The sequence below is a fragment of the Chroicocephalus ridibundus genome, chromosome Z, assembly GCF_963924245.1.
Source record: "Chroicocephalus ridibundus chromosome Z, bChrRid1.1, whole genome shotgun sequence".
Lineage (NCBI taxonomy): Eukaryota > Metazoa > Chordata > Aves > Charadriiformes > Laridae > Chroicocephalus > Chroicocephalus ridibundus.
In genome coordinates, this window is record NC_086316.1 from 57935331 (window position 1) to 58079509 (window position 144179).

General features: G+C 41.7%; 2 protein-coding genes across 2 annotated transcripts; one reads left to right on the plus strand and one right to left on the minus strand.

Annotated features, from left to right (window-relative positions):
- The first annotated feature begins 19598 nt into the window (after nucleotides 1-19598).
- On the plus strand, nucleotides 19599-101264 carry PGM5 (phosphoglucomutase 5). Its single transcript, XM_063320435.1, has 11 exons — nucleotides 19599-20029; nucleotides 28806-28968; nucleotides 31482-31628; nucleotides 34521-34646; nucleotides 37550-37740; nucleotides 38647-38801; nucleotides 69936-70051; nucleotides 79161-79296; nucleotides 80257-80440; nucleotides 88013-88147; nucleotides 99738-101264. The coding sequence occupies exons 1-11, from the start codon at nucleotides 19769-19771 to the stop codon at nucleotides 99825-99827; spliced, it is 1704 nt and encodes a 567-aa protein (XP_063176505.1). The 5' UTR covers nucleotides 19599-19768; the 3' UTR covers nucleotides 99828-101264.
- Nucleotides 101265-107777: 6513 nt separating this feature from the next.
- On the minus strand, nucleotides 107778-109960 carry TMEM252 (transmembrane protein 252). The gene is made up of 2 exons (XM_063320436.1): nucleotides 109447-109960; nucleotides 107778-108321 (listed from the first exon to the last, which is right to left on the minus strand). Exons 1-2 carry the CDS (start codon nucleotides 109800-109802, stop codon nucleotides 107964-107966), a joined length of 714 nt encoding a protein of 237 aa, XP_063176506.1. The 5' UTR covers nucleotides 109803-109960; the 3' UTR covers nucleotides 107778-107963.
- Between the last annotated feature and the right edge of the window lie 34219 nt (nucleotides 109961-144179).

Below are 144179 nucleotides of genomic sequence, written 5' to 3' on the forward strand. Positions count from 1 at the left end.
AGGATGTTCCTTGTAGTACCCACAGCTCGGTCCTAACTGGTATAGGAGTACATACTTGATGCATCAGAGAACCTTGAAGTGATTAACTGCTTCTTTTTATCCTGTCCTTGGTGATGAGCTACTTCTGGCTGTCTCCTCATTATCACTGTTTTTAACATCAGCTCAGTGGCTAACTACTTTCTTACACAGTAAGAAGGTCACTAGGAAACAAACAACATTTTAGTTAGCAGATGGGGATAAACGAAGCAGAGGCCTGTCTTTGGTAACAAACTGATTACTTATTTGGAAAAAAGGTGCAGAGGAGTAGTAAGAGGAGCTTCAACTACAACTCATAAGGGAGCAAGCCATGAACAGCTTACACACTTACTGTCCTATTTTGGATGATTTTTTTTTTTATATTTGCTCACCAACCACATGCTCCAGAATTCCCACAATGACAATATATTGTTGGTTTTGTTTCGTTTTGGTTTGTTTGTTTGTTTTGGGGCTTTTTTTCTTTTTTCTTTCTGTTAATGGGGCACCTCTGCAGCTGGGAAACTTCTGTATGGTTCATCTTGCTATTAATTCGTTTTTCTGTAGGACTTTCCCTGTGATGCTCACGCTACACAGTGGTAGTGTGGGAGATCTTTAGTCAGTGTGCACAGCTTTGTCTGTCCTCGCCTCTGTAAACTGCCTGCGTATTTCCAGGGAGCCCCTGGGAGGGAGAGCAAGCAGCTCCTGGGCAGGGTGGGAATATCCATCCATCTCTCCATCCTTGCTGGCTGTCAGGACACCCCCTCTGCATCGCCCTCCTCTACTCTGTTCGCACATAATGACACTGGTAACACCACCAAGGGCTGGCTTTTTATCCTCTTCTTCCAAGAAGACTGCTGCTTTCTTTTCTGAGATATTTATTTAACTGACTTTTTCTGGTCTGTTCTCATATGTCCAACCTGGGGCGCCAAGGCTTGGTTTTGCATCATGCCAAAATGAAAAGAGGAGGAAAGGTAAATGACAGAGCTCCAATAAAAGCTGCCCGTAATGAACTGATCACTGGATGCTTTCAGTGTTTGTATTACTGGTGGTTATACCAAGGATGGCCTTCCCCAAGGAATGGGAACTGGGTTAAAGTAGGGTTGTGCAGGAGGCCGGAGAGAGCAGGCGGGCACCGCTCGGCCCTGTCCCAGGGCGGCAGTGGTGTGGATGGTGGGGTGGCCAAGGGATGCCTGGGGGGACAAGGAGGGGTCTGGCGAGGATGTGCATTAATGTTTCTCCCCATACGGGTCCCAAGAGGGGCACAGCAGGGAGCAGCTTGTGCCTTCTCATGAGGAAATGATGGCCCTCATGGCTGTGGGGCAGCCATCTACATCTGGGACTGCTTCAAAGCCAAAATAACTCCTGAGATAACAACACTCCACTTTCCCCCTCCAAAACATGCTAAGCGCTAGGTACGTGCTCGACATTGATCTCGTCAACAAAACCCACACATTTTCTTCCCTAGCAGAGGCGGAGGAGTTTCTTTCTTAGAGGCAAATTGCAATGACTTGGTCACCTCTGTGCCCTCAAGAACACCAAACATGTAGAGAAACCACCTTTCCAAAACAGCATTTTCTCCACTGTATTCTACTTTCCATGTTTTTGTTAAACTCAAAAATAAACAACAGAAATTCTCTTCTTGCACTAACCATTGTGCCATTTGCTTATATCACCTGTCACATTTAATATTCAGGAATTGCTCATTCAGAACCCAAGCAGTTCTGAATTTGCTAGGTTTTCACTAGATCTTACTTTCTAATCCTTGGGTGCAACGACCTCTCTCTCCACCTTCCCACCGCACTGCAGTGGGTCATTGTCAATGTCCTGTCTCATTCCCCATGTGCAAGATGTGGCTGAAGGGGACAGTATGGCTTGGGTTGGGGTCCCAGCTGCCCACTGTCCCCATAAGCCACCGTGGTCCTCCATCATCAGCCCGGCTGTCCTGCAGAGCGGTGGCATCTGCCCCTCCACCCGGGCACCTCCCCTGCTGCCAGCAGTGCTGGCCCAAGCAGCATCCATTGCTGCTGCGTCTTCCTCTGCAGCTCCACATTGCATCCCAATTTACTATATACTTATACAAATCCTAGATACCATTCACTTATTCTCTTTTTTTACCCTTAAACTAAGTTTTATCCAGGTCCACGTCTGCATTGTTTTAACTGGCCACGGGTGAGTGGTTTACAGCGGTGGGGTCACAGCGCTAAGCCTGTGCCCCATCTCTTATCACCCCACGCCCGTACTCCTCTATACCACATCCTTGTCTGCACTTCTCAAGGCCACTGATATTGTATCAGGCATGTGTTTCTCTGCGCTGCACCGTTCAGTTACAACCATAAATATCTCGTTCTACACAGAACAGCGGTTTGTTACTGCTGCCTATAAAAAAACTACAGTTGTAACATGGAAGGATGAAAAAGTGAAACAAATTAGCAACAGACACCTGGCCAGCGAGAGAAACTGCTGTCACAGGTAACCCAAAAACCAACAAGCTGCGGGCAGGTCAAGAAAAGATCAGCTGGAGCAAGAGAGGCAAACGGCAGCCCCGAGGCCCGGCAGGCTCAGTACTGATGGCCTGGCACTGGCAGTGGCAGTGCCATGCTGCAGGATGACACGGGAACAGTCCCTTCCCAGTGCCCTACACATATATGGTCCTTCTGTTCTTCCAGCCATGGACTCATGGTGGGCAAATGGAGCGAAGAGGAAGTCCAGGTCTTGTTAGGGCCAGCAGCATCTCAGGGCTCCTGTGTAGCTCGGTCCAAGTCCTGCATCCATGGACATCCATGGAAACCCGGGGAAAAGAACTGAGCTGTAACAGATCAAGCGTCAAGCGGACTAGGAGATGTATTGCTTGCTAAGAAATAAGTACAAGACTTGCCACTTAACGTTTACTCATAAATATCAGTCTAAAATAACAGATGAAGGCTTTCAATCTTCAAGCATAGTGGAATGTCCCAGTGATTTTACTGTCTTTCCTCGGGCAGTCTGAAATACCTACTAGTTTCACATGGCTCTCTTAGCAGGACTTCAATCCCATCTACAAGCACAGTTATCTTGTCAAGTGCTTTCTTTATTACTTTCACCGTACTGTTCTTGTTTGAAACTTCTTTTTAATAGGAATGAGCAGCTGATAATGATTTTTGCACTCTTAAAATTACTAAAATATTGGTATCTTTATAATTTCATTTTCAGTTGAATGCAACAGGAAAGACTACAGTTCTCTATGTTTTGTCCAGTGGAGAGGTTCGTTTTAGTTCACAATAGATTGCTCAGAATCACAGTCACTGAACATTTCCTAATGGAGAAAGTAGTTTGAAAAAACCTGACGCTACAATTAGCTGCTCTCAATGTATAACAATGTAATGCCATTATCACGCTATAACAGGGAGAAGGAAGGGGCCTGGTCATACAGCCAAACGCTGCGAGCGGCAGCAGGGCAGGGCAGCGCAGCCTGCGGGTGGAAGGGCTGGACTCCCGCACCAGCGGGTCTCCCGGATGATACTCCCCCTTTTCTCCCAGCAGATCCTTCCTCCCCCTTTCCTCTCAGCATGTTTTCTTAGGATGCACTGACATGGTCATTTCTAGGGGAAAAAAAACCCCAAAACGCTGTCATGGTGTGAATAGTTACTGCTGCCCTCCTGGAGATGCCCATCTTCCCTGCAGAAGGGATCCAGCCAGCGCTGCCAGGTCAGACCAGTGAGGTCAGGCCGTCCTGAACATCAGACTGGCCTGATACATGGCTGGAAAGGTAACATTTTCAGCCATGCTAGCTGGAAGAGGTGATCTACATTACAATAGCTAAATTCACTACAACTGCACAATTCTCTCTGTGGCACTGTTAGCAGGTGCCGTTTTTTAAAACCAGCTTGTCTTCTGGAACCTCTCTTTGTCAGAAGAGAGCACAGAAAAATAAACTGGCTGATCAAAGGGAACATGTGAAAGTCGATTAAAATTCTTTCCGTTTGTTGGTACTAAAATATGCTTTGGAAAACTCTTCAATTCACTGGAGAAATGAGAACGTTTTGCCCCATGAGAAAGTGGAGGTTGCTGGTCTCTGTTTTTTCTGCCATGAACTAAGATGAACTCACAGCTCTAGAAATAACATTTAGCTGTCAGAATCACCTGAAGGCTTGTGCTTTCTATATTTAGTTTGGTTTTCCCTTCTAATGCTATGCTTTTACTATTTTTTTTTTGTCTGCACCATTTGTCAGTTATTTTAATCACCACTGTGAAAGACTTTTCACAGATTAAAGTGTTTTTAGTCTAGCAGCAGAGGTCACAATCAGAGCTGAAGACTACAGTTGGGTCTACACACATTGAGAACAGAATTAAAACTAAATGAAGACTTCAGCTTCAGATATTTAACTATTTGAAGCAACCTGGAGTCTCAGTTACCTGAGGTCCTTAAATCAAAGTAGGATATCATTGTAGAGTATACTTCATCATTTGTATTCCTTGTTTTCATATTCCTGGAGCTACTGGATGAAATGCAACAGGTTGCTTTACTCTGACACGCAGGAAAGTCAGATCAAATATCATATAACTCTGGTTTTTGACCTAAGAACTTACGACTTCCGGTTTTTTTCTGTCAAGTTTTTTTGGCCTACCAAGTCAGTAATTTTTAAAATGAATTCACAGTGCTGATCCTATATTTTCACTATAAATAAACTAAAAAAAGTCTGAAAGAGAAAGGTCAGCACATTCATGGAGCCTCTGACAGTAGTGTTCTGTGTTGTGTCTGTGGTCGTCTATTCTGTTGCAGCAAGACGATTTTTTTAGGCACAAAATCCATGACTGATTTTATCATTAAAACCCCCATTATCCACAGCAGCAAAGTCAGGATAAGCACTGCAAAATTCAAAATCTTGTAAATCTTTTAAAGAGTATGTGTGCTATGGAGTTTGTCAAAGTGCAGGACTGGTTTGGATTTTACTGGGGTAGCCACCAAACAACACTTGTGGCATTCCCTGGAGGATTGGTGCCTCGTACAGCCATGGAAGCTGGCTTTCATCTAATTGCCTGGCAGGTTAAGGTAAGTCCGGAGCTAATGCATGCTTGCGGATGGAAGATACCTCCTGGGGGGGTGAGACTTTCCACGTACTTGGACAACATACTTTTTTAGAAGATGTAGATTTAAAAAATAAGGCAAACTGTTGGTTCAAGTCCAGTAATCTCTCACCAGTTGTTTATCAAGACGCAAGATCACACTCTGTGTCCTTTATGTGGAGCTAAGTTCACCTTCCTCTGCAATAGCCATGGCTGGTCACTCTTCCCTGAGCTTCATGAGCATGGATGGACCCCCTGCCCAGCCCCTGCCTGGTCCTTACCTGGCGCCTCTGCCTTTGCAGGAGCTCACTGATCCGTTGATCGGTCCCTTGGCTCAGACCAACATTTAACCGTTGTTAACCATTTTTGCACTGGGAGCTTCGTTCATTAATTGTCGTGTAAATGACCAGTCGCTCTAGTCCGTGCACTGTGAGAGTGAGCATGTGTGTAGTGGAAAACAGCAATTTACAAGAGTTTGGTTTGTGCTTTAACTTGAATTAACATTTCAATCATATGTACTATTGGAGTTTTAAGATAAAAAATAGTTAACAAACTTACTATGGATAACAGTACAATGATTATTAACATAGGTATAACACCCATTGCAGTACATCGGCAGCTTTTGTCGTATTCATTTTGTCGTATTGATGACAATGAATAAGGCTGGTTTCCATATCACTAACTGAATGAATGTAATACTACTGTATATCATTTTTATTTCTCTTTTCCCTAAGCATTTTCCAATTTCAGATGGATGTTGAGTAACCTTGTTACTTAGTTTGAGAGAGTTACGTAGCATACATAGCATATATATAGCATATTATGGGGTTGGACTAGATGACCTTTAACGGTCACTTCCGACCCAACCCATTCTATGGTTCTATGTTATTGAAGATTGCTCCAACGACTACTAAGGCTTTAAATGGTGCAAAATAAGACACCTCCTTCTCAGTCATGTGAGAGGTTAACTAACAGCTCTTTTGGTAGTTTGGTCAAAACCACATCACATTACAATGGCAAATGCTGCCAGGTCCAAAATTTATATTGCCTTTGAAGAAAACAGTATTGAAGGTGGGTACTCTGCCCACAGGCTGTTGTCATATACTCATGTCTCGTTACCACAGACATATTTCCAGGCACTGGCAGCAGAGCAGAACCTAACCGTGGCTGTGAAGTTGGGTAGCAGTTAATTTTCAGTTCCTGAGCTGTTCCCCGGGCAAGGTGAACCCACAGGAGAGACGGGTTTCAGGGCTATGCTCCAATCACCAATGTTCCCACAGTGACCAGCTATCTCCACATTCTCCTGTAAGATAATAAATCTTGGGCACAAGTCTTGGAGGTCTTGGGTGTAATGCAAACCCAAGTTATGGCTGACCTACTGCCTCTGGTGTCAGCAGCATCCTGGACTTTTCTGTTGTGAAACAAGGGTCACCTGATGGACCCTAAGTTGTTTGTTTAACCACAACCTCAGGTCCAGGCCTTCAGGGGTAGTGTGGGATTTACCTCAGCTTTAACAGGATTTTGTACCACTGTTGACATGATCCACTTCAATGGGACTTCTCACAGGAGTTTGCCACTGGTTTAGCTGGCATATGACTCCCCATGGTGGGATCCCCGCTGGGAGATGGGATTAGAGTCCCTCCCACTGTTGTCACTTTTCCACTGCAGGTGGAAAGCCCATGCACTCCATCCAAGCCACACCAGGTTTGCATGTTCTGCCCGTACCTTGTGCTGTCTCCCAGGGTCTGAGTCTTTTCCATATGCAAGCCTTGGATATGCAAGGGATGGCACGGGGTAAGGAAAATAAAGTACTTCCACATTTTCTGTAGTTACTTAAAATGGACTCTCAGGCTTTCTAAATATAAAAATATCTGACAGATTCATACATATGACAGATTCACTACCTTAAATCTGGTAGTGGCATTGCCTTTTCTAGTAAAGCAAGTTATTACTTCTTCTCCACAGGAGGAAAGAGACTGTCCTTGTACCTCACTCACCGTTAGGTGAGGGGTCAGATAAATCCTTGTCCATTACAAATTAGTGTTTATCATTTGGGAGATGTGCCAATTACTGTGCAAAGTAGCATCAGTCAAATATTTTTCTGTGAAGACCAGAATGGAGCCGTGTGGCTTGAGACAGGGAATCTCTTCTTGTGAGACCTGTTCCTGGCATCCCGAGTCCTTTGCCAGGGGAAGAGATTGTCCTGCTGTGTGCACAAGTTTTCCCAAGGATGCTTCTCAAGTCCTGAGTCTAATGTGAGCTACCCATCAGTTAGGAATTGCTTGCTATGGTCATTGTATTACTAGTCGTGTACGAAGGTTTTGTAAACAAGTTTGGGAAGCTCAAGTGCAAGAGAAGCAGCAGAGAACTAAAACTAAGTTGTAAAATCATGGTTTTCACAGTTACTGTCTTTGACTTACATCATTAAATACCCCCAAAAACTCTTTCTCCAGCAGTCCAGAGGGACAATACGTGTTACAGTAATGTCCAGCGTTACTAACATCCAGTAACATCCACATTTTGTGCAGGGTGTGGATTTTGCACTGAGTGAAAAGAGCAGTTGTCCCATTGCCAGCCTAGGGCTCTTCCCTTCCTGGGGCAGCGAGCCCCAGCCAAGGACAGTAGCCAGCAGAGTTTAGGAATTTCAGCAGCACAGTTGCCTCTCTTGCTTTTTAGGGAGTAAGCTAGAGCTAGGAGCAGCATAATCGTTATAGGCGTTGTGCTAGCACTCGGAGGTAGGTGTCTTTTCTGCCTCCAACATTTTCTTCTGCCCTTGCTCCATCCCTGGAAACATCCACTGTGTCTGCCCTCAATTTTGTAAGCCATAACTGACCACATTCATTGCTTCTGAAGGGTTTCTGGGTTTTATGGATTGAAGTCCTGGAGGTTTCAAACTTTGTTTCACTTACACATTTCTGTATTTTCCTCTACAACATTATCCAGAAAAGTCACATATGTTTTACAGTACCTTTTAAAATTATGTGAGTGTCGATAATTCATGAGTTCCTTATTTTAGCTGCTGTCAAACTGATTAGTTTACAGGGCAGAGGAATGGATAGTCTCATACATGACATCAGACTTTGGGGACAGGGTAAATATGAGCTTAAAAAATACCCATTTTTTACTTTCAGTTTTATTAGAAAACTATTCTTCAGAAATCCAGGTGTAAGGCAAATCCACTTGTGTTAATTTACTCTGCTTTCCTAAGAATTAACTTTACTTTCCTAGGTTATAAATTGCCTTACGCTTCCCTCTGCTGGGAACAACTTCTCTCTTTTTTGCAGAAGGCAAGTAGAGAAGGTTGCATCTTTGTGGATGACTCTTCCTGTTGCCAAAACTGTGCCAACCTTATAATAAGGCCTTATTCTGCAGTTTTTTTCTTTAAAAGGCCTTTCTTCTATGGATACCTTTAGTAGCAGTTCCTTCCCTAATACAAAGAAAGGTCTCTTAGCTGAAGTAAAGTCCCATTTCCTCTAGAATCTGAACTTAGGTAATATCCATTTACATTTGCTTGTTTTTTTTGAGAAACTCTGATCCCTTCCTCACACTGATACAGCTGCCATCAATTTATTGGGGGTTATCTGATCAAAGGCTGTGCTGATATGACATTAAAATAATATTTTCCAGAAGGACCCAGACATACTCATAGAATTATAGAATTATTTGAGTTGGAAGAGACTTTCAAAGGTCATCTAGCCCAACCCCCCTGCAGGAAGCAGGGATGTCTTCAACTAACAAATAACAGCCTGAATAAACAAAGCTTCTTAATTGCAATATTTTTATTTGTTTCTTTGTAAAAATTCTGCTGCTTGTTCCTGAAAACATCATAGAATCATAGAATCTTCATGGTTGGAAAGGACCTTTGAGATCAAGTCCAACCATACATCCCTGTGGGATCAACAGCTGCCTTGAAGGAAATGAAGAAAGGTGAGTAAAAACCAAAACTGACAGTTTTTGGAGTTCTGCTTTGCAAACAAGAGCATCAAAAAGCCTAATATCTCACAGGATATCTCTTCACAGTTAGGACTATAAAGCAGCAACCTATTTGAGCTGAAATAAAGAATTTACAGCCCAGTAAGTGAATTTTACTCAATGAAGAACTCTGTTGTTATCTCCAGGGAGAGCAGAATTTGTTTCCAAATGGGGATTTATCCCAGCTCCTCCCTTAACACGGGATTTCTTTGCTTATTTTTGCCTTCTAACAGATGAGCAGATCTCATTAAAGAAAATGTCACAGAAAACGAGTATTTGCTGTCATCTAGTGGTAACATTTATTTTAGCAACTGTTTGTTCTGCAGCAACTCAGTTTTAATTTTCTCCTAGGAAATTCTATATCTGATTTTGGCTTTATGCTCTTTTCCAGGTACTAAAGGAGAGGATTTATGAAGAATAAAAAGCCTGTATCCTTTTACAGATGGTCCGGTCTAAAATCATACGGAGATTTTTTTCCTGTCAAATGCTTTTCTCTTTCTTCTAAAACTAATAGAATTCTGACCTCATTTTTTTGATGAAGGACTTCGCTGACATCATTGCAAGATCTAATGAAGATGTCAAAGGTGCCTGAGAAGATAAGCTGTAGCTTTCTGCCTCCACCACCATAGGAAGCAGGATAACTTTAATCATCTTCTTCAAACACAGTGGAGAGAGTGTTATCTTTATAGTTCATTTCTTTCCCCCACAGGTATTCCTGGTGCTACAGGATGGACAGTGATGCAGGAAATCTGGAGGTATCACTCACATCTATAACATACCATGCACGGTGCACTGAGTTACAGCTCCTCTTGCTCAGTTGAGCTCTGTAGATATCAGTAAAGCTGCATCAATTTGTACTCTTTGAAGCACTGTCAAATAAGGCACCTCCGCTTTGCATCACTTAAAGGCAGTTACACTGATGGCTGTCAGAAGGCACACACTCTGGACAGGACTGTCCAAAAATGCAGCAGAAAACCAGGAAACCATGTGAATCTGCATTGTGCCCGAGGTTTGGCATGCAGGAACGGATGCACACAGTGCTGTTGGGAAAGGGTAGGATGGATGAGAAATGAGGCTACGCCACAGTACACACTTGGTTAAGCGATAACACTAAGTGATGTGGGGTTCACAAAGACCCGCTTCCAAGTTTATGTGAATGTCTTTTTAACTATCATCTGTGTTATAACCATGTGTACTATAAATGAGAAAGGTAAATTGTCATATGTTTTCAAGTATGCTTTCAGCCCTTTCCACTTCAGTGTGATCTTAGGAAGGCTGAAAGACAAGCTTGTAAACTTTGGACCAAGATCCCCCCAGAAGAATTATTTTATTTTAAGGCAACACTGGAGAAAAGCTAAAAATACAGGTCTGGAAACCCCAGGAAACTGCCACTTTGGTAGGGTGTTTGCTGGTTAGTCGTGTAGCCATGGGAGAGGCTGGAAGGGAATCACAGAATCAGAGAATGGTAGGGGTTGGAAGGGACCTCTGGAGATCATCTAGTCCACCCCCTGCCAGAGCAGGGTCACCTAGAGCAGGTTGCACAGGAACGTGTCCAGGCGGGTTTTGAATGTCTCCAGAGGGGCAGACTCCAATAGCACCATTGACACAATCTGATTCCAAGTAAAACCTGACAGGCAAATGCCAACAAGAGCAAGTCAAACCAGCACCCCTGGTAAAAGTGGTAGGTAGAAACAGTCCTCCACTTCTGTGCAAGGGGAGCCTCCTGGCAGAAGGAACTTGTAATTCTGGAGTAAAGAAATGAAGCCGCATGTCACTTTTCTAAAAGCATTGTGGTCTAGAGAAGACAGACTTGTTCAAGCCAGTTCCACGACAGATTCTTTCTGCAGCAACAGACTCCAAAGACCTCAACCCAGATGCAGGCTGTGGGTATAAATAGATACATTAACCCAGTGTTTCTGGCAATCTTAAGGAAATGCCCTACTTAACACCTGCAGTTGATACTTTATTTTATCTAACTTTCTATTGCAACTGCCAAGAACAGCTACACTCATTTTACAGAGTGCATCAAATTTTTGTTCCACTTCTTACACTTTGACAGAACATAAATAGGAAAATCTGAAGTTACCCTGGATTTATCTGAGGCCAAAGAAAGGTCAGGCAAGACCAGGAGCAGAAGACACACCAAAACCAAAAGGCTACTTTGTCTGATTACCAGTGCCCGAAGACATACATCCAAATGGATGTCGGTAATTAAGAACCTCTCCTGGCCTGCAGCTCACGAGAACCGAGAGCGAACTTCTCAGAGATGAGACAGAGGATATGGTAGGTTATGAAAGGGAAAAATAAATCAGTCTGCTCCTGCGGACAGGCGCTAAGATAGACCAGGCGTGCCCACAGAAGGAGGCGCTGCTCGATCACTTTCCACTTGGCTGGTGGCACCTGCAGCTGGGCGGAGGTCTCAGCCGCAAATCAGGACTCAGACGCAGATGTCTTGAGGCGTCTTGAAACTATACCTTTCATTTTGTCTGATTTTTTTTTTCTGGATCTTAAAGTCAATGGTTCTTTCTGGATTATTTTTGTCAATTTAAAGTACTGCTTTTATGTCTATCTGGCCTCACTGGTGGACAAAGAAACAACCAGAGCCACTTGAATATGGAGAGGCTGTTTAGCAGACACAGTATATTGCCATAAGATTTTTTTCTTTTTTTCATCAGCTACAGTCAGAAGATAAAATAGGTTTCCTGGTAAATCAATTTGTCAGCTAGAATTTAGAGCATGTATGCTGAAAAATTACTTGATCCTTGACATGTGATAGAGAGGAACTCTTAAAAAAAGAGAAAAATCCCAAGTGCTTTATCTAATAGTATTCTCCCAAACGGCAGGGCCAGAAACAGCGGACAGTGGAGAGTAATGTTAACAATGTCTTTTTCAGTGGGTGTAAAAACAAACAAAGGAAACCTTTAAGCAAATATGCAAAGTGATCTAAATCATGATATTGACACTTATTAAGGAATTGCTGGAATTCTGTCTGGGATCTTTCCTTGAAGTAGGGCTTTTTAATCCCTAGATCTCAAAGTACTTTCTAAAAGGAAAGTGAACTTGGTGGGTGAACTGTGGGACTTCAAAGATATGTTGACTTCCCCAAAAACTCAGAAAGAAAACTGGCATTAAAATCCCTTTGTTTGGTTTTTTTTTCCCATATTCCAAGGAGCTATTTTTCCATGCTGATTTCTTCCATTTTTGTTGTATCCCTGAGTAGTTTCAGTCTTGAGTCCTTGTCAGAGATGCTGTGACTCAGAGCAGGGGCGACGATGGTTTGCTTTTCCTAACTTGATATATTGTTGTGGAAGCCAGTATATATAAGACAAGGAATGCTTGTACCAAACAGCTCTTTCTTCAAATGTGTATCTTCCTTCAGATATGTTTGTTGTCAGAAGGGGTGTCAGGGGAACACTTACCGCTCTGTAATTTTAAAATTTAGTACATGCTTTGACTTGATGTTAAAAATCCCGGGCTTTTAAAATGGATAGGCATTGTACTGTACTACAAATTCAGTCTCTTCTTCATGTACCAATCTGGTAGTTTGGCAAGAAACCCTGCATTTTCTCTTATTACCTTTCCTGCCTGGCATCCCTGGGGCTGGCAGGCAGATTGCCAGGATGTATTTGAGAATGTATGCTTCACTTCTGTACTATCAGTGCCCAGATCCCAGGACCAAACCATTGTGTCTCAGCTGAGATTTTAATTTTCCTCAGTAATTCCACCACTGAAAAGGGCAAACACACATAGAGAACGTGCTGGCTTGTAAGGAGTGGACTTGAGATCATGCAGTTAATTTGTCTGCCAGGATCCTGCCGTGCACAAGCAGGTGATCGTGTGGAAGAGGCCATTCAGTTGGCAGTGTTTGTGAGGCGTATTTGGTCATGGTTATAGAACATGGTGCCACCTGAGCATCACAGCCTGGAGGGGCTGGTCTTGTGTCCCTCTCACCAGATGCAGCGGTAGCACCTATTTCTCACAACTCTGAAAATCAGACCTGAAGTCTGCAGGTCTGCGGCAGTACAAACGGTTTGTAGGTCGTGTTTTGCCCTTTGCGTATCGTGTGCCGGAATGCTGATCCTATGGGAAAAGTTTCCACCCTTAACTCATGACATAATTGGTAAACAGCCATAAATGGAAGTGCAAGGCTTCCACGGTGCCTATGGAGTAAGCTCCTGCTAAATCAGGCCTTGACGACACGGTGCTTACTTGGCAGGGCAAACAGCTTCTTAAACAGACTATATCTATCTCCATCACACAGTCTAGCAACACTGCGGTGACTCCACACTTAATTTTACATACAGTAAGATTAATTACCTTGCTTATTTGCAGTTAGAAAAAAAGAGTATGTGTCTCCTGACAGTGAGCGAAACTAAGGGTGTGAAGCATCCTTCCATATTCAGTATTTCCACACTGAGCTTGTGTTGGACTCAGAGGATCTGTCACTTCCTGAGCAGCAATTTAATGAGTTAATTAAAAAATGTTAATATTTAAGAATTTTAGTATTTTAGGTGGCTTACATACATTTCCAGGGTTTGTGAAGGACTCACGTGGGATCCATGTAAGATGTCTGTTTTTTTGGGATTGCATCTCTGCTACATTTGTTCTGGGCATTAACTACATTGAAGTATGTTTATAGGGTAGCAGAAGGGAATCGTACTGCAGTGTCCTCTCCAACTGCCTTCTCCTCCCATGAGAGTGGGGACCGTTAGACGGTGTAGCTCTTTCCTGTCCCCAGCCTTTCCCTTTTTCCCTTCCTCATGCCCATCATAGCTCTTTCCACCCTTGAGTCATGTTACTTCACAATCTGTACTTAATTAAATGACAGCAAGAAACATTGCATGTGCTTGACGGTTCATTGTTCGATGCTGAACTTTCTGGTATTAATTTATTTTAATTCCCCCACAGAAAAAAAATAATCCCACATCTGTATATAAACCCCAACATGAACTCAAGTGAAAAATACATACTTTCTTCCCAGAAGACGCCCTCTGCAGATGTCCTAACTCCTAATATTGGTGGTTAGCGTGTGTCCAAAGAATTGTACAAATTTTACAGCTTATTTGAATGATTGAATCTAGCAGCTGTTAAACAAGGGTAACTGAACAATACTGGGAAAAACTTGAATCATATATTACTTACAGCCTTTTTATCAATGCAGCATTTATACCACCCCTTGCTCCTCCCCCCCTGCCCCACGCCAGTCCAGGCAGGCTGCCTAATGAGAAGTTGTAATTTGTGCAGGAGCATATCCACGATATCCTGAATCTCAGACACCGAGCAAAAGCCATTGCACAGCAGTGCCTATTTTGGTCTACACAGCCATTTAGCAAACCTAGCACGTGGCGTAAGACTTTAACACATCTGTTATTATTCCCCTTAGTCTACAAGGAGCGTGTAACAGGTGACGGATCTAAGGAAGCTGTGTAAATAGGTAGAATGGTGCTCTCGCTACTGAGGTGACGTACTCAGAGGAGAAGCATTGCATAACCCTTTGCAGGACCAGAGGCTTCAACTCCCGGGAATTACATTTTGTTTCCTCTCCCATGGTGGTGAGTCGCATTCCGAACTGCTGTTAAGTCGATAGAAGAATTAGAGTCAGCTGCTTCCCCAGCTCCTTCCAGTCCTGGCAGCGGAGGCTAGACCAACAACTGAGCTGCGGAACTAACCGTGGCAGGACTAGAGTGGGGACCAAGACAGTTGCTTGGGTTCATGCTCAGGTTCTGCTGCTTCCCCACATTGGCAAGAACCATCACATGGTGACATTCACTTTGTTCACACACTTCGTAACACCTCGTGGCCTAGCATTCCATGCGTTTGCCTGGGTATTTCTATGGAATTACCTGTTGAAAAAAAGAGTGATATGGGACTGGTCTGTTGGTAAGACTGGAAAATGAAAAATTGCTAGTGATTTTAAGATATCCAAAGCACTAAATTGAGTAGGCATATTGCTAGAATTTTGAAAAGGATATTTATCTTGATTTACTCTGCTATGCACAAAACTATCTGAATAAACTTTCTGCAACTGAGTCTTTGGGCATTTTGGGGGGATGCTCTTTTCACAAAAGTTGCTCTCTCTGTTAGGTTAATGATCGGTGATCTTCCTTCCTTAGTCCTTGCCTTCCTTCCTTGTTTCTCTTGATTTGATGGATAGTAACAGGCAATTTTGTAAGTCAGACCTGATTTACACAACATCACAGTTGCTGATATAGCAGTAAATCAGTTGCCAATTATGAGAATTATGTTTTCAGGGAATGTGTCCTGTTTGGGCTTTGTAAATCCATTTGCATGTTAGTTTGTGTGAAAATGTTCCTTAGGACAATTGCCCTGTTTTACAGTAATTAGAGACTGCCAGCTGTAGTGAAATATAGCCTTTTCTGGTGATTAAGTATAATTTCCAGAAAACAACCTCACTGAGCTGTGATATCCACCAGACCATAAATACTACTTCTCAATAAAGCTCTGCTAAAAGGGAACTAATTTTCCTGTAATAGTATAAAATATACTTTCTCTGCCTTTTCTAAACAGTATAGCAAAGCTTACATAGAAAAGCCTCCATTTGTGAACTGGAAGACAGGACAGGCCAAGTCAGTCAAAATATCAAAAAAATTTTCAATTTTATTTTCTCTTTTAATTTTTTAAACTAAGTAATATACACTTTGAAACAAAGTCATTGCAAGTCAAAGAAAACAAAGTATTCACAAGTAGGACACGCCTCAACTGGAAACACTGGGCTTTAAAACTATTTTTGCTTTTATTAGCAAAACAATATATTAATTGAAATTAGCCATTTTCTTTGAGTGGTTTTCATAGCCAACTTTTTATTTTTAGAACTTTTTTGCAAAATGCTTTTTTCAATACCTCAGGTTAACAATCTTCATCTTATAATAACACTACTGTATGCCATTCTTCATTAATATGATAACTACACTACAAGAGTAATTGGAAAATACAGTTCAGTACTAGAATGAGAATTTGAGCTGCAACATAGGGCACCATGGGGAATGGCTGAACTAATTTTGAGTATCCAGATTTCTATCACAAACACATACTGTATAAAACAACTGTAAAAATACATTTCCCTCTAAAACCCGGGCATTATACTAGCGCTGAGTTGCGAATTTAGTAGTGCAACCAAAGGAGCAAAGCTTGTTTAGTTAATGGTGCTGGTACAGTTCTGCCGCAACATTTGCAAGATTTTTCCTTAACAGAAAGTAAGCTTCAGGTCCACAGCAATTTCTTGTATATCATCATCAAATCAGAGCTGGGCTGGGCTTCCATAATCTACTCTTCAGCAGATCCATATTAGTTTCTGCCATCTTGCAGAAGTGACACTTCTGGTCACCCGGTCAGATGAATTAGAAGTAATTGTGTGGCTACAGAGGGCTTCTGTTGTGGCAGGACAGGTTTCTTTCTTTCCAGTCAGCACAGACAACAGCCCAATGCCCAGCTCAGGGCATGAAAAAATTGGACCTAAAGGGACAAAGAAATGCACCAGTATAATGCTGGTAAAAAAGCTGCGCAAACACAAAAATTATGGCTCTTAAAGTGATTAACATTGACTCGGTCAACTGCACAAAACAAATGAGTTATGGTAAACATCTTAAGGCTTGGGTATTAAAAAGCTTTAAGAATCAAAGTAAGGGTTGAAAATGTTCCTGAACTAGATAGCATATGTCAAACCAAGCTTGCAAAATTGGCAGTCAGAAAGCTAGTTGTTTTACTTGGAAATGGAACAAATTAAACATGTATCCCATCACTCCATTAAGTTGTTTTTTATCTTAACAGCCTTGTAAAAACTAACTCACAACACACCATGGTAATACTAAGAATATATTTAGCTGCTGTTTCCCAAAAAGACATTCCAGGCTTTTAATATCATCCCATATTGTTAATTATTCCTTTGTTAGAGATACATAGCAGTAATCATTTAATGCACTGCAACATTGGCCATTTACAGAGACCTCCACTTTTCAACGAAATCTGCTGAGAGCGGAACTGCTTGTGGGATTTGCGTTGGTATAAAATAGAATTTGAGGTGCATCCCCAGGTATAAATGTACCAACATAATGCTAACCCAGGTGCTTGAAAATGGAAGCATTTTTTTAAAAAAGTAAAAAATTACTACTTTTCTTCAGCTTTTGTACTAGAATGTTCAGGCTCTCTACAATAACTTTTTCATGCTTTGCACTGCTACAGTGAAGGCTGCTGATTTTTTTTTTTAAATAAAATCTGAGCTTCTCATGAAATAGCATGACTTTGGGAACCTGGATTTTGCAAAGTAGTACAGGAATCACAGTAAAAGAGGGGTCACATAAACTTCTGCTTGGACTTATCTCAAGCAGAGCCTGAGTTTGAACTAAAACATTTACAGTGCTCTTTACAACCCATTACAATCCTGATAGAGCCATTGTCAAGGTGAGGCTTGAAAAGACTGCAAAACACATTTTTTGTTTATTCTTCAGCACTGTTTATGTAAATGATATGGGTGAAGACAAAAACTTCTGGAAAATTGTCGCTGATTGTCCCTCTTGTGAGAATGTCAGTGTTTGCAGTGTTTTTAAAACTGATTTGAAATGAGATCTTTTCTTCCAAATGCAAAACAGTTCCCCCATCCATATGAAAAATGCAGCCAGTTCTCCATTTTGAAGGCTATTACCTTGGTTCTTATGTTGGTCATGTGCTTTCCTTTATTTTGCATTTGGAACTTGCCATACATTGTTTCTAATGCTTTCAACCTTTGTGGCTATTTTCTTGATGGATGCTTGGTGTGGTAGATACCAGTAATCTGATTCCATTTCAGCTTTCACTAATGCAGACTGTATGTCATGGCTTCACTGCTGGCGGTGCCCGTAATTATTCAAGGTTAATTATTTAATTATGACCTCATCTATAGCCGTGCACATTTACATTAGGGATGTGAGAACTGGCATTTCCATACTGCAGAATTTTTCCTTTCACTATTTAAAATTCTCAATCAGTGCAGGAAGCCACAAATGGGACTACAGACTAGGAGGTCTAACAAAAGAGGAAGAAGAGATTACTGCTTCCCTGTACCTGTTCTGGCTCTCTGCCAGAGTATATGGCCCAGGATATAGGCGTTCCTTCAACAGCACTAGAATTCTTGTATCTGCTTCAGTGGACCAGTCTATTTACACAAAACTGTTGGCCCTTGCCTACTGTAGCATGTATAGTGTTCTACTGTGAAAGCAGCGGTCACTGCCAAAGAGATGGATGAGTAGCAGACAATCGCATCTTAAATCGTCATACTCCATCTGCTACAAACACCTAAAAAGTCTGCAGAGATAGCATTTTACCCCCGTTTGCCTGGCCACCTCCTGTCATGCAGCTAACACGTTGTCTTGTTGAGTCGTAACACTCCATCATGCTCCTGAGGAGATGCTTTATAAACAGACTTCTTCGTAGAGACCTGAAGAATGCATTACAAAATTATTTTCGTCTGCTCAGACGCAGGTCTACACCAGGGATTTCTTAAGCACAAGAATGACATGTAGGTTAAATGACTATTTTTTCCAACTCTCCAGCCAACAGAGTTGCACGGCAAAATATTGCCGTGTGGGCCCAGTGTGAAACAAGCATTTGGATGGAAAATGTTCAGCTGATGTTTGACAGTCATAGGCATCTGTAAACACAGCCTTTATACTGGGAAATGTCAGACATCTTCGCAATTGCCAGTGCCACCACCTCTGCAGAATGAACTTAAGCAGAATGGACATGTATGTCAATGAACTCAGCCCCTCCACATCCGTATGAAACACCTCACAGGGTTTCAAAGGGAAAGACACCTTCCGTTGGGTTGCTTGGCCCCACAGGGAGCAAGCTTGGACAGAAACCAGCACGATCCATCATCCTAGGGACCAGAGCCTTCCTGTAGTATGCATCTCCTGCTGTGAAAGAAACAAACAAGCCCAAAACACCTCTGTAAGCTTGCTTACTACATAAAAAACTTGCTTTTGAGCGATAGAGTAAAATAAATAAATGAATAAATAAATACAATAATAAAAAAAACCCTATGCCCTTCGCTTAAGGTTTAGTAGGGCTTGTTCATTCTTTGGTTGGCTGTTCTTGGGTTTTCTCGCCTGCCAAGCGGGACGGTACCACCTCCCGGCCTCCCTCCGGCCCGGGGCCGGCTCTCTGCCCCCTGCGGGTGCTGCCCCGGCCTCCAGCCGGGAGCTGCTGCCGAGGGGCCGAGCCCGCCGGCCCCATCCCTTCCCTTCCCACGCCGGCCCCCGGGCGCCCCGGGGCTGCCCCTGTAGCTGGCCGGCGGGGAGGTGGCGGGCGGGGGTCCGCGGGGAGGGCTGCAGCGCTGACAGAGGGTGATCCCCCCGAGCAAGTGTGCCGCGCCGGCTCGCCCTCTCCCCCCTGCCTCCGGTTACATCCCTGGCAGGAGACCGCGATCCTCGGCTTCCCTTTCCAGGGTTATTTTTGGCCGGGGCCGCCGCATGCTGATGGCAGCGGCCTGCCCAACCCCGGGGCGCCCTTGCGCGGCGGCAGGCGCCGGCGGGCCCCGGCCGGGCGGGGCGAGGAGTGGCCAGCGAGGGGGCCGAGCGAGCCCGCCTCCGGCCCCGCGGGGGGCCGGCCGTCGGGGAGCCCGACCCCGCGGCTGAGGAGCGCCCGCCCCTCCGCGCCCCCCTCCCCCGCCGCCCGTCGGCCAGGCAGCCGGTGTGAGGGGCTGCCGCTCCCCAGCGGAGCCACAGGCGGGCGGGCGGCCGCCGCCATGGAGAGGACCCCCATCCCGGTGCTGACGGTGCCCACGGCCCCCTACGAGGACCAGCGGCCGACGGGGGGCGGGGGGCTGCGGCGGCCGACGGCGCTCTTCGAGAGCCAGCGCAACTACCTGCCCAACTTCGTGCAGAGCCTCCTCTCCTCCGTCGACCTCCGCGACCGCCAGGGATGCACCATGGTGGTGGGCAGCGACGGCAGGTACTTCAGCAAGACGGCCATCGAGATCGTCGTCCAGATGGCCGCGGCCAACGGGGTAAGCGGGGCCCCTCGCCCTCCCCTTCGGGGCGGCCTTCCCGCCGACGGCCGCGGGCGGCGACCCCCGGGCGGGGAGCGCGGAGCCGCCCCGGAGGGTCCGGGGAGAACCTCTTCGTGGCATAAGGCGGGCCGTAAGGCTCTACAAATAAAAATGAGGGGAACTTCGCACCCGGCGGTCTGCACGGCCGGTGGCCGGTTGAGTCCCGTGCCGGGTCGTACGTCCTTTGGGCTGTAGCGCTTGGGTTTGGCGTGGGTGGCTGGATCTGTCTGTGGGCAGCGGAGGTGGTCGTGATAAGCTCAGGAGGCATCACACCTTATTTTAGTCCGAGGAGGGAACGGGAGCTGAGAAACGCGGTTGGCTCTGCGGGAGAAAATGTGGCACAATTAAAAATAAGTATGTGGGAAACGAAGGTATCAGATGCGCATCCGCTGCTGGGGATCTTGTAAAAATATTCAAGGAAAATGGTATTATTGAAGCAAGAGGAACTCAGCATTTTGGCTGCATCTTAAGAAAATAGTCCTTCATTGTTCGCTTGCAGACACATTACAAAATGCAAGTAGACAACAGGGGCAAACACCTGTGGATCAGATGGGGTTACAGCTTTTCTTATGCAGTTTGGAAAATAGGAAAGAACTCGGGAAGAAAAACTGTCTTCTGGTAGGTGCGTGCACATTCATGTCTCGGTGTGTCTGTATGTCCAGAAAGCCAGAAATACCAGCAAATGTAGGCTTGAAGTTTCTACTTCACGACAGAGTTGAAGCTTCTGTCTTTCGTTATGATGGCTAAATTGATTCTCCAGATCTAGCAAAATAAGTGATATAATTTTTTTGTGTAAAGTTACTTTTTCTTAATTTTGTTTTCAAAAGCTCCATTCCTTAAATGCAGTCCTGTTTTATACCCGGGAGATCATTCAACTTTGAAGCAAATCTCTGCACATGTCTAAATTTTCCCTGTTGATTTTTTGTCGTGTACAAGCTGTGTGGTTTGGCCAGCCTGGTATAAATAATGAGCATTTAAAACTTACTGCGTATTCTCACCGCGCAGATGCTATCAAGCAGATGCTGAGTGATAACCTGAGATTTCAGAGAGACTGGCTGCGTCACATGCCGGCTTGCTTTTGCAAACTCGCCGTCCATGCAGGGGCTTGGTAGGGGCCAGGACTTACGGAGGGCTGTTGTGGGGGACACTGGCGAAGGTGGGGACACTGGCGAGCATAGCGCAGTCGTGTTTCGTCTGCAGCGATGGGTGCAGAGCATCGTGAGCGGGCTGGTGTGTGGGCCCTGCGAGGAAGGTAGGATGGGGCCTGGAGGAGTGCTGCTCCATAGCCCCTTCTCCCGCGTGGCTCGGTGGAGAAAGCCTCACTGCTGGAATTGCGCCTGTTGCTCAGGCGGGATAAAGCACAGCAACAGCCAAAGCAAGAGGTGCCCCGCCGAGGCTGAGGTCCTTGCTTGCCCTTGCACACTGTTAGGAGCTACAGAGTGGGTTACAGCCACAAGGTGACCGCAAGGACAGAGGTGCTGAGGAAGGCAAGCAGTTTAGGGTTTGGAAGACCAGGGTCTTGTCAGCCAGGTTATGCTGTATTCAGGACTCCTTCCTGACTAATTTTTCCTGTCGGCTTGCCTCCTTCCTGCTGCATCTGTCGTGTTCCTTGTTTTGCTCTTTTTCCCCTGAAGATCAGGTCTTTTTGACCTCAGGAGATTTCCAGTTTCACATGTTTCTGGCACCTTGCTGTAGTAGTGCCTCCCCCCCTTTCTTAAGTTAACTGCAAGTTTCTTGGAAACACAGTTTCTCCCTAGTGTTTTCTTGGAAACACAGCTTCTCCCTAGTGTTTTCTGAAGCCAAAACCCAAGCTTTTCTGCTTACGGTTCCCACAAATGTCTGAATTCAAGCATGATACTCTTACTAACGATACAGTCCTCACAAATTCAGTAGGCCAGCTGGTAGGGTGCTACTGTCATCTTATTGCAGCCTTAATACTTAAAGGGGACCTACAGGAAAGATGGGGACAAACTTTTTAGCAGGGCCTGTTGCAATATATTGGCTTTAAACTGAAAGAGGGAAGATTTATACTAGATATACGGAAGAAATTTTTTAGGATGAGGGTGGTGAAACTACTGGAGCAGGTTGCCCAGAGAGGTGTTAGATGCCCCATCCCTGGAAACGTTCAAGGCCAGGCTGGGCTCTGAGCAACCTGGTCTAGTTGAAGATGTCCCTGCTTATTGCAGGGGGGTTGGACTAGACCTTTAAACGTCCCTTCCGACCCAAACTATTCTGTGATTGTATACTGAAAAGGTTTCCCATTTCCCTGTGCTAATTCACCATCCCCTCTCTGCCCACCCTCACCCTGCTCACCCTCACCCGTGTTTTCTCTGAAGCACGCTGTAAATGCATAAACCTCACATTTACACATACACAAACAATGAATACTGTTTGTATGTTTTATTCTTTGGCTGTTAAAATACATCTGCTGGGAAAATACCAAACCTCTGTGAAGGCATTGTTTAGTGCTGCGCTATGTAAGTAAGGGGAGAGGAAGGGAATACTCCTGAGGGCAAAGATCTCTGCCTTTGGATGAGGTTAATGTCATTAGAAGGCATGTGGCCAGTATCACAAGGAAAAAAGCGAGCTGGTGTAGGCAGGATCGGATGAAATGTGTGGCAGCCTTGAAGTTGCATTCAAAACCTTTAGCCACCTCTGAGTGCCAGGAGAGGGATGGCCACATAGTGCTGATAAACTGAACTTGAATCTCCTTCCTGGAAGACACATACCACGTCTTATGGTTAATTGTGCCTGCGGAGTACAAAAATAAAAGGGATTTTCTATTATCAACTGTAAATGTATTGCCCTTTGGAGTCGCTAGGTTCCCCTTGTTCTAATTTGGTGACTCACCCTGCATTCCCCCTGCGTTAACGGCCTAGCACAGTTGGCATGGGCCCCAGTGCAAGGAATGAGATGAGGCCCCCTGCCCGGTCAGCTGCCGGTGCTTGCCCTGCCTTCTTCTCATCTTCAGTCCCTCTGGCTCCTGCCCTCCAGCCGGGGGTTGCAGGTACACACTCCACAGCTACAGCCCGCCTGGGCTTCCACTGGTGGCAACACCTACAGGCTGCTCCACGCTGGGCAACCGCCATCAGCACGTGCTCCACCAGAACCTTCCGTTAAGAGCTGAGGGCTCCGAAGCCTCCTCCGAACCAGGGTGGCCCTTTGGTGGGTCACGCAGCTGGGGCAACAAGCAGTTTTGCCAAGTGGGGTGGTAGGAGAGTATCTGAGGCTTTGTTTCCCTTTTCACCTGTGTCCTGTCAGTAGTAGTGTCCTTGTACCTTAAAGTCTGGAAGAACCGAGGTAAAAGGCTCTATTGTTTATAACACAGTTCCACTACAAATTAAATGCAAATATTCCGCTCGACCAATCGGCTGGATGTGGTGTCTCATTTTTTCACGCAAAGTTTAGGATACATTTGAATGAGAAGCTGCTGTGTGTGGGTCTTGGTGGAGATCAGAAGCTGATGATCATATTCGGAACATGGAAAGTCATAGCAAGATCCTAGAGGGATCCCAGAGTATTGCTAGTAATGCTGTAGAAGTTTGAGATGGCAAGGAGTGTTCCAGTTGTCCTCTTTGTAATACCATCTTGTTTTTATTTTCCATGGTCTTCCAGGCAAATCTTGCCCTCCCTCCCTGGACCTGTATGATCGATATATTTGCTTCTACACTGAACATGGTGCTCGGTCATCTTTAAGATACTGTAGTAAAAGATAGGAAGGCACAGCCCCATGCTGTCCAGGATGTAATCTGCTTGCTTCACATTCTTCCAGGTTTAATTGACTGAGGCATGTGAGAGATTGCTGGGCAAAATAATAAAAAAAAGCATTAACTGACTCCATGGTAATCAGCTGAATCGTCTGAAAATGCACAGCTGCAAGTGGTAATATTGCATAAAAATGTTCTTGTGAAGTACTTGTTAGGGTGACTGCTCTTTCAGCTGTAACAGTTTGCTGAGGATCATGGTCTTTGTTTCTGCTGTTGCTGCTAAGAGCAGAGTGACAAAATAGAACGTGGCGTAGGGGCGCAGTATTAGAAGAGACATTACATGCCCGTGATCTCGTAGCCATGCAAGTTTTTGAATTCCAAAGATAATCTTTCCATGCTATGAAACTGTCCAAGATTTTCAGAAGGGTATTACTGGAACTTTAATTGTGAGTGGGTACCTGGACTTTATTTGGTTACTGTTTTAGCCCAGAGTCTGAGAAGTCTGTAAATGTAAGAGTTCATTACTTAAAATTAATTAAATGTCAGTTTAGTATTTGGTTCAGAGACAAAATGAACAGCTTCTAGGCCAAGAGAGGATGAGGTTGTGTATTCTTGCCATGGAAATGAAGAAAGCAGAGGAAGATGAGTAGTGTGTATACACTTAGAAGGTGTGTACTATCCTCAGCACAGTTTTTGTAAAAGCACTGAAGACCTTCACATAAGGTGAAGCTCTTTGCAGTAGTTGCTGCAAATAAAACATCTGTGTATCATTAATGTAATTTCACTTTCAATATCCTTAATTTAGACTACTTAATTTAGAAATATTGTGTATTTCTATAGTATAGAAATTAGTATAATAAATAATATTTCTAAGTAGTACAGAAATAATAAGTAGCCTTTTCACAAATGCTGAAGGCAAAGCAGATTACTCCGGTTCATATTAATACTGGGCACCCAGAAAAATAGGAAAATTGGTTTGTGCAACATCTATTGAATGTGAAAAAAAATGAAGGTACGGTGAAGAGATAGTGCCAGGTAATTTGTGCATTCTGAATAATCTAAGTATTCTAGTTACTTTAAAAAAGCAGTTTCAGTGTGCATGAAGGCAAACCTCACTAGTTTAGATTTAGAAGTACAGAGAACATGTGCTCGTGATAAGCCTGTATGCAAGTGCAAATGCATTTATACTTGAGTACCTCAAGATAGATTCAGTGTTGTTTTCAAGCATTTTGCGAAGTGTAATTCCTGTCGTCTTCCTTGTGCTTACCCACACACAATACTGTTTTAAGAGCTGGCACCCATTTCTGACAGCTGTATTTGGAAGACTGAGTCATTGCCCTAGCTTTCTACATGCTTCATAGTTTAAAAAAGCAAGAGACAATATTAAAAACAAACATTTTCAGTATTTATTTTCATCATGCTTTTCTTTCCATAATAAAGATACATGGGCAGACTGTTGTACAGACTGGAAAAAAGTTTGTTGAAGTCTATTTCCAATGTTCTATGTTTTTTCTAATGCTTTGGTACAATTGGCAATAGTGATTAAATGACAGCATTAATACAACAGTCTTGGCAAGACATGGCACGTTGTCCAGAAGCTGATTCATGGACTGAAAAGAAGCCATAAAAGGACATGCTCAAATTCATAACAATTTGAAAAACCCCTCTATTTCTCTTTCAAATTATTTACATGGCATTGGTTTAAATAAAACAGTAAATTATGTGGCTAATGGAAAATTTTCTTTCTTGAGCTTGGTTCTAAAAGTGTATCGGGGCCTGTCATAGAGCTCCTGTTGATTTCAGTGCCTCTCACGATAGATGGAGTTTTACCCTGCACATTTTCTGAGGTAAATGTGTGTCTTTCAGTTGTCAACCCCCAACAACTGGAAATGCTTCTGCTTTAAAAAAAAAAATCCCTTATTCCACAATGTAGGAATTGCACTTCTGTGGTAACGAGTAGGGTTGTATAGAAAGCACTTTTGAACCAGTTTAGTATTCAAACCAGAAAATATAAATGTTGCATTTGGAGATTTAAAAGAGTTTTAAAAGACGGTAAGAACGTTACATAAATGTGAAGAAGTCTGATCAGTAAGAGAGAGACTGATTTTATTTTGTAATCAGTGGAATAAGATTTAATCAGCTGCTTCACTTGGCTTGGAGCTAGGAGTGGAGGAAATACACCTTTACTGTTGCTCCTCAGGCCTGCAAATTATTATAAATGGAGAGATTTACAAATACATGTGCTGTAAATTACTGCTTAATTTTACCTTCAGGGAGAAGCAAGAGTGGGAAGGCGGGAGAGACATAAAGTCAGGAAGTGTTACAGAGTCTCGCAAGTAAATGCTGTCACAGTGCACAAGCATAACATTTAATCCATTATTAAAGGAAAACTGTGTCCACTGTTATGCTTTGTTCCACAAATAATCAAAGTATTCACGTTATCATCGGCATCAGGAAGATGGTATTGCTCTTAATCATTCAAACATAAATTAATGAAACTGTATTGCTAGTCTTAAGTAGGAGATAAAATTGTTCCGTACCACTGGAGTGCGCAGAAATGAGTTTCAGCTGTGTGGTATATGTGTTAACTGTGTATACACTCCACCTTCACCAACTCACCATGTCAGTGGAAGCTCTGCTTTAAAATATTAAAATAATCTGTTGAAACAGAAGATGTGGCTTCTGCTGATTTGCATTATTTTTTCTCCTGGAAAGGACACTTATTTTCCCTGGAAAATATTTTCATTATAGTAGGAAAATGAGGAACCAAAGTTTTTTGTTTCGTACCTTTTTCTTTTTTCATTTCCTTCAGAATTGTTTAACCTGGGAGAAAAAAAGACAGTGAAAAAAACCCATTTTTCCAATAAAAGCAAGAGCATGTCAAAGCACTGAAGATTTTCCGTGACCTGTACTTATAATTTTTACAGCTTTCCTGTTTTCTAGCAACAATCCATAGGCTTCAAAATTGCCTGCAAAAACTGTGAAAAGAGAACCAGGTAGAAAAGCAATCATCCTATCATCAGATCTTGAGGTAGAAATCTCAGTTAATAGAATGCATTGGGTGAGGGTTAGCAAAAAAGTAACTTGTGCGTGCTTTAGAAGTAGATAATTTCAGTGTTGAAATCTTGACTTTTTTTATTAAAATAGTTCACCAACAGGAAAAATCCAGATGTTGGATGTAGCAAACAGGCTAAATAAATCATCTATTAATCCTTTGCTTTTCTAAAATTATTTGGAACCTCACTTCTAAATAACTGTTAAGGGCCTCACACAAGCGCTGGACCCAGAAGAAGGTCATCTGTATAAGAAGGAACAGCTTTTTATAGAAAGGAGGCAGGTAGTGACACCTCCTCTGCTGTTGCTTTGCCACACAGACAGTAGAGCTACCAAATCTTCCTCAAACTGGATAAGGAAATCTGAAGTTGAACTCCCTGTCTGCTTTTTAGGTAGGGAGCAGGAAGGATTCTGTGTTCTGCCTCTCCCTCCCCCCACCCCCTGCCACCTCTCTCCTTCTCTCTCCTTCCCAAACTACTAGTCGATAGTCCTGGTTTTTTTTTTGTTGTTGTTGGTTTTTGTTTTTTTTTTTTAAAGTGAGGATATAAAAAAACCCCCAAACTTTGGTAATATCCTTTTAAGCTCTATATGCAGCTGCCTCAGTTCTCATCTGTGACACTAACCTTCTCTTCTCCCCTCTTTTTTTTGTGTCTGACTGTTTCCCAGGAACTGGAACTCTTTCATATTTCTTTGTAAATACATTTCTGGTTGGCTCCTAGATTATTTATGTTGAGCTGAAACTGTAGTAGCTGTGTAGGGGATGAAGGCAAGGTTTTGAAATTGGAACCTTGCAGTGGAACTGCGCATAATACCAAACACATTGAGTCAGTGTTTAATAACACCACCTGAAAGCTTTTTTTACTTTAAAGAATGGTGGGAACTTCCCCTGCTTGGCTGTGCCCTGGGAAACGCACCCCCTTCAGCAGGAATAGCCAGGGAGTCACTGATGGCTGGAGGACTAGCAATATTTTCTATAGGGCAGGACATCCAAGGGTCTCTTGGTGGAAGAGATGTGGCTCACAGAGATTACAGGTCCTAGTATGTGGCGGTATTTGTGATTGCACTGAAAGGCAGCTCAGTGGAAGGCAATTTGCTTGCTGTTCTCTTTTATGCTAGTTAAAGCCCGAGCCTTGCAAACTGCATCTGCACAGTCAGCCCTAAACTGTACTGATATTTGAGGGGATTTGCTGGTTCATGGGGATACCTGCGAAAGTTTGATAGCAGGATCATAGCCCAGTGCTATGCTTGAGAGCTTTGTAAATCACTGCCACGGCAGTGCTCTTGCTTTGCCGTCCATACACAGGCCACTGGGGTTAAATGTGACAGGTTACAATATTTTTTTGTCATCACTCCAGATTAGAATCATAGAATCATAGAGTTGGAAGGGACCTCTGGAGATCATCTAGTCCAGCCCCCTGCCAGAGCAGGGTCACCTAGAGCAGGTTGCACAGGAACGCATCCAGGTGGGTTCTGAATGTCTCCAGAGATGCAGACTCCACCACCTCTCTGGGCAGCCTGTTCCAGTGCTCTACCACCCTCAAAGTAAAGAAGTTCCTCCTCATGTTGAGATGGAACTTCCTATGGTCAAGTTTGTGCCCATTACCTCTTGTCCGCTGGGCACCACTGAAAAGAGCCTGGCCCCATCCTCCTGACACCCACCCCTGAAGTATTTATAAGTGTTGATAAGATCCCCCCTCAGCTGTCTTTTTCCAGACTGAAGAGTCCCAAATCCCTCAGCCTTTCTTCATAAGAGAGGTGCTCCAGTCCCCTAATCATCTCGGTAGCTCTCTGCTGCACAACATTAGCATGCCACCAAGTAGTGTACATGTATTTCTCTGCAAAAAAATAGGTTCCATACTAGGACTCACAATTTCTATCTTATACCCGTATACCTATATGTGTGTGTGTGTTTATTTATTAATTTTCAAAAGTTCAGTACCACTGAGAGTGCTTCAACTTCCTTTTCCACTTAGATCGGCAGATTGGTTATTGGACAGAATGGTATCTTATCCACACCTGCTGTTTCGTGTATCATCCGAAAGATCAAAGCAGCTGGTGGAATTATTCTAACAGCAAGCCACAGTCCTGGGGGACCTGGAGGAGAGTTTGGAGTCAAGTTTGAGGTTTCCAATGGAGGTAGGTTTTTTTTTAATAACACATTAAAACATTGCATCTTGGTATGATGAAAATATACTGACAAGGATAACTGTCAGACTTCAACTATGTGTTTTTCATTTATTCTGTTAAAACTATGAAGAACATATGCATTTTTTTTCAGTAATAGGAGTCCATTTATTTACATGTTTATGTACAATAAGCATTAACTGTTCACCAAAGTCCTTGTGGTAGCTGTAAGATTTCTATAAACAAGATATTTGCCATCCCATTTTTATAGCATTTTATGTAGTCTGCCAGATCATTGTAACAGTTCTGATCTTTTTATAAAGATGCCTAGGAGGGAGCTCAGTTTTGCCCATATTTCTGTGTCGCTTGTCTTGGCATTTACTTTAAAGCGTATAATTTCAGAAGTGCTGTAAGCAGTATAACTCATTGTCTTGTATGGAAGAAAGCACTTCTCATGTTTGCCCAGGAAATAACTGCTCCTATCCAGGGAGAGGGTGGTACCATTTTAACTACTGCAATTCCACTGTTGAATAGTGGAATTTGTGTGTGTAGCAATGTCTTGTTTTCCAAAACTGACAAACTAACACGTGTAGGTATGTTGTATTTTATGTATGTTTTATGTTATAAATCTGTGTACACCCATAAAACATCATGGTGACAGTTGCTGGCACCTTGCATACGTCACACATGTAGAGTGCTTTCCATCTGAAAAAAACTGAAAATGCTTTTAAAAAGTTTCCTCCCTCATTTTGAAGGTGGGAGAACTTCAGAAGGGGATGCTTCCCCCTTGCCCATTGTTTAATTGAAAAATGTGCATGGTTAAAGTAGTGTGATTTTATAAACAGAATAGGCTTGAATCCCAGAGAGGTTAAAGGGACTGCGTACGGTCAGGCAGTGAGAAAGCCAGGGTCACAGCACAAACATACCAAAGCCAAACCATTAGATGCATTAGCTCTCTATAAAACTTTAAAACACCATGTACACCTAAAATCCGTTTCATAAATGGGTAACAGTTGTTGGGGCACTCTTTTTGGTGTGCTTTGCCTTTTTAAAGAAATTCGAACAGGCTGTAAAGCTTTAAATATGCAACAGTCCTTGAGCACAGGTCACAAGGTTCAATTATTTATGATAATCAGCAGGGACATAATGAAAAGTAGATGGTTTAAGTTGCAGCTGAGAAAATGTGGGTTAAGTATTAGGCGAGGCTTTTGAACTAAGAGCATGGTTAGGCACCACGACAAGCTGCTAGGGAAGGCTATTGTTGCTCTGCATTCTCGCTCAGTCTGTTTTGCAGATCCAGATCAGGCAGAAGCGGTTTGTTTCTGTTGCTGTGGGAGAGAACGCAGAGGGACACTGTGGCATCTCCTTAGCTGCAAATAATCAGTAGACAATACATCCATCTATCAAGGGTGATCTGGAACTAATGAAACCTGTCCTCAAGCCTTGGATGAGTTTGGATTAGATGAGTAAGAAGTCATTTTCTAAGCCAAATGAAGAGTTAAGTGGCTGTTACTTATTGTATTGCCTTGGACCATCTGGTACCATGCACCTGAGGTGGAGCACGCAGATTTACATGGCAAAGCTGCACCGAATATAGCAGCATTGCTATGGGAATGGGAAGTTAACACTGAAAAGCCAGAGGCTTTGGATTAGGAGAGAGAGCACGTAAAAGAGAATAGAGAAAGTAATTTTTCAGATTGGAAGTGTGGCTTTAATATAAGCTATGAAGAGTCAAATAGCCAGAAAGGACTTTTGTTGTAACTCAGACTCAACTCTCGCACTACGTATGGCATAGCTCATCCGGTAATTTTTGCACCAAGCTTGCAACTTTTAATTGGTGTTCAAAAATAGAGCAGGATTTGGCAATAAAAGAAATGCACAGGTGAGATGTGATTTCTGTTTCTGAATGACATAGCTGTTCCAGGTCATAATTACTTGTTAAAAAATTAAGGTATTTTGAGTTCTAACAAAGATACATTTCATTAAGTCATTGGAGGAAAACTTGCAAGAGAACATCACTCTCAAACTGGTAAGACTTTTAAAAATGATAACTGTGTCTAATGAAATAATGTGAAACACAAAGCTCTCTCACCTTCACAAGTGTGCGTTTGCAGAAAGCCCTATGAAACACCAGAAACTGCTGATGGAGGCTTTCCTTTAATATATATGTTGAGATTCTGTGTAGAGTAATAAATGGCAGTTTTTGAGCAATAAACCCAAAGAAGAAGGCGTTGTGTTTTTTGTGTGCCTTATCCGCTCTGCCCAGGATAATGATTGATTTAAATACTCTATGGGAATCAAAATGTTGTGAGTAATGCACTGTATTTCCATGTTACATTTTTTCAAAAAATGTTTTAAACCTGTGTTACACTGAGAGAAAAGACCTTATTTACTATAGTTCTTTGTTTGGGTTTGTTCCTTAATAACTCCAGTATATTGAGAAAAATGTTTGCTGTAGCACTCACTTTTTAAGTGAGGAACCTTAATTTCAGAGAAATGACCTACCACATTCCTTTTTCTTCTAGGACCTGCTCCAGATATAGTTTCAGACAAAATCTATCAAATCAGCAAAACCTTGGAGGAATATGCCATTTGTCCCGATCTCAGAGTTGATTTGTCACGCCTAGGAAGACAAGAATTTGATCTGGAGAACAAATTCAAACCTTTCCGAGGTATCAGTGTATGCTTTTATGTATGCTGCATCCATGATTCTATATATTAGAATTGCTACAGAACAGAACTTTAATTCTTCAGAATGCCTTACTACAAGCTTTTGTGTCCAAAGAAGGGCAACGAAGCTGGTGAAGGGTCTGGAGAATAAGTCTTATGAGGAGCGGCTGAGGGAACTGGGGTTATTCAGCCTGGAGAAAAGGAGGCTGAGGGGAGGGAGACCTTATCGCTCTCTACAGCTACCTGAAAGGAGGTTGTAGAGAGGCGGGGGTTGGTCTCTTCTCCCAAGTAACAGGCGACAGGACAAGAGGAAAGGGCCTCAAGTTGCATCAGGGGAGGTTTAAATTGAATGTTAGGAAAAATGTCTTCACTAAAAGGGTTGTCAAGCATTGGAAGAGGCTGCTCAGGGAAGTGGTTGAGTCACCATCCCGGTTCTTATTTAAAAGAAGTGTAGATGTGGTGCTTAGGGACATGGTTTAGTGGTGGACTTGGCAGTGTTATGTTAACGGTTGGACTTGATGATATTAAGGGTCTTTTCCAACCTAAATGATTCTATGATTCAAAACAGTATGCAATATAGGTTAAGTGTTGTGTTTGTTTTACACATAAGGAAGCTGAATTGTGGACTTTAAGTGCACCAGGCCTCATCATTTAGCCAAATATCTTTGCCAAATATATATGCCTAGGTAGTTAAACACCAAACACAAACATTTTGGACTAGGAATGATTTGCTTGTGCACGTCTAATTGACAAAAGAGTTCATGAGAGTCTTAGTTTAATCATTCTTTGCTTGCACTTTCTGAAAGGTTGTGGGATGTGTAAGACACTACACATCCAGTGACTCCAAATGTAAAGGGACTGCTTAAACATGCATTTAATTTTAAGCACTTGAATACATTTTATGTCTACACTTGATTTAAAATAAGCTAATACAACCGTTTTGTCCTGAAGGAGTCAAAAGCAGTGGAAGGGGTCGAGGCAATATTTCAAATACTGTAAAACTGTGTATGGCCTCAAGAACTGTTCCTCATTCCTGATGTCATAGAATTAAAGCCCATTTATTTTCCAGCAAAACATTATTTTTTGAGACAGTTTTTGAGATTGCAAAGAACATGTTTCACTTTTTAGGCAAAAAAAAAGCAAAGAAAATTCAGCTCCAGCGGCACTCTGGAATCATATGATTGCCACAGATTTACTTTTTGCTTTCTCAGCTTTTTAATATCTCCAAATTTTGTTTTTCTAAATTAAAATGGGACACCCCTTCCCCTCAACTGGTAGTATGAAAGTAGATTAAAAATAATTGCAATTTGCCTCTATGTTTTTCTAAGGAAAAATCACTTCCCAGTCATCTTACCAGAACACTTCATCCTGGGAGAGTAGAGTTCCCAGGGATCCCTGCTGAATGAATGTAACTCGCTTACAAGTGCATGATAAATACAGTTTACACAGGTATGAATGCAGAATGAAAGTGCAGAAAGAATGAAAATAATTTGAAAAGTATTTTAAGATACTCTCTGATGTATTTAAAACTTCTGCTTTTTCAATTGTGTCAACTAACTGCTGTGAATCAAGGCTACAGAGGTGTTGGAGGAACTGAGAGTTAACCCAGTTGGGTTTGGCAGGAGCTAAAATAATTTTTAGACTTTAATCCTACATACACATTGTCTTAACATGTGCGAGCGGCTCCACTGAAGTTGAGGCATTTGTTCATGTGTGTAAAGCTTAGAGCCTACTTAAACATCGTTAAGGAGCAGGGCATAGAAGATAGGCAGTAATGTAATTTTAAGGAATCCATGAGACTTTCAACATGTACCATAGAATGAACTTATTTTCAAATAGGTTTTACAGTTGTTTTTCAGTCTTGAGAATCTCTTTTTTTTTTTTTTTTGTTTCTTCATTCAAGTGTCTTTTCACGATCTTTTCTAAGTGTTATTCTCAGGCTCAAAAAATGTCTGTGTCATTTTCATGTTATCCTAAAGAAGAGCATTAGGGTGAGGTCAGTGTGTCTGAGGAAACCTGGCTGATATTCTAAGTAATAATTTAACTTGTAACTAAAATATTTCAAGATACTCATTTAACCAGATAAAAAGACACTTGTGTAACATATGCTTTTTAATTTAATCAGGAAAAGTAATATGTTCCACGATGACTGAGGAGCATGGCTTTTCACAGTTGTTTGGTAACCGTTTTAATTATGACAGACTTAGTTTCATTAATTCATTTTAGTTTAATGTTTTACATCCAAAAGAACTAGAAAAAATATAGTGCTCTGCGTTTATGAATTTAGAATTGAAATTAGCAAGACCTTAGCAAAAACCAGATGTATCTGAGGCTAACTTCCCTAAATCAGTGAGGTACAAAATGCCAAAGTGTAGTGGTAGATTGACAATAAACTGGAGACAGATATTTCAGGTGCCCAAACCAAGAAGAACAGGCTGTATGTCTCTCCTGATGGAATGATGCAGTTAGATACTGCTGTCAGATAGAAGAATAGAATGTGTGGCTTCAACTCGGCATGGATGTCTTCCATCCTCTTGAGAAGAAACCTGCTTAGTTTGAAAAGGTGTTGAGTGATTTCAGGAATGATAAATAAAGAGTACTTCGATATAATTTACTGTCATGAATATTTGCAGTGAAATAGGAATTGTCAGCTTATGTTATCTCTACAGTCCTTTAGCAGGCAAACCTGTTGATCTTTGCAAGGCTTAAAGCTTGCCATGCTGAAATCAGCAGAAGTCTTTGACTTTTCCTCTATGGGCTTCAGAACAAATCCATGTTATGAAGAGGTTGCACACTCTGATTTTAGTTGAGGTGTGTGGCTGGTGGGAGTGTGCTGAAAGAGTTATTTTCCCATGTGTGAACTGTAGTGATTTTTTCCTACCTATTTTTTCTAGTGGAAATTGTGGATTCTGTGGATATCTACCTCAATCTCCTTCGAAGTATCTTTGACTTCAATGCGATCAGAAATTTGCTGACCGGACCCAACCAGATTAAAATAAGGATTGATGCCATGAATGGAGGTATGAACTTAAGTTGCTATCAGGAATAAATTTCAGGTACACTGCAATAGTTTCCCAGTAAAGATGGTACACTGCAATAGTTCCCCAATAAAGGTACAGCATATAAAAGTCAGACTTTTAAATAAGGTTAAGGGTAATAAGAAAGGATTTGAATATTATACTAGTAAAAAAGGCAATCTTAACAATGGGTTAGGTCCCTTGCTAACAAGCAAAGAGCTCTATCTTTCTTGATAAAGAAGTGAAAGCATATGTGTCCAATAAATGTTCTCTTTCTGCATTTGGAAGCATGCAGAATGAGGTAATCTTGCCATGAGAGGGTGATGAAGTATGTTGCAGTAACCAAGGAGGTTACAAGGCAGTCTCTACTAAGACTAAATTCTAAATGGTTTAAGATTAGTTAAGTCTGAATAAATTGCACCCAAGAGTCCTTAAAGAGTTGGCGGAGACCTTTGTCTCACTAATTTTAAATGTTAAAAAATTTCAGTGTACTGGGGGAAAGATGTAAGAAAATGACACAGAAGACAGCAAGGGGACCAGTTTTGTGCCAATATTAAAAATTTTAAGCTCTGTTACTTGGGGAAACATAGATCAGTATGAGATCTATTTTAGACTACATCATGAAAAAATAAATAAAGATTTCTACAGATAATGACATTCAACATTATCTTATGGAAAACAAATTCCATCAAACAAATCAGGTTTCATTCTTCAACGGGATTACAAAACCAGACTCATAAAGGGAGATGGATAGACTTACAAATCTTTTGTAAAGCATTTTATCTAGTACAGTGTAATAGTCATTGTTCAGAAGATCATAGTGGGCATACAGTCAGTGTGAACACCCAGTTCACAGGCTGGGGCAAAAGATCATAGTGGGCATACAGCCAAGTGTGAACACCGGGTTTGCCAGGCTGTGGCAAAAGAGGAGATGATGTCCTTGAACAATGCGGAGGGAGCAGTGAGGGAGGCACTGCCTCCTGGAGAATGTTACTCAACTAGTGTGTAGAGCTAGTTGAGTCCGGATCTACAACTAAGCGTTGAAAAATTTTACACGTGGTCAAAAAGATGCGTAGTCCGGCTCATGGTTAGAAAAACTGATGCGTCACAAAAAGTTTAAAGAACTGATTTTGTTTACTTTATTTACAAGGTGATAGAGAATTGCCTTTATGACTTTGTATCTTGGTGGAGAAGTAGCCATACAATAATACATAGTACACATACAGTAAGTGTATACAAGAATATTTGTTTGTACAACAGACAAAGATGGGTTTTTTGACAAAAATTATTTCTCAGTCTTGTATTCCCAAAAATGCCAAAAAGAATCAACAATGAGAAGTTGAGGCCAGAGAAATTAAAATTGAAATGGGTAACGGTGAATAACCACTGGAGCAATCTACCAAAGACAGTTGGGATTTGTCCTTCTTTTGGTGGCATCAGATCAAAAGACTTTCTTGATGAGATGCATTAGCCAAAAGTAGTCACCAGCCACAATATTAGAACATTAGAGAGGACCACATGTGTACGTGGACAAACTGTCTTCTGAAGATTGTTTTAGCTCTGCAACTGTGGAATATGCTTTTAGACATCGGTAGTTTAACATTGGCATAGAAAAGAATAATTTGTCAGGAGTCTACTCTTGGTAAGAACTTTAATAATTGTTTACTGTATATTTTACAGAATTAGCATCTAAATTTTCTTGAACGGAAGTTTCTCACATAGTTTTATCTTGGGTTATAGTTGCTACAGGTAGCAAGATTTGGGAGTAAGGCAGGAGAAAGAGAGAGCGAGCAATCACTCATGAATTTTTTACTTCTGAGTGACGTGTTCACACCTGCCTCGGGGATGCAGAGAGCTCAGTCAGTTGTGAGTGTCTGTTCAGCCGCCCAGTGCACAAGTGTAGATTTCATACACAGCGAGCATTGCAGTGTCTCCATGGAAGGAAAAGATTTGATTGTGGGGTTGAACAATGTTCTGGACGGTTTGATACTGACTGCATTTCAAGGTGCATATGTATTCAGGATCCTTTTATTTCTGGACTGAAATGATAGAAAGTTGCTATTAATACTTAGAAAATATTCCTTACAGTTGTTTAAAATGAAAATTCATTGGTTAGAGGATAGAAGAGTACGTACTTTCATTCAGTGGTTAAAATAAGGATGGGAAGTTCCTGTCAGGACAGAAAGAAAAAGTCCAGATGTTAATCTGGAACGCAGGTGAAATAAGATGCTGCTCCAAAATGAACCTGTGTGATGTTTTGGGATACCCAACAGCTTTGCATATAATCCTTGTGATATATAATAGCATGAGCTGGGGTCTTAGTTGGCCATACCTTTAACAAAATAAAGAAGTTATTTTGAAGTTAGTTTTTGAGAAAGTTTTTATTTATTACCTACACGGTAGTAACCAAAATGTGATAAAATTCTTTGGTGGACAAACCAGTTATAATTTTAATATGAATTGGAATGTTGAGGTAAGTTTATTTGCCATTTGTATTCCCCTGTTGTTTACTTTCCTTGCTCTTATGTGTTAAACTGTTGTTTGCATTCCAGGACATATGGAACAGAATCTTATTTTTATTCCAGTGAGAAAAATACCCCCTATGTGTGTGATAATTTCTTTACTTAATAGTGGCTAAAGAAAACTTGTATCTTTCCTCATTCAGTGATTACCCTTTTCACTTCCACTAGTGAGAAACTGTTTTTTTAATGCTGAATTGCCAACTGGTTGTTTACTGAGGGACAATCACATACTTCTCTGTGAAATAATAGTTTGGGTTTTTTTGCTTGGACAGATGTATAGAATTGCTGAAAATATGTTTTGTATCAAGTCTCCATGGTGCTGTGAAAAATTTGAATGTCAAGCATACGCTTTTGTGATTGCACGGCAGATTTCTGTTTTTGCAGTTATGGGACCTTATGTGAGAAGAATCCTGTGTGATGAATTGGGAGCTCCTGCAAATTCTGCCATAAACTGTATTCCTCTGGAGGATTTTGGCGGACAGCCTCCTGATCCCAATTTAACATATGCAACTGCCTTACTGGAGGCTATGAGAGGCGGAGAGTATGGATTTGGAGCTGCTTTTGATGCTGACGGAGTAAGTATTTTGATCTGTCTGGAGGTTTCACCATAGTTGTTATTTTGTCTGGGGTCAGGTATGGGACACGTAAGTATAATTTATTTGCTTTTCAGTAAGCCCTCAAAGCATAAAGGATATTACTTTCAGGTACAGATGACAGCATTTGCAACGCATAAATCAGACACATATGTTGTAATTTGTCTCTGCAGATGACTGCAAATTGAGCAGGATTTGGATCCAGAATGAGAATTCTTTAAATATTAGGCTGGTTTTATCTTGTACTGGTGTAACACTTTTATTCCCTGGTTAGGAAGAGACAGCATATATAGATGAAATGGACTTGTCACAGTAAGTATTAACTAAGTTAAGTCGTTTTTGGTCAACATTGTAAATTGAGGAATTTTTTTAGCTAAATAAAGCACTGGATCATAATCTCTGTTTGTTTAAAATTTGTTTTTAATGCCATATTATCAGCATTATAAACAGCTTACAGAAACAGCTTTCTGCCCTGACAGGGTGGGAGAAAGATTAAAAGCTTCTGAGGAACAGAACAGAACAGTTTTCTGATGTCAGTAAACACAAAACACCCTCCTACTCCCTGCATAGTGTGTGTCATTGGCAAAAAGATTCTCCTACACAAGCATTCCCTGGCAGGAACAGACCTGCTGAAGTAGCATGTAGGAGGCTGACTGAAGCTACTACGAACTGATCTCAAACTTTGATTTGCAAGGCTGGAGGGAGGGTTGGTGTGACAGTGAGATTATATGCCTGCCAGGATGATGCCAATAAATTATTTTGCCTGAAGAGGGATGCGAGTAAACCCAAAGCCCGTTCTTCTTTTTCCCTATCTGTGGTGGATCTAATAAAAGAAATTACCAAAACATAGGATTTAAAATGCCTTTTTTAATTTCTTGTCTTCTCCAGGACCGCTACATGATCCTTGGACAAAATGGTTTCTTTGTTAACGCATCAGATTCATTGGCTATAATTGCTGCCAATCTGTCTTGCATTCCATACTTCTGTCAGATGGGAGTCCGAGGATTTGGTAGGAGCATGCCTACCAGCACAGCCCTTGACAAGTAAGATTAAACATTTATTTGTATCACCTTGGCCATTACACTACTTATTTCCTTGTTTTGTTCTCCTTAGCAGTTCCAAAATTGTGAAGTCGTTTGATAAGAGCTTCTAATTTTCACAATCTTTATGTGCTTCATTGTTTTAACTAGTGTCAACGATATTTGGATCTTACCTAGACCAATTTTACCAACCTTTACTTGGATGAAAATAGTTTAAGTCATCCTGGAAAAGAAATAAATAGGTTAAATCTCTTTAAGAGCACTAACGCTTGTCTGGTAATTCCTTTTCAAAATAACTTCACTCTTTTTCTTAGCATGGTTTACAGCCTAATCTAGCATCCCTTCTTAGGAAAGTCATGGAAGTTTAAAACAGATAAAGTATCAACTCAGTACTAAACCAGCATTAAAAAAAAACCAACAAAACCCCCCTCTTATTTTAAGCAGCTGAAATGTATCATCTATTATGACAGAAAATGTCCCAGAAGGGACTGCAAGAAGTTATGAACTCCATTCCCAGTTCCAAGGCAGGTTAAAAGAATACCTAAGCTATTTCTGACAAGTCCAGTCTGCTCTTAAAAGATTTGCTGAATGTGCATCCTGTGTTAGCAGCTGAATTTTGAACAAGCCTCAGCCAGGACTAAATGTTCTGTAAATATCAGCATAAAAGGATTAAGCTAAATGTTATTGCCTTATATATTCTGTGTGGAAAGAGCATTCCCTGAGACGACTGTGTTTCAGTGTTGATCTGATTGCATAGCTTTGCTAAAACAGGAATGATCTGCTGCCCCTATTAAATGTGTCTGATCAGGAAACAGTGATTTTAAAGTGAAATGTTCCTTGTATGAAAAGATTGATTGCTCTTTGAAAAGCAAGGATATTAGTGTGCTTCTCTATTCATGAAATTTCTAAAAGTTACTAAATTCGGAGCTAGAAGCTTCCTCTAATGATTGACAGAGTCTTTGGGGAAATACTCCTTACTTGTAGGTGGATGGTCTAGGTTAAGGAAATACTGTTAGATCAGAGTTTGCTGTATTTTGTTTATTCTGTTTAGAGATCCAAAAATCTCATTGTTTAAGTGAAAGTTGCTATTATATTGAAATACAAAAACAGAGGTTCATTTTGGATATCTGCATTCCTGTAAGACTTGAAGAAACAGTGACATTTAAATATGTTTGTCTGTCTTCTTTCTTAAAGTTCGGTAAATATGTCAGAAAGTGTGAACGTGCTGAAGTCCCCTTCAATAACACTGGGACTATTTGAATTATGTTTACTTGACCTTCTGGGGCACAGATCGTCTGATGGTGATTACTTCCTTATTTAGTTCTGTGGAGCTAAGTCTGATTATTAAATAAAACTGAGCAATTGATAATGATGCAAGGATGTAAATATTTTCCCAGCCATTCTTACAAATATTTATTATTACGAAGTTTGCTCTCTGTATGCTGTCTGCACTTGTTTTTTTTTTCCTTTCATTTTGTGGTTGTCTTTGTTTTCTGGAAGATGTAAATTTTACATGTTTTTAGATTTTACATGTTTTCAAAGTTGCTCAGTTTTGTTTTGTGACTCATTTACATGCATGACAATCCCAGATACCCAAATTTTAATTTTCTGTAAAAATGCCATAATCTTGCCCAGGTATTCTCATGCTTTGGTGGCCAAAATTCTGTAACCTGTGTAACTTCTGAGTGCCAGTGCTGAACTCACTCACTAAGGAGCCCCACTTAGGCCTGAAATCACATGCAGTAGTTCATCTTAAGCAAGTCAATTTTCCTGTATAACGGCTAGCTACATGCATTGGATCACAGAAAGGAGTATAATAAATGACTTCCTTAGAGGTTCACTGCACAAATTATTCAGCCATCGTGTCTTCCAGGATTCCCAGTGAAGCCCACTATAAGGAACTGCTGAACTTCCAGGAAAGACGGTTGTCTATAAGAGGAATTTTCCAGTAAAATAGTAGAATGTCATTGCCTGAAATACAATATATTGCTTGAAGGAGCGGATAACAGAGAGGTTGATTCTCAGTATAGGTTTCATGTTGAACTGAATTCCAATTTCATGTATCTATAAACGTAAGGGACAGTTCCACTAGTGTCAGCAAAATCTTACAGTGGGGCAGTGGGTGTAAAAGAATATGTGTAAGGCATTCATGATTCCATTCCCATGAACTAACTAGCCAACCTGCAAGGAAAAAAAAAAAAGAGCCTTTTGGAAGAACAAGAATATTCCCAGTACAATGAGGGAAAAAGAAAAAAGCAAGAATAAGAACTTCTGTGTGAAATTAACACACCAGTATAGGGCTTAGTATAAAAATTCTAAAACCTCAATCTGCTCTTCTGCAATAGGAAGGGAATTCCATTCTTTTCCAGAATGTGATGTCTGATACTAGTCAGCATGTTGTTTAGGGATCCTCTCAGTGTTTGTTGCAGCATGTCTCACCTGCAGTATAGTGAAATCAGTAAGGAAAATATTTTGTGCTCTGAGGAGAAAATTCAGAAAAGAATGGAAAACACAGCTTGCTTACGTCCTGCAGTAGGTTTCAGGTTACTGTTTACAAGTGTATGCTTTAAATCTATTGTCCTTTTTGTTTCTTGATCCCTTTTATTCCTTTCTGATGGACTAGTCTTATCTGCCCCAGGGACAATTGTCACAGAACCCCTTTGTATATCTGCCTATAAAGCTCATGCTTCAGGCTCATGCACTGGAAAGAAAGTGTTAAAAAGTTAATTTAAAAAGTGTACTAAAAATATTAATTCTTTCAGAAAAGAAGGAAGTAGTCACAGAGCAGCAGAGGCTGGAAAGGATGCTTGTACATCATCTAGTTCACCCTGGTTCAAAGCAGGGTGAACTATAGTGGGTTGCTAAGAGCCACGTCTGCTTGGGTTTTGCGTATATCCAAGGATGGAGACTCCACAGTCTTCCTGGGCAACCTGTGCCAGTATTTCACTCTCAGAGGAGAAAAGTATTTTCATAAGTAGAAACAAAATCTCCAGAATTTCAGTTCATGCCCATTGTGTCTTGTCCTGTCACTGGGCACCATTAGAAGAGTCTGTCTCTATCTTCCTTCCTTCCTCCACCCCCCAATGGGTATTTATGTACATTGGGAAGATTTCCTCCCTAAACCTCTCTTTGAGATTTAGCATCCCATCTCTCTCAGCCTCTCCTACTGCTCCAATCCCCTAGTCATTTTTGTGGCCCTTTGCTAGAACTGATCCAGTAGGTCCATATTTTTCTGGGGAGCCCAGAACTAGACTCAGGACGCCAGATTTTCTCATCAGTGATGAGTAGTGAGGAAGGATCAATTCCCTTTACCCATTAGCTATGCTTTTCTAATGCTACCCAGGATGTTGTTGGCCTTCTTTGACTTAAGAGCTTATTCCTGGTTTACAGTCAACTCATGGTCCGCCAGGACCTCACATCCTTTTCTGAAGAGCTGCTATCCAGCTGTTTGGTCCCCAGTATGTATTGGTGACAGGGATTATTCCTCCTCGTGTGTAGGGCTTGGCATCACCCTGTGTTGACTTCCATGAGGTTCCTGGTTGCCAATTTCTCCAGCCTGCTGAATGCCTCTAAATGGCAGCACAGCCATCTAGTATATCACTCCTTACAGTGTTGTATCATCTGTAAACTTGCTGAGGGTGTGTGCTGCCCTGTTGTCCAGGTCATTAATGAAGATGATAAACAATATTGGCCATAGTATCGACCTATGGGAGTCAATCCTGGTGACTGGCTTCCGGCTGGATTTTGTGCTGCTGATCACAACCGTTTAAGCCTTGTAATTCCGCCAGTTTTCAAAGCACCTCACTGTCAACTTACCTATTCTATGTTTCATCATTTTGTCTGTGAGGGTGTTACGGGAGAGAAACTTGAAAACCTTGTTAAAGTCGATATAGACAATACCCACTGCTCTCCCCTCATTCAGTGAGCCAGTCACCTTGTTGTAGAAGGCAATCCGGTTGGTCAGGCTTGGTTTCCTCTTTGTAACTCCATGCCTTTCTACTCATGGAGGACCTTCTTGTTGTCCATGACTTTGGAAATGATTTCCGGATTAGTTGCTTCGTCACCTTACCAGGGATTAAGGTGAGGCTGACTGGTTTGTAGTTCTTTAGATGTTTTCTATTGCTCTTCTTGAAGATAGGAATGGTATTTGCTTGCTTTCAGTCTGCAGAATGCTCCCTCAATTTCCAGAACCTTTTGAAGATAACCAAGAGTGGCCTTGCAAAGACTTTGGCGAGCTCTCTCAGCACCTGAGATCTCATGGACTTCTGTTTGTCTAGTTTAAGTGTTCCCCAATATGTTCCTTCTCTACTGAGGGTAAGTCTTCCTTGCTTGAGACTCTCACTGATCCCTCACCTCACTCTTGTCTGTAGAAGGCGGCTCTTGTGTTACATAGTGCTAGTTACAGTAGAAAGTATGAATTGTTAAGGTGAGTGAAACATGTGACAGTGAAAGCTTGTGGGTATTGGTTAAAATGGAATTAAATCCATTAAAAAAATCCTAAATAACTTCTGAATAGTGATTTTAATTAAATGAGTAAAAAGTTTTGAGTGAAATGTTACAGATTGTCATCTAATGTTAGCTGTAATCTATCCAGTTTGCATAACCTTCCAAAGCTGCTTTTTACTATTAACTATTTCTGACTAGTTATTAGTTAGAGTTACTGATTAGTTATTAATTATTTCTGATTAGTTCTGATTCTGGGGGTTCTAATTGACAAGCGGCTGAACATGAGCCAGCAGTGTGCCCAGGTGGCCAAGAGGGCCAATGGCATCCTGGCTTGTATTAGAAATAGTGTGACCAGCAGAAGGAGGGAGGTGATCGTCCCCCTGTACTCAGCACTGGTGAGGCCACACCTTGAGTATTGTGTCCAGTCCTGGGCACCTCAATATGAGAGAGAGATCGAGGTGCTGGAGCAAGTGCAGAGAATGGCAACGAAGCTGGTGAAGGGCCTGCAGAATAAATCTTATGAGGGGCGATTGGAGGAGCTGGGACTGTTTAGTTTGAGGAAGAGGAGGCCAAGGGGAGACCTCATCGCTCTCTACAGCTACTGGAAAGGCCATTGTAGAGAGGCTGGTGCCGGTCTCTTCTCACAGGTTATTAGCGATAGAACAAGAGGGAGTGGGTTCAAGCTGCAGCAGGGGAGGTTTAGGCTGGACATTAGGAAAAAATTCTTCACAGAAAGAGTGGTCAGACACTGGAATAGGCTGCCCAGGGAGGTGGTGGAGTCACCATCCCTGAACGTGTTTAAGAGTTGTTTAGATGTGGTGTTAAGGGATATGGTGTAAGGGAGAACTTTGTAGCGTGGGGTTGATGGTTGGACTCGATGATCCCAAGGGTCTTTTCCAACCTAAATGATTCTATGATTCTACGATTCTATGATTATACCAATGCTAAAGATTTTGTTTGAGGCTTCTAAAATGCACATCAAAACATGCATCCAAGTATTTATGGTGCGTTGACGTTGGCTGTCTGTCTGGCTGCCAGACACCCACCGAGCCACTCTGTCACTCCCCATCCTCAACAGAATAGGGGGAGAAAATAGGATGAAAGAGCTCCCGGGTTGAGATAAAGGCAGGGACATCACTTGCCAATTACAGTCATAGGCAAAAGACTTGACTTGTGAAAAATTAATTTAATTTATTGCTGATTAAAATAGATATGGATAGTGAGAAAAAGAAAACGGACAAATGAAACTAACACCTTATCCCCAGCCCTTTTTTCCCAGGTTCAACTTCACTCCTTAATTCTTCTTCTACTTCCTCTACCCTAAGTGGTGCAGGGGGATGAGGAATGGGGTTGGGGTTAGTCTGTAACAGCTCCTCTTTGCTACTCCTTCTTCCTCACACTGTTCCCCTGCTCCAGCGTGGGCTGTCGTCATGGGCTGCAGTCCTTCAGGAAAAAATCTGCTTTAGTGTGGGCTCTCCACTGGCTGCAGTTGCTGTCAGGAAGTATCCATCTGTTCCACTGTGGGTCCTGTACATGGGCTGCAGGGTAATCTCTGCTCCAGCACCTGAAGCAGCTCTTCCTCCCCCTCCTTTTTCTCTGACCTTGGTGTTTACAAGGCCATTTCTTCCTCAGTCCTCCCTGCTGGGCAGCTTTTTGATGTTTTTAAGTATGTTTTCCCAGAGGGGCCACCAGCATGTCTGCTGGGCTCAGCTGTACCCTGTGGTGGGTCTGTTGGAGCTGATTGGAACTGGCTGTGTCCAGTATGGGGCAGCCCCGGCCTCTCCTCAAAGACACGCCCCCTGCAGTCCCCCGCTGTCAACCCTGCCATGTACACCCAGTACAACATCTAAAACATGTCCCTTAAATATTTAAATATTTCTCTCATCTAGACTGTCATTCAGTCAAATCAGCATTTATTCCATTTGAGATAGATGCATAGCAGACCTTCTTATTTACAAAAATTAAGTGATAAGTTTTGTTCTTATTCATACCAGTCTACATCCATGGGTTTCTTAGACATGGCCCACTTATCTTGCTAGATTTAATCTTGAAGTATGATAGCTTGAGTTAGTCATGGTTTGGCCTTCAGTGCATGCACAGTACCATTCAATTCCATGGAAATGGTTGTCTAATAATACTTTGAAAAGTCTTTTTTGTTAGTCAGTTAGAAGAAATAAATAAAGAAAAAGGACATTCAGGGCCAACTGTTTTCTATGTCATAATAGTATGGGCAAGAACTTGAGAACAAGACTTGATTAACAAGGGAGGGAGAGTACGCTTAACAGACAGAGTACTTAAAAATATTTATGTTGTGATGTTGAGTTCTGATATTCCTTATTTACTGTATTTCTAACACTAGAAATTGAGAAACTGTGTTAAAAGGTGATTGAAAAGGAAATGGCAACATTTGTAATAGTAGATGAGTGTGATAGGAGAAATAGTGCCTAGGAAAAGAAAAGAAACTTGTATTCCACTTGATAGGTCTCAATATTCTTAGAAGTTAAGAAATACTAACTTCAGGCACATCTAGCTAGGATTTAATAATACTGTCACTACTCTATAAAAAATTGAAATGCTTAGGAATCTTTTCCCAATGGTGGTTAACAGAGTAGGGAAACAAAGATAATGATGGTGAAAAGGATCTTGTATATGAGCATGCCTTAATTATTTTTCATGAGAGAAAGATAGATTCTGCTAGGCATAGAATCATAGAATGGTTTGGGTTGGAAGTGACCTTAAAGATCACCTAGTTCCAACCTAGTTCCATGGGCGGGGAAACCTTCCACTAGACCTGCTCAAAGCCCCATCCAGCCTTGCCTTGAACACCTCCAGGGATGGGGCATCCACAACGTCTCTGGGCAACCTGTTCCAGTGCCTCACCACCCTCATAGTGAAAAATGTCTTCCTAATATCTAATCTAAATCTACCTTCTTCCCCTTTGAAGCCATTAGCCCTTGTCCTATCACCACATGCTCTTGTAAAAAGTCCCTCTCTGGCTTTCTTGTAGGCCTCCTTCAGATACCGAAGGGCTGCTATTAGGTCTCCCTGGAGTCCTCCCTTCTCCAGGCTGAACAACCACAACTCTCTCAGCCTGTCCTCATAGAAGAGGTGCTCTAACCCTCTGATCATCTTCCTGGCTCTCCTGCTTCATTGTATTTGATGTTGTGATCACAATGTCTCTGGAACAGCGCTTCTTTGGTCCTCAGAGCCCCACTGTTGTCTGAAAGGTGTAATTTGGTTTGTGTCTACAAAGTGAATCTTTTTATTGTAGTGTACCCAACTGTCTCTTTTGGGCTGCATCTGGACCTTGGTAATAAGAGTAACTGTCATGTGGGGGAATTGGATCATAGAATCATAGAATCATAGAATTGTTGAGGTTGGAAGGGACCTTTAAGATCATCGAGTCCAACCTTTAGCCTACCCTGACAAGAGCCACTTCTAAACCATGTCCCTAAGTGCCCCATCTACCCTTTTTTTAAACACCTCCAGGGATGGTGAATCCACCACCTCCCTGGGCAGCCTATTCCAATGTTTAATAACCCTTTCAGTGAAAAAATGTCTCCTAATATCTAATCTAAACCTCCCCTGACGTAACTTGAACCCGTTTCCCCTCGTCCTATCACTTGTCACCAGGGAGAAGAGGTCAGCCCCCATCTCTCTACAACCTCCTTTCAGGTAGTTGTAGAGGGTGATAAGGTCTCCCCTCAGCCTCCTCTTCTCCAGGCTAAACAACCTCAGCTCCCTCAGTCGTTCTTCATAAGGTCTGTCCTCCAGACCCCTCACCAGCTTTGTAGCCCTTCTCTGGACACGCTCCAACACCTCAATGTCCCTCTTGTAGCGAGGGGCCCAAAACTGAACGCAGTACTCGAGGTGGGGCCCCACCAGTGCCGAGTACAGGGGGATGATCACTTCCCTAGTCCGGCTCACCACACTATTCCTGATACAGGCTAGGATGCTGTTGGCCTTCTTGGCCACCTGGGCACACTGCTGGCTCGTATTCAGCCGGCTGTCAACCAACACTCCCAAGTCCTTTTCTGTCGAGCTGCTTTCAAGCCATTCTGCCCCAATCCTGTAGCGCTGCATGGGGTTGTTGTGACCCAAGTGCAGGACCCGGCATTTGGCCTTGTTGAACCTCATACCATTGGTCTCAGCCCATCGGTCCAGCCTGTCCAGATCCCTCTGCAGAGCCAACCTACCCTCAAGCAGATCAACACGCCCGCCCAGTTTAGTGTCATCTGTGAACTTACTGAGGGTGCATTCGATCCCTTCATCCAGATCATTGATAAAGATATTAAAGAGAACCGGCCCCAGCACCAAGCCCTGGGGGACACCACTTGTGACCGGACACCAACTGGATTTAACTCCCTTTACCACCACTCTCTGGGCATGGCCATCCACCCAGTTTTTTACCCAGCGAAGAGTACACCTGTCCAGGCCATGAGCAGCCAGTTTCTCCAGGAGAATGCTGTGGGAAACAGTGTCAAAAGCTTTGCAAAAATCCAAGTAGATAACATCCACAGCTTTTCCCTCATCCACTAAGTGGGTCACCTATCATAGAAGGATATTAGGTTTGATAGGCATGACCTGCCCTTCACAAACAATTCCTGTCCACTTGGCCACTGTCTTCTGAGGTCATGGGCCTCTCTCCTGAAGTCTATGCTGGAGAGCAAAGGCACCTCTTCTTATGGTGCCTCCATATTGTGTGGCCACAGTTTAACCTAAATCATTGTACTAGAACTTTTCCTTAGCTATAAAAAAAAAATCATTCTTAGTACTTGAAAGAAAGGATTTAGAAAATCTGATGCTTTGTTCACTTGTGTGCATTATGATGGTGTGTTGTTTAATAGTTTTTCACAGTGCATTATTAAACAGAAGGAAGCAATAATGCAGATGATTTAAATTTTGCTTAGAAATACAACATTAACAAATGGAGTGGTGGGTTACGAGAGAATTCACTCAAGATGTTTAGCATTTACATGTGTTTGCTTGAAGTGACTCCTGGAATACACTAGTATGCACTGTAGGGAGAGTGTAACACTTGACAGGAAACATCTGCTTTAATATGCTCCAACATCAACAGGATTGTGGCAGTACGTCCCCAGACTTCAATTCTTTGGCAATATGTACCCTTAGGTTGGTGTTCTTTTTCTTGTGGGGAAAGCAAAGGAATGTTCAACAAACTATTATTTTTCATATCCTTGTATTCTGATTTATCTGATGCCTGCATAATAGGAAAGGAAATTAAATATTGAGATGTTAGCTAATGGTCTATGATAGGAGAATCACAAGGCCAAATAAAGACTGTTTCTGTAGGAATTATGAAGCTGGATGGGTGTGGAAGATAGCAGTCAAGTTGGTACGGGAAAAGAGGGCTGTTTAGAGAATTCTCCTGTGTCTAGCATTATCTAATACCTTGTTTCTACATGTAGGTGCTCTGATTGTACTTACCCTTAGCAAAGCTAAGCACTTTACCAGGCAGCACCCTGTTACTTTACAGCTGGTAGCCCATCTTTTATTGCAGCTTTGACACATTGATGTTCTGTCTGCTGATTGTCCATTCACTCATTGGTCAGCTAGAGGAAGGTTTTAAGGGGGCCTGCAGTGACAGTGACTGTTCTGACTTGTTTGAAGAAATGTCTTCATGCAGTGAAGGGTAGAGGTGTGAGGAGCTGTCAACAGGCTGGCTTGGGTGCAGGAGAGAGGCCGACCATGGCAGCCAGAAACTCTTAAATTGACAGTGCTGTTTTAGAGTGGGGTCCATTTTGTCTGAAGCCCAACCAGAAGCTTTGCTCGTTTCTTTAAGACAGGAGCCCCAGACATTATGAGCAGCAATGAATGACACAAAGATAGGATGAAAAATATTAATTCAGCTAACTGTCTTCTTGCAACTATTTTGCCCAGCTACTTAGCGAAGTTTGCCCAGTTATGGCAAATGTTGAATTTCTGCTTACTCATTAGTATCAGATGAGTTCCTCTCTCTTACTGCTTAGAGAGGAGCAACATCGCTTCAGGTGTTTCCATCTCATTGTGAAAATTAGGAAACAAGGAATTGGCTGGTTGGTAGGAATTACCCAAGAAGAGGTCCTCTCTTCATTCTCAGCTTAGGTCAGTTTGCTTTTGTCTCTCACTCCTACCTGGAAGCACTAGAGGAGCAAATTATCTACGCTAACAAATAATGAACATTTCTCTTTGCCATTTAATAAAATGCAGTTATAATAGAAAGAAACCACAAGGGCATAACGAAGCTTGAATAGTGGGCTAGTGCATACTGTGCTATGTCAAATTCAAGCAATGCACAAAAATTGATACAGACTGATGGGAAGGTGAAGAAAGAAGGGCTGAGTGTTCCTCTGCAGATGGTACCGAAGGCCTGCTACCAGCAAGGACAGTGCTGTTGTGAGTTAATGGTCTAAACGCAGGTCTCAACAAGGGAATACAAACCCAAGAAGACCTGCATTCCTCTTGAAGCACTTGACCCTTCCTGTATGTTTTTGTTGAGTGGTATATCGTCCAATACAAGTGCTTCTGCTGCATCTTCCTGTAAAGCTTAGTCTTTCCTCTGTGAACACACTGAAAAAAGTTTCTGCATGAATTAGTAGGTGGGGCCTTTTGTCAGTGTTTAGCAAGCAGTAATGGTTAAAGAAACTCTGTCCATGGAGAACAGCACACCACATTCCACTTGTGCCTTTGTGATTTTTTCCCTTGTATTCTTAATTTACAAATACTGCATGGGTTCTTCTGTGCGTGTCTGTCTTTTCTTGTGAATCTGTACCTTATTGTTTCTTTTCATCCATCTGCTTTCTTCTGTATTGTTGATCATCTGTTTTAATGAAGAAATTTGTGCCAGAAGCGGGATAGGCTCTGTGTATTTCTTTCTCTACATGAATGTCCTTTACTGTTGAGTTGTAAAAGATTCTTCCAACATAAAGACATCTCCAAGATATAAATACATCTTTCTACAGGGTTGATACTGCATTCACTCTGACTGTGATTTGTTCAAGTTATGCTAGTCGTGACCTCGCTCTTTTTATCTTCCTTCAGTAGGATAAGTCAGTCTCACTTGCTCTTATCTGGAATAGGCTTGCTGTGAATTTTTTAGGACACCTCTGTCAAACTGAGTCCATGTCATGTACAAGCAGTTTTTAAATTAGGTGGAGCAGAAGAACAAGTTCTGTTCTGGAATGCTGCAGAAGGACAACTGCGTAAAACCTTCATGAATATAATTTAATGTGTTTGAAGCATAATACAAAGTTCTTGAGCTCTGTGATGGGAAATTTTTTCAGGATTTGTTATTTTTAAAATTACATCACAATATTAAAAATAGGCATTTGTGGCCTCTGTATACTTGTATATCTAGTAAAGAACGGTAGTTTTTCTCTAACAGCTTTCAAATACGTTATGCAGCTAAATGTTTTATTTACACAGTTATGACATGTTTAAAAAGCTTTTTGGAGGGAAAAAACCCAACTGTCATTACAAGGCATTGATGTCCTTTCATTAGCTGTGCCTCTTAGATTTATTTCTACAATGTGCTTGTAATCTAGCTGTTATGCTTTCATCTCTGTATGTTTTTTTAAGCAGTGGAGGTGACCGGTCATTGCAAATATTTTGAAGGATATCCTTAAGGAGATGTCTTCCTCTGCTTTGTATTTTCTTTGATGCTGGATTTGGTATGCTTTAGTACAGTGTAGTGTATTTCACTGTTGCAAGCCCATCGTATTCTTGGCTATCCAGTGTTTCATTATCCTAGCCTGCCCTGGTGAAAAAGTGCTGCCCACTGTGGTCATGGCAGGCCACATTTTGTATGTATGTGGGGTAAGTGTTTATTCTTAACACTTTTAACAGGACAGCAGCAGCCAGACTCTCAGATACTTTCTTAGTCAAAGATGAGAATGAACCTCTCTCAATGCGTTGCATACTTTTGAACTTTCCAGATGAGAATGAATAGATATGAATAGGTATGCATCTTAAGAATGACAGGCTGCAGAGCAGCCTTACACAACATACAACTCTTACTCTCCTTCATAGTTGGTTGCACTCTGGCCAGTGCCTGGAGTAGACAGGTAGAGCTGCTTACCCTAAAATGAGCAGGTTCATTGTTTGTGCCATCTGCAGCTTTCAGGACTGAGGGCAGAAAGGTGTATTGAAAGCTCTCTTCATTTAAAAGGAAGAGGTGAGTTGAAAACTATGCAGTGCTCCGTTTGCAGCTTAAGCTTTGGCTGTACATGAGGTCGGTTTGTCCACCAAAATTAGACAGAGCAAGATTTGGTGCTTGGAACATAAATATATCCTGTAAACTTGATTGACTCTTATTAAGAAATATGTTTATTTGCAGTTCTCACTAACAAGACATTTTTCTGGTCTTAATATGCCACATGTGAAAAACTACCTGAGAAAAATAAACTTTTTGCAAAACGTCCTGAGCAGGCCTTGCACTGTGCAATACACACATGTTGGGTAACAGAAGGTCCACAGTTTTCTTAGTGCTGCATCTGTTATATCTCAGAAAGTATGCAGCTGTGAATAAACAACAGGAATTCCTACAAATGTCCTGATAAAAAAGTCCAAAAGTGTTTTACATAAAACAATCTGAGGAAGTTTACAGCAAGCTGGTTACAGAAGACTTTGTGACTGCTAAAAGAACATTTAAAATAAAGGCTCCTTTTCTTTCAAGGGCTTATGCAGTCTTATTTTGGGCTTCGACCTAGAAATGCTCCCACGTGGATTAGCGTGTCTGAACATGTTTTGGCAGTGCTGAACAGCACAGCTGGTATCAGCCCAGGAGCAACCTCTCCCATCAAGGGATTTTTTGTACATGGGTGACCCTCATGGAGAAGTCTTCCTGCTGATTTCAAAGAAAACCTTTCCGGCACAGAATTTCAAACCAAAATGTATAAAATTCTAATTCTTACGTGTACAAAAGTATGATCGTCTGCTAAATTACTTTGTTTACAAATTGAGAAGACATGAGATTGTTCTTTACATTCTAGGTGTTTTGAAGAAGATCTCTGTAAGACTGTGATAGAGCCAGGGTACTTAGCATTATTTGAAGAAGTTTGAGAGTCCTATTAGAACAGATCTTACTTTATGTCATAGTCACGTGAATTGTCAAATTAATTTTGGAGGAGCAGAAACATTGTCTTCTGTTCCCTTTTGTGGGGAAACAAAAGAGACCTAAGATTTTTCCAGCCTCAACCATTCTGTGATTCTGTAGTAACAGTCTATTTCTATAGCATATTATGGTTTCTTCTTCCTTTTAAGTTTTCTCTATTTCTACGAATGCTATCATAAAGTTGTGAGACTGTTTCCTTCTTTCCCAGCCAAGTATCACAATCTCACAGAGTGCTTACGAATTCTCGCTCACCAAAATCCACAGAACAGTTTGCAAGAGAGACAAAGCAGAACTAGTGTAAGGAAGGAAATCCGAATCTAAATGCATCATTAGGGAGCTACTCGAATAAATCATGCCTAACCAGCCTGATTGCCTGAGTGATAAAACGATTGAATCTGTTGATGAGGTTAGGCGGCAGAAGTAATTTACTTCTATTTTAGTAATGCTTTTGACAATGTGCCCCACAATATTCTTGTATCCATCTCAGGACTTTATCATTGGGATGGGTGGACAAGTAGATATGCAAAAGTCTGGCTTGGTCGTCAGGCTGAAGGACCTGGTTAGGTTAATGAGCTGGTACTGCAAGGGTCTGTTCTGTGACCTGTCCTGTTTAACATCTTTATCAGTGGTCTGGAGGAGGGAATGCAGGGCACTCTAGCCAAGCTTGCAGGTGACACCAAATTGGGGGGGTACCTGTTGGTATGCTGGCAGGCAGAGCTGCCAGTCAGGGGAGTCTGGATAGCTGGGAGGGATGGATGGACAGGGACCTGGTGAAATTCAGCAAGGACAAATTTTAAGTCCTGCCCCTAAAAAGGCAGAGCCCTGCAGTGATGCAGGCTGGGGACAGAAGGGCTGAAGAGAAGCTCTGCAGAGACCACCCGAGGCCATGGTGGGCAGTGAGCTGGGCAAGGGCCAGCTGTGTGCTCTGGAATCAGAGAGGGCCAACGGCACCCTGGGCTGTATGAGTAAGAGCATGGCACAGAGAGCGAGGGAAGTGATTATTCTCCTTTGTGCAGCACTTATGAAACCACTTCCAGATACTGTGTCTGGTTTGGGGATCCCTAGTACAGGAAAGACATCAATAAACTGGAGTGAGTTCAGCATAAGATCACCAAGACAGATAGCGGCTGGTGCACAGACCATATGAGAAGAGGCTGGGGACTGGGCTTGTTTAGCCTGCAGAAGGATGGCTTTGGTGGGACCTAACAGCAGCCACCTGTAACTACAGAGAGGCTGTCAAGAAGGTAGAGCCAGGCACCTCACAGCTATGCATGGTGGGAGGACAAGAGGCAACGATAATAATTTGAAACAAGGAAGTTGTTCAGTGTGCAACTGGATAAAGCCATGAACAACCTGGTCTTACCTCATAGCTGACCCTGCTTTTGTCAGGGTGTTGGACTAGAGACCTCCCATGGTCACGTCCTATCTGAATTATTTTATAATGCTGTGGTGCTATGAAGAGACCTTTGCTGGAAAGTCCTCGTGCTACCAAGACTGTTCAGCTTGTCTGCACTCTTGTAGTCTTTTAGTTACCATGATTAACAGCAAGGTGATGTATAGAAAACCTTGATGTTGCCTTAAACTACTTACTTTTTTAGTTTCTTCTAAACCAAAGAATTATCCAACTGGAGAAACCTGCACTGTTTTTTTCCTGATCATTTTCTGAGCTATCCTGCTGATTCTGTGTGAGAGGATGTATGTAGTGTTATAGTACGTGCGAGGTGAAGAAGAGGCTGTGGAAGCTACCAGTAACTTCTAATAGGTACCTAAAGCTGTTTTTTCTCTATTATTCAGACAATTCACAGTACGGAAACCCCAATTTGAATCGCTGTCAATACAGAATTTTTTACCACATGTTGTGGTTATATTCACATCTGTTTTGTGTCTTTGTCAGTGAACATAGGAATAGTGCCTTTTGAACCATCTGACCTCACTGTAATAGGCCTAGAAAGGCTAATGATTATGGGCCATGTGTACTCCTGAGTTAATGGAGAGCCTTTTCCCTGTGCTTAGTTCATAGGATTATTACCTTTCCTGTAAAAGACCACAGGTCTTGCCAGTCATTGGTGATGACGTTACTGAGGCTCACCTCAGTATCAACAGAAGGATGCAAGGATAATACTTCTCCCTTTTCTATATTTATTACGTCTTCTCTTTTCTGGTATAATAAAATCTCCCTCACATTTCCTATAGAGTAAGAGAACTTATAAAACATTCCCCCCCTGCCTTCATAGATCACTTTTATTGCTGGAAAACGCACAGGTTTTGTATGCAGCAGTGACCGTGCAGGACTTGAGGCTAGAACAGAAAATGTCCCTGTTTGAGGATGGAGAAGTGTGGAAGCTTTGAGAGTTTATTATTCCTTTTTCAAGCAAGCTTTGTTTTTTTTCCCCATAGTATGCACGCATTACAGACCCTTCTGACATTTCATTGTTGCACTAATATTAAGCTTTTGCCAAATCCTTAATGGGACAAAGTCCAGACAGAAATTGGGACAGAAATTGACTTGTGTCATTTTGTGCTTAAGTGTTTTATATTGGTGGGTGAATTTGCTTTTCCGGGAACAGTCTTGCTTTAAGCAACCTGAGTCTTTTTGTTTGTTTCTGTTCTTTCCATGCATTAAGAAGATTGTCCTCCTACCTGCCGTGCTCAAGAAGGCAGTAACAAGACAGGCTGTTAATACAGCATACTGCAGTGTGTTAGTGACAGCTGTTTTTCTGGATGTATATACCAAAAAACTTGCCTTTGCTCGTAGAGATTAATGAGTCAGAGGCCATGCTGTTGGGAATGGGACAGACACAGACTATCTATCTAATACAGTCAGCTGCAGTCATAAAAAAAGTGGACAGTATCTTTCCTAGAATAAGTCATAATCTTCTGCTGAGCCATGGCAGAATTCGGAGGCTATAACAAGCTTGTAATCTTGAAAGGAGTTATATCTATTATGTAAAAGTTCACTGAAAGTGCTAGAAATCATCATACCTGATTGCTATCCATTCCCTTCGTCCTTTAATTTACTGTCAAGGAGGAGTTAACTTACTCTATAGACACATGAATGCTGAAATAGTAAGGAAGACTGATTCTTGTGTCTTAGCCAGGAAGGGCATGAATATCCTTGGGGATTATTGCAGTACATCTGGAGAGCATGGCCACATGCTTGCCAGATGGTTGAACTTTTCTTCATTAGTACTACAAACTCTGCAATCAAACCACAGATTCTGTGTGGATCTACAGTACATATGTGTGCAATTTGTCACTGGAACAGGCTCCCCAGGGAAGTGGTCACGGCACCAAGCCTGACAGAATTCAAGGGGCGTCTGGACGACGCTCTGAGTCATATGGTTTAGGTTTAGGTAGTCCTGCGAGGAGCAGGGAGTTGGACTCAGTGATCCCTATGGGTTCCTTCCAACTTGCAATATTCTATGATTCTATGATTCTAATTTCACCTCACAGGGACTCTGAGCACTGTGCCGGCTGGTTTTATTATGTGAAAGACAAAATTCTGCTGGGGTATGTTGCTGCCAAAGCACATCTCTCCCTCATTGTATACTCATAGAAACGCTTGTGTTTGCTAGTTGTCTTTAGCAAAGCAGCTTTTGTCTCTTGCCTTTAGCCTTACTTTTAGCACAGGCATATCTAGATACTGTATATGTAAACAGCTGTTTCTAGTCATTCTATTAGAGCTTGTGTGAAGGGGACAATGAAGTTTTCACAAGGCAGGGAGTCACAGGCACTCTGTCCTGAATGTTATACTTCCTTTGGGAGTTGACTCTTGAAACATTTGCAAAAGAGGGTGCGAAGTTATGCATTTTGGATTTGAATCTTGAACTGATGACTAAAGCAACATGAGAACAGCATTTGGTGTGGAACATTATGATGAGTACACCTGTTAGCATCCCACACACTGAAGAAAACAAACCCATAATAAGAAAGAGTTACACAGACTGCATCTCATGCAAAGCTTTCCAATACATTTGTAACCAAGAGAAACACTTGAAAACAACATTAGTTACTCTAATACTTCTTGTTAGAAGTTTTCAAACTCATAAGTTTGGGTTCCTGGAAATGCCATCGAAGGCAGTGATGGCATTTTCATGAACTTGCATATTATACGTGGGGGATGTGTGTTTATTAAAGAGAAGAAGAGTAATTTCCTACATATATAGCTTGTGACTGTAATGCATAAATAGTTTTTTATCCTAGTTGATTTGGCTGGGTGACCAGTGAGAATTTTTCACGTTTTCATCACTTACATCAGTTATATCACTCATTTGAGTTTCTGAGAAGTATGGGCTTTGTTGTTGATGAAACTCACTAGGGTTTTGCTGTCCGAGTAGCATTTATTATCACTAAAACAACATCATGTCAAAATGTTACAGTGTGGACCAAGCCACAGCCTGTAGATTTCCTTTAAGGATTGCTCTGTTTTATTTATTTTGTTTGGTAGTGTGGATCTCAGGTGTGGTATGTGTAGGACTACAGCATCATGGGAACCTGTGGTCTGTCTCTGTGTGATCTAGAAGGTGTTTATTTCCATGTCTAACTACCAAAGTTCAGCAGTATCTTCCTGGTACTCCACTATGTCCTTCTATTGAAATGTCATAAACATTACTAATCATTATAGGTAGTCTAGGTTAAGAGACATCCATAATCACTGTAATTCATATTGTTTAAGGAATTTTCAGTGCCCTGACTGTCGTTTGCTCCTTGCTTCCATTTTCTTCAAGTTTTTCACATTTCCTTTTAACTTTTAGTGTGTACTTTCCATCTAGGAAGAATGAGAGAGCAGCCCCACACTTTATCTATTTTCGACCACCAAGCACCACAATGCTGTGGCAAAATTTGCTTCCCCCCTGCCCAAGACTGACAGAACCCTATCTATGGATAGACTTCCAGGTGGTATGATAAAGGTGACACTCCCTGTCTCTTTTCCACAGTAACTCTTATTGTTACTCTGACAGGTAGGCTCACAGCATGCTAGGAGTCTCCTGTAAGACGCTAGAGAGCCTCCTTACCTAATGTCAATGTGCAGTCATTACAGGTGGTTTGGCTGGCCTGCAGAGTCTTTCTGTGATTCTGGAGAGGAATAATATAGATAGAGCAAATGTCTCCATACACTTACTGCTGCATTGTGTTAGGAAATTAGCTTAGTCATAGATCTATTTGTAAACTGGAGAATTAAGTTCTTTAGCAGCTGCTCCTGACTGGCTGATCACTCACTGCTGGGGTAGTCTGCTGGATTGTTTTACCTCTGCAATCATCCAGTGTCATGTTTTTCTCAGTATCTTTCTTCCTGTATGAAGATTGATTTCTTAGGGAAGATTGGGCGTGATGTGATCATAAGGATAACTCCTTCGTGGGCCAGACAGCATTGGTTGTCAGCCCTTGTGCACTGGTCCACACCAGCTCTTGGTTCTTGAGTCTTCCAGAATCAAGAGTTAATTCTACACCCCTCCTAGTTTCCTGAATCTTGCTTAAATAGTTCTTCAGGAACACAAGAAATTGTGTTGTAAAATCATATGAGTCCGTATTCTCAGGAGGCCTACTGTGAGCTGATAGATTGACAAGATTACTTCATTGTGTTCAAGTGAATCAGCTCCCCATAAAGTACACTTAAAGCTCTCTTAGCTTCTTTTTGTCAAAGCTCTGTACAAACATGGTTTGTTTTTCTCTTTCTCCCATCATTTAGAGATGCTGAAGAGGCCTGATTCATGCTTCCCTTGCCAATCCTAGGATCTTACTGACATTGTTACCAGTCTGTGAGCTGCATGCTCCTCAACCAGTTTAAATCTTACTTTGGTCCTTTGCAAAAATTGTCTTTGTGGTGGGTATTGCTCAGCAGTAAGTTCTTGTAACTCACTGGAATGAAGTGTTTGTAGAATGTCCTGGTGAGTTTACCGTAATAATTAACTGCAGCTTTCTTTTATTCCATCCGACCTTCCTTTTCTGTCCTTACAGCGACCATCAAATGCAGGATGAATCAAGCTCCACGTGTCATATGTTTTCAGAGCACTTTGTTATTTGTACCAGACAAGTCAATTCTTTGTTTCACTGGGAAGAGTTGTGGATAGCCTGGCAATGTTGTTTTGGAAATTCTTCACAGGGATGATCCAGCACATTAAAAGTTTCTTACTAATGAATGGGTGAGAGTCTTGGCAACACTTCAGCATACCTAAGAGTATTCCCATACCTGAGATAAAATGGGCAAGGAGTCTGCTGAGTTCCTCCTGTGCCTGCTCTCATGCCCCAATTTAAGGAGAGCTGTTTTACACACTTCTTATTTAACCAGCTATCTTGAGGATCTTTTAAACGTCACACTGTGACTTGGGAGACTGCAGGAAAGTCACCATGAGTGAGCTCGATCCATATGGGCAGAGATTCAGAGAAGACAAATAACTTCTTAACATTCAGTAACTGTTTATTCTAACTGGTTTTCTTCCCCCATGTGGATCTGACAGACTGGCCTTGCTCCCGTGAGCTCTGGAGGTGTCTCAGCTACAATTTGTGACAAATTGAAAATGAAAACATCTCAGTTAGCTTTAGTTATACGAAAGAATCATTGGGCTTCTTTACAGGGTGTGTCCGCAGCATCCTGTTTTTCTATATAGATGTACACAATGAGGAGAAATCAGAAGCAAGAGGATGAACACATCCATTTTTGCACATTGAAATTACTTCTCCCCTCCCTCTAAAAAAATAAACCGTCCAACTTATCTTTATTTACACAGACCTATCCACCTTGGCATCAATTTTTTTTCTCTTCATAAGGAGCAGTATTTCTGTCTGCAAGGTACTGGATTTGTTAGCATATTTCTTGGAAACAGGTCTTACTTTATCGTAGTCTTGCTTTATAATGGGCTTTTAATACACAATAAAGCAAGTTAGTTGACTTTTGTCTCTTGGCACCAGTTCAGCAAAATACTTGAGCACAGTTAACTTCTGAACTCATGAGAACCAGAGATTTGGATGGAAAAGCCTTTTGTAACAGTTTATTTAAAAAATGAATGTAGAATATAGAAAAAGAAACTCTGCACAAAAGTACTAGTTTTTCTATGACTTCAATGTTTTATGTTTTCCCCCATTTTATTATGTATTACCCTCATTACTTTTTGGCACTGAGCCCTTGCATAAAACACTTGTTGTCCTGTAAAGGAGAAATGAAGTTGTGCTGTGACTGAGTCACCATACCCTAGCACGAACCTCCTAGGTTGCTTCTCTTCATAAATCTCAGCATGGGTGGCCTGCTGGAGCAGGGCTGAAAAGACGTAAGAAGGCATGGAAATGGAAGGGGCTGGAGGAACACAACTCAGAAGACTGGGTTGTGTGTCCACAGGCAATACTGTAGTTTGAAATTGTATAAAGCATGTGACCATTCTGGACACTGTTCCAGCTAAGGAAAATCCAGTGCAGTAACCCAGCAAAGCCTGAATCATGCCTACCTCACACAGTGCAGTACGTTTCAGGGAAGCCTGGATAAGCTGAAATGTCTACACGGCACAATACAGAGCAGTGCAGAGATACTATCTCAAGTCCCACTGCCTGCGTGTTTGTGCTAGCAAAGCACGAAACTTGTCTTCTGAAGCAGACCAACCAACAGGCGCACAGTGCCACACTGATGGGACCAGACTGCTACCTGCTTAACAGATAGCTTCTTTGCCATGAGGTTAGGGACCCCTGGACCATGCTCAGTTGCACAATACGGCATATGTTTTACTGCCATTTGCACCTTCACAGCTGCCTAAAGTTTATGAGTGTCCAGCAGGACTTAAATCACTGTACTCCTCTCCTCCCACAAAAATTTGGACTATGAATTTTGTGGAGCTGCACCTGAGAAATACTGCTGACTTGTTCCTGGTCTCCTTTCTTGTTTCTTCTCACCCCGTCACGTCTCTGTTTTCCTTCACACACAGCAGAAAAGGACACTAGTGTAAATACTGTACTTAGAATAAACTCTTGCTCTTAGCAAACTCAGTCCAGCTACAGGCATTCAGGTTGAGAGTCTGGGTTAGTTTTAAACACAGTGGATTCATTCTGACTCCTATCATTCAATGGGAGAGAACAAAAAGAGAAGTGTTGGCCATGTGAGGAGTTCAAATGGGTAAAATTATTAATAGTTTGGAAACAGAATTTTACACTCAACTAATTCCTTGTAAAAAGTAAGTGAGAATAATTTCTAGCAATTAGATGTGAATTCATGTAGGACCTGGTTCCACTGCCTGTAATAAGAGCGCAAATACTGCTTCTGGAATTAAGCGTTTGTCTTATTATTAAATTAATTTTTCTTTTAAAAAAAGGGAGAAAGAATTTTTTTTATTTCTCTTGGCCTACTAATGTACTTATTACAGGAGAATTCCAATGTTAAAAGCAATTTCAAGAAAGTGCTCCTTAGTAGCTCAACTCACAGCAAACACCACTGAGTCAGTGCTTCATTACTGTGGTAAAGTCAAGTGTTCTAGCGGTTGTGTCCATTTCTGATTCTTTTCTGAACATCTGCTCTACGCTAAAATCTGTCAAAGTGCTGAGATCTTTTTTAAAAGCTGGCAGGGAGGATTTAATTTTTTTTTTTTTCTGGAGACTGCAAAGAGTTGTGTGTTTTGTAGTCTGACCTCCAGTGCTTTCATGCTGACAGCACTGTTCATACCATGATAGTCTGGCTGAGCAGAAGTAGATGTTGTAGGCTCGTTCCTATCTGAAGGAGAGGTTTCTGATACAGTTTTTCATGGCGGGATTTCTTTAGTGCTTTATTTCCCTGAAAAGAAGGAAAGTTCTTAGTTTCCGTATGTGCAAACTTCACTTAAATTGAGTTAAGCACTTAGGTCTTCAGAGAACGTTTTTCTCCCATGGAATCTGGTTGCTAGGACTCTGTGTTATCTTCCAGACTTCAGAGAGAAATTTATAAGCCAAAGCTGTATTCAAGACCTTAAAACCTAAACCTGTGAATGAAGTCTCCTCCTGTGTAACTTCTTAAATGTGATTGAACTTCTCAGAAAAAGATTCTTCAATGCCTCATAGTGCCCACAAATTGGGGATGGAAACAATCTCAACAATGCAATAATACATACCTAACTTGCATGCTATTGATAGTTCTAACATTGGCAGTAATTTCATATCTTGATCACTACGAAAATAACCTACTTGCACCACCTGCAAATATGGGGTGAAAAATTCCAGCTTTGCGTGCCATCTGCTCCGTATATTTGTTAAAGGTGCGTTCATTGTCCCTGTTCACCAGTGAATTCTGCATCAGTGGCAGTTCACTCCACAGCAAATTAGGAACACTGGGGTAAAGTACAGTGTCCATAAAAAGTAGCCTTACACCTCCTGCCAATAGTAGACAGGATTATCACATTAGGTTTGGAGGCAAGGGCAGACTCAGCAAGGAGCTGTGCTGGCTATTTTTACTTTGACCACTTACTCCCTGAAGAGCAGGGAAGAGGCAGAAGCATTCTGCAGCCCTTTCTCAGAGATTTGAAGCAGAGCTGTGCTGCAGCTGTTGGCCTACTTAAAAATGCGTTTCAGTTCTGCACTGTTCCCCTGGGTCTGTAGCTGCCTATAAAGTTAGGCACATGAATTTGCTTTTACCCGCTGGGATTGAATCAGAAAGTTGCCTGTTGGGATTGGGACACAAATTAGTTTACCATTATCTTTTAAAAGTGTCTCAAGTACTTGAAAAAGTGCTGTCTTTTTGGTATGTTGCCCAAGGCTCTTGTAACATATGACTGAGATACTACAGAGTCTGTGTGCAGGAAAACAGAATGGTGTGGAGCATTGAGCTGTGTGTTCACGCCGAAGCCTGTGGGTGGCAACAAGGAGTGAAAATGCCTTCAGGGCATCACTGGGTGTGTGTTGTGGAGCCTGAGTTCCCCGATCTTGTGTGTTTTAACTGTCCTTGTGATGGTGCAAGCCTTTTCAAGTCTGCCCCTGCAGGAGACAGGAAAGCTCCAATGAACTTGAAGGGTCCAAAGGGAGAATCTAAGTTTTTAATTTATTTGTTTTAGGAATTTAAAGCCAAGGGTCTGACCTTCCACACATTATTAGTTCACGCCCTTGGAGTATAGTAGAGATTGTGCTGTGTTCTGTGTAGCTCAAATAAGTTTCTAGTATGTATGGTTGCTGTGTGTTACATGGCATGAGCAAGGTAGGTTGTGTTTGTAGGACACTGCCTTTCGTGCTGGGATAATTTTAAGTTTTTGCTGTTGAAAGGTTTCAAACATGGGGAAATGCCAGTGTGAGACTGAGAGGCAGGAGAGGATACTGGAACAGTTAGTTGGCACTGCAGTTACGTTGCATGAGTGCCAGGAGGCTCCATTGACAGAAAGGGAATTCAAACTGTCCTGAATAGAATTAACAAGGAGATGACCTCTGCAGTTATTAGCAAGCCATAACCGTCCTCAGAATAATTGTCAGCCCCAAAAATACACCTGAAGTTACCAGTTTTCAAGATAGAAACTACCCCTGAACACCAGACCTTGGCTCAGTGTACCTTTAGTCCACCAGCAGAAGCATTTTAGAGTTAAAACTTTGCAGGGGTGGAGAGGAAGCAAAACCAAGAAAGCTAAATGGTTTTAGATCCTTTGTAGCTAAAGTGTCTTCAGATGTTTTTGGTTTATTGATTTCTGTTACTATGATCTTTCTCTGTGAGATGTAGCATACTAGAAAGCAAAAAGAAAAGGAACTTGTTGTCTACTAACCATTTTTCTTTCTGCCTTGTGCTCCTGACAGCCTCTCTGCCAGACATGGCAGTTTACATCTTATCTTAGCGAAATGTCGTGGTTATCTGTGTTGTGTGCAAGGGCTTAGCATTCCACTGCTTTTTGCTTAATAAATTAAAGACTGGGAAGGAGTAACACTGTAATACTTGACCATATAAGGGGGGTGACTGTTGTTTTAGTTCTGCTCCTTGCACAATATGCAGTTGAAGCCTTTTAAGGGAAGGTGGTGCAGACAGAGTGAAAACATCCAGAAGCAGAACATCCATTTCACATTATAGTCGGTGCCAGTGCTGGTGCTGTCATTGCTACTGCTGTGAATTTCTCACAGGCGGTTGGAGCTGCATAGTTAAAAAGAAGGAGAGACTTACAGATGAGACTGAAGAAAAAAGTTAAAACCATTTAGTTCGTGGCTCCTGCATCTTATGCAGTAATAAGAATGAAGGGGGAACCGACCAAAGGTGAGCAGAATTAGACTTCTGAAGTTGAGAAACAAGTAGCAAAGAGCTCTTCAGAGCACCAAGAAGAAGAGACCATAGAAAGAACAAGTGGAAACATCGTGCAGTGAGAATGGGACAGGGACTGGGTGACTAAAAAGGCAGTGAATATTGTGTCTAAATTTTCAATAAAGTTTAAAAAAAATTCTTTCCAAAAGAAATTTGAGTGTTGGAGAGGGAATGAGATAATTAATGCCTGTGATTGTAGGGAAAAGAAACTGTAGCAGCATGGTAGAAGTTCAGTCCTGGATGTCATCTTAACACTCCAAAGAAGTGAACCCATGCAATTACAGGTCTGGTTGCAAGTACACTTCAGTAAGTCCATCAAGGCAAAGACTGTATGATATGGTTAGAGAATGGCAAAAGCAGGATTTCTAATAAAGGGATGGCAAAATGGCTGTAGGCAAACATAAGTCAGTTATTTTGTTCACAGAAGTGTCCAGAGTGTTACAAAAATTTTGAAACATCTCAGTCAGTAAAATATCAAATAAAACACATTTTTATGCCAAGGTTAGATTGTGTGAAGACTTACTTTGAGCTAGGGAAATTATTTTCTTGATAAATCAGGTACAGATCCTTACCTGAGATATTTTTAATTCTTTGTGTGCGGGAAGACTACAGAAGTGGGAAGAAAAACCATTTTTCTTAGTTTCAGTCAAACCATAGTCTTGTCTTTAAAATAAAATATGCTTCAGGTCTTAAATCAATGACTCTTTTATCAGCTAGACATTAGATAGCACAGTCAACTTCAGTGGCTAGGTAGAGATTTAGAAGACCCAGTGTCAAACCTTTTTCTTCTATAGCCAGTAACTCTGAAAGAAACATGTACAGATGTTTGATCTCTTGTGAAATGCTGCTACCACAGACTACCCTAGAGTAGCCCACGTGTCCCACAAATGCCTTCAATTCCTGTTTGTTAGGGCCCAAGAGTGCTTACCCTTCTGCAGAATCAGGCTTGTTGCACTCTAAATTACAGCACCTTGTCTACTTCAGCCCTGGCTCCACAGAGAGGAGTAGGACGGAAAAAAAAAAATGCGTCCATGAAACACCAGCCTGTGTTTTGAAATGCCCAAGTGTCTGTGAGCATCTTTTACACCTGCAGCTGATACCTACAGATGGTAGAAGACAACAGAGACAAAGACATGCAATTGCAGCTTCTTTAGTGATTCTTTCATTAATATCTCTTTCTTTCTCCAAGTTAAGACTCCAGGATGAATGCAATGCTGCAGTTTACCCTAGCCAGCATTTCACCCACAATGCAAAACTCTAGACAGTCATTTACAACAATTCTTCAGGCCTGTCAAAGAAAGCCCTTCCCCCAGTGTTGTGACCTTTATCTTTGTGGTGAACAGGCATCACAACTTTGGCAGGATAATTTTGTTTGATTGACTGGTCTATTCTCAGAAGTTATAGAAGTTGCACTGGGCACAAGAAAGTCAGCTTGACGCAGGCCATTTGTTGTATCTGAATGATGTGTATTCATCAGGACTTTTTGCGGCATTGTAGAGAATAGGTTGGAGCTGACTTCTCTCTCATTTTGGTTAAAGGAAGTCAGGGTAATTCTGCTGACGTCAGTGGTGTTTTGCTAGTGCAAAACCACAGTGACTGGGAAATACCGTCAAGGACCACTTTGCTTTATTGATTAGCCCATCTGTCAGAAATAGTCTGTTGTCTCTACTGGGTGGAAAACTGAAAGAAGGATAACACAAGGATACTGCTTTAACCCTTTTAAATAAAAGAATATTTTTTTTTATCCAATGGAAAGTTATCTATTTGCATGGTTTAAGCAGGATAATATTTTTACTGTAGTTTCAAGGAAAATCATTTGGACTATCAAGAGTCCTGTACCTTCTGTTCTCCTAGTTAGGTGACATGCATATGGCTATGAAGTATAAGGAAGAAGACCTGGGATATTCAGATGTGCAGCTGTACAATACGTAGCCCAGTTTCCTGGCACAGAACAGGTATTTTTTCCACATTAGTCTGTTAAGGCTTTCAGGAGGAATTTTAGAATTAGCTGTTAATTTTTTTTTCTGACAGGAAAATTTCAAAAATCCTGATCTTCATTATGAAGATTATTATTAATTCATTATTACCTTTATTATGAACTGGACAGCTCATGCTTTGCTGAGACTTATTGTAGAGCTCACAAATTGGCTTAACAGTGCTGTGTTGGATTCTAAACTTTCCAATAATTCAAACTGCAAAATAGTAACCCAAACTGGTTCTCATGGTTGCATTTTATGTGTTCTCCTTATGTTTTAATAAAAAGTGGGTGGTCAGTATAGATAGTGTGAGACTAGCTCTTCAAAATAAAAATGAGAATGAAGTTGTACAGTAGAAGGGTGAATTTAACTATATAATCTCCCAGTACTTTATATTCTTATTTTAACTCACTTTATTATCTCCCCATTTAAAAACAGCTGCTCCTGCTTTTTTTAAATTCACAAAATATAGTTTTAAATAATGTGTGTAATTGCAAAAAGTACAGTCCACTCTGATTTTTTTTCCTCCTTAATTAGTATTTTAGCATACTGGGAACATAAATACCCTTAGCTCTGATATGGGCAAAATAACTAAGGCGACTGCCCTTCAGTTTAGGTCCAAGTGTAAACACCCTGTTTCCTGGTCTAGCAAGAGCTAAATAGCGCTACACACAGACAGAAGAAACTTTATTGTATAATCTCATTGATGTAGTGAGCACTTAATGCTGAAAGAAGGCAAGCAAGAATACTGTTTGAAGTCAGTCCCATTAGATGTCTGAGGTGACAAGAACCAGAATGTCCATGGTTTGTTGTATTCCTTCTACATAGTTCATACTCATAGAACATATAAACACAGGTATATCAACTGTGTGGTTAGACATAAATAGAATGCCTTTACTTCAAATAGACCAGGAAGATGAACCTATTCATGTGGCGTATTTTTTTCCAGTTTTTATTTTGAATTGCTCTGGAAGTATATTTCATCCATCAAGTTGGGCCTTTTGACAGCTAACACCTTCACCCAGAGAACTCAGAGACTGAGGTATTGCCCTTACAAGAGCACTGCTGCATCAGTATCTTGATAATGATGCATTATACATATGTATAAGGACATATAAAATTTACTCTGATGAGTGAGACCTCTGCAAGATATAAACTCTTTGCAGCACCAGTTCCAAAACTCACTTTCTGAGAGAAGTAGTATCCTGTTTGACCAAGAGATCTCATATAGGCAACAAAACCACTTGACTTTCCATTTCTAACTTCCCAAATTTAAAGACTCAGTGTAAACGTACAGAAATAAGAGAAACTTATAAAGCTGTGTATATATAGACTTGTTTGAACTGTCCTGTGAAGGTACATTGCTAAAACTTCATAGATTATAATTAATGGATATGTGATTTGTAATAGGTAAACCAAAAACCTTTACTATGACTCACCAGCAATTGTTCTTGCAGAATTACAAGTTCTAGAAACCCTCATCCTAAGCTTTTATTTGCCTAGCAGAATAAAATATTTCCTTAGTGTCTTTCAAGCTTGTCATGAATTCATATGCTGCATTAGGTAGTGCTGGAAAACTTCAGTGATGCATAGAAACTAATTTGCAAATTGTGGTCCACAAGGGATGCTACTCTCATGTCTCGGCTGGGACTTCGTTTTTTAAAAATGTGGCTACTTGGTGTAGGAGTGAGTGAAAGCTCTCATTTTGTCATTTTGCCTACAAGACAGCAGATGGGTGAATGTAAAGTGAAAAAAAAGTTGTTTTTTTTTTTTAAAAACTTTCTCCGCACTGAGGTCATACCCGTCATATTTCTTGTTTAGAAAGATGTAGATGTGGGAGCATAAAAAATCCCTCCCCCTTCCTGCATTTAATCTCTGTTTTCCCTGGCTTTGAAGACCTAGTAATTTCCCAATTACAGAATATTAGTTTCCTTCCTCTAAGGGTATTTTCCTGTAGTTTGCATTGTTATTTGTCTGATCTGATGCAGCACATTATTTCTCTGAGTCTGCAGCATTTAGAATTATTTGCTACTTCCTGTGGGAACCCCTCTCATGTTTCCTGGGGTGATCATTCACCTTAAGCGTCTGTAGGTTGCGTAAGGGCACATTCTTCATTTGTTGAGACTTCCAGTGTTGATTCTTTATTTCAGTAAAATTGCAATTACAAGAGTATGCTTAATTTTCAGTGTGTTTCTACTTATTTACTCTGTTGAAGTGTTAAGAGTCAAGAACAAAAAAATATTGCAAGGAACAATCTTGTCATATTTCACTATAAACTTCGTGCGTGTATATGTTTATATGTATATTATGTTTGTTTGTTTGAAAGGCTTAGTTTAAAGTCTTAAACAACAGAATCAACATCTGTATTTTCAGTGCTAGCCTAGTGCATAGAAATCTTTGAAAACCAGTACGGCCCCTGGAAGCCTATGGTGCTGGTCAAGATAGGTCCAACCAAGGCTGTTTGTCTGCAGGCTAGAGGAATACAGAAAAGTGAAAGGGAAAGGATTTCCTTCTCCAAAAACAGTACCAGGATATGGGAACATTTCTGCAAGCAGAGATATTCCTGCTGTATTGTTAGGCTACCTCAAGAGAATTGGTTTTGCTCTTCCAGCCTGTTAGCCATTGTTTTCTGGTTGATTGTTTTCTACTTTTTGGCAGTACGGTCCTGGTCCCAGCCTGCAGTTACTGTCACGCAGGGATTAAATCCTTTTATGTTCTTGATTTTTTGCAGAGCCAGCCAGAAACCTGTTCAGCTCAGCACTGTATAATCTCCCTTATGCAGCAGCATTTCTAAGGGCCAATAATTTAGCTAGTGCTGTATAAACACAAGGAGGTATACGCTTGCCTTTACCTCTAAACTGGAGACATAAAAATGGAGTTTAGTATTAAACATTTTGATCATATTTTTTTCTCCACGTCCCACTTTAGCTCTTTTCAAAGAAGTATCAGCAATTCTTACTCTATCTCATTTAAAAAACAGTCTTTTTAGGTGTAGAATATTAGTACAAAAATGAACAACTAGGCTCAATAGAGGGAGACTTAGATAACAATGGATAATAAAAGTGGATTTGGAGACTTAATACCAGTGGTAATTAACAATGTAAAGATTTCAGTACCTGTAATTTAGGTACCTGTATGTACCAGGTTTTGAAAGGGTCAGTATTTGCATATTTGGACAGTTCATCTCATCTACTTTACATGCCTACTTTCAGACAGAGTGATGGACTGTCTGAAAACAGGTGTCTCTGTTGATCAGAGAGGTGACTGCTTTCACCTTGACATAAATTCTACGTGGATTGTATGAAGCGCCTTGATTGATCTGCTTTGCCTGGGCTTGACTGTAGTTAAAATTACATAAATCATCTCACATCGAGTATCCTTCAGTGGGGGTGGAATTAAGGAAATGTTTGTTAGGTGTGATTGCTGCAGCAATCCTAGGGAGATCGTAAGGTCCTTTCTAATTAGTCAGTCAGATTGCTTGACTGTATCTCAAGTTTTATTTTTCATATTAAAAAGCAGTTGGCTCTGAAAATCCTAGGCACACAATGGAAATGAGCAAATATAATTAGAAACAAGAAGAATGGTAATATTAATTCTACATAAATCCCAGCTTGGTAGTGAGTTCCTTAGAGGATTTGGTGGTTTGTTTTTTATTTTTCCTTTCTTAGTTCAAGAAAGGATTTTTTCATTATAGTTTATAACAGGAATAATTACCGGTTAACAACCTGGGGAGGAGAAAGCGCATCCAGCTTATATGGTGGTTTATGTTGGCTCTTGAAAATACTGTCAGTTCAGCCAGCTAGTGGGAGTGTTTCATTTAGGTGTGTCAGAGGACACAGGGAAAGTAAGTTCAGACTCAGGTTGAGACTGGGAAAGCTGTTTTTAGAGGAGATGCTGCATCATGGAAACATTCCTGTATTGTCTTGGCTTTGAACACATGAACAGAAGTAAAAGTGTCTTTCAAGCATATCAGTGTTGGCCACTTGTGTTTTGTAAAGGAAGGTACTTCAACATGATGCTTTAACTTGCATTAAAATATTAGCATAACAAAGCTGTGTATCTCTAGGTATAACTGTTTCTTGCTCAGCAAAGGTACTGGTAAAGCCTATTGAGCTGAGGTCCTACGTTTTCCAAAATACTACACTTACTCTATGAACATACCTGGGTTCTGGTTGAAGTCAGGTTCTGAAACAAGGATTGGTTTTGAATGCTGCTGTTGATCTGTTCTCTTTTTTTCTGGTTTGTTTTTTTTTTTTTTTTCCTTTTTTTACTTATAGCCCAGCTGTCAGGAGACGTAGCAAGACCTAGAATGTTCCTCAACTGATCTCAGGCCATATGTAAAAAAAGCACTGTCTTAATTGTATGATGTTTTATTGTGTCTTTTCCAGAGTGGCGAAAGTAATGAAGGTTCCTGTGTATGAGACACCAACAGGTTGGAGATATTTTTCCAATCTCATGGACTCTGGACGTTGCTCGCTTTGTGGAGAGGAAAGCTTTGGCACTGGTAAGTAACACTTAATCAAAAATTTCCACAGACTTTTAATGACAACTTTTAATTTTCCTGGATGACTCAAGTCAAATCCAAAAGAATCAGCGAATTATCTCTATCTTGAGCTGGAACAGAGAACTGACAGTTGTTCACATCTTGAGGGTCTTCTTGCAACTCTGGAGTCTAGTTACTTGAGGTATGAAAATTGTGAAAGATGGACATTCAGAAACCAGAGGCAATCTCATCATTGCCCAGACAGCTTTTGGAGGTGCCCAGCACTCTCTTCTGATTTGAACATGTTGCAGGAAGGTGTCACTGGTTCCACTGTAATAGTCTTTCCACAGGCTGCAGCAGCATTTGGGGGGATTTTGCCTGTTTGGAGAAACCATGTCGTTTTTTTCCTAATGTGTGCGGTTCAGTGTGCAAAGTATGAGGATTGGTTTGTCTAATGGTGTGTCTAATCAAACCTGTTGCACGCATCTCTTTTGAGAACATCACAATTGCTCAAAAGTCATATAAAATCGTCATTAGACGAAATTCAGTTACATGTCAGCATCTGTGTTTTCCCTAAGTATTTCTCCCTTATCTGTCCCAAGAACCAGTCAAACAATAGAATGCAGAATGAAAGACAAATTTGAGCCCTCATGAATTCAGTACTGACAGGAAACATTACAGTGAACAATTAAAATATGTAGTCTGTAAATCTGCACAAACATGTTTTTTGTTTAGGAGAAAAACTGAATAAATTTCACAGTGTTTCTTTTTTTTTTTTTCCTGAATTCTGCCTGAGAAATTATTTCTTCTTTCTATTTATTAGTAGGGTTATGTTACAAGTGTTTTTGAATACACACGTATCAGAATGACTTAACCATTTGCCTGGCTAATAATTTTATCTGTATTTTGATGCGAGTTCCGCGGAGTTCTTTATTTTGGCATATAATTAATTGGCCACAGCTTTCCATGGAAAATAATTTATCATGCAGTGAAACCTGGTTACAAATTTCTTTTTGCTTTGAGTTAAGTCTAGTATTAAGTTTGTTGGTTGAGGTCAATTAGAGCAGAATGCTGTTTTTTTAGAAATGAGGATACCTTTAAGCCACAGACGTGCCACTTTATGTGTTAGCCTGTCATTAACCTTTCTGTAAGTATCTGAATGGACTATGATGGAAGAACCAAAAACGTGTTAGATTTCTTTGGGTGTCTATCTGTAAAAAGAGAATTTAAATTAATAATGAATGTTCATTTTCTTTCTATTGTGAGTGGGAACCAATGTCCCATGATTAGCAACCTGAATGTCTTGGCTTAATTGCTGTGACTGGCACAGATTTGTGTTGCCTTGGATATATCTTTTGAATAAATATTTTCAAAGGCTGTTTTGCAAGCTTATTGAGTGAGTTCTAACTTGGAGATAGGGGCAGGAAAGTCTTGTACCTATCAGAATGTACTGCCATTTGTTGTGGTGTGTTGTTAGACTGCGTCTCCATTTGCCCATGAGAAATCTGGACCGGACAGTTTTCAACTCTCACTGCTTTTTGATGCTTTTTCACCAGGCCAGTTCTGTACCCTTCTCATCTAAATATTGAAGTTCCTCCTGCTCATCCAAAACCAGATATTTCCATGAAACTTGGGTGGGTCTTTAGACATCAATATGACCCCATTAGCACCCAGATTATTTGGAAAAAAACTCCTGCCTTCATCATCAGGCTGAAGAAGGGGAAGTGCGGGGTTTGACTGGAAGGAGTTTGTAGGAGTTTGATGGTGAGTTCCCATAGGCTTAGGTACATCTGGGTACCTTAGCCCATGGAGCACAGCATCTGCTACTGCATGCACTTTTATCTGCAGAGGTATGTAGAGAAAGAAGGGTTGGCCTCTATGTGCCATATGCCATGACAAAGCACTGCATCAGGGCCTGTTTCTGCTTGGGAAGTAACGTTCCTAGACCATCATCATCTGGTGATGTTGAGTACGACTCCTGCAAATACTTTCTTTCCCAGGGAGAAGGGAAGAATCTTTGGTTGCTTAGTAGAAGCCTTGTCTCCTGTCAGGAGACTTGTCATTAAAATTTTATGTTGCAGTTATAAAAAAATGCCAAACATCAGATTTCTCTGGCACATTGAAAAGGCACGTTCAGGTCTTGCTAAGCAGGCTGTCCCAAGCATTGCTGGACTTTGGCCCTGCAGAGCAGTTATATAGGAATCAAGAGAAGTGATTTCAGGGCTTGATCTACTGAAACGCTGAGGGCATTGGCCTAACTTTATTATCCTGAGTATCAGATGGTTGTTGAAGTTGGAAAAGAGGGACAGGTGTCTCTTAGAGGTCAAGGAAGGGCCTCTGGAGTTTGTCTGTTCTTCGAGGTAGGCAAGATAATTCCTCTGACTTCTTTCTGGTTTTGCACTTGACTTTTATCCTTCATTTACATCCTTCTGTAGGGCCCTAGAGCAATTGCATTTTGTACTATAGCCTCTCTCCCGATTTTGCAGCTCCCGTCTCCTGACTTCAGACCAGTCTCCGTGTTCCTAGCATTCTTTGTGTTCCTGTCTGAATCTGGTTCTCTTATCCTACCATTAATTCTGCAGATTCCTGATAAATTCTGTCTCTTGTGAATTCTGAGGGTGTTTGAACAACATATTGCTGGCCAGCGTGGAGAGCTGCTCTACAGCTGTATTTAACCTGTGCATCCTTGTATGTTCTGGTCAGATGAGCGTTGTACTACCTGCAGCACTTCAGTGCAGAAAGCCTCCTGACCTCCCATTTAAGCCAATGCCATCTAAAGACTAGTCTGAACCCTCAAGATTCAGTCACATGGGCATCTAGACAACTTGAGCACTGGGTTTAAATTCCTCAGTGCATGTGTAGTTGCTGTGTAAATTAATTGTGACAGTGCCTGCAGGACAATTATGCAACGACTGTGATACCTAAATTTTGCTTTTCTCCCTACTGTTTCTCAGTTCTCTCCCTTTTCTCAGTTTCCTTATCATCTTTCAGTTCAATGCAGCTGTCTGAAAATATCTCATATGCCAGGAGGTTTATTTGTAAAACGCAGGCTGGTCTGTAGGTGACCAATACTTTAGCGATGCAAGCTGTTTTTAGCAATAAATATTTACCTTATTGCGAATCTTTTAGTAATTTTCTAAGCTACGTGACCCTCACAAATTTCTGCCAGTATTGGGCATTTGAATCAATTTTACAGCTTTCCCCTCCATCATATCTATTTAGGGCACTTAAACTTGGCACTTCTTTAGCTTTCAGCGTGGAATATTTAAAGAAATCTACCGTATAGCTGATAAGAGTGGGAAACTTGCTGTTCTGTGCAAGAGAAAGGGGTTTTCTGTAAAAAAAAGGTACATTCTATCATCATCTACATTCTATCATCAATAGAATCAGATATCTATCTACATTCTGTCATCAAACTAACCGAACAGCACTGGAGACCCATTGCTTGCGCACCCAGGTAATCCAGCCCAGCTCTAATTTCCAAATAATGCAGAGCCTTGGTTTTATAACATAAGGGATTTTGCTCTGGCAAGTAAATAAAAGCAAATTTTCTGCTATAAAAGGACAAAAGATTTTGAAAACATCCCATAGGGCTGTGTTTCCCAGACTTGTTTTCTGGCAGCTGATCTTGGAGCTCAACCAATGCTTTAAAAACTTCTTCCATTTTTGTAGCAGTGTGGGGAGCTTGTCAGATGAGGTTAGTAGCTTTCTAGTTCTATGACTAATGCCCAGGACACAGTTCAGAGAAGGGCGTCAGCAGCAGCAACTAGTTTCTAAATTTCATCAGCAAACTATTAATCAGGATTAGGAGAGCTGTGTGGCTGATTTATCTTTCTGCAGTTTAAGCCACTTCAGTAATTGCTACACCTTTCATAAATTTGCATGGTTCATCTCCACATTTCCAGATGCCATTAACACCAACCACCTTCTCCTGCAAGATTATGTGGAAAAAGAACTAGCGGAGACTTTAAAGATGTGCTGCTGAGATTAATGAAAGCCTTAGAAGAGCTGTTTGGTGGTATCTGTTACAGTAACACAAATCTAAAATAATCTCATTAACTTGAATAAAGGAACAGATCAGACTGACCCTAAATCTCCATTTGCCTAAAATATTGTCAAGTTTCAGACTGCTGGGTGATAAATTTATAAGACTCAATGTGTATGCAAACAGAATGATTTACTGTGATTTTGTATAGTCGCTGAAGTCAGATTTTTGTTTTAAAATCACATTTACAGGATTCAATACGGTCGATAGAGTTAAGTAATTTAGGGAAAAGCAATTACATTTTCTTCATGCATATGACCCTCAGGGCTCACTGTCTTGGAACTGGAAATCTTCTCAGATACAGAATAAATTAGATATGTAAAAGGCAGCATGCATGCCCAACAGATTTACAGTATCATAAGAAAAATCATAATATGAACATTTTTACATGATTTTACTTTGTTTCTCAGGCTACTGGCACTCAAGACTTTACTTCAATTTAAGCCTGTATAAGCTGAGTACTTCTTTATGAATGGGAACATGCTCTGAGAGTTTATCCCAGATTGTTTACTCTGAGACAGGCCACAACAATTGACTGTTGCAGTAGTAAAAAATAACTTTTGCTACTGTTATATGGAGAAATATTTGACAAATTAACTTAAAAATAAGCTGTCGAAGTAGTTGCCGTTGTTATAATTTCCCTTACCGATGGCAAATTAAATATGATGGGATAATCAGAAAAATAGTTGTTGACTCCACTGTTCTGTTGCCTCTTTCTGCTTCAGCTCCTTAAAGAGGTGCTGGAATTCATTAATGCCTTGGATATTTCCTTGGGATTAAATTCCTTGGAATTAGAAGTATTACTGAGAAGTACCCTAAGATTGCTGAGAGCTCCCAGCAAGCCAGTAGGACTGTTAGTATTGCAATTGCAACAATACATTAGTTGTGAGGCACCTTTTGCTGGATCCCTTTGCATAGGGCAGTTCTGCCTCTGCAGATTCATAGCAGCAGATACTGCGTCTGTAAAGAAAACAAGAATGCTGTTAGCTGAACAGAGGCAGCAGAACGAGCTCCCTCCCTAGAGTTTCTACCAAGTGAGCTGGGCAGTAGCAGTAAGTGAGAGAGACCAAAGCCACCAGCAAAGGTACAGTAGGTGAAAAACAGAGTTGACTAACAGAGTTTTGGTAATGGGTTTTAATTTGCAATAAAGAAAACAACATATATGCATATAGTAACCCAGTTGGTGGATATGCTGGTGAAATAAAAGAGCTGGAACAAATGTGTTCTGAGAAATCCCAGTTGTCAGTTTTCCTCCTATTAAGAATAGCAAGCTGAGACACTTAGTGGGCACACAGGATTATTGTACTCACATCAGGCTAGCATTTTTAATCAGTGATTTTCAATTCTGGAACATCTGGGTTTTTTCCAGCTTTTCCATCCAGGGATTTTCCTCTGGGTTATTTCTTCCAATGCTTTCTCTTTCCAGAGAAGCAACAATCTGTATTGTCATCCTGAAGGACACAGAAGGACACAACACATGCCAAAGCTGCTAAATGGATCAGAAGAATGATACGTGTATACACTCATCCCTCTTCATAGAGATTTATGAGCTAAGTCATGCCAGAACAGGGCTCAGAGCACAACAGAGACCTTTCCAAAAATTCTTCTGTCCATGTTTCACTGGACCATTTTAGTTCAATGAAACACACTCGAAGTGTTTGTTAAATCAAAACACATCTCTTCTTTGGTGTTCAGTTCAGACCATTGCACAGTTGTCATGATGTATAGGCCATTTTGCTGAATGAATGCTGTGCCTTTCACCGTACGAGTTGATGGATTGCAGTCTGCAGAGTGTTACACAACAGGAGAATAAACGATTGTTTGCATTGGAACAGATTGCTGAGGTGTTTAGCTCCATACCATGCCTCCACCTCTTGCTGGTGTCTGTTGAGACACTTAAGCAGTTTAAGTTGCGGGTAATATCAGCAGCAGGGGTGGCTTTTCAGGTGAAATTGAATTTTTCAGTGCTATGGCTGAAAGGAGGGGCAGACAGGTTAAGAAGGGAAGGAACAGCCATGGTGGGGTGAGCTTGCTGTTTACCAGGGTTCTGCCCACCCCCTGGGGCTCCACCACCCTGCCCATGGGCCCAGGACCCCATGTCACCCCCCGGGGGATGCCGCAGCAGGGCTGGTCTCCAGCTCCCCACAGCCATGCCCACAGGCCCACATCCTGGCCCCGTCCCCAAGGAGGTGCCCGAGGCCGGGGTCTGGGGCCGCCCTGGTGCTCCCCCATCCGCCTGCTCGGGGCTGGGGCTGGGACAGGCCCTGGCTGCCAGGCCCGGCCCTGACGGACACCAGGGATCCCCCACTGTTCCTGGTCCCCAGGGATCCCCCAGCTCCTTGGGTGACCTGTCAACTCTTGCTGCTGCTGCCAGGGGAACGAACGATGGACACTAGTGGGAAGTGACAGTTCTGTTCTAGGTCTCTCATTCGGTGGCGGTGGCAGAAACCTGCACTGGCACTGTTATCTGGGAACAGACTCTTGGCTACAATGGCAGTGATTGTGACCATGCCTTTTGTGAGCAAAGCTAACTTTATTATTCATAGGTCTTATTGCTGGTGTTTCTGTGGAAAACATCCTTCAGCTGATCTAGCCTGTTATCACGACAGGGGAGCAGAAGAGGTGAGGACCTGGTTGTCCTAAGGGCTGACTTCCTGTGGTTTGTTTTCCGTTCTTATCTGAAGCTCTGTCCGGGATCTCATAAATAACCCTGGCCTTTCTTTTTCTGCTTAGTCTGTGCTCCATGCTTTGGCAGCAGTGGGGACTCTGGAGAGGGGAGCAGAGTGAGCTGCTGCTCCTTCTACAGCAGCTCCTGGAGGACCAGCCCATAGCTCTGAGCACTGTAGTGGGAGACTGCCCTTGTTGCAGAGAGTTTGCAGGTCACAGATCAAGGCAGATAAAAAGTGTCAGAAAGTAGGTATTCTTACTATTATGACAGCTCCTTTGCAAATGCAAAGGAACATTACTTTCTCTCAGCTCTTAAATCTGTCTACAGTATTTTATGTCCTTGTTTTCCTCATTAGCTAACTTAAGACACAAACCTAATCTTCATGTAAGTCTTCTTCCTCTCCGCAAGTCTTCAGTCATCGTTCCTATACAACTTAGATATTGTGCTGAAATAGTAATTTGCATTTAGTTAACTTTGTGGTATCTAACTTGCTTAATGTTAGATTCAGGTTGTTGGAGGTCTCCACCCACAGGGTTGAACATAACACAAGAAGTGTAAGTGTCAGGTGGAGCTGTGGCAGGACCAGGACCATGGGCTCTTAGAGGATACGTATGAGGAGCAACTGCTACTGTGACCATTACCCTCTCCCAAGAAGAGGGACTACAAGTCCAAGGCAGCAGGAGTGACTGGAAGATGGATGTCAAGACTGAACTCTAGGAATCACTGTGGCTCTCTGCACATCTTGCCGTTTTCCTTATATGTCTTTAATTTTCTGTTGACAGTTTTTCACAGGATTAACAGCTTCAGTGCATCAATTTATGTTGTGGGAACCATATCTTCTGCCAGTAGCAAACCACAGCCATTTGACAGATGGCTGTGTAGACCTTGCAGGCTGTTATGTAAAACCACAGCACTGCGAAGCAGTCTCATTGACACAGGATTTTTGTTTGATGAAGGAGAGTATTTCAAAAAACAGATTTTCAACGTAAGACTTTGTAGTTAGATTCCTCTCTGGAAGATTTTGCTAAGTACCTTCTAAGCACACAGTTCTACTGGTTGCTTCCCTGATCCGTACGTAATTCATGGAGGAAAGAAAACTTGTGAATTACTGCACTTGTTTTGTACTCGGAGTTTCAGTAATGTGCGACTAGACAGAAAATGATAAGGTTGCAGCTAACAAACTTCAACCAAATCTAGTACTATTAAGCCAGAGCAATGGTGATATATTTGATTTATCTTGAATTTTTTTGAGTTTGTTACCTTACGTAGTCATCATCAGCATCTACTGAGTGTTAGGTGTCTTGGAACTTAATTTGTGTTAATTCTTGTGCATGCTTCCTTGTGATTTATTGGTAATCTGGGTTAGATACATATTGCCACAAAAGCTTCTTCTAAATTATCCAAAAGGAGAGGGCACTTGCTGACCAAGAACCTTCCCGTGAAACAGTCTTCTGTTAGACAATACTGATTTTATTGAAACTTTTTGCTGATTGATACATTCCAGTTTTAACAGGCAGAGCTTAACTTCATAGAAATTTTTCTGGTTAAGATACATTAGGTGTCTATTGCAGAGCAGTCTGTTACTCCAAGTTGGCATTTTGGCTTTGGACTTGGGAACTGCAAGACCAAATCTGTGCGCTTTTGAATTCAGATAATAGACTTGAACTTGTGCCTTCCATATCTGAGAGTATGTGCAAAGTCCTGTGGGGTATTCCAAAATTGTTCTTGGTCTCCATTGTTGGATCAATTTCTCTCTTCATAAATACAAACCTCGGAAGGGATTTAGATCTGAACATCCAAACGTCTTTACCACTGAGAGGTATGAAAAAATATAGAAAGGGGATAAAGTGCTATTCTTGGGTTTGGGGTTTTTTTTCCAGAAACATTTTCAGGCTCTTGTTTTTTGTCCTGATGGGAGGTCATTAACATTCTGGAAATCTTCATTTTTTCATGGAATGGGAAAATTCTTTCTCTGCAGCTTGACGGATGGACATCTGCAGAGATAAGGTGATGCTGTTGAACTAGACTAACGTTAACTCAGAAAATTCTGGTTCATGGCCAGGGGTTTGCCTATCTAGCCCAGTTCTGGGAAACAGTACCAGAGGTGTGAAAACACCCTCTATGTCAGTGAGCAGGAACATGACTAAAAACGTTTTCCTCCTACTACCATTTCTATTCAAGTACTTGTACATATTTTTATTTAACCTAGGAGTACGGACTTTGTCATATATAAATAAATCACATTTTAAACATTAGCTCTGGTTGTCCGTCTGGAAGATATCAGAGTTGTGGAGGTTAGTACTGTTGATTCCTGCTGTGTGACACACAAAGTTAAATGAGACATTTTCCCAGCCTCTTTACCTTGTTTTCTGAGTTGCGGTGATACCAAATAATGTGTTTTACGTTTGTCTCTCTAGGGTCTGATCACCTTCGAGAGAAAGATGGACTGTGGGCTGTGCTAGTTTGGCTTTCAATCCTAGCAGCTCGAAAGCAAAGCGTGGAGGAGATTGTCAGGGATCACTGGGCAAAATTTGGCCGGCACTACTACTGCAGGTGAGAAAAATTAGAAAACCACACAGGAAGTTATGCAGTTGATACGACAATCCTGCTACAACCATGGCTTGTTTAGTTGTGCTCAGCTGCATATAGGTGTGCATTTACTGTGTCCACAGAATGATAATTTGCCACAGATTTCCACTGTTCTGTAGACAGGTTTTTTTCTGATGAGTAAGTGGCAGTGGAAGTTACTTACTGAAGGAGCGTTGTGTATATGTCACTTATGGTATATGAGTAATTGATGTCGAATGGCAGAAAGATTTGAACTATTTACTTGTGGAATCTGTAGGCATAGCAAAATCAAAATCGCAGCAAGATTTACTCCTGCATTTGTTTCTGTATGTGCTTCCTGTTGAGAAGAGAACTTCTGCTTTTAGTGAGAACTGGAACTATGCCTACTTCTAATTCAGGAGAAATCCTCCAAAGATCTGAACATTTGCTCATTTTTATTAAGGTCTCAAAGGGTGAATTCTAATTGTCATTTACATCTTACCTTCTGTCTCTTTTTCTATTAGAATAGACTTAATCCAGAGGAGTTCACATACATGTAAGATCTTTTGCACAAAGCTGTTCCTCAAAACTTGTAGCAAAGTTTTCTGTTTCACTTGGCTGTTGGGCACTGTACTGATTGTGTCCTCAACTGTGGAAAGCTAGCTCTGTATTGATGAAGTTTTCTATGCTACTTTAGAAACCATGAATTTTCTAAATTATTTCTGTTGACTGAGAGTGAGGTGGCCAGTGTACAACCGTGGTGCACACACACAATTCCGCAGGTCTTGCATGTGTGCCCTGGTTTAATTTGCAATCAGTACTTCAGAGGTCCACCTCTGATTTTTGAAGTAAGTAGTAAATTGCTAATTGTGAGTACATGGAGTTCTATGAAAGCAGAACTCTTTTCTCAGCTGTGGGGGACTTACTTCTTGGTTCTATTTTTTTTTTTTTTTTCATGTGTGCAAGGTTTGATTATGAAGCACTGGAACCCAGAACAGCATATTTCATAATGAGAGACCTGGAAGCTTTGATCACTGACAAATCATTCAGCCATCAGCAGTTTGCTGTGGGTAACAATATCTACAGTGTGGAAAGAACAGACAGTTTTGAGTACATAGATCCTGTGGATGGCACTGTGACCAAAAGACAGGTATGGTTGTGGTGATGGAGTAGCAAAGTTTTGCAACTGTCATATTGTCTCTAACAGTGTTGTTTCTAACATTCAGCTGGCAAGCCTCTCCATTTATTTATAGGATGGTGTTTTCTTTGCTCTGATAGATACCGCATTTCCTACTTAAGATTAGCTCGGACTGGATAAGATAATCCGCCTCTGGTTTAGCTTGCACTTGCTATGCATAACCGGAGGCAGTAGTGTCACAGAGAATGTAGGAGGGGATGGAATCCCTGTTGACAGCAATGCACGTATAGGGAGGGTTCCCTTTCCTGAGCAATGCAAAGTGTCATGTGGAAAGACAGACGTTCCTTTTTCTAGTCTCCATCTGAAATGTCCACTTGCTGTACATTACAAAAAAAGTGAAAATGTTCTTGATCTTGGTGACCCACAGGGTTTGCATAATTAAGGCACATTATCTGTTGTAGCCAATAGCCTGCAGAAGACTTTAGTGGATTGTACCATATGTGGGCACATTTGGCTTCTCTAGCCCAAATGACCTGTTCTGTGTTCCTTCTGGGCTGTGTCCATAATGAGATTCCTTAGCTATCAAGAACTGCAGTTCAAACTGGGCCTTCAGTGTTTTGAAATTCATGATGTGCTCAAAACTAACCATGTACTTTTGCCAGGTGTAAATGCATATTCAAACATCTTGAATATGCCCTATGACTCATATTAAAATGTGTTCTGATTTTATGCTGTTTATTCTTACTGTCCAAGTTTCTCTGGTTCGTAAATTACTTGACCTGACCAGACCCTAGCAAATGATATTACAATCCATTAAAACTATTGTCATGCCATTCTTCTCAGAGTCTTTATAGTTTCCATTCATCATTGCATCCAGATAATATAAGCAGCCCACCTGCCACTGAGCTGCTCTCTTTGTGCATATTACTGCTGAAACAAGATATGAGGATGTTGTCGTATCCAAGTCCACTGGAAAATTACAGGCATGGCAGACTTGTGGCCCTTGTACTTCTAAAAAGCACCTTGTGAATTTTCAGTGTTCTGTTCTTTCCCTTAATTTTCATGCAAAGCCCTCATCCTAAATTGGAGTATAATATCACCATGTAACACAAACAGAGAAACATGACTTGGCCTATTTTCAGATGAGCTATGAAAGTGAGGCCGTAAAACCAGAAAGCATGTATTTTCAAAGGCAGAAGCATGTATTTATTGAGAGTTCAGTTCAACCAGTTTGTCTTTCGGCAAGGACACACATTCCCAGCTCTGCATGTCTGCAGCCTCGGTGGGATTTTCCATGCACAATAAAATAAGAGAGGACGTTGATCCATGCAAATGAAACATCAGTTCACTTCTGCCATTTTCCTCAGGTAGCTTGCTCTTCATGTAAATGCAGATGTCTCTTTCTGACTGTCATGAGCTTCATGCAGATTTTCCAGCTATGTTTTCAGGAACCTGTTCAGAGTTTTGTTCCCCAGTAGGTAGGGGAGAGAGATTTATATTCAGTGTATGTCTCATAAATGAGAAGCTGGCTGCATGATAATGAATCAATGTTAATAAGCACCAGGTTCAGAAAACAAACGCAGCAACAACAAGCAAGCAGCAAACAATATGCCCTGACCGTGGCTTCTAATTCGTTCTAACTGTTGCAACCCATGAATATTGTTTATCACAGAGCAATAATAAGACATGAAATTAAATGAAGCATTCTGTTGTTTTCAAAGACTGTTTTCATTTTTAAAGTCCTGTTGTGCTAGCCTTTGCACACATGAGCACGTTACAGTGCTGCTTCTGAAGATCCCGCAAGCCAGAAATGGGATCAGTTGCATTTTTGTGTGAAATTTGAATTGGAAGAATGAGAAGTACAAGTTGCCCATTATAATGGTTAACTTTGAGCTCATTAATTAAGGTCTCTTATGTTCTGAGGTTCACAGAATAAAACTCTGGAGCTTTATTATGAAAAGTTCATTGATGTTTTCTGGCTCCTTTGTTAGATGTGGGATGCAGAGGGCTCTGCATGTGGTCTTTGGGTTTTTTGCATTTCAGTTTGAGCAAGAATCAGGAAACAGGCATTGGAAAAGCTTGAAAGAAGTTATTTCAGATAACTGTCCAGAGATAAGGCAAAAATTCTTCTCTGTTCAGAGTGATATTTCAATCGTGTATCAGCAATAAGGTATTTCCTGTCAAGAGTAGTGAGTGTGGCCTGCTATACCAAGGGGACACTCAAAGGTCCATAAAGGAGCAAATAAAAATTTTGATAATCTCCGTATTTTGAAGTAAAAATATAGCCATTTTATGTGCTCCTAATTTATGTCTATTTTGCTGTGTCCAGTATGTTGCTGGTAGGCTGGATTTTCCACTGGTGTTAGTCCCTACTCTTATACTTTAATAATGTTTTTTGAAAACATAAGAGATTTTGCTCTAAGTTTGCTACTTAGTCTTGTTTGTGCTAACTTACTATGACAATTATTTATTTATTTAATTATGAAATTGGTAACTGAAAAAAAAACCCAAACCACTGGAAACCAGTATGTAATAGATTTAGTTTTCTGAGTGCTTCGTAGGTACTAATACATCAGCAAGCTGTTTAACTGGATTGTAATGTACAAGAAGGAAATCCCTGTGAAGCTCCAGCTCCATCATATCAGCCTCAAAGTCAGTGGGTTAACCATGGAACATAATTTTGTTTCAGAGTTTCCACACAGCTCATTAATGTCCATTAGCAGGCCCAATTTGCCTAAAATAAATATCTGCAGATGTTCAGTGTGGGAGCTGTACTTTTCATGTGCTTCCTCCAAGAAAAAAAAAAAAGAAATCTGTTCCCATAAGAAAACATTATTCTTGTGACAAATACTGTGTCCTGTTTTATTAAAACTGGAAGTTACTCTGTTCTGTGGGCTTTTCAGTGTGCTACTCTTCTTTTTTTACCTTTTGTGTCGATCTATAAGTACGGCATATAAGATTTTGTGTTTCATGGAGCTGACACCCTCTATATAATAAATAGCAAATAGGTGGCTTAAATTAACAGAGCTTGTGTCAGGTGAAAAAATGCCATCACGACAAACAGTATGTAGGCTGCTTGCAATTTCACCAGCTTGCTTTGACCTTGATGACCACAAAAGCTCAAAAATGTCAAAAAGGAAAACTTTTATGTGTTAGAATGGGTATTTTGTAAGAAGTGGGGAAAACCTGTTTGGTTTTGTCTGTACAAAAGATGCAGAGTTGCAGGGTATTCTCCAGGCAATACTTTTTCATAATTTTTTGGTAACAGTGTTTTTGGCTGGGTTTTTTGTCTTTAACAAATGTTTGTAACTCACAGCTTTTAGGCGTAATTTCCAGAAAACAGTGAGGAATATAAAAATTTAACAGCTGTCATTAATTTCTGTGCCCTTCACGAGTTAAATTCTTTGCTACTGCTTAAATCACTGTTTCTAAGGGACAGTCAAACGTCAGATTTTTTGCTGCTGGGCTCTCTGAAAAATGAATTAAACTAGATCTTCAGGTGCAAATATTGTGACTTTAAAAGTTGACTTTGACAATCTAGCTCTGAAGGCCATAGCATATGATTTCTCCCTGGCATTTAGGATTATTGTTTTGAAGGAGTATAGCCACTGTGTCTCTGTAATTCCCTTTTACAGACTATTTTCAGCTGTACGGCAGGAATCCTAGTCCTACGTACAAACATTAGCTATAATAACGTTTGTAAAAATCAGTACTGGCAGTCATGTGTCCCTGAAAAATGCAAAATGAAGAAAATAATAAGCTCAGGAATAGTACTGTGAACTGTCTGAATAGCGGTCGTGTGTCTATATACATTGCATAAACATTCCAAGTGCCATTAACTGAAGCATCAAACTGGCTACAGGTGCTGTAGTTTGGTGGAGTCTTGTTGCATCAAGAAATTACAGGAAGAGTTATGGGGAGTGTTTATAAATCCTTTTTATTCTGAAGACCATAATTTAATGCACGGTGAGACTTCAGATGTGCTAAAGCCTGGTAACAAAATGTTATTGTTACTATTGCCAGATAAACATGTAGTATGTGAAGAGTATTCAAGTGGTCTTGCTAGTCGTATCATGGTGGGAGTTGCTCAGCCTGGCAGGAGCATGTAAAATCCCAGTTTAGTCTTTGGAGAGGAAGACAATCACATGCTGTGATGTTCACAGTTCCATTTTGTGCAGATATGTTAGACTCCCTTCCTCTTCTCTTAAAGCTGATTGACATTAATATTCCATACTTTGAGCTGCTGGTTGACAACCATTCAAAACATGCTATACCCAGAACTGCAAAACTCTTCAATTTGTCTTCTTTCTTTTCACTGTCATTAAAGTTAAGTCTAATGAGCAATCAGCAAGAGACAACCCCTTGCTTACAGAATCAGATGGTAACAAACTGTCTGTAATTCTAGGCATCCAAGATGAAATCTTGATTCCGTTGAAATCAACGGCAAAACTCACATCAGCATCAACTGAATAATCTCATTACAAAGTTGGCTTAATAGCAAACATTAGAAAAACAAGCTCTAAAGCTCAGTCTTCTGAGTGTAACTATTTCTGTTTGTCACTTATGCTATACATATTGAGACTACTTGATAAATTTATGTTGCCAATACATGTTATAACTAATACATAATACCATACTAGCAGCTGAAAAAAGTTTCATAGTATCACCAAAGTTAGAGATGGGAAAATATTTCTTAGGCCATCTAATCCAACCCTTTATCCACGTGGGATATTTTCCTGTTGTGTATTTTCTAGTATTTATGGACATTACACAGGAGAGACATGGACATGTTGGAGCGGGTCAGGAGGAAGGCCACAAAAATGATCAGAGGGCTGGAGCACCTCTCCTGTGAAGACAAGCTGAGAATTGGAGTTGTTCAGCCTGGAGAAAAGAAAGCTCCGGGGAGACCTTATTGCAGCCTTTCAGTACTTAGAGGGGGCTTATAAGAAAGATGGAGAGAGACTTTTTTTAGTAGGGCCTGTGGTGATAGGACAAGATTTTAAACTAAAGGAGGGTAGATTCAGACTAGATATAAGGAAGAACTATTTTATAATGAGGGTGACGAAACACTGGACCAGGTTGCCCAGGGAGGTAGTAGATGCCCCATCCCTGGAAACATTCAAGGTCAGGTTTGTCAGGGCTCTGAGCAACCTCATCTAGTGGAAGATGCCCTTGCTTATTGCAGGGGGGTTGGACTAGACCTTAAAAGGTCCAACCCAAACCATTCTACAATTCTGTGATTGTCAACCAAACACTGCTTTACATGGTGCCAAAGATGTTTTGGCATATACACAAGTTAACAAAGGCTTCTAATTATAGTTTAGAATATTGAAGCGCTGTTTTGCTAACATCAGTGTCTTCTCAAGCTGCTGATAAAACTGGAAGAATAAAATGCTTCTCTCTTAATTCTCTCATTTTTAATGGTTTACTGCCCCTTAAACAAAAGTAGCAAGGTTCTCAGTTTGTGCACTAGGCATTTGCCAACAGCAGGACTAAAAGGGGAAATAAAGTTCAGTGGCATAGTAAAGGTGGCACTTAGCCTAAGGGTAGCATTTACAAAAATGGAACTAGACTGCGTGTTAGTGCAGAATTGGTAAAGTATTGAAGCACTACAACTATTTAACTGTGCAATTTAGTCCTTTGGCCTTAATGTCCTTCCTGTACAGAAAGGCTGTCGAATGTGGATCCAAGTCTGTGGTCAGTAGAAGAATGTGTTCATATATACACTATGAAAGGGGGGACGAGGAAAGAAAAAAGAGGGGAAGATGGGAGCAAAGAGCAAATTCACTTGAAATTAGTTAACACCTTAAGTTAAGTTTCCCAAGTTAAGGGAAATGGAAAGTTAAGGCACATGGAAAATAAGAAGGTGGTTGGTGACAGCCAGCATGGCTTCTCTAAGGGCAAATCATGCCTTACAAATTGATGGCCTTTTACAGTGATGTTACAGTGTTGGTGGATAAGGGAAGATTAACTGATGTCATCTATCTGGACTTGTCTATATTGTCCCACACAATATCCTTGTCTCTAAATTGGGGAGACATGGATTTGATGGATGGATAAGGAATTGGCTGGATGGCCACACTGAAAGAGTTGCAGTCAACAGCTTGATGTCCAAGTGTCAACCAGTGACGCGTGGTGTTCCTCAGGGGTCAGTACTGGGACCAGTGCTGTTTAACATCTTTGTCAGTGATATGGACAGTGGGATTGAGTGCACCCTCAGATAGTTTGCCGATCAAGCTGTGTGGTTCAGTTGACATGCTGAAGGGAAGGGATGCCACCAGAGGTACCTGGACAGGCTTGAGAGGTGGGCCTGTGTGAACCTCATGAAGTTCATCAAGGCCAAGTGCCAGGTCCAGCACATGGGTTGAGGCAGTCCCAAGCACAAATACAGGCTGGTCGGAGAATGAATTGAGAGCAGCCCTGAGGAGAAGGACTTGGGGGTCTTGGTTGATGAGAAGCTCAGCATGAGCCAGCAATGTGCGCTTGCAGCCCGGAAGGCCAACCATATCCTGGGCTGCATCACAAGCAGCTTGGCCAGCAGGTCGAGGGAGGTGATTCTGCCCCTCTACTCTGCTCTTGTGAGACCCCACCTGGAATACTGCATCCAGCCCTGGAGTTCTCAGCACAAGAAGGACATGGACTTTTTGGAGCAAGTCTAGAGGAGGGCCACGAAGATGCTCAGAGGGCTGGAGCATCTCTCCTATGAAGACAGGCTGAGAGAGCTGGGGTTGTTCAGCCTGGAGAAGAGAAGGCTCCAGGGGGACCTTATAGTGGCCTTCCGGTATCTGAAGGGGGCCTACAGGAAAGACGGTGAGGGACTTTTTATCAGGGACTGAAGGGATAGGGCAAGGAGTAATGGTTTTAAACTGAAAGAGGGTAGATTTTTATTAGATATTAGAAGAAATTCTTTACTCTGAGGGTGGTGAAACACTGGAACAGGTTTTCCAGGGAAGTTGTAGATGTCCCACCCCTGGAAGTGTTCAAGGCCAGGCTGGATGGGGCTTTGAGCAGCCTGGTCTAGTGGGAGGTGTCCCTGCCCATGGCAGGGGGATTGGAATTAGATAATCTTTAAGGTTGGAACTAGATAATCTAATTCCTTCCAAACCTAAACATTCTATGATTCTATGATTCTAAGTTGTACTACAGACTGTTGTTGAAATCCTTGTAATCAGATATTGATGCATGATCTATGAGGAGTAGCAACTGATCCTATCTTTTGTATTAACTACTGACAACTGTTTTTTGTTCCTGTAGCTATTTCTTAGGCCACTGATCCTTGCTGATCTTATAACTATTTCTCAGCCCATTGATTTTGTGCTCTGCCACACACAAGAACAAATCCGCTAAAGAAAATAAAAACAGCAGTAAGAGAGTCCTTGTTAGGAGGAGTGGGAGGGAATACACATGGTAATTTCTAGTCTTTAGAGAGGAAAAAAAGAGTAATAAAAGACTTGTCCGAAGTTACAGGAAAAAAGGAATTGCATCCAAATGAGTCTTACTTTCACTTTTTATTTTAAAGCAGTGAACTGTGATTTGTAAATGTACTACCACCTTACATACATGTTGCTCCTTCTTTTCCCATAGGGACTGCGGATTATTTTTTCAGATGCATCCAGGCTCATCTTTAGAATGAGTGCTTCTAGCCATGTAAGAGCTACTCTCCGAATCTATGCAGAGAGTTATGAAAAGGATCCTAGCCAACACAATAAGGAACCACAGGTAATGCAAAACCGTTGTAAAACATCGATAAGTGATTTGCTTCCTCTGTAAAAACCATGGCTACAGGTTTTCATTTTTAACCAGAAGGGACGCTCCGCACTTTGACCCCTTTTTACGGTGTTTGTGGATGATTTTCCTAATCATGTGATTGTACACATTTTGAGGCAGGACCAGCAGTTTAATATATGTTTATGCAATGTCTAACACAACAGGAATGTCAAGGGCTCAGATGCCTGTTGATAAATGGTGGGCAATGACTTCTAGTTTGTTAAGAGAAGCCATGCTAGTTTATTTTTCACTCATTTTTCTGTAGGTGCTGTAAGGTGTCTGTAGGGGTCTGAGCTATAGAACAATATTGAAAAAAAGCGGGTTATCTGAGGAACACTTAGTTAATGGCATCCCAGGGATTCCTCGCGATGAGAGTACGGTTAGGAAATACAGATGCCAGAGTCTAAATAATGCAGGGATTCCTTGTAAGGGAAAAACTTGCAGCTGTCTAAGAATTAATTATATCATAACCAGACTCTTCCCTAAGAAGAGTGAAGGTTGAGAGCAAGTTGTGGTATAGTCCAGCACATGCCTAAAACAATTCATAATATAAATCACATTTTGAACTCTCAGGTTTTTTCCCAGTAAAACACCTTCATGCTGTGATATACAACAAGAAAGGACTGAGGATGTTTCATGGAAGAGAGGATAAGCATTTGGTTTGTAGTAAATTGTAGTTTGAAGTCCCATGGAGTTGTATATTCATAACTGGAATGCAAATCCAAATTTCCTGAAACATAAATTCTGTCAAGTGCATTTGAACCCTAGGTAAATGTTTGACATTGTTTTTTCAACAGATTCCCACCATAAACTTAGCAAGTTTCTTCTTGTGCTATTAAACAATTGTCTATCAGTCATAAGTTTTTCCGGAAATGTTGCAGATTCCATTCCTGAAGATATGATCTATTAATTTTATTTGATTTTTCTCAAAGTAACAGTTTGCATCCTCAGTAACTCCTTGGGTGGAATATGTATAATGTTAAGCTTCCAACAGAGTAAAGGACCATTTTTTAGAAATTTTATTGTTTTTCTGTGCAGCCAGGTTTAACCACCTAGCAGGGTCATAAATATATTTTGAACAAGGAAGAACATTGCTGTAAACCCATTTGCACTTGCTCTTGTATTGGGTTTATGTGGCAAGGTTTGGGTAGAAGGGGTGCTGCAGGGATGGCTTCTGTGAAAAGACACCAGAAGCTGCCCCTATGTGGAACAGAGCCAGTTCCAGTTGGCTCCTAGGTGGACCCACCACTGGCCAAAGCTGAGCCAATCAGCGATGTTGGTAGCCCCTCTGTGATAACAGAAGGGTAAAAAACACAGCAGCAGGGAAGTAGGAGTGAGAATATGTGGGAGAAGCAACTATGGAGACATCAAGGTCAGTGAAGAATGTAGGGGGAGTGACAGAGCAGCTTGGTGGGCACCTGGCTGCCAGCCAAGGTCAATGCACGACAGCTATGTCAAATTTTGTTACAGCACAAATTGTTTATCAGTTGCAACTAAGCTGACCAATTTTAAATATGGTTCTTTGTGCTATGTAGGCAAGGCATAGATGAAATTAAAATAAGTCATGGGAGGAGATAGACTAAGAGTTCATTTTAGAGGTTTGCAGTGGACTTACAGTACCCTTATGGGACGTGACACAAAAAGTATGATCTGAACATGTTTCCCGTCAAACGAATCCCAACAAAAATACTAGAAAACAGTAGAGCATATACTTGCAGCATTCATCTAGGTAAACTTTTGACTATTACAAATGAGGGCGTCCGTTTTAAAATTGAATCCTTTTTGCGTCAATGGATTATTCTACTTTATTTGTTACAAGGTATGCAATACAAGATAAGTGACGTGCTGGCAGAGTTTAGGCTTGTGTGTCTCCTAAAGTAATCAATGCCCAGTATTTAACACATGTTTTTTTAAATGAGTGGCAAATAGCAAATTCTCAGTGAATTTTCCACTTGTGAAGAGACTAGATTGAGAGAGAAGAGGTTATCCTCAGAAAATGAGGAATGTGCTGACCAGCTGTTACATTTCATCTCTGTTCTGCATGGATTTGCTTGAGAGAGGTGCAACTCCACTACAAGATCTGGTGACCTCATCAGCAACACAGACCGTGTCCAGGGAGCAGCAAGAATGGGGCTGCTGCAGAAGGTGATGGGAGCCAGGCACCCAGAGCAGCTACAGCACAGGCAGTGCCCTCATTGTCCAGGGGACATTCCCACAGCGTGCAAAGTGGAGCAGGCAGAGCAAGGCTCTGGTAGCAAGCTCCATGGACCATCCCATCTAAGGCAAGTGATGGGTCAGGTTCAGGGACCATTTGGAGCAGCAGGAGATGGGACCAGAGAGAGGGCTGGAGACAAGGCAACAGTGCGGCTGTGTTAGAACTGGAGAGAAGCTATAATGTACGTCCAAGGGGTCCTTCAGGGAGTGAAGCTACCTATAGCACAGATCTGAGGTGACCCAGGCAGCAGAGCCAGAGATGAGTCTGAAGACAAGCGCTCCTACAGCACAGCTCAGGCAGGGACTAACACCCCTGGGTCAGGCTGAAATGGGCCATGTGAGCCCATGGACAGGGTGCAGGGGGAAGTCCTTAGGGGACACTGGACCGGGCCAGTAGGCTTCCGGGCTGTGCCCTCAGGGCTTTCAGAGTCTGGTCGTTTATTCTAGACACCAAAAGGATCTGTTATTCTTAGGGACAGAAAAAAGGCTGGAAAGTTTTTTTCCTATACATGTACCAAAGCCTGTCTAATTGTTACAGACTGTAACAATCTTGGCTGTTTATCAAGGATATTTACTAGTGAACAGATAATCCCAGGGGTAGAAATGTTATTGCCATGAAACTTGTAGCAGGGACTTTCCTGCGTTTGTGCAATGCAGACAGACATTTTAACATCCAGACTGTCTCAGGAATTACATAGTACTGTAAACAACCTCCTCATCTCTTGCCATGTGCACAAAATCTGGGACAAACTGCAGTTTCATGTTGATTAACGCAATAAATTCTTTCTCTGGTTTCTCATTGGACGGTATTGCACAGTTCCCACTGCTCCTCTTTCCTTGCCCTGGCTGGATACGTTGCCAGCAACATGAGGGCATTAGGAACTGCAAGGTCATAGATTGTGTCCTGCAGGCAGCTGGTGGATTTCAAGGGAGGACATAAATTTGATTTCAGGAGACCCTCATTTTAGTACAAAAATAACTAAAAAATTCTCAGGAGAACATTTGATAATCTTCAGTGGAATACGTGGAAGAGAGAGAATAGTAAATCCCTTTTTCAGAAAATAGCCTTGCTAGGGAGGGGCTGCAGAGTTTTCCTGATGTTGTGTTTCCTTTATTGTTTAGTTTGCTTTGAGATTCATACTGACATATTTACATCTAGGAAAACTGTGACAGACTTGAAGTTTTAAGTACTTTGTTGCCTATTTACTTTCGGTAATAAGGGCATAGCCAACATACGTGAACAGTTATTCAAAGAGCACTGAGGTAAAGGAAGTGTGTAAAGTATATACCTAATATATAGTATTTAAGGAAATAGTAGCATTTGGGATTAATGCTTATTTTTCTTTAAATGTAGTTGATCTCTGTAGTTGGGTAGGTGATTATATGTAGCTTCTGTATCATTGCACTCTGCCTAGAATATCTGATCAGGAAAAACTCTCTTCCATACTTTTTATATCATAGACCAAGACAATATTATTTGATGATTGGTTGCTTAAGTAAATACTTGGTTGCTTCTGCATTGTTGGACCACCTCCTTCCAGTATGTTCATTTTTTACATAGTCGAATGAAAGATGAATGCTTTGCATTGCTCCATGTTTTTGCCTGGTGAGAATTACAGTCAATACCTGAAACAAAGGGCAAAAGTACCTCGAGACATCTTTTTGGCTCTTTTTCATGAGAAATAAATCTTGCTGTCTTGATAGAGAACTCACTTATATTGGAAGTTACAGTGCCATTTTGTGGAATCATTATGGTAAATAGCTTGAGTTTGCCTCATATCAGCATCCTTTTTTTCCCCTCTTTCCTTTCAGACAAAGCCTTTTCCAAAATTAATCAGCCAACTTTTCAGCAGTTTTCAGGTTTGCTTCTGTTCTCTTTGAGACATGCATATTGTCTTGAAACACCAGTATGACATTATGGCACTTTCTGAGGTAAGCGTTAACTGAGGCATATTGTAAACATTTCTTTTAAAATAACTGGTCACTTGAGGTGGGCAGAATTAATCATTCACATTAGAGGTGCTGTACTTCTCCACAAAAGACTGGACCAGATGATCTTTCAAGGTCCCTTTGAACCTAGGTTGTTCTATGATGAACGCTTGTCCAGAATAAAATTTGGACACAGGTCTGTAACAATGCTCAATATCATCCAGGTTCAACTACCATGAGAGTGATAGCTTAGGCCCTGCTTTGGTTTGATACCCAACAGAAAGCCTGACAAACTTTGAAGCAGTATTGGGGCTGCTCAAAGCTGTGCCTTCTAATTTTGGCCCCGGGGAGCCACTCAAGTGAGTGATGCTCAAGTGGAGCCCATCTCATACCTTGTTGTGCTTCACTTCTGTGTAACTCTTCATGAGTCTTATGGGAAGAGCTGATTTTCAGGCCTTATTGCTTTTAAGTGTGTATTTTCCTTCAGAGACATTAGAGCTTCCATAAGAGCATTCCGGTAACCAGACCGAATTAAGGTTCGTAATGACTTTTTATTCCAGTTTGTATGCAGGGCAAATAGTAGCTATTAATGAATGTAAGCGTCACCCAAATCTTATTTTAGTAGTGTCTTTTGTACAATTAATTAGTAATACTTTCCACCTAGAATAAAATAAGCATGGACAACTATGTGATCAACAACATAAGTATTCCAAGAGAAAGTAGTAAAATATGCCAGTAATTAGAAGTCTGAGGTCATGGATGGATGTCAATAGCAGTGCCTTCTGTCTGTTGAACAATTCGTTGAAGGAAATTGACAGAAACAGCTTAATGATCACCTGGGAGATAAGGAGTGGCTACTTTTTTTCTGTAAGTAGTTCAGTTCTTCCTATAAGCTGGTATCAACAGGAGTGAAAATCTGGAGCAATAAAGAAAAACGACCATCATGCTCTGTGCAAAGTATATTTAAAAAAATACAATGTAAGCATTTTAAAATTATGTAATTTATAGTGGTGATGCAATCTAGTTCCAAAGAGGCTAAAACAAAGTCTTGAAAACAATACCCAACACTTTTCTAAAACTGGAATGTTGCCCTTAGAATGGAAGACCACTCTGTTGGTGCTCCTTGTCACTAGTGATGACCCTCATCACTGTGCATTCCCGAGAAAGATACTTACCCAGATAACTTGGAAGATTTCCTTAAAGAGACAATTTCTTTGGTTTCTACTAGTCAAATAGGCATCCAAGTAGCATTGACAGACTTCTATTTGAAGTCTTGGACCTTTATGCATTGGCATGTATCTTTTCCTAAAGTTAATAGAGTTATTAGCTGTGCTAATTTTAACACACATAGAAAATATAGAGATATTTTCAATGGTCATGAAGTACTAAACTAAGAGTTTATTGACCTCTAGGCTCATTTGTAGCCTCATTTAATAGATCAACTTGTTACTTGTTGATTGCAGATCCCGACACATGATTAATATCTTCTTGTCCTTTGTGTAGTCACCTGGATATATTATCAAATTGGACAAGATTCAAACAGGAAGTTTTGTATACCAAGGAAGAAATGACTCATTATCCAGAGTGGTTTTGAATTGTTTTATTTGTAAATCCAGTGTGTTCTTCAGTAACATGGTTGTGCTGCTGTTGCAGGATAAGTGCCCTGAGAATTGAATAATCTGGATCGTTCTGAATATAGGCTGTTTACAGTATGTCATTATTCATTATGTGAATTGCAGCAGCAATAAATAGGTGTTGTAATAGACCTGTGTAGTCTGTATCAGGTACTCTTTAAGTGGGATGCAATGAATCACAAACCACCACTTTTGCCAAAGAGTAGTGAACTACATGCTAGATAGCTACAGAATCATTAAATTAGCAGCAGCCAAGCAAAGATTTTGGGGCAGGAGTTGTTTCTTTGTGGTTTTGTCCAAAAAGGCACGTCAATTAAAAAAAATTAAAATCATTGGGATCATCAAAGACTGAATTTCTGAAAGAGATGTTGAATGGCAAGTAACAGAGGAAAAAACAAACCTTTTCAGGTGGACCTGTGTCAGTTTATGAAAGGATTGTGATTATATATTATTGTGTATATATATATATAGTGATTATGTTTAAGTGATTTTTTTATGGTGTGAGTTTGTCCAAGAGCAGGGAACTGAAATCAGTACCAAGAAGTCTTTGTGTCTGATATCACTTAATAGGGATAAAATGAAAGATTTCTATATTGTTCTGCCAAGACACAACCCTGAGCACAAGTGCAATTTGCTAGAGAATTATTGCCTCTTCATTTATTTTTGAAGCATTGCGTCTTTTAGCATGACTCTGGTTGGCTATTAAAACATACAGTATGGTCCAGAGAAATCATATAAAGTTTTGCCTTTACTATTAAAATTCGTAACATTTTCTTTGAGGGGAGATGGGATATGGAGATTTCCATCTGTTTGATCACATTCTTAGGTAACAGCATGTGTGTGCTATTCAGGTAATTTAGCTTCTGATTCTGCCCAAAGCCATACAGTGAAGAAATTTTAAATCGTCTGGAACTGGAAAGGAAAGTCTGTTTTCCTGTTACATAGGAAAAATACTTCATGTGCCAGTAATTATAAAATATTTCAGGAATCAAGAAAATGAGTTCATTAAACCTAATCTTCACTCAAAGCTCTTTGGATGTACTAGAAAAGAACTAATCTGTTGCAAACATAGATGTTGCCATGCACCACTCAGCTTACATTTTCCTCCTGTCTTTTTCACCCCTCATGCCTGCCCTTCTCTATTGCTAGGGGCAGAACAGCTGGCCTCCTGACCTTTATTGTGATTTTATTTGACTTAGCAGGCAGACCATACGCAAGACTAGAGAGGTCAGTTTCCTTTTTCCTGGAGCAAGCATACTGCTTCATGGCAATAAAGTGAACACCACCAGTGCTGTGGATGTTACAGCGCCAGTCCAGCTTGCTCCATGATGAACCAGGTTATCCACATTGCTTAGATCTTCTAGGATAGGTGGCTGTAGCATAAACCTTTCCAAAGACTTCTGTTGTTTGGAATGCAAGACGCACGCAGGCAGGCTGAGCTGAGCTGTGTGTTGAGCCCTTATGGCAGAAGCCCTGCAGGAGATACAGCTGTGGTGCCAGACTGTGTGATCTCAGTGCTGAGCTCACTTTGTGGTTGTTTCATTCCATTCTTTGTGTCTCTTCCATCACTTTAGCATTGCTTTGTAAGTGTATTGGCTTGGCTTTTAAAGTACTTTACAGCCAAAGGAAAAGCTCCTTCTAACAGGTAAGGCCATCAAAACATGTTCTGGGGGATTTGCCCCTCTCTTCTGCCTTTCTTTTTATTTCCCTTAGTTCATGTGGTAGTGATTCTGTTGCCCAGGTTACAAAGGGCTAACAGCAGCTCTAAGCAGCCTTATGAAAGAGGGAAAATGACATGGGAGCAGGAAGAGGTATGAAAGGAAGGAGTTATTTCTCAATTCCGCTATGTCCTTGTTCCAGGACTTCCAGCTGTTTCAGTTACCCTGACATCTCTGAGCAACCTTCTGTGTAATATTTAAATGATAAAAAGAGAAGGACTGAGAATGAATTTAAGTGTCAGGAGAGGAAAAAGATGCACATGCCTGAAACCTATGATTTGTACAATAATAATAATAACGCCACGTAGAAATTACACCTTTTGGTGACTTTAAAGCGTTATGCAAGCATGTTTTTCTCAAGGCTACCTTTATGAACGGGAAAACTACTTTAACTGATACTAAATTCGGTAGACAAGTAGCTGAAGAGGTAGAATTTGGCGTTTGACAGCAGTTTTTAGAGAGGGAAGATGCAGAGTTGGAATATACTTGGCACATCTTCTATGTTTACAGAGCTCCTAAAATTAAACTATAGCCCTTCTTTGACGACTTCATGCAGTACTAACCAACTTGTTTATCACTCTTTAATTTTGAGGAATTAACAATTGTTCTAGGGAAGTGTATTCTTCTGGAACATGTACTATGCCAGCTCTGCTTAGAAATCTAGCAAGGTCTGAATGTTCGTTCTGAAATAATTACTGTCTGAAGTGTCATTTTGATTATTAGTACTTCAGGTGCCTAAATGCCTATCTAACAGTCATACAAGGTTTAGCCGATTGATGCTGGATCTTTGTCCCCAGTAGGACATTCTTCTAACGACTGGCTAATTTGTGTGGCCTTACATTACCTCTCCCTGTGATCCCAGAATCGGGTGCAAACGGTTTACTGTCTAATGTTTTACAAATACTGATATATATGCAAATAATTGACCCTGTGTTCCTAGTGTTCCACCCTGTTCATTCACTTGGGTGTATGTAAAGCTGAGAGAGCCCAAAATAACACTGGTGGACATGATGCTGGATGCAAAATGCAGAACTGTCAAAGAGAGTTCTAGTTACTTGGTGTTCACTAAAATGTTTAGATCCTATTTGAGGATTCTCTTTGGTTTTTCTTTGGATTCTCTTTGAGGATTCTCTGAGGGTTTTTCTTTGCTTTATTTGTCCCAGATAAATTCTGGAGAATTCTTTTCACTGGTGAGACTGATGGGGCATCTTGGTCTTGACACTTAGCTTGGACTGGGGAAAATGAACTTGAGACCTATGGAAAATGTCCATGCCTAGACTGTGTAAAACTCACCTACATTTGGTTTTGCTAACAAGATTAAAATTCAGTGCAGGCTAGAGGAGAGACGGAAGAGAAAAGATTCACGGGCTTTCCAGGCGAAGTCTGGACAGGTGATTTTACATCAGAACTGCATGAATTTTTCATGAAAGTTGGCAAGTTTTAGTGTAAGTGCGACACGTAATAGGTTTTCACAAGGCGTTTCTTGACATACAGATGGCGTTTGTCCATCTGTTCTGAGAAAAATATTTTCTAAAGCCAAACTCCAGACACATGCTGAGCTTTTAACCTGCAGGCAGGTACATTTTGGCCCTGCCTGAGCCTTTGATAAACAGATGCATCATGGGGCAAATATTACCTGAGAACTTGGCTGAACGAAAGGGAGTTGTATGGAGTTTTCCTGCAAGGTCACAGATGGAAAAAATGCTACATGAGACAAACAGGAGTCATACAGCTCTGACAGTTCTGGTACAGATTACTGCCAAGCAAAGGGCTTTTGATATTTATTTGCCTTATGTTAGATACTTACTTGTTTGATGTATTTCCTGGTATGAATAATCATTGCTACAAGTTATTTTTTTAGAGGTATAACTTCTATCTGTTATTACTAAAGCAAAATTGGGATTTAAGTCAGTTCTATGAGTTTCCAGTTCTTAATTTTTATTTAACAAATAACATGCCATATCTCCCAAACAGTTTCCAAGAGATAAATTCGTTGTTCATGTACAGTCATTGCAGTTGCCATTTTGAGTTGACATGTCAATAGTAAAGTTTTACAATTTCTTAAGTAGAAAGAACCATTTGAAAAATATTTTTAAATCAAGATCTTTGTAAGATATAGAAGTTTTTCTAGAGTCATACTAACTATAAATGATTACTGGCTAGGATTTATCTTTTGCGACTGAAATGTAAACCATTCATTGCAGAGATAAAGGAGTTTTTAAAGGGCTCTAGTTCCTTACTCTAGTTTCTTGTTATTCTGCTCTGCTCTTGCTGTTCCAAAAAGAATCCACTTTTGGGTTTTTCACATCTGCAGGACGAAGAAAGTGTACTAAAATTGAAGTGAGAAAGGACAGAACTCAAATAGGACTTTCTCTGTTGAGAAGCGTGATTTTAACAAGGAGAATATTAAGTAGTAATTGGAATGACTTGGCAAAAGAGCAGCAGCTAAATCGTTTATGTAAATGGATGTCACATAAACTCATTTGATTTTGTGTTTTGTTCAAAGCATTGTGTAGAGCTTTTTTGTTTCTGTTTTTTTTTTCTTCAGAGTGCATTTGTTGCTTAAGAAAGCAGGGTCAAGTAAAGCTGGTCAGTAGGGTTGCTTTTGGCAACTCTAATTTTCCTGTGCTTTTTAGATTTTTAGATTAAATAAGGAAGAGGTTTCTCTGGGGGAGTGCCAGAGGGAATTCGGATGCTTTGGTCTTCTTTCAGTTCTCCTTAATCCATGTTGCTGAAAGGAAGGAATGATATGGTCCAGACCTTATAAATTAGCACATTTCAGTATTTACTTTTGCAGCATTTGCCCACAGATGTGAATTTGTGCTCCGCATATTAATCTCCTCTAAGCATGTTTGACTTTAAGGGACTTGTATTCTGCTTCAGTGATTATTCAGTAGATAGATATCTACAAATATGGAGCTTTTTGAACAATAACATGCCAGACTGCTCACACTTGTGCATAATTAAATTTGATCATAAACTCATTTGACATCAGTGGCATTCATGGTGTTACTCTGTGACTCTGCTTGTTCCATTAGTTTGTCTCCTCACTCTTGATTTAACTGTCTATAATTTCTATAAATAAAGCAAACACCTCGTACTGTCAGAAACTATTAGGTGGCTGAAACAGATTCGAAGTCTTGATTATGTTAAGGTTATTAAAAAGTTATGTGTACTTTTAAAGCAGTTTTGTTTGATATTATTTGATTTTTAAACCTCATAGGTTTAAAGCCAGAATGTAGTTTATTTGAAAGAGGTGGTAGGGGGAAATCTCTGAGGGTCAGAAAATTACCTTACTAGTTTGGTAATCAAATATTCTCTGAAAAGAAGGTTTTCACACAAAACTCATTTTTGCCAGTTTGTCTTTGCATATCATTTAACTGAGAGAAGATTCACTTGCCATTTGAAAAATTATAATTCTTGATTTTCGTATGGTACTATCATAGTTGCTATCTGCACTCACCCATCTGGGCAGTTTCATATATATGGGCATTTAATAAGGTCTGTAGCCTAAAACTTGAGAGTTCATGCTGCTTCTGTTGGAATTTTTCCTATTTAATACACTTGCAGGTGGTATTACTAAAAACACACTTTTGTGATTTCTGTTAAACAGGTTATCGTTACAGTACTTCTGACCCTAAGCCTCACAGATTAAGTGTGCATGGGAAGAAAATCTCATCTACATGGCTTCCAGTCATCGGAATTGAAATAATTCTACTTTTGTGATATCTAGGCTGTTTTGTACAGCAGATTTCACAAGAGCTCCACAACTCGTGTTACGTAGAGATATTGTCAGTGTAGTGTATTTACTGGTATCTTTTTTCTGCATAGTTTAGGCATACTCAGTGTAAGATTACACGAAACATATGCTCAGCATGACACTTCATTGTGTCAGGTATGACAGTATAGACACTGTAACTGTGTCAGTGTTTATTATTAAATTATTTACTATTATATTATACTACAGTTAAAGGGGGGGATTTATAAATATAAGATGTCTGTTGATATTTCTGCTTTGTGTAATTCAGTGTATTTCTTCCTCTTCAGGCTGTGCTGAGTCCTCTTATAGCAATCGCACTGAAAATATCTCAGATTCATGAGAGGACAGGGCGGAAGGGACCCACTGTCATCACCTGAAGCCACGGAAGACTGTTAAATCAGGGCCAAAAGAGAAACAGCAAGGAAGAGACAAGACCTTGCTGAAACACGTTAGCCATTTGTGCCTTGTATGATTTTAAAAGTTTTCTTGGGGATAGAGGTAGGGTGGGAAGAAAAATTCAATATAATATCGAGCATATTCATTTGCATTGATCTCCAAATACAATAGTGTATTGAATTCTTTGTTTTACCTGCAATATCTTAATTTCAGATAACAGTATAACCAAAGAAAGAGTCCTTAACCTTCAAGTGTTGTCAGCAACGTGACAGGAAAGGAAAACTGCTTGGTTTTGAATGCTGTGATAAAGGTTGGGGAAATTTCAGTTAGGGAGAGAGGGGGAGGAGTTGCAAAGCAAAGACATGCTTGGTGAATATTGTTTGGGATCCTTGTCACCTAGTTGGTTTACGAAGACATATACAGAGCATGTCTGAGGCATAAGGGCTGTATACTAAGCTTTGCAGAAGGTGTATTTCCTCACCTGACACCACTCCTCCTCTCCAGTCTCTCCTGTCACTCACAGATGCACGCTGGCAGCAGTGTTGTATACACACTTGCACATGCTCCCAAAGAAGGGGTTATCCCATAATTTTTTTTACCCCTGCTTTTAAAGCATACCAATGTGACTTGTGCCTTTAGATTTTCCTGATTTTTTGACTCTTTGTGGATTTTTCCTCCAAAGGGAGGCATTTGTGCTATGGAAGCTGATTGTGTCCTTCCAGCAGTATGTCGGGTGTGGAATCTGGCTGTCTTTTGCTATATTCCTCATATCAGCAGGTGATATTGGTGCTTACTGTGTTTGAAAGGTAATCATTGCAAGTTCAGCAATTTTTCATGAAGGTGTTAATATGGAAGTTTTTTAAGTTATACTTAAAAAATGAATACTCATGCTCCACTTAGCACAAAGTGGTAAGTGAAGTGTGTAGTGAAGAGGAAATGAAAACAAATGCTAGTGAATTGAATAGAAATACTTGTCTGGTTCACCAGCTGGATGCAGTTTCTGTTAGATTCTTTGTAACAGTGGATCATGGAATAAAAATCTGGGGAGTGCAAAGGGAGAAAAGGATGTCCCGGCATAGATCTGAGAAGGATATTGGGGATATGGACATCAGCATTTTTCTGCTTGTGAAATGATACTGCAGTTCTAGCTACAATACTGTGCTCTGAAGAACACAAACACTTTATGCATGTGACTTGTTTGAAAGTTTTGCTTCCTTGGGAACAGTGTGGTCACTTGTATGGTGTCAAGGTGGCTTTGTGCAACTTGCCTCTTTGCAGTGTGTTTCAGTTCATTGTGGTTGTCAAATTTTAGTGCAATTTATATAATACCGCAGCAAAGGAGATTGTTTCGGTTTCTTTCAACACTTCTGTCAAAAAACTGCCATGGCACTTAGTACACAATAAAGAGTAATGCTGTATTTCTGTCTTAATATGTAATTGTTGACAAGACACACTGCACTTTCAAGCATCCTAATAAAACTGCCTTTAATAAAACTACATTATCTACTTAATTGACTCTAAACAGATGAGGTAGTAATGTTCTCACATAGTATTCTACCTTAGCATTAAGTATTCACATAAACCGAAAGAGATTTTAAGGCTTTAGTTCTATTTATAAAGACTTTTTTTTTGTGGCAACCATGGCATTCTCACACAGTTTGGACATCTACTTTTGACTGTATGAATATTTATCCTTACAGAAACCTTGTTTATCTAATTTTTCATTTTTCTTAATAGACTCCTCAAGGTGCAGGATAGTAAGCTTCTAACTAGTGGATCACACACAGTCAAGCATAGACATACTCTGGATTATCACATTTACTTAGTTCAAATTACTGGGCTCCATGAAAGAACGTTCTGAACAGCAGTCCAAGAACTTCTAAAATCTCTTACACACACTCCCATTTGCCTAGCTTCTGGGACTTGCACTTTGAAAAGTAAGATGTACTGAAGCCAGGTGTCTTTCAAGATGTGGTGGGAAGACTCATGAGAAACAAATCAGGACTGTGAAGGAACATACTTGTGCTTTTGTCAGAAAGTCACCAGAGCATTACCTGATGTAGATGGCAGTCTGCTTTTGTGAAGGCAGTTTTTGTGATCAAAGGATATATTTTAAAATCCGAGTACTGGCTTCATCCTGCACTTCAGGAACAATAGTTTTGCCTCTGCACTGAAATGGAGAAAAGGGCTGTTTGTGTGTTGTTTTGAATAGCTGTCAAACAGCAGTCATCACCATCCCTTTTTTATGATGGCTGGTGATATTGATAAAATGTAACAACTGGTAGTTCCCACCAGTTAATTACGAGAAGATGAATAAAACTTTGTAAGGCTGAAGTACAGTGTATATCTTTATATCTGATGTATTTGGGGAAGGACTGTAGCCATAATCCCATAAAGTGTGCTGCATTTCCTGAGGTCTTTTACTTATTAACATGAGAGATGAATGCTTGGAGAAGAGCAACATATATGAACTTATGCAAAGATGCAAGGCTTTGAAAACCAGGCCGTATATCTAGTAGAGGGAAAACTATTACTAATACTGTTTGTCTTATCACGGCGTCTAGGCGCTATGACAGAGACACAGACCCTTTTGTGGCTATTGTTGGATTAGCAGTTTTATCAAGTCTAGAAATTGCAAGATTCCTGTGTTGTTCAGCTATGATTGCACTAACATTTACTTGGACAGTAATTCTGTTTCCCAAAAATCTCAGATTTTTCTGTACCCAGCGATACAAAGACATACTCCCAAGCACACCAGAGGAAAAGGAGAAAGAAGAATTCAGAGACCAGAGAGAGAACAATTTCAAGGTACATTAGCAGAGGGCTTAAGTGGGTCCCAGGAACAGAGGAAGAGGCAGCAGGTGGCAGAGAGGATTAGGAGAGGACAAATTGCTGGATTCAGATGGAAAGAGAGAGATGTGCTAAAAGAATGCTAATAGGACAACAATGGATTTGAGAGAGGGAAAGAGAGAAAAAGGAATTAAAGGTGGGAAGGGAGCGTAGTCTAAGAAGGATTTAATGGTGTTCAATATTAAAGAAAACTCTATAATCTCATCTGTTTAATGGCAGTGTACTTTAGTAACTGCTGTCATGATCTGAGATAGTCTACACTGAAGGGAAATAAAGGCAAATTTGGAGCCGTATGAATTGGTGTCTCTGACATAACTTCCTTTAACAGTTTACAAGAACACAACAGCTGAGACCGAATTACTGAAAACGGGAGAAGAGTAGTGCCAATGTGACAAGAAGCCACAAGATGTTTGGCGTAGTCTTGTTGGGGAACACGATTGTGGCTTTTTACCACACATGCTTCAAGCATCTGCTCTTCAGCATAAAATGGTTTGAGCTAAGTCAAAACACCAGCGAATTCACCTGTCAGCACAGCTGAATGGTTATTACCTTTTCCCTTGGGAGAAGTCCCCTTCTGTAAGAGAGTTAGTGGCAGGATCAGAAGCACATTGTGTTCAGAGACAATTTGGAAGGCAGCAGTACTCACCTGAACCATGGAATCACAGAATCCTTCAGGTTGGAAGGGACCACCTAGTCCCTGAGGACTAGAATCACCTAGTCCATCCCTCAGCTCAAAGCAGGGTCAGGTAGAGGAGGTAGTCCAGGACCATGTCCATCTGGGTTTTGATTATCTCCAAGGGTGCAGACTCCAGAACTTCTCTGGGCAAACTGTACAAGTGCTTGACTAGTCCCCATAGTGAAAAAAACCCCAAGTGTCTTGAGTGTTCAGATGAAATTTCAGCTTGTGCCTATTGTGTATTGTCCTGTCACTGGGCATGGCTGAGAAGAGCCCAGCTCCATCTTTTTCTCTCCCATCAGGTATTTACAGAAATCAATAAGATCCCTCCCAAGCCTTCTCTTCTCTAGGCTAAAAACTTCCAGCTCTCTCAACCTCTCGTCATATGACAAATGCTCCAGTACCTTGATCTTTGTGGCCTTTAGCTGGAGGGACTCCAGTATGTCCATGTCTCTCTTGTACTGGAGAGCCCAGACCTGGTCCCAGCACTTCAGATAAATCTCATTAGTGCTGTGCAGAGGGAAGGATCACTTTCCCTCCAGCTGCTGGTGATGCTTTTCCTAATGCAGCCCAGGATGCCATTGGGCATATTTGCTGTGCAGGTGAATTGCTGGCGAGTGGCCAACTTTTTGTCTAGCATGCGATCCCCAGGTCCTTCTCTGTGGAGCTGCTTTCCAGCCCACTGGCTCCAGTGTGTATTGATGCCTTTGTTTATTCCTCCCCAAGAGCAGTACTTTGCATTTCCCTTTGCTGAACTTCACAAGGTTCCTGTTGGCCCGTTTCTCCAGCCCATACAGGTCCCTCTGAATAGCAGCAAAATCCTTTGGTGTGTCAGCTCTTCCTTCCAGTGTTGCATCATCTGCAAAACTGCTGAGGGTGCGCTCTGCCCCATCATCCAGATGGTTAAAGAAAATGTTAAGAGCATTGGCTCCAATATGACCCCTGGGGCACACTGCTGGTAACTGGCCTCCAGCTGGACTTTGTGGCAGTGATCACAACCCTGAGGGCCCAGCTGTTTAGCCACTTTTCAATCCACCTCACCGTCCACTTATCTAAAGCATATTTTGTCAGCTTGTCTATGAGGATGTTATGGGAGATGGTGTCGAAAGCCTTGCTAAAGTCGAAGCAAACAACATCCACTGCTCTCACCTCATCCACTGAGTGAGTCATCTCATTGTAGAACATTATCAAGTTGGCTAAGCATTGTTTCCTCTTCATAAATCCATACTGACTACTCCCAGTCACCTTGTTGTCCTTTCTGGGTTTCACAAGGGTTTCCGTAATTAGTTGCCCCATCACTTCCCCAGGGACTGAGATGAGGCTCACCAGCCTGTACCTCCCCAGATACTGCTTCTTCTCTTGAAGACAGGAGTGACATTTGCTCTCTTCCAGTCTGAAGGAACCTCTCCCAGTCACCACAATCTTTCAAAGATAATGGAGGGTGGCCTTGCAATCGCATGGTCCAGCTTCTTCAGCACTGTGCATACATCCCAAATCATCCCATGGACTTGTGTATATCCAGTTTAAGTGCTCCCTAAGCTCATCCTGCTCCAGCCAGGGTAAGTCTTCCTTGCTCCAGACTTTTCCTCATGTCTCAAGGGCTGAGATCCCTGAAGGCTGGTTTTACCAGAAAAGATAGAGGCAAAGAAAGTATGGAATACCTCAGCCTTTTCCATGTCCTCTTTCATCTAAAGTACCTATAGAAATTTTTCTTGTTACCCTTCATGTTCCTCACCAGATTCAACTCCAGGTGGGCTTTGGCTTTCCTAATCTCATCCCTGCATAATTGGACAGTGTCTCTATATTCCTCCTGGGTCACCTGCCCCTGCTTCCACTTATTGTACACTTCCTGTTCATATCTCAGTTTAGTCAGGAGCTCCCTGGTCATCCATGCAGGGCTCCTGCTGCCTTTGTTTGATTTCTGTGGGTCAGGATGAACCATTCCTGAGCTTGAAGGAGGTGATCCTTGAACATCAAACAGCTGTCCTGGACTTATCTTCTCTCCAGGGCCATAACCCATGGGGTTCTTCCAAGCATATTTCTAAAGAGATTAAGCTTTGCTCTGATAACTTCAATCCCCCTTTTTGCCCTTCTCCCTCCTCTAAAGATCCTGAACTCCACCATCTTGTGATCACTGCAGCAAAGGACTTCACATGCCCATTCATTTCTTTTGGTATTGTATCAGGACAGCCATGCACCTTCCTGTTGCCTCCTCAGTTACCTGTGTCAGGAAATTGTTGCCAATGCTCTGAAGAACCTGTTCTGTTCTGAAGTCCTAGTTTGACCTATTTGTATTCTCCAGTCCAAAGAAAATGCCTTTTAATGTAAAACTTACAGGTGTTATTCTTGGCAAAGATGACTTCATGCTGGTAAGTGTGATCAAAAGCAAACCATTTAAAACCTTTTGCTGCTTTAAGATTGCTGAAAATTTCGAGCTAATTGTCTACACCATTTTCCATTAAGCTCATAGCCAAATAGTTAATTAACTGAAAACATGAACTGAAAAATGTATTGTATCAAATAAAATATTAGGTATTAACCTTAGTTTTCTCCTCATCTCAGTAACCTTCATGTCTCAGATACTTTCTTCCATGATGCAGGTTGAAAACGCAGTTATCTTTGGTTTCACATTCCTGGATCCATTGAGACCTCACAGCGCAGAAACCTGGAGCTAAAAAGGGGCACTGCAAGACTGCCCTGGGATTGGGGGAAAGGAAAAGAGGATTAGCTCTTCCTGATTGTCCATAAACTATGTGGAAAGAATCTGAATGTCATTTCCTATAGTGAGGTGGTCCAAGAGCAACTTTCAGCAGTACTCCTGCAGTACTTGCTCTCAGAGCTACCTGTAGTCTCAGTCATTTCCCACTCATGTGGTCTTGCTTTAAAAGTTATCTGGTGGAAAAGTTAGATTTCCAGAGGAAAGAAAAAAAAAAAAAGTTGAACTGGCACAGGACAAGCATTTTTCCACAGGAGATCTCCTGGTTAATCAGCCTTATCTGCTGTGATTGATCCCTGCACTAAGACTTGTGCAGTGCACACAGCCTTCGGGATCTGTGTCGCTGGCGTAAAGAAGCAAGGCATTTCAAGGTAGTGCTAGGAGGTAAGACCATAGCAAGGTGGCTTGGTGTAGGAGATCCTCACTTCAGCTGTTTTGGAAATAATGTGCAGTGTTCCTCTGATTTCTACTGTTCTCTCTGTGTTGCGTGACTTCTCAATCACTTTGAAAATGTGTGTGTATGCTGATGACATCTTCTACCAGCTTCTACCTTTTTCAGGAACTCTTTTTTAGCCTGTGATTGTTATAATACATTTCTCTTCCTCAGCTTGTCTTGAATTGGTTTTCCTTTCTCTGTAGTTTCTTCACCCCATTTTATCCTGCTTTCCTTTCTTCTTACATCAGCTGAAGGTTTATCAATCCTTCCCATAAAGGATGAAATTCTTTGGAAGAAAAAACTGAGGCAATTGTCACTTCCCTGGCCGTAGCCATTGTTACCATCACCACCATGGCTTGCATTTCTAATGTATATGCAGCCATAGTGCTAAGTTGTTGACTTAGGGTATGTCAGCATCTGGAAAGTGTGATGACTTTTCTGTATCACTGGTTCTGCAACAAAAAGCAAAACTCCACCTACAGTCAGTTTTGCAGGTCCAAATCTGAGTGAACATCCACGAAATTTTTCTTGTCATCTGGAATTATGCATGACAGTGGCCTGGATGCAAATTTGCTTCAGTGATTTTGGGGAAGGAAGGAAACATGTAACGGAAAGAGGATGCGTCTAAGCCTGTCCTCATGCTGGTAATTGTTCCCTAACCATGAGGCCACCTGGGTCAGTAACAGGGTACAGGACCTCGAGTTCCCACAGTCTTGAGTCAGCTGCAGTGGAAGCAACTGCTTTTAGAGACGGCACAGAGGAGTGAATCAGAGAAAGTTTTTCCTCCTCCAATTGCTAGTTCCCTTTGAGGACCTGTGGGCATAACCAAGGTTTTCTGTTTAGCAGCTAGGAAGTGTATTACCTGTATTGTATTGTGTGCTTACCCTGAACCATGGACACCTTCTGTCATATAAGCAAATACATAGCATTTGTTTTAAATACAAAATTTATTCATTAATTCAATAGTAAATACCAGCTATTAGTACCCCAGAATAAAACAATTAACTTGAAAGACATACGATACAAAAATAACCAGTTACAACAAATAATTTACAAATTCCAAACAAAAGCCGAGTTCATAGGTTTCCCATCAGCTAATGTTACAAAACCAGAAGTGAGGACTTCCAGCTGACACTTCTTATGAGGCACAAGACATTTAAGACTGATGGCAGCATGAAGCTTCCTTTGCCTTGCAGCATAAGAAACTCCTGTTGCCAGTGATGTTGACTTCTACAAGATACAGTCCAATCATTTCTATCTTAACGGGGATTCATTCTGCTTTGAAATACTGAGCATCTTTGTGTGTGTCCTCTCCAGCTCCACTCAAACGCACAAATGGTCAGTGCTTCTCCTGGGCGGTTTCACCCTAAGTGACGTACTGTTAGGGGTCACTGACACATGGCATCTTCCAGTTTTCCCCACTTCACGGACACAGGATTTTACCCACTGCCTGTTTCAGCTGCTCTGACAGGCGTTGCTTTTTCTGAGATGCTCGGGCAATCTGTATCCTGTTGGTAACTGTTTCCTTGTGTGGATGGATGGGAATTTGACTCCCTTCCAGGGTTTGAGTGTTGGTCAGCTGTTTGCTGCTGCAGTAGCTGCCACACTGATAATTCGTAAGGTGGTGGCTGTTCCTGCTCGTTAGTTTCACTGATGAACTGCGCACTGCTTTCGCTATATGGGGGTGGAGGGATATTGATGACTTCTTGCTGTTTTAGTGTGGAGGCAACTGGCAGCGGGAAGGTCTGTTTTTCAGGATCTGTGCTGTCTTCATAGGAAGGGGGGTAGAAGTCAGGCCTGAAAAAAAGCAAACCAAAAAGAAACATGTCACAGTGAAATGTGATTTATCTCAGAGAGCTTGGTTAGATGCTTTGTCTGTTATGTTTCCAAAGCTTAGATGAGGCTTAAACTGTAAATTGAAACGTAAGTATGTTTAGATCAATGGAATATATTAATATAAAACAGCTGTCATCATTATCTATGTCTTTCTGCAAAATGTTTTATTAAAACACAACATTTAAAAAAGACAAGCCTTCCTCGTGAGAGTTCCTACCCATGGCATGCAAACACTCATGCATGTGAGTATTTCAACCCGAGAGAAGTTTGATTTGGAAGAAGAAAGAGGTCTCTGTCCGAAGAAGTTAAATTAGTGAGTTATTTATTATTACAGCTATTGTTGTTTTCCACAGTTTTAAAATACATTTTGCGTGTTTCTGCTTATCTCACCAAAATTTGCTGAACGGTGTTTTCATAGTGCTTTTGGAGCACCCATTGTCAGTGTTTCTGGTGTGGTTTCCACAACAGTCCGAGAAAAGTAATTTGTATCCAGTGACCCTGTTAAAGACCTTTGTCAGGCCCAGCGCCAGTCAGTTTAAGAAACTCTCTCAAAGCATCAGACTTTGCTCAGAAATAGTGGGGTCAATTATACAAGAAAACTCTAGCAGGGGCCATATAGGGAGCTGAAGCTCCCTGCCTACCTCATTGTTAATAAGTAATATGAGCACGTATCCCACAGCAGCACATCTGGAATTGTCTCTTGAGCTGAAACTAATGGTGCTCCGGCAGGAGCTCCATGAAGTTGGCATAGCTGCACCTGCTCCCTCCGTGCATGGCTTTAGACCACCCTGTGCGACCTGCTGTGTTTCCCGTAGTATACCTTACTGTATGTATTGTGTGTGCAAATTGCTGTTTGCACGTTGCTGCTTGCTCTAGCAAATCAAATCTCCAAATGCCATTCGCTCCATAGAAATATAATAAAATGGCAACATTTTTTTTTTATTTTGCAAACACCTTGTATAGCTTCTCTCTTCTCACAGTATGTTTGCAAAACAGCATCCCTCCCTCCCAAAACAGCATCCCTCCCTCCCAAAACAGCATCCCTCCCTCCCAAAACAGCATCAGCAGCAGTACTGCAACACATACCTGTCTATGGTGCGGACACGTAGCTCTCTACGGCTGGGATTTCGAATGAAGGTGGTGAAGGGGCGCCTGTATTTCAAGACTTCATACCAAGTGCTCCAGGAAATGCCAGTCAGGAGGAGAAAGAGCCCCAAAGCTAACAGGCAATAAAACACCACCTCATTATTTCCACATCTGCATGTGGAGGAGCGTGTGGAAATGCAAAGGACTCCCACACAAATAATGGAGAAACCGAGTAACAGCACAAAAAGGCTAATGAAGGTAAACCCACATTTTGGCATCTTTCCCAGCAGACACAGCGCTTGGTTCCTGTTTGCTGTTTGATGACCGCCTCGGCTATGCTTCTCTTCTTCGTGCATTGGTATTTTATATGCTTCAGGATCAACTGGCCTTTGGACAATTAAGAGAAACAGGCAGTTTTAAGATATTCATTAACTCTTCGAGATACTCATAATCTCTTTTGAGATTAATTTGTAATCTTAAACCTACTTTAAGGAAGGAAACAGAAACTTCCTGCACCATTCCTTCACCACTGTAATCTCCAGAGTGCATACTGACCTGCTGCATTCGTTGCATGTTACAATTTACAATGATCTACACACTTTGTTAGTTTATGAATGAGACCTGTATTTGTTTGTCTTAAAAAAAATCCGACAATAAACAACAAAAATACTGTTCATAATTCCCTGTTAAAAGTTTGAAGGGAAAATATCCTTCTTTCTTAATCACGCATTTTCATCTTTTGCTAGATTATTATCTCCTTCTGTCTTTATGACATTATTCAACTGCCTTGATACTTTTAATATTCCGTTGAAAAAGGATAGATTTGTAGCTTGCAATGTGATATAATAAATGAATTTAGTATATAAAATGAAAGAAATCAAAATTGCATAATGTTGAAAAAGCACACAGGCATACAAGAAATCTCGTTCTTTGTCTGCAGGTTCAACTGTACTCCTTTACTGCTATTCTCTTCTCTCTTCCAGCAATATTTATTGACTGATCTTCAAAAGGGTCACTGCTCAAAGCTAGGCAGGAACATCTATACTCTGTTTTCCAAATATACTTAGACATCTGAAATTCAGACATGCTTGCTACCAAGAGATTTTAGACCTAAATATTGCTATCTCCAATACAAAAAATAATAGTCTTTAGAATCAGCCTGTGGATTTTGTCTTGGAGAGTATACCCACTAGTTTTTGATGGGGTGTAGCAAACTCCACAATCAGATCTTGCCTTGTCTGTTAATTCTACCTTGTTTGGAACATTATAAATTATGTTTCTTAATATTTTCAACAATTGAGTGATTAACTAGACCTTGCCTAGCTTTGTTGTATAACGTCCCTTGTACACAGTGAACAAATTGAAAAAATAGGCTCAGACTCAAATCTTTATTGCAATAACGAGTTTATTGCAGGTATTGTTGGGTGATATTCAATGAGGTAGATTACATACAAGTAACAACAAATGATTATGAGAGTTTTCTGCCATGGCCTATAACAGGGTTTGTTCCTGTGTACTGTGGCACTGTTGTGGTCTGGGAGAAACGTGGGACTTCCGTAGTCAATGCAATAAACCTTTCTAATATATTGCTTGGGTCTAGATGCTGTAGATCATTTGTGCAAATCCTGAGAGAGTCTTGCCTGATGCGATGAGGACGTCTCTAGCTCTTCCTACTGTAGGCCCTCCCTGCGGATCAGGAGGAGGAATCTCTTCACAGACACTTTCCATAGGGCGCTTGAGCCTCATATCTTTCATTTAGAGGAGAGAGTTTTGATTTCTGACTGGCCAGGAGTCCTGAAAGTACCAGGTCTCCTCTCTCACCCCGTCCTGGTCTGTATCTGTTTGAGCTGCACCACAACACAGAATCTCGCATTGTATCTCACAGAAGCTTTATGGTATCTCATGTGATGTTTCATGTCTGATCAACCAGTGCTGTACTTTTCTGCCCCGTGTTTATCCAGGTGTGGTGGATGTTCATTTACAACAAATCAGAGTATTTATAAGGAAACAGCAGACGGTACAAAGCTGACACACATTCTGATCAAGTACAATTATTTCAAGCTCCCACCACCATTACTGCTTCTTTAGTTTTCAAAGGATCTGCAAAACCATCCTCACTTTTGTTGTCAGGATCTAGCAGATCATCAACATCAAGAACAAATCTCATAAAACAGTATAATCATTAGACAGAATTTCCCTAAGTTGTGTCACTTTTATGTCATAGCAAAAAGGAAAACACAGCAAGACCAGCTGCTGCCCTTCCTAATGAAGGCATTTGGGTAAGGAGTGATTTGGGATAGTCTTCATTTCAGAGCAAAACGCCACCAAAGTTGAAATACTCCAGTTCTCTCAGTCCCCAGCTAGAGGCATCTACACAGCGCCAAGGAAGCATGGCGCCACTTAATGTGCAGGTAAGAGTATGAGTGAGTGCTAGCTAATCTGTGGCTGATACGAAAAACCAGGTGATATAAGTCAAGTGCTTCCCACTCTGCAATGCCTTCTCACAATTCCTTCAGGTCGTATGTCCTGTAAACCACCTTTTCCTTTACCAAAAGTCACCTATTTATTTCTTTATAATGATCTCAGGATCATTACACACAATAACGAATCGCAGACCTCTGCTCCTGCTTCAAAACTGATGGCCTGCTTGACAGGGGTTTCATCTGCCCTTAAAAATCTGCATTAGCCATGCAAAGCGCCATGAGGACGTCCCATCACACAGAGCTACAGCTAAAGAAGCCTGTTGCTGTGTCTTGGGCCCTGCATCTTCTCCTGCTGCAGAAACAGTAGTTTGATTGACGCCTGCACTGAATATGCAATTCCAGGCTGGATCTGTCCCCTGTCACTGCATGGTAGAAAGGCTTCAACGCTATACCCAGGGTGGAGTTGGGTGGGTTTAACACATTCCTGGGCTACCACTGTTTTTGCCAATCAGTTGGAAAGGGCCAACTGATTGTCCTCCACCTCACTGTGAAGCAGTTCGCAGAGAGGCTGAGGCCACAGCAGCACTGACAGCACAGGGTGCTGGTGTGGGCACAGGCAGCAGGGAGTTATTTCCCAGTGCGACCACTTTCGCTGCACCCTTCACGGAGGAGGCTAAGGGCGGACAACCCAGGCAAGCGTTATGTTGAGTTAACGCTGCAGGTAAGGCCCCTGTATTGCTCAGCATTTCAGCAGAATGTAGATATGCAGAGGAGCCGAACCTGTTTATTTGTCTAAGGAGTTCGGCACTTTATTCTAGTGTGCACTGTGCTACTTCTTGTGGAATAATAATAAAAAAATATTACCTTGAAATTTGAACTAAGAATGCACCTTAACTGAACGCCAAGTTAATTGTCTGATCCTTATGATAAGAAAAAAAAACTCTGAATCTTGCACGTGCATATTTTGTTATGAGCGATAAAATTTTTATCTTCATGTAGTAGAAGTTTACAGTCAATCTTGTTCGCACTGAGCTGTCCTGTACTGTGTTTCCTTCATAGACAAATGGGAGTGAATATTGTGTATTGGTACTTTTAATGGGTTTTATTTCTTTTATAATGAAGGCTTCCTATAGAGAAGATGTATTCTGCCTATCCCACAGTAAAGGCATGACTTCATGTGATGGAAATGGCTGCAAGTGTGACAAGTTCATTTTCTGTGTCCTGTCTTTTCACATGCCTGCACTGCAGGCAGGCTTCGGGCTGCTTTCAAGGGGGTGCCTACCAGTTGTTAACCCTCCATGGTGCAAGCTTGAGCACTTTCTGAAAGATGCGTTCCAGCAGCCCTCAAGGATGAGCCAAGATGGACATACAGAGGCATATATGACAGATACATACCTATACATATGCCTACATAGAGATATTGGCACGGGAAGAAAATGGGCATACATAGATAATAACTGCTGCTCTCTGAGAGGGGGTTTCATGTCACTTTTTCCCTCTGTCTTGTCAAGATAATAGAGCCATAGAATCGTTATGGTTGGATCATCAAGTCCAACCACTAACCTAGCACTACCAAGTTACCACTAAACCATGTCCCTCAGCACTACATCTACACATCTTTTAAATACCACCAGGGATCAACCACTTCCCTGGGCAACCTCTTCCAATGCTTGACAATGCTTTCAGTGAAGAAATTTTTCCTAACATCCAATTTAAACCTCCCCTGATGCAACTTGAGGCCCTTTCCTCTTTTCCTTACACTTGCTACTTGGGAGAAGAGACCAGCCCCCACCTCGCTACAACCATCTTTCAGGTAGTTGTAGAGAGCGATAAGGTCTCCCCTCAGCCTCCTTTTCTCCAGGCTAAACAACCCAGATCCCTCAGCTGCTCCTCATAAGACTTGTGCTCTAGACCCCTCACCAGCTTCATTGCCCTTCTCTGGACACACTCCAGCACCTCAATGGCTTTCTTGTAGTGAGGGGCCCAAAACTGGACACAATACTCGAGGTGGGGCCTCACCAGGGCCAAGTACAAAGGGACGATCACTTCCCTAGTCCTGCTGGCCACATTATTTCTGACACATGCCAGGAAGCTGTTGGCCTTCTTGGCCACCTGGGCACACTGCTGGATCATATTCAGCCAGCAGTTGACCAAGATCCCTAGGTCCTTTTCCACTGAGCAGCTTTCCAGCCACTCTTCCCCAAGCCTGTAGTGCTGCATGGTGTTGTTGTGACCCAAGTGCAGGACCTGGCACTTGGCCCTGTTGAACCTCACACCGTTGGCCTCGGCCCAACGATCCAGCCTGTCCAGATCCCTCTGCAAAGCCTTTCTACCCTCAAGCAGATCAACAGTCCCACCCAACTTGGTGTCATCTGCAAACTTACTGAGGGTGCACTCGATCCCCTCATCCAGATTTTTGATAAAGGTATTAAACAGAACTGGCGCCAGTAATGGGCCCTTGGGAACACCACTTGTGTCTCGCCATAAACTGGATTTAACTCTATTCACCACATCTCCTTGGGCTCGGTCTTCCAGACAGTTTTTCACCCAGTGAAGTGTACGCCCATCCAGCCACGGGCAGCCAGTTCTCCAGGAGAATGCTGTGGGAAACATTGTCAAAGGCTTTCCTAAAGTCTAGGTAGACAACATCCACAGCCTTTCCCCCATCCACGAAGCAGGTCACCTTGTCATAGAAGAAGATCAGGTTAGTCAAGCTGGACCTGCCTTTCATAAACCCGTGTGACTGTGCCTGCTTACCTGGTTGTCCTGTATGTGCCACATGATGGCGCTCAAGATGATCGGCTCCATCATCAGATAAGGCAGCACTGAAGAATATCAGTGTCTGACAGGTATCAGGCTAGATTCAACAAAGGATTTACAAGCCTATGCACTATGTGTTTCCATCCATAACAGTGGTCCAGCAAGCCTAGGAAGCTGACATTAAGCACTTGTGTGCCCTGAGCAGTCCATAAAGGAGTCGAGCAACTCAGACTGGGACCCAGGGCAGCCTGAAGAGGTGTCCAGGAGCTCCCAGAAGAGGCAGTGGGAGGCCTTACATCTCTTAGCGAGCAGGTGAAAGTACCCCAAAGCTATGATAGGCTCTGAATACCACTCACAGGTTGCTCCCTGGCTGCTTAACCTGGGGCCGATGGGTATTACAACATGCAGCTCAAACCTCCCTATGCTGCTTAGTAAGGTTCAAGCTGCAAAATACAGCCAAAATTCAGCTGCAAAAGCAGCTGGTAAGCACAACAAACAGATCCTCTCCCTTAAAGGACCTAGCTCCACCAGAGAAGGCATAAAGTGGAGCAAATTCCCACTACCACGTGCTGCCACTTTTAGCGTGTCTGCAGATGCAGGTTTGTCAGGGACAAGGGAATCACGGAAAACTGTTTAGCTGCTGGTTTCACAAAATTCAGGTCTTTAAATGAGGTGGCCCAGTTGTGACAGAGGACAGCCATGACTAGGAGGTGTAAAGCCACGTGTTGGGGCTGGGGGTTTGTGCAGGGAAGATGAGAGAGGAGGATGGGGGCATGAGAGGCAGGTGGGGCACAGCAGGGCCCCTCAGAGCCTCGTCAGAGTTGGTGTTGCTGGGGGCCCGCTCACCAGCAACAGCTGCTCTTCCAGAAAAGTACCTACAAAAGCATAAGAATGTGATAAATATGTGTGTAGTTTGCATCCGTCTTGCCTGGTATGAAGTCCACCAGTTCGTCTCCCTGCTGGTGAGGACTGTCTCCCAGATCACCTTTGCCTCATGCTTCGTTGTTTCAAATATTCATAAATGTTCTTCCTGCAATTTGTTTTCCCCACAGGTTAACACATCCCGCTGAATTTACAGTATTATTTTTCCTGTATAATTTGCACTTTCTCCCTGTCTGTTATACTGTCTGTTACATGCTTCACTTTCCAAAAGAATTTTTCTTACTTCTGTTTTTTTGCTGTTTCAGATCACACACACACATAAATAGAAATACTGAGTTATTTGTGACTGCTATATAAAGTTCAGGTAATTACTGTAATTCACATCTTCTGTAGTGCTTGTCCTTCTGCTACCACACAGTATTTACTGAAATAATTGCGTCGATGAAAACACCTTTTACTTCCTGTTTTGTATTTATTGATCTGTACTCATTGATGTGCGTGTTTTAATTTTATAGCCGGAACATGACGGCATCATATCTGTGGTGATGTGGGCTAAGTTAATTGCTACAGGAAAAGCTGGACAGGAAATTATATTTTGGCTATGTGAAAAAAATTAAGAATTCAGATACATTCCCTTTCTATACTAGGAAAAGAGATAAAAAGAGATATTCTGAAAAATCTTGAATGAGGAAGTTACAAAGATTAAAAAATCTTTATAACTGTCAGAAGAATCAAAAGTCAATGACTAGGCTACACCTCACATGTCGGGAAAAACAGGTTTGCACGATAAACTTCAGAAAAGTTTATTTTCCGAAAAATAAATTAATTTTCTATCCCAGCCAGTTCCCTAGCAACTCTAAAAAATTCAAGGTAAGCCAGTGAGACCTGTCAGTGGCAGCCACTGCCTCTACAGCATGGCGAACGCAGAACCTGCAGCCCCCTGAGGCAGCAGGCTTGCAGGAGCCAGGTTTCTTGCCAGGTGCGACTGCAAGGTGCAGTGAAGAGAGGATTTCCCAGCACTGCATGAAAGCTGTGGGTGGAGGGGTGACCAGGGAATAAGAGGTTGGTCCCTTGTGGTGCTGTGGGAAAAGAAGAAATAAAGGAGATCTTTTTATGGGGAAGCTATGCATCTGCCAGTTGTTTCACGTTCACAGATCTTCCTATTTTTGCAAGCCGCAGAAGCTTGGTGCTTTCTGCAAGAGGTCAGATAAGTCTATGACAACAGGCTATGAATATCTTATCGTTCAAAATAGCACTCGCTTTCAAATTACTGCATCTCGTGTAGTAACCATATGAAAAAAAAAACGAGAAGATGAGAAGCTGAAATAGCCCCATAATGCAGTTTAGTTTTCAGGGTTCAATTATTTTTCTTATTTTCCATCACTTAAGATTTTCTCTAATGTTGTTCTTGGCCTTTTTCAACTCCCTTAACATTTTGCAGCTAGATTGTTTTACTGGCAGTGAGTGTCTTGGACTGCATTAGACTGGATGAGCAGATTTCCTATTTCTCTTACAAAACAGGAAGAAAGTTGCTTCTAATGAGGGTCAGGTGGGAAAAGGGAATAGCTAACATGGTGTAAAGGTTGCTGAGTAGAACTGGCTGCAGGCCAAGGTCAAAAGGTAGCAGCCCAGACGCACAAAACCACTTCTTAGGAAGTCTGACTGAAGATGGACTTAATGGATGTTCCACTGGACAATTTGATGACTGCAATTGTTTTGCAATTTGCATTTCGCTCGGAAAGGACGTTTCTTATCCTGTATCCTGTTGAAACCTGTAAGGCGTTTTTTCTCACAAAGCAGTTGCTAGTATTATGCCACTCAAAAAGCAATTTGTGATATCATAGACATTTTGATGAAAGTTGTGAAACACAAGCATATTTTAAAAAATATTAATAAAATGGAAAACTTTAAAATCAGAAAATAAAAAAAATAGACATTTTAATGGAAATATGTGGGATGTAGCAGTACCAGCTGCATATCATATGATCATACATGATGCAAGATAATACCATATTTCAGGTCATGTGTGCTGCTGCTTCTACCAGAAATTTCAAGAGCATCTGTTTTGCTCTAGTCTGAAATGTATTATTTTTAGTTAAATGAAAACTCAGAATTTAAAATAGTTTTGTTTTTCTCTGCTCTCATGTTCTAGCACCCTAAGCTGACATGGTTTATTGATAATAAATGACTCAAGGGGTATTGTACATTGTGGGCAATAATTCAGTGAAGTTTTACCAATGGGCCTTTCTTTAGCAATTCCAGTATTCATTAAAAATTTGCACTTGAGGGCATAAGAAATGATTTTAAGCTCTGCAGTTGTTGTCTCTTCTCCATACCATAGCTGAATTAATTACAACAGTTCTGAGAACATAGGAGAGTTTAAGAGTGAATAGGAGTAGAGGCAATCACAGAATCACAGGGGTTGGAAGGGACCTTCAGAGACCATCTAGTCCAACCCCCCCACCAAAGCAGGTTGCACAGGAATGCATCCAGGTGGGTTTTGAATGTCTCCAGAGAAGGAGACTCCACCACCTCTCTGGGCAGCCTGTTCCAAAGCTCTGTCACCCTCAAAGTAAAGAAGCTTTTCCTCATGTTGAGATGGAATTTCCTGTGTTGCAGTTTGTGCCTGTTACATCTTGTTCTGTCGCTGGGCACCACTGAAAGAGCCTGGCCCCATCCTCTTGGCACCTCCCCTTTATAAGCATTGATAAGATCCCCTCTCGGTCTTCTGTTCTCCAAGCTCAACAGTCCCAGGTCTCTCAGCCTTTCCTCATAAGAGAGGTGCTCTGGTCACTTGGTCTTCTGCTGGACTCTCTCTGGTAGTTCCTTGCCTTTCTCGAACTGGGCAGCCCAGAACTGGACACAGTACTCCAGATGTGGCCCCACCAGCGCAGAGTAGAGGGTGAAGATAACCTCCTTTGACCTGCTGGCCACGCTCTTTTTAATGCACCCCAGGAGACCATTGACCTTTTTGGCCACAAGGCACATTGCTACCCCATGGTCACCCTGTTGTCCACCAGGACTCCCAGGTCTCTTTCAGCTGAGCTGCTCTCCAGCAGGTCAACCCTAACCTGTACTGGTGCAGGGGGTTATTCCTCCCCAGGTGCAGCACCCTACACTTGCCTTTGTTGAACTTCATAAGGTTTCTCTCTGCCCAAAAAATACTTGAAAGGACCAGCGGTGAAATAATTTGATTGAAAATAGTAAGCTGCAGGACTTTTATTGAGAAATTTCCGTGAATGGTTGATACTAGTCTACTGCAGAATTGGGTAGAACAAACAAGCAATAAATACTAATACTTAAAATAAGGAGAGTTAGATACTAGTTTTAAAATATCTGAGAAAATTTTGAGTTTTAACAAATGTTTAAATTTGCTTATTGGCAACTCAAAAGTTCATGTTTTCCAGGTATTCTTTCCAAATTTTATTGTTTTATCTATTTACTAAAAGAATGAAATACAGTAATTGAGATAACAATTCAATAGTTTAGAGTGATGTTGGGAACTGTCTAGTCAGAAAAAATCATACACAAAATGGAAGAGTTCTCTAATGAATATGGAATGACCTTTGGCCTATCAAGCTGTTAGTTCCCTAATGAATGTGGTATTATCTTTGGCATATCAAGCTGTTAGTAAAGCTATCAGATTTGTACATTTTGAAAAAAAAAATTAAATGAACATGAAGGATTCTCAGCAGATACAATGGCTTCCTTTTTAATTTCTTACTGTAAAAACCAGAATGCTAGCTCCCTGTGTTAAGAAAAGGCATCAGTAGACCTTCTTCTTCTTCTTCTGTCTGCAAGAAGTTATAAAGGAAGGCTCTACCAGTGAAAACACAGGCATGTTGTGTTTGTCTCATACTTACACCTTTGAAAGCATCACATCTTTGTGATATCCAAGAGCCTGGGAAAGCTATGAACAGCAAATGCATTCCTATCAAAACAGACATTATGACTCTTTCTGTAGAAACAAGGGTTAAAAATTGTCACGTGTACAGTGAAATTAGAATGCTTTTAAAATGCAAAAAAAAAAAAAAATCACCAAACAAAAAGTTTTGCCATTTGTTCACCTACGCATAAAAATGAGAGCCATAGGTAAAACACGGTGCCTCAGCATGCAGCTTGAATTACAGGGTATGTAGGGTGGTCATTTCCATTTTGGTCTTTACCAACTGTTTGCTACACAGTGGTGCCTCAAGGACAGTTGTATCTGCTTGTCTTCTGAGTAGGAAACAATTTTGCAGCACTGCTTGGCAAACAAGGATAAATTTGACCCTGCTGAATAAGGGTCCCCTGTATGGGAAACAAGTTCCCTTTTGTTCATGCATTGAAAGCGTAGATGGGGTGTGCCAACTGAAGTGTTCATTTTACAGGAAGTTTCATAATCCACCACTACTGACATAAGGATTTTGGCAGACTTCTAATCATAAATTAGTATAAAATCACAAATTAGTTAGAAAGCAGTGCTATCATGTGTAATTAGCTGACTCTATTGTTTAATGACAGTGTAAAAAGTCTTGGGAAAAAGGTTACTTAGGGAAAAAGTGTAAAAGCAGTATTTTCCATTCGAAGTTGATATGTCAGTTTTCAAAAAATCTTTTCTTTTTTCCTTTCATTCTCCCTACATACTTCATTCATACAGAAGATGTCCTAAGATTAACCTTCTTTGCTTTTTTAGTTGAGATTTAAGGGTAAAATATGCTTTAGTACAAGGAGTCAAAGCAAGACATATACCTTCTATGGATATTTCCAAATAGGGGTCAGATAAGCGTGCAAACATACGACATAAGACATTGCCCATATAAACTCCTCCAGGAAAGGTGGGGACTACCCTGGACACTTGATATCTTTAGTTTTATGGTGAGGAAGGCACTTAAGCACAGTCCTGTAGGCGTTGATGCCTATTTGCCATTGGCAGCAGGAGCAAAATGGGTTCTTCAGGTTTGGCTGTAAGACTTCATCAGTTTTTTTCTAAACAGATTCAAAGTGAACTTTGAAGGAATTGCTGGTAGCTTGTGTTCTAACAAAGCACAAAAAGCTTACACCTAGCTGTTTGGATATGCTGGAAGGTTTAATATTAAAACAAGAGTTCCTATTTGCTTTCAAATATGGTTAAATATTATAATGTAATTAGATTGAACCTCCTGAAACTCTTATTGGACGTCATTCCAGTAGGTTGGCTTAGGTCTTCAATCAAGTATCGGACACTAACAGGTAGTTAGAGTTTAATTGTTATAGGTGTAACTTTGCAGAATTTTAAGTGGGAAAGATACAAAAGCCCTGCTATAGTTCAGAGGAAATACCCTGTGGCAGACTTCTACACAACACTAACAAATGGTCCCAGGTAGCAAAGAGTTCAAATAATTTTTAGTAATTATTTTCAGGAGTGAACCTGGTATAAGAAATGACAAATATCTGTATATATCTGTTTCTGTGATGGCAGTGCGTGCTTTGGTATCTGCAATAGTTTACTGATCTCTGATTTGAGCCAAATGAGTTACTCAGAACTTGAGGAAGCCTCAACAGTCCATCATTCATGCAGTTAAGTTTTTAAAGAATCAGATTTTCATCACTCACAGAATACCTGGTTTACCAAAGCAAATGAGGGAGGTAGAAATCATAAGAAAATGCAAAATCAAAAGAAAATACAGAAAAAAAAAAAAAAGAAGACGTAGGCGCAGTGGCTTAAGCAGTTAGCACAATTGTGCGGTGGCTGGGGAAACATGTGGAAAAAACCTAAAGCCTGTAACATGTATAAAGCTTCCACTGTGTAAAGTTTTCACACTTTTGTGCAAATGAGCAGGCATGCCTGAGGGAGAATTTGTCAGCCATACTCCGGAAAAAAAAAAAAAAAAGAGAGGCCAGAGTAATATGGAGAGTACTAGTAGATGGACACTAGAGATGAAGCTCTGCATTTTGGTGAGCAGACCTAAGAACATCAGCAGAGCAGCAGCAGGGCCCTAGTGCTCTTCATTTTTCAGTTCAGAAACCAGAACTGCTGATACCGACAGGCAGAACCTACACAACGCTGCTCATTAATGCACAGAGCAAGGAGGCCTACATCTAGATGGCTGCTGTATGGGAAAGTGGAGTGCAGGAGACTGATACTCCCCTGATGATTCAACGAGAAATGTTTGTTAGGATCTGAAATGCGCCACCAGCAGGTGCATGAAGAGCTTGATAGTCCAATTGCAAAAGCTAATTTCATGCTTCCCAGAAGGATCTCTGCTCTCCTTGCAGGCTGATACGGAATACTGTACTGGCATTGAACGTCATGATTTGAAGATGCCCTCCCATATATGAATAGTATAAGAATCTGAGAAACCCATTGCTTTTGATTGAAAACACAAGGAAGGGAAGGCACATGAAAAAAGTAGCAAGTTAACAGAAAACTGGAAAAAAAGGAGGAATAAAGGAAAAGGAACTTTTTCTTTGGGAAACAGCTTAACCAGAAGCAAAGTCTGGATGAATCAAACAGCAACTCCACCTTGAACTTGGGACTTAAGAGGAATGAAGGGTAAACGCAAACAATATCAAGTATGTTCTTAGTAAGGAGCGAAAGAGGCAGGGAATGTGTATTTTACTGGACTGACTCAAGTTCCTAGGAACCAACAGGAGGAAGAAAAACACTTCACAGAGAACTTTTATGGCTTCACACAAGGGGAGGGAATAAATCTGCAGTACTGCTGATTACAATCATGGCTCACAATGCAGCCGTAACACAGACAGATATGACCATAGGAGGCATGAGGAAAGATGCAGGGGTGGAGCAATGTTAATATCCATCCTCAAAGACAATTATGCCGTGCACAACTTACTTTATCCTGGTCAAGGATCCTTTGAGCCTGTAGCAAATGCACAAAAGCTCTATTAAGTAAACATGTGAATCAACAGCCCGTTGTACAGGAAGCAACTGAAAGTGCTGGACATGTTGTACTTGCCAAAATGAAAGCTGAGAGGCAATATGGTTATTGTCTACAAACACATCAACAAGTGAACACCAAGGGAGGAAAAAGAACTATTAAAATTATTAGCAGTGGAAGCACAAGAAAAAATGTATTCTAAATAGCCAGGAGGAACCTTAGCCTGGAATCAACTAGGCTTAGAAGAGGGAAATCCGCGGTGACTAGTTTCCCTCTGATGGATTTCCAAGACACCTTGCATAAACAGGCTTCCAGAAGAGGAGGATATAAACCCTTTAAGGATTAAGTTTGCCTATTGATATTAGCAGATGAACCTGAACCCCAGTTTACTGCCATGTGAACTCATAGAACATACTCTTAACTAAAACAATGGTGTTGACTTGAGAGAAGTAATGTCTGTCTTTCTCTTTCCTTCCCAGCATGTTGCCTCCAAAGCAGGAAAGCATGAAAGGCTTTTCAGAGGTATTTTACCTGCAAAGTTTAAGTCGAACCTGGTCTCCAGTTCATGGTGTCAGCAAGTTAATTCGCTTCTGTTGTTGATCATTTGTTCTCTGGAGAAAGAAAAGACGTGAGCCCACAGCCATACACCTGCAGGACACCTTGTATTAACTTGACAGCTAATGCTTTGTTTTCCCAGCTAACTTGTTACGAGCTGCCTCCCCAGCTCCCTCTTCCCAGATGCCAATCCCAGCTAGCACCCATGTCCATCAGTGATCACTGTTCCAATCCTCCTGATCCATGCTAGGTCTCATAAGTAGGATGTCCCATGCTCCTGATATGTGTTGCCTTTACTATGACATCCCAATCATTGAATCCATTAGTTTGTGTGAATCACACCAAAAGCTATTGAAAGTACAACTTCAGAGGTTTCTGCTCTAAAAGTGCAGCTGTTGAGCACTGTTTTTATATTTTCCTTACTGCATGAAGCCAGAACTGGTTCTTCTGTCCAGACTCAGCCCCTTGATTTTTCAGGGATGTGTATCCTTCAAAGCCATCAATAATCTGACCTTGAAGGAGAAGCAGGATTGAAGTCCTGTGTATTTACTCTGCAGCTCCTATTAAACATCATGCAGAAGTAATTTAGCTTCTGGAATAATGCTGTGGCTCTTCAGTCAGCATAAGCCACTACCCAAGGGACTATGTGAATACTTCCCAGCTCACAGTCACTGCCCTATGTCCTTCCCAGCTCCCTTTTCCCTTCCTTCCCATTTGATCCCGCACTCTTCTTCAAATGGCCACAGGGTGAACCAGAGCAGGGAACTATTTTTTCTCTCCTTTTACTCTGATCTGGCTCACCTTGCAGCTGCTTGTTCAGCCCAGTGAGAGCAGGACGAGGTGGGGAAACTGAAGCAGCCTCCCACCACCTGGAGGGAGCTTAAGGAGAAGAAAGAGACAATTTTTTTTCTCAGAAATGAAACGGAAAGGGAAAACAAAACAAAAAAAAATAGGTGAAAGCTGCAATAAGGAACCATGGGAGTCGTGCTAGTCCTGGACAGAGGCTCAGAGAGACTGCACAATCTCTATCCTTTCAGATATTCAAAATTTGTCAACTTCATCTAGTCTTGCCTGGAGCAGAAGGTGACTTCTTACTTGCATTAGGTGACTTCCACGGGTGCCTTCTGATCTAAGTCTTTCCTTTCTTTGGCATTGCCTAAAAGGCAGTAATCTAGTACCTAGTACTTTGAGCATATTTGTCATTATTTTTCATGGCAACCATGAGATACAACAAGATACTTAACTCATATTTCTCTCCTTTCTACCAGCAAGATCTTCTCTAACAGTGCTTAGCATAATGATTTTGTCACGAGGGTGGATGCCTAATGGTGCAGAGAGGAAGCTAGGAATATTTTTCCAAATTTATTGGAATTGCAGAATGCCACCTTTTATTTGTTTGAAATCATGTGATGTTAGAGTCTGCTGTCTGCAATCCTTAGCCCAAACATTTAAACAAATCTTAGGCATGTTACGATATGTTGTGTAGCATTTCCATTAGTATAAAGCAGTGTGTGTATGTAGGTTTATTATTTTTAAGCTGATCAGCTAGTTCATTATAAGCCAGCTCACTTTGGAAACATTGCAGACTATCCTCCTTTACAGTATGTTTTTTGCTTAATGAAGACAGCTATATTTTAGAGGGAGAAAGTATCCAACACTTGTATTTTTTCAAGACTTTTCACTATTTTCCACCTTTCTAGTTGTCTTGATCCTGTCTGCTTGCAGTTCAGTTTCCTGAACTTACTGAAGTTCAAGAAAAAGGGAACTTACTGAAGTTCCTTACTTACTGAGAAAGGGAATGCTGTTTCCTTTTATTCCTATCCCTTGACTCTGCATATTGCAAGAAGTTGGTATGGTCTCCTGTTCTCATATTCTTCGGTATCTTCTTCCTTTGCAATTTGCTTTGTCTTCAGCTTCATCTAGTCTCGTTTTCTGAATTTCTTCTGGGTCATTTCCTCAGGAAATGCTGAGGCCAGCAAAGACAATCTGCAAATTATCAATGTAATGAAAAACATTACAGAAAACATGTTCATATGAGAAAGTACACCTAGGATATTTACAGGGTTTGGTTGTTGGAAGCTTTGCTCTTTTCTTTGAATTCTCAGCTACAAAACACCTCAACACGTAAAGAATTATTTTCCCATAAACAGCTTTTTAACTCTGCTATTATTTTTCAGACTCATGATGTTCAGCAAATGATACTGTTTAGTTGAAAACAAACATCAGTGTTTTTAAGAAGAAAACGAGAACTGCTTTGAAATTACTTGTTATCCTTAAAAGTAGAGTGTCTGCACATAAACTGAAAGACTCCTGTATACATCTTAGATTGGGGGGCATAATATTGTATTAAAAATTCAGTATTTTAATAATATTTCACTCCCCCAAATCATGCCATTGGTCAATACTTCTTGTTCGTTGCAGAAGACCAGATCAGTGTCTATCTTTACTGGGTAAAAGATACCTCAGAAGATTGCTGTCATTCAGTAACTGTTTAGGTTCCCACGAGCCAGTGTTCTCTAAAATCCTGTTTTGATGTAAGGCCAACTTTGAGAGCAAGGATATGGACAGTTGTTTGCAAGCCATCCATCCACAGTGGAAGGAGATCAAATCATGCCATTTAAATGCACTATAGCTTGAATTTACATCCCTATTGTATCAAAATAATGAAAATATGAAATGCATTAAAACCAGTAAGTTATTTAGCATTTTTTTAATAGCTACTCCCACCAGAGAAGCTTGCCATCATCACAGTCAATTGCATAAAACTGTTAAATTTATGGAGTGAATTAGGAAATTAGAGTGAAGAGGTAAAGCCCTCAGTACAGTCTCATCACTAAAACTCCACCTAATACTCTAGACTTTGAAGTCACAATCAAGTGACAAATTTGGGAGTTATTAAAAATTACATTTCTATTTCTCCTGGTTCTGGAAACACAAAGGATGTGAAGAAATTAGCGAATTACATGCTAATAAAATTTGTACATGCTGGGCCCAGTACAAATGCACTCGCTCTTGTAAAAAACTGTCAGAAATCAAAGCTTTCTATTCTTATCTGTTTAAGACTTCCAAGCAAAACTGTTAAAATACTGTTCAGCTTTGAATGAGTAAAAGAAAGCATTTGCATTTCAAGCAGAGGAAAAATCCCCTTCCATGAGGAAGAAAAGAAGCGAAATTTTTTTTTTAACAGAGAGATCTCTTTTTTGGGGATTGACAACACTTAGGGATTTGGGAATTGAGTTGCAGGCTATTAAAAAATCTGCTTTCAGCCAAGATTTGGGAAGATTTTTTTTTGGCAATGTGTGTCTGTGAATGCAGAGGCATGTTGAGGAGTTGCTGGTTCCCAAGTCTCTGGCTGGTCCCTGCTGCCCCCACCCCCCTTCACCCTCTCCAGCATGCCGGCACACCTATTCATGCAAAACAGAAACTAATTAGTGAGCTGAGCCAGCTGAAGAGTAACTAGTGAAGCAGCTCTACTGCCAAGTGTGATGATCAGGTTTCACACATGGCTTTCCAGTGACAACGCGAGCATGAGCTTACACCGCCGCTGAGCTGTGCTACGTGTATTGGCACCAGCACTCACACAGCTCTTACCCAGGGGAGGCTGGGGAATGGATCCTGCTCAGAATAACCTTTTTCCTTGAGTAATTTTACAGCTGAGTGGGTTCCCAGCTCTGGCTCATGCTGACACTGACAAGACAGGTGGAAAAGAGTGGCTGGATCACAGAGAGGACGGTCAGTCGTTGCTCAGACCTAGTGCTGGGGCACATTCTGAGTGCTTTGTAGGTTTTGAGAGATCTCTTCATAGGAATGAACTAAACACAGGAAAGATGTAACGTGGTGAGACTGCTGTTTACTTCATGCTCAACACCTTTTGCAAAATATAGTAGGAATAGATGGCTGTGGAGAACGTCATCATGAGTACCACGGAAATACATATCCAGATGATATGAATACAAGCTGGAAGAAGTCTAAACAAACCAGGGAACATCTGTTAAATCCAATTTATTTAACTTCTATTATCTCAATGTACAAAGTTGTAGACTTTAAACAGAATGGACGCTGGAATCACCTCAAGCAGAGGCATATAGAGAAGTGCCTGGGGAACAGCTTTACAGGGAGAACACTCATGGCCTTTCTGGGTAATCAGCACACTTGGCTGCCTCCCCAAAAAGCCTCTACACTAATTCTTGCAGCGTAGGGATTATAAAGGACCACAGTGCATGGATAGTTACTCTTGAGGAAAGAGAGGCTGGGAAGGTGAGGAGGGGGAGCTGCCCTTTATGTGAGCAAGGAGCAGCGATGCATGGAGCTCTGCCTTGGGCTGAGTCAGGAGCCAATGAAGAGTATACGGGTCAAGCAGGCAGACCAACCTGAGTGGTGTTGTGGTGGGTATCTGCTATAGACCTCCTGTTCAAGAAGAACAAGTAGATGAGTTCTTCTTCAGAGAGATGCAAGAAGCCTCACATTTGCAGGACCTGGTTCTCTTGGGGGACATGAACCACCCAGATACCTGCCGGAGGAGCAACATAGCAGGACACAAGCAATCTTTGGGATGCCTGGAATGAGTCCAGCAAAGCGCTATGAAGATTGTCAAGGGATTGTAGCACCTGTCTTATGAGGCTGAGAGAGCTAGGAGTGTTAATCTTGGAGAAGAGAAGGCGCAAGGGGATCTTATCAATGTGTATAAATACTTGAGAAGGAAGACAATGGAGCCCAGCTCTTCTCAGTGGTGTGTAGTGAAAGGGCAAGAGGCAAAGGACACAAACTGTAACAGATGAAATTCCATCTGAACACAAGAAAACACTGTAATGCCCCGAGGGTGATCAAACACCGACACAGGCTGCCTAGAGACACTGATGCTGCTCTGGGCAAGAGGGTCGAACAAGAAGCCCTTCCAGCTTCAGTTATTCTGTGAGTCTGTAGTGTGGTTCTTAAGACCCACAGGCACTTTTGTTAAGTCCAGTCTCCAAAAAAATGGGAAAAACCGCCCTAGTGATGCTTGGAGGAAAGGAGATATTATTTTGCAATTATGAAGCCTACTGGAAAAAGCTATAGGTTATCTCTCAAAATGATCTTCTAGTCTCTGTGAAAGACTAGTTTAGGAGGCAGTTCTTCCAAAAATTATCAAGATTCCCTTGCTGAAAAAGCAGAGCTTTGCATCATTTTTTTAAACATAGAGAAAACGTGTTGGTTTCTACATTACTCTCTGCAGAATTGCAGAGAGGGGTGTGCTACGAACATGGGATGATTAGCAGTGGTGAGGAACTTTTGTATATCTGCCTGATGGGAGTTGGATTTGGATCCTCCAAGTTATCTCACAAAGGTCACTTGCTCATTTGGTTTTTACCAAAAAAGAAAATAGACTAACATCTGTTTGCTGCAGAGGTGTCCATGAATGTTACTTACCTTTCATTAAAAATCAGTGTTGAACTCAGCATAGTTTGAAGTGCCGTACAAGTTTGCACTGAGTCTCTCTAGTTGCTTCTCTTTGTAAGGCAACTCCTTGAATCAAAGTATACAATAACCAAGTGTGAGCGCAAATCCTAGAAGCCACCAAAGTGAGCAGGTGGGCTAAGTCAGTGGGAAGGGAAGAGAAGGGAGTTCAGAGGACTACTGTGTCATCATCAATACAGCTGCCCATAGAAATCTCTTTTTAAAATTTTTTATTTTTATCATAATAACCTACTTCTGTAAGTCCATTATTAACCATGTGTAAGACAAACCATGCCACCAGTACGCTGCTTCAGGTTTGGCAGCGTTTCTAGGGAGTAATAAAAGTGTGGAGCTGGCAAGATAAACACACCTGATGTCCTGAGCTAACCTGCAGGATCTCCACAAGGACAAGCATCCAGATAGTCCCTTCCGCCTCCAGCTCAAACCTGCCTGCAGGCAGGTTGGATACCCCACCTCCCACCAAAAGGAGGAGGCTGTAGACTGCACGGTAGCTGATTTGTGCTTTGTTGAATGCTGTGAACATCTTCTTTAAAAAACTAACCCTTGGCATGCATTGGGAATGTTCACCACGTATTTTGTGAAATATGGGCTAGTTACTACCTTTAGAAGGAAGTGCCTTTTTCCTTATCTGCTTTGCTGGTTGAGGTCCCTTATCCCTGCTTTTTCTCTCTTACGTCCCTCCCTCTCCTTCCTGCTCGTGTGTTTCTTCCTTTGTTCTCTTTCCCCTCATTTTTATGTGAGTTCCATCTGCTCTCTTCGCACAGCAACCACCACTTATGGAGACAGCTGTGTTTCTGCCCCCTTGTTTCCACTGGTTCAAAGTGCTCAGGGGCAGGTACACCACACCAGACCTACCTGATTCTCATGATAAAACAGCCCAAATGCACCTGAAAGGTGTGTTTCTGAGCACAGACCAGAACCAGGGACTGTCTAGCTTCTTGTGACTGACAAACCTGTTACTTCCCCATGCCTCAACCCTGCAGTGGCAAAAGGAGGTTGTATTTCTGGACTCCCCTAAGTTGGTTATGTACCACAAGTGATGGGGAGGGGGCCGTTTGTGTACCTACACACTCAGCACGGGTCCCCTGTCCAACAAGCCTCCTTTTTCACACCTTAATTTTAATTCTGCTATATTCCGTCATTCACACATGATCACTGAATGAAACATAGTCTTTTCAAAAAACATTTGTTGCTGTTTAGTTCTTTTTCCTGGGGGAGGGCCAGACTAGAAGAGAAATAAATAAATTTTGTGTTGTTACTTTCTTTTAATGCAACTGTAATGATTCCCTTCCCCCTGCCCCCAGCTGTGCAATAACAAAGCCAGGCTTTGGACTGTGCAACTCGTGATCTCGCTGTGGGAGATATTTCCTTTGATGTAACTTAAAACATCTTGAGCTGCTAGTGACAACTTTAATGTTAAGGCTCTGCTGTGCTCTGTTTGCATATTTATCTGATGAAAGCAAGTCATCTTTCAGTGGTAAAGGCAAACCACTGTAACTAGTGCAGTCTGATTACTATTGGTATGCAGGATATAGCTTTGTAAACCAAACTCCCCCCTCCTAACAGATTTCTCATTTTAATTAAGATTTTGTTCTTAACAATGTGGAAATTAAATTAAATGCTCCAGGTCAAGGCACAAAAAAAAAAAAAGGAGACGGTTTTGGTGTGCCTCAAGCCATTGCTTTGGAAAAACATGATCATGGGAGTATTTTATCTTCTTCAGTGAGTGAAATAAATTAAGAATGAAATTGTTTCATATTGTTTATAGAAGTGTATGTCCATTTTAAGGGTTTCAGCTCACTTTCCTAGTCATCACTTCTTAAATAGTAACCTGGAAAGATTATAATATTCTTAACAAAAATAAAAACTCCTGAAAACTTTTCAGTCTCTACCTTCCCCACTAACCTGAAATTGACCTTTCTCAATACATATTTCCATAGAGTGCTGGCAGCATTTCACCCTGTGTGGTTTCCCACCTGATAACTCTGGCCTCATGGAAATAGTGTGAGGCACTGCACAAACATGAGGTGAAAAAAAATACCCACGAGCATAAGAGATGGTAGACTAAATACAGGATAAAAGACCTTAGCTGCATGTAGTTCATAACTGAGAACGACATGATCACAGTCCGAGAGAGGCATTTGTAGCCAATAGTCTTAAAATACAGGCTATCTAAGTTGGAGCCCTCTTCCACTTTCTTACTCTTTGGGACTGCAGAAAAGCACATGCCATGTACAGAAAGCAAAGCTGACACTGTTACTGCCCAAGAGGAGTTTTTTTTACCTGAGGTTGAATCCATGATATTGGTGTACTTGTGGATGCCCCTTCCGTGGAAGTGTTCAAGGCCAGGCTGGATGGGGCTTTGAGCAGCCTGGTCTACTGGGAGGTGTCCCTGATTATGGCAGGGGGGTTGGATCTAGATGATCTTTAAAGTCCCTTCCAGCTCCAACCATTCTGTGATTCTATGATTATTGGTAGCAGTACAATGCAGACTTTGCACTAAAAAAATATCAGCGTTCATTAGTTGCAAAGGAGAATGAATACTCAAGTCACACAGAGAAGGCAAGTGGGTGGGATGGGAGATGAAACCAGCTGGAGGCTGGAGGAATGGTTTATAAAGCAAGATATAAAATCGCCCCAAAAAAAACAGGATAAAGGGAGAAATTCCACATGCCAATTAAATAAAATGGAAAAGAACAAAGCTAGGATTTAAAAGGTCTGAATTTTGCTTTCCCTTTAGTTCACAATAATTAGGCCAATGATGTTTGGGGTACATAAGTTGTACATATTTTTTTGAGAAATCTTAGTATATGACTATTACGAAATGTGTCTATGCCCAAGCTCTTCGTCTACATGGTAGATACATTTTTTTTACTTTTTTTCCCCCCTCTGTGGATGACTTCCTGTATATTTTAGCTGGTAAAGATCCTGTTTGTGCTCTCTTGGCCACGTTCCTCAGTGTGAAAAGAGACAGATGTTAGCGATACATTAAAAGTATATGATTCATAGTATTGGTGTTATTTAGGATATATGTGAGGATGCTGTTTTTTTCCTCTGCAATGCAAGGAAAGACTCTTGTTAACTGAGCAGGCTTTGGCTCAGGCCCTTTATAATAGTCCTCTTGAAAAATTCCCTGTATTATAAACTCCAGGTCCACATAGGATCTAGTCTCCACTAACATCCTTGTAACAGAAAAGATGAAAAATCCGTTTGCTGGCCTTGGGTGCCTGCAGAGCCTTGGGACTGGAGCTGACCAATGTTGCAGTTGTATCTCATCAGCTTTTATCCCACCCACTTCATACAAATTGAATCTGAAATGAGATTTTGGAGAAAGCTGTGAGTTGGGTTGTGCGACTTCACACTACTGGTTGGGGATAGACTTAATAGTGAACTATTTATTCGAGTAACAAAAAGACCCTAAGGTGTTCCCAAAAAGGACCTAATGAACGAGAAGAAACAGCCAACAGGCCCGTGAATTGCAAACTATATCTGAAGGTAAGTGTCAGGTGGAGAGGCCAGGTGGTGGTGGAGGAGCTCCCTTTGCCCATTGTTGTTGAGGTATGGACCAGCTGGGCATGAAAGTGCTCACCACACCATCCAGCAATAGTGTCAGCAGCTGGGAAAATCTGTTTCTGGGACAGCTGCTGGACTTTGTTGTTTTTGGGTGTGTAAACAATTACACTTTTAGCTGCAGTTATGCTAAGAACCCTTTCAACTTGAAGATACGAATCTCGCGGCTCTGTATGTGGGCCACATGGTCATGAGCAAACACCAGCCAAGCAACTACAGCCCCATTTCGAGAATGGATGTTCTGTGAGAGTGCACATGCAGCTCATTCATATGATCAGCAGCCATGTGAAGGATCAATCCCTCATCAAAAAAAAGATATGAGCACACATCATAAGCCAGAGAAAAGAGGTAAACATGCAACTCATCTGGTTCTCTTGCAATGGTGGTGTTGGGGAGGTTGGATCTCTGTTCAAATTTCCCCCACAGAGAATTTAAAAACGTTTTTTTAATTTGGCATTTGGCAGGGTTTTTCTTGATATGTTCAGCCCACAAAGAGACATCTTCTTTCTGCCCATAATCTTCAACATATTTAGCTTTTTTTCCTATCATCTGTGCCCCAGGCTGGGTAGCCTGATGCTTCCTGCTTCTGGCAGAGGCGCAGTTCTATGCAATTTGAGAAGACGCTGCTACCCCTCCATGCAAAACCTTGCAAAAACTTGCCTGTAGCCCTGTGCAGAGTCTTGTTCAGTTCCCAGGAACACCAGGTGTCCACATAGGCTCTTTCTTCACACTGGGTGCAGGGGACCTGGCAGGTTTCAGCACAAGAGTAGCATAAGGGAAAAGATAGCTTGCCATTGACTCTCAGGGGAAAAAGAGCCCACGAGGCCGGTAGATCTTTGCTGTGACCATTCCCGAGCAGTCCGTCAGGGTGTCAAAATTCTCAAAAATGCTTTGGGGCACACAAGAGGACATGTTTTTGTTTTGTTGATGAAGGGATAGAGGCTAGTAAAATCGTAGTAATTTATATCTTCATCAGGGGCTGCTTTGTAAGGCAGACAAAATGCCACCCGGAGGGAGGAGCACTGCAGCCTTAGGTTTGAGGCACATAAACTGGCATGTGGATGTGCAAGGAGAGGGCAGCATGGTATACGAAAAGGGAGCTCTACAGTGACAAACCTCCACCTTTCTATTGTGTTCTTTCTCAGAATGTAAGATGGCTCATCACCATAATCTCATTCCTGTACGATCTGCAGTCCTCCCTCAAAATTTTTACATCTTGCTGGCAATAGTAACTCAGTTCTTTTTGCAAGACAGAAATCTTCCCCTGACTAGCTGTGTGCCATGCTGAGAAGAGCTTTTTCTCTTCAAGCATCATGCCGTCCACCCCATAATGTTCTAGTAGTCAAAGAGGCCCCACGTAACTTTGGTTCTGAGCAGTGTTGAAAAAATGGGCAGAGCCTGATACACAAAGGTTGGAAAATGCTGGGGTAAAAAATTGAAAGAGTCAGTAATTTGTGTAATTAGGCTAGTGAATTCAATGCACGTGAATTCAACACCTTGGAGAATAAATTGCATATTCATTTATTCCTTCAGAAGCTGACTAGCAATAAAGTAGCCACCGTAGCCTTTGGTGTTACCTGCTAGGAAAGTGTAGCTCTGAAACTTTGTCCATTAAGTCTACGAGACGTGTATCCTCTTTAAACTCATGTTCCCATTCAGATGTTTCCCTCTTTGCCTCTTCTTCTTCATCCCAGCGGACACCTGCTCCTAACTCCATGGCAAAAACATCATTTAGGGTATGTGTCTCCTGCTTTCCTGAGCACATCCCAGCTCAGCGACAGTACAGCCCTGCCCTGCCTCTAGAGTTTTGGTCACGGGCACAAAGCGCTGGTGCTGGTTTATGTTACAGATCTGTTCACACGCCAGCCTGCACTTCCAGACGTTACGTTTGTGATATTTTCATGCGCAGGCCTCACACTTTTTACAGAAAACCATAAGCATACTATAAAATCTGTAAGCATTCTCCAGGCCTGGAGAGGACCCTGCAGCTGGCACACCTTGTTACCCTTGTGACACACAACCCTTGTCACCTGCAGGGTTATGAGGAAAGCAGAGACAGCAATAGTATTTACAGGCCTGGCTGTGGTTATACAATGTACGACAAGGCTTACAGCCTTTTCTCGCCTCAAACACCTTCCTGGCATCCTTAACACCGTAATTATGTTCATCATGCAGAAGGAGGAAACAGGTCTTGGGATACCTCACACTGTCATTTGGCTTAAAAATCCCCCAATCCTTTTTCCCCTCAGGTAGCAGGATGGTGCCCCAGGGAAGTCCATGGGGCATGATGCTGCCTGGAGCAGCGTGGGGGCTCCACTTCCAAATCTGATTCTGGGCAAACTGGTGGGGTGGCTGGTCCTGCAGGTAGTCACAGGGCAGCATGACATCACATGGGACACAACATGGTGGGAAAAAGTGGTCACCCACCGTAAAACAGTGGCTGAAGCTGTGTAGTGGACCTGGTGTAGTTAGCGGGAGGGACCTCCCTGCCCAAACAGCCTCCGGGGGTGGATGGAGCCCCAGGGGCTGCACTGTCCTGTCCCTAGCACTGGCTCTGCTGGGCATCACCATCCTGGTGCACGGCATCACTCCAGGGAGGGCCAGCTGCGTTGTCTGCGCCCATGGCACAGCTGGCTGTCAAACCGGGAAATCCAGCCCAAGTTATGGAGCGTGGGCAGTGTTTTGGTATTTCTGAAGAGCTGAAATAAGGGAAACATACCCCCACACCTCTATTGCTATAGAGGCATGCAGCATACGACTTGCCAGATAACCCCACAGTAACATGGGACTTCAGATGAAAGTGTACCATTTTATTACTTGTGTATTCAACAAAAGTGCAAAGAACCCTTGAAGTGCCCAGTGGCTTTTCCCACACTTCACCAAGAGATGACACTAGAGAGCTCCTTTTCCAAAGAGTTGCTTTTTCTGAAGAATTTCAGGCAAGATTTGGTTTATTTATGGCATAATGCGAGGGAGAAGGCCTTCTCACCAGGAATAGCTGCTGGACACTTTCATCAAAAGATATATGTGCACAACGGTGAATTCCTAGTGCAAACAAACATCTCCATTAATAAGCTGGCAACAGTCATTTTTATTGTTCCCTTTGTTATTTTGGTACCATGAGGTATTATGCTTTCAGAGTTCTGAAATGTACTTCCGTTGCTTTCAAAAATAACAAAAAGCCTCTGTCTGATACATATATGCCAGATAATTTGGGTATTTCTAGGAGGTAGTTATAATCATTACTGTATTTCTAGGAGGCTGCTAAAGAAAGCCTCTGGGCAGTACTACTGCAGCAAATTTACCCCTGTGTTGTCATCTCTGAGCATATATATTAGTACCGATATGCAGCAAATAGGTGTAAACTCATTGTGTATAATTTCTTCCAGCAGACATCCACAGGCATATATCGATAAAACCATTGCCTAAGAAGAACCATGATATTTGGAAAAAAGAAGCACCAGAAGCTGAGCACAGCAGAAAGTTACTTGAAATTAATTTCTCTTGTATCCAAAAGCATACACAGGTAATAGGTAGCATGCAATTGATACGCATGTCTTTGCAATTTTCCAAAACATGAATGCAAAATAAATCACATCATATTGTCACAAAATAATTTATTTTTGTTACATGCCTCCTGTCTACACAGAGGTGACATTTGCCTGCTGTGGGATTGGCTTATACTCATGGGTTGCAAAACCAAGCAGTAGCTGACGGATTCTCTACCATTTGTTTCCCCTAAGTATGGACTATCCATAAATCCTAACTGAGTCCTTACCAGAGTCCAGAAATCCTTTAGCAAACCTGTTGAAGTAAAAAATAAAAATTCAACACTGTCATCCTTTCAGCAAGAGAGGCTGCACAGTATTTACCAGCCCCTGCAGAACTTACGGTTGCTTTCTCTTCAATATTTGCTGTATGGGAAGATGGCTAGAGAAAAAAAATAATAAAAAAATTCTAGTTACAACTCCTTAAATACTTAATTCAAACCAAGTCGTTCAGATGCCAGCAAGCACCATCAGCTGCAAGGGCAATCTTCAGCAGAGGCAGTACTGGCTGTATTTTCCAACACTGCACTCCCCCCACAAGCACTGCTACGTTTTTAATTTCTCCCAGATGTAGGAGCTCAGCAATAGCGTCTTGCTGTTGCTCTCCTACAATCTTCTGCCACCCCTGGGTTTTGCTGCCCGGGATGCCAGTCCCAGCTGTGGTAGGACACAGCTGCATAACCGGGGCTCAGCCAGCCAGGTGGTGAGACAGGGCTGTAAAAGCTCAGGGATTCAGGTACTCGCCTGCCGGTCCTGCCTGACCAGTGTGGTGAGCACTCCAGTTCTCAGCTAATAGCTCATTACAGCCTACCTGCTTCTCACAGGCACGAGCTGCCTTGGGCTTCCAAGTTGTGCGTAGCTATTTGCAGAATCTCCTTGTACCTGACTAACGATGCCTGACCAAAGCAAATCAAACCAAACCAAATGAGGACCCATAACATCTCCTGCGATAACACCTCCAACATAAGACCTCACAGTTGCAGTCTCACAAACTGGGACTTGGCTCGGCCCCTTTCACCAGCCTCCCTGGTATGGCACTGTAGCAACCCTATGATTCCTGCAGCCTGTCTCAATGTCCCGGGCTGGGTTACTGGAGCTAGAACAGAGCTGCCTGGGGGACCAGGGGCTGCAGTGCACATAACAATTTGCAAGCAACAGCGGATGGCTGTTAATTACTGAAAAAACAGTTGCTCTGTAGCTGCCCTGAAGAGACACTTGTTCCACGGCTCAGGTCAGTGCCTGCACACAGGTGGCCACTGTTTGGAGGTGCCACGTTGAACACTGTGAGGTACCAGCGCTGCAAGGCTCAGAAATAACCTTAGAGAGGCAGATGGGAGCTGCCACTGCCTACACCATGGTGATTTACGTCATGCACCACATGCCTGCTCATGGATTCACAGACCTCTGAAGGGGAGTGCAGATTTGGAAGGTTTGTCTTGGGCATGGAATTGAAGTAAAACGGTTTTGTTGTGGATTCTTCCCCCTTCCGCTGCATATGATGTTACAGGGATCTTGTTTCACTGTCTTAACACAAATCTGATCACCAAATATCCCTTTTCACATGGTAGGGGTAGTCTGCAAGACTAACAGGAGTGGAGCTAGCTTTAATGAAATTTTTTTCCTCCAAATAATAAAAAATAGTCACCAAACCTAAAATTAGCTCACTGGGACAACACAATAGAATAATTATGGTTTTGAAAACAGAGAGTCTTTTGCCTTGAATACTGTGTAGATGCTTTATGGATTATGATGGAGAATGGCAAATGGAGAGATTTGCTCTAATAAGTAGTACAAATGTTTATCATTTGTAAATTGCAAAGCACTAGACTGCTTCATTGACAGCAAAGAGTGCAGACTAGTGTAAACCTGTGCAGACTGTAATGTTGGTTTAGTTGCTCTTCTAGTGACATCCAGAGTATTTCTGAGCAGTTGGAAGTAAAGTGCAGTTTTCAAAAGATAGTTAGCATAATGTAGTTCTACATTTGATTACACTTGACATAAAATGAAAGTATTTAATGAACACTCATTTTTGTTTGGGAACTTTTATCTTACTTCATCGTTTAAACATTAATTTTTCATGAAAAAAAGGTTTTCACAGGGGCACGGTATTTGTATATATCCGTATATTTTCTTTCTCATATATATATCCATATATATTCATATATAACTATTTTTATATATTCATATATTATAACGGTATTTAAAAAAAACAAAGCAAGTGTTTATGTTAACTTCCATTGCACAGCAGGAAATTCTCTTAGTATACCATGTCCTTCACTTGGGGAACAACTTCCTATATTCTTCCATAGAATCATCTTCTTCCCATTTCTTTAAGCATTGCACCTTATCCTCTTCTCCTGCAAACAAGAAATGTCACACCTCAGAAACGATCATGGGCATGATTTTTTTCCTCGCTAACGTGCCAGCAGCATCACAACTGCAACAATCAATATCTCATGAGTTTCTCTGGTAAGCTCCATCTCAGTTCCATCCTAAGTCTCAAAATTTAATGAATTATCTTCTTTTCAAATCACAACTAATCAAAGGTAAATTGAGGGAAATAAAATCTCACGGAAGTGAGAGCCTCCATAGGATGGGTGGGGGAGCTCACATGCCTTTTATTTACTGTTTCCAGAATTGCAAAGATGAAACCCCTGAAGAGACACAAACCTGCAAGCGCAGCAAGCCTAGCTCCTGGCTTTCTGAAAGAGCTGTACCCGGGCATCCCTCACAGGCATGCCGGCCAGCAGGTGCCCAGGCAAAGCACTCCTGCCCCAGCCTCATCCTGCAGCTGGGAGCGCCCACCCAAGGAGCAGCAGCAGGGGAAGGATGTCCCTGACACCATGGCTTAGCCAGGATTGTGCCAGCCTCGGTGGCTGGCAGCATCAGTGCTCAGCCCTGCTCTCAGCCTAAGCCAAGGACACTCGCAGCTGCGGTGTGAAATGGCCGGAGCAGCCATGTAGCTGCCTCCCAGCTTGGTCTGTGTCTCTGTTTTGGCAAGGGAGGGTGATTTAGCACCACAGTGTGTTCCCTGTCAGAGAGGATTTTCTGCAGGGAAGCAGTGATGAGGAGCGTGTGTATGCTGCCCTGGGAAGGAAGGGGTGCATGACAGGTTTGTTTTTTTCACAAATGAAAAATCAGTAGACAATTGCTTATACAGTTAGGCTGATACAGAGCAGTGATCTGCTTGGGAAAGACTATTTTCCTTTTTCTCCTTCACAGCAAGAAGCTGCTTTACACCTGTAGCTCCTGTGTAGGAGGCATGTATCAGGATACAGCCGTATCCCCAAGTGGTCCCAGGTGGTTCCTGCAAGGGGATGCTTTATCCTGCGTCTGCTTCCAAAGGACTGTCCTGCCTGGATGGAGATCACAAACGTGCAAGTACCACAGCATCACAGTATTTGCATCACCATCACCTTCACAGGCAGACCCCGTGGAGGGTGCAGCAGTTTAGTTGACCGCATGTCCCTGAGGACAGCTGCAAGCACCCACTCCCTCTCTTTGCAAGAAACAGTCCTCCTTAAGATCTGCCTTGTCTCAGTGCCCTCACGGGCCAAATGTAATCTTGAGCCCTGGCTGGGAGTGAGGAGTGCAAAACATCCATGTCTAAGGTACTTCTCATGTCGTACATGAGATCTCTCTCACTCTTCTAGTGTCTCTCGCAGTAGCAATAACACTCTGGGATGCTTTAATTAGAAGGACTGCAGAAGGCACTTTTTATCTTTTTCATTAACTAGAAGCTTGATGACGTTGGTGTGGAAAAGCACAAATGAAGCAGAAATTGTCCAGCGCTGACAGAGAAGGTAAGCTTGGACCTGCAGGGTCCAGTAGAGGGAAGGGAATACGCATTGGGAATTTAACACACGAAGGGAGCCACGGGATGGGGAAACTGGAAGTGTCTTGCCTGAGGAATAAAGAGAAAACACGTAGGGTTTTATGGCACAAAGGAAGGGCTTAGATTGGTATGGAAGGGAACTACTCCTCTGACTTGTTCATCCACCCTCATTTCAATAATGGTCTTTTCTGAGCATGCCAGGAAACTGTGTCTTTTGAAGTCCTTCTTAAATTGCATGCTTTCCAGGTGATGGGCCTACAATCCTGGAGTTCAGCTACATTGAAGTTCTGTGTCTCAGTCCAACCGTGATTTTTTGCTCCAGAAAACTCAGAAGTGCCGGTCTTTCACTGACACCTGTGGATATAAGACAGAATTGCACATAGGCTCTCATGCTCTGGAAGTCAGGAATTTAATCTCCCAAACTTGCTGGATGAGAGTATCCTGCCTCTCAAGGTCTTTCTCCTGAGGACTCAGTTCTACACAAGTTTCCTGATACTGCAGTTATGATAAAGGCAAAGTGGTACATGTTAACCTGCAAGATTAATGTCAATCTTCCACTCTTTCCTGGGGGAGAATTCTCTGTAGGGATTTAGGGTTGTTGCTTTTTCCAGGCACACACCTAGCCATGTTTTTTACAAGAGCAGAAGCAGGGCAAAGCAGTGTGCCCTGTCGTTGGCATGAGGCATTGCTGCGCATAAACACGCTGTCTTTGGCGTACCTATGGCTTTACCTGTGGCTTTACCTGCTGATGAGGACAGAGGGATGGAAAGAAGGGACAGAACCTGGTTCCCTCTCTGCGTTGACGCTTCAGTTGCAAGTGCTGCCAAAATAGCTATAACGCCGATAACGCCCTGCCCTTGACTTCCTTAGGCTAACACAGGCTCACACTTTAGCACAGTCTGAGGCACAGACTTCATCACGTACCTCTGTGTGCAGCATAAACTTTTAAACGTTTGTTGTGCCGGTACTTACAGATGTGGAAAGCCTTTTGCTGACGTACAGGATTTCTGAGATAGGTACTGGCTTGTTGAAGGGAAGCTACTCTTTGGACAAAACCTTTGATATGGAACTAGGAAAAATTGATCTCAAACTAGGATGATTTCAGTGACAAATATGCATATTTTAATGAGGCCTGTCATGCATGGCCATGTGCATGGAGAAGCTAATAGGAGTTAATATGCCATAGTAGGCATCATAGGTAGCATAGTAGAATCATTATAAAAGGGAAAGGGAAAGGGAAAAGAACCAGTTTTCACCATACTGTCTCCTGTCACCATACTGTCTGTCCCACCAATAAGGGACACCCCTGACCATGGACTTGCTCAAATAAATAAGTGAGCGGGTGCATTAATCACTGATATGAGGAATCATCACTTATGGCTTATTGTGTTTTGCTATACCTGTATATAGTATGTGATCCTTAGGAAACATTTCTCATTTCCTTGCCTCTGTCCTCTGCAGCCATCTTGGTTGTCTAGATAAAATAACAGCTCTTGTGAGATCAGTTTTGCTCCCGATGCAAAGCTCTGCACTAAGATTAGCTCCATCTGAAGCCAAACCTAGGAAGAGGGTGACAGTCATTTGGTAATCATTTGGGATCAGATTGATTAACTGCAGGACTACCTGTCTCAGGACTACCCTCTCCCTGTCTTCATGCAGTGATTTCTGTGCTTTGTTCAAGGTTTGATATGTAAACTCTTTATTGCAAAGTTTTGCGGTGCAATGGGTTTTGAATGAGCTGGTTGCTGTCCCTAAGGTGTGTGGTGGGGCTTCTGCTACACAGCTGGGCAAACGAACTTTTCTAAACCATTCTCTAATGCTGAAGTGGCCTTTGTGGTCTTTTGGAAATAGGTGATCTATAGCACTACTGCAGGATAAGAGGAGGAGAAATACACAGTTCTTTTGCGTTGCTGGGGGATGTTCTGTTTGCTTAATGGTGGGGCCTTGCTACCTTACCAACAGAGAGCCATGCACCCTCATGGCTTTCGACAGATGAGGGTCTGCGAGTAGCCCTCTGGCAAGGAAAGCTTGGGAGAGGGAAAACCTCTTAGTGGTAGGACTCTCTTTGCTTGCAATTGTCGTAATAGACCCTGATCACACACTTTGTTGTTTTGGTTTGTTTGGGTTTGTTTTTTTTTTAAACCTTCTTCAGGACCCTAAAATAGATACAGACCTCTCTTGCAGGAATTCTTCCTATCTGGCAGTGTTGGCACCCTTCTCTGCATGCTGTTCCAGTGTTATATCAGTAACTTCCACTGAAGGGAAGCAGTAGCCTGCTAGTATAATTCTGCCATGACTACTGAAAATACCAGGTATTAAATTAAGTGTTCAGAATAAAGCCATTCAAATGTTGCACTGCTCTGAGCTAATTTGGATACCTCCCCAGTACTTTACAAATACGTGCTGTATTTACACTTTTGTGGTTACATTGATATCCTATTATCATAATGACAGTAATCACCCTGACTACCAAACATGTTAGAAACAACAACAGAAGGCACAGTTAAAGCAAGGAGTGACATCTTTCTCCTCACGTAAGGACTCTTACCTGTGGGTTTACAAGCTTATGCTGCGGAAACCAGGATTAATCTTCTCGAGTACATGTGTTTTTTTCATAAAACCTTTGTACATGGGTGGTATTGTCCTAGTACACATTTCATACAGTTCTTGCCAGACAGTTCTCTTCCAAAGTGAACAGGAGTAATCCGTCACCAGAGGGGCAGCAAAGCCATACAAAGGCGAAAGAAGGAGGAGCGCAGGCAGCAAGCTGTGGAGATGGGGCAGCTCCCTGTCCTCAACCCCAGGCTGAGCCCTGACCACGATAAGAGCAAGAACAAAGTTTAGATCCTGGGTTGTTACAGCTTGAACATGGTATTTTTCTTCCTTGGAATCCAGCAGCTGCCAAATCCAGCCAGCGAGACAGCAATTTTTCTTAAAAATCAAACAATCCCTCCCAAACTTAAAAAACAGAAAAAGATCGACATGTTGTCTTACCCCAGCCCTGCAGTTTGTCTTGTGGCTGTTGACTGAAGAGCTGACAACAGAGAGACTGAGCGCTGCCATCTCCAGATGCTGTTGATATACCTTCGCCACTGAGAGGTTGGGCACATGCTGATGGGACATTGCATCAAATCACAAATGACACTCACTTCATTGCATCTCAGGGGAGACTGCAGAAAATGGCTTGAGAATCAAGTCAGAAAAATGCCCTGGGGCAATGTGGGAAACCAGAAGGAGGTGCTGGAGCCACAGCCAACTTCAGGCTGGAGAACACCAAGGGCCTGTGATCAAATCCCTGCTCAAGGCACCTCCATTGGTTGCTCCAGACCTCTCCACAGGTGGACATTTCACAGCCTCTTCAGGCAACCTGTCCCAGTGTTTGACCCAATAGCTGTAATAAGGGCCAGCCAGAGGAGAAGCAGAAATTTCAGCTGCTGCAGAGCTTAGGTTAGAGACCAATCTCAAGCTCAAACTGAGGCCAAATCCCAAAGTGACCTAACACTGTGGGTTTCTGAGACCAGCATTGAATTTGCCTAATTCTTCTTTTGACCTTTCTCAAGATCTCTGCATGCCTTAAGAAAAAATACTGACCCACTGGCATGTCTGTGTGTTACTTAACTGGGCACCTGCACCACAAAACATGAGTAGATGGAGACACTGGAAAGCACGCATTTTTCGGAGGTTACCAACCATGTTGTCTGTGCTGCGCTGTTGTGTAGTGGGCAGCATTGATACCTGTGCTTTTAATGGATCTTAAGTAAAAGAAAGAGCTACAAATGGGATGAGGGTGAAATAATGTCCATTTTGAGAAGACTGCTGGTACTTAATTCTACCTATCTTGTGCCAAAGAGGGCATGTGGTGGGGTGTGTATTACTGTGTACACCCAAAGAGGGTGTGTATTACTGTCATCCCAAGAAACTATTTCCTTCACAAAGAAAAATACAGCTAATTCGTCAGGGGTGTGAGGGTGGGAAGCAACAGGGGAACACGGATGTTCCTCGTGCCTCCCAGGAGCATTTTAGTCCACGAAGCCAGCCTGGCCTGGCCCCATTCAAACAGGGGACGGGAGGCAAGGGCCCCCTCACTGGGTGGTTTTTAATGTGCTCACCAACTTGTGTGATCAGCGAAGGACGCAGGACAAACAGAAAGGCTTTGGATTTGTCCCAGAAGTGATTTAGTTGGCTTTTTCATCTCCTCTTGAAAATGATGACCACTAGTAACACTGCAAGGTATTTCTTTTACTTTTTTTTTCTTTTAAGGAATGACAGTGGAGACATCTGAAAAAGCGGGAGGAATCTGATCCCCACGGCATTTACAACAAAGGCAGCAGCGTGTGCAGATGATACAGAGAAGCCGCAGCTCTCATCTGTTCTCAGTTAAACATGGGAAGAGGCCCGTGTTCATAACCCAACGTTAAAATTAGTGGGATTTCTTTTGAAGGCAGTGCTGAGCCATCCATGGCTCTGAGTGCAAGATGAGGGGGGTTTTTTCATGTGTGTTTTTTCATATGTGTCTAGTAATACAACTACCTCTTCATGAACTCCTTGTTTAAGATCTGCCAGCCTACATGGTACTATATGGCAAGTCCAAGAAAGGCAGTCCTTTCTCCAAAAGGCTTTTAAATTAAGTTCACGTTTTTTTTTTTCTCGGTGTGTTTTCCCACTGAGGCATGCAAAAGCAGGACTAGATCAGTACTGGTGTAGGAAAAGCACAAACTGTGCTGAAAACTCCCAGAGCGTGGAAGAGTCCTGTTTTTTCCATCTGCAGCCACATGTCCTTGGCCTGTCAGCCTCACGGTGTCGCCGTGTTCCCAGAGAAACTTATGGTTTCCTGGGTTTGGCCGAG

Excerpts from the sequence above, each read along its gene's own strand:
- TMEM252 (XM_063320436.1), bottom strand. The coding sequence starts at position 109,802 with ATGCACGAAGAAGAGAAGCATAGCCGAGGCGGTCATCAAACAGCAAAC. Across the intron at positions 108,322-109,446 it reads CGTGTCCGCACCATAGACAG|GCCTGACTTCTACCCCCCTT; the intron begins GTATGTGTTGCA and ends GCTTTTTTTCAG.
- PGM5 (XM_063320435.1), top strand. The coding sequence starts at position 19,769 with ATGGAGAGGACCCCCATCCCGGTGCTGACGGTGCCCACGGCCCCCTAC. Across the intron at positions 70,052-79,160 it reads AGAGGAAAGCTTTGGCACTG|GGTCTGATCACCTTCGAGAG; the intron begins GTAAGTAACACT and ends TTGTCTCTCTAG. Across the intron at positions 88,148-99,737 it reads AACACAATAAGGAACCACAG|GCTGTGCTGAGTCCTCTTAT; the intron begins GTAATGCAAAAC and ends CTTCCTCTTCAG.